Source organism: Chiloscyllium punctatum, chromosome 1, assembly GCF_047496795.1.
Source record: "Chiloscyllium punctatum isolate Juve2018m chromosome 1, sChiPun1.3, whole genome shotgun sequence".
Lineage (NCBI taxonomy): Eukaryota > Metazoa > Chordata > Chondrichthyes > Orectolobiformes > Hemiscylliidae > Chiloscyllium > Chiloscyllium punctatum.
The window spans coordinates 89,308,950-89,430,845 of record NC_092739.1 but is presented as its reverse complement, the minus strand read 5'-3'; the positions used below and the strand labels follow the sequence as shown (position 1 = coordinate 89,430,845).

The 121,896-nt window shown below is 41.9% G+C and overlaps 1 protein-coding gene across 2 annotated transcripts; it reads left to right on the top strand.

The window, feature by feature from the left end:
• Positions 1 to 1,623: 1,623 nt before the first annotated feature.
• LOC140477133 (uncharacterized) lies at positions 1,624 to 81,929 on the top strand. Of its 2 annotated transcripts, XM_072570495.1 has the most exons (35): positions 1,624 to 1,738; positions 2,617 to 2,714; positions 14,323 to 14,482; positions 15,996 to 16,102; positions 20,039 to 20,198; positions 20,475 to 20,572; positions 21,112 to 21,271; positions 22,803 to 22,909; positions 25,488 to 25,647; positions 25,918 to 26,015; positions 26,555 to 26,714; positions 28,246 to 28,352; positions 30,931 to 31,090; positions 31,361 to 31,458; positions 32,176 to 32,335; positions 33,867 to 33,973; positions 37,521 to 37,680; positions 37,951 to 38,048; positions 38,597 to 38,756; positions 39,631 to 39,737; positions 42,223 to 42,382; positions 42,653 to 42,750; positions 43,290 to 43,449; positions 44,983 to 45,089; positions 50,275 to 50,434; positions 50,705 to 50,802; positions 51,359 to 51,518; positions 53,017 to 53,123; positions 67,389 to 67,548; positions 67,825 to 67,922; positions 74,611 to 74,770; positions 75,820 to 75,926; positions 77,818 to 77,977; positions 78,279 to 78,388; positions 81,663 to 81,929. In XM_072570495.1, the coding sequence occupies exons 2-35, from the start codon at positions 2,645 to 2,647 to the stop codon at positions 81,665 to 81,667; spliced, it is 4,287 nt and encodes a 1,428-aa protein (XP_072426596.1). In that variant the 5' UTR covers positions 1,624 to 1,738; positions 2,617 to 2,644; the 3' UTR covers positions 81,668 to 81,929. The 2 variants fall into 2 exon arrangements, with proteins under 2 accessions (XP_072426596.1, XP_072426603.1); XM_072570502.1 differs by lacking the exons at positions 50,275 to 50,434; positions 50,705 to 50,802; positions 51,359 to 51,518; positions 53,017 to 53,123.
• The last annotated feature ends 39,967 nt before the right edge of the window (positions 81,930 to 121,896 follow it).

The window sequence follows — 121,896 nt, the reverse complement described above, 5'->3', positions numbered from 1 at the left end:
AATAGTAACTTTAAATATTACATGAAAAGTTTTGACAGAATAAGAAGAAGCTGTCTCCTGTGACAGAAGGACTGCGTACCCACATGATATAGATTTAAGAAAATTGGCAAATAAACTACTGATGTGACAAGCAAATGTTTTTCACACAAAGTATTGTTGCCTGGAATTCATTGCCTGAAAAACAGTGATGAAACCATTTGTATACTAAACTACAGAGGTGAATTAAACATATACTTGGGAAGAGAAATAAAAATTACAGGACAATGGAAAAGACCGAGGAAAAAAACTAATTTGCAGATGCTAGAAGTCTGAAACAAGAAACTCAGCAGATTTGGCAGAACCTGAGAGAAACAGAGTTAATGTTTTTGAGTTATATATGACTCTTCTGTTCAGAACAGACTAATTTATAATACCTTACAGGCAGACACAGGCAGAATAAGTTGATTGGTCACATTTTGTGTTGTAAGATTCCATGCTGCCAGATTAATTAAAATCCCCTCACAATTTGTTTTGGTCCAGTCAGCTGAGGTTTCTGTTTTCAAAGAAGAATGGACAAATTAGTCAAATTTTAGATCATAGTCACCTTTTCTGTTACTTACAAAATCCTGAGCTCTTCTTTAGTGTCTGATTTGCACTGAAATTTGTTTTCTCTAATCTTATACCTTTGCCCTGAATGCTTCCCCCTCCTTCTGTGAAAGCCTAGGTTCAAATTGGGAAAGGATTTTGACAATTTGCCTTTCATCCACACATTTTTTCAAAATGGTTATTGATCATGTCAGAATGTAGATTATAAGTGGTATCAAGGTTCTTAATTGTAGAGAGCATCAAAGTTTATCTGTTCATGTTCTCACCTGATATCCACAAATACATTTCCAAGCAATGTTTCTGGATGTTGCAACCAGTTTGAATGTCCTGCCTGTTATGAAGCCGAAGGCTTGTACTGTACATTTAAGAGAGAGTAAATGTTGTTTTGCACTGAGAGCTTACAAGCACCTGTGATGACTAACTAGGTCTCAGAGTGTATTGGAAAATTGAAAATATGCAACATTTGGCTGTGAAACAGATTGCTGAGTTGGTTTTTCTTTTGACAACAATTTAAATTTAGCCAATCAGTTTAAATTACGCCCCAGGATATTAAAACCCAATTAATTTTAATATGGGTTTTTATTAGAGTAATCTATTGTTATAGAGTTGGAAGCAGATAACAATCAGTTAAGAGAAAGGAGGGCTTAGAGTTTTTAATAGTTGTTGTTTAATGTTCGCTTTTAGAGTTAAAGAGTAAAGTGATATAATTTTCTTTAAATAGTTGTATTTGAGAGTTCTCTATCACTCATACTTTAACAGATTAAGGAGTGGGGGGTGAGCTTTTCTGGGTGTTTGATTTAATTAACAGAAAGGTTCACCGCCGTTTCATAACACTGCCATCAACCAGTTATGAAATAATTCAGATTTAATCCACGTCCATCTAATTTTTTTACAGTTTTAGGTAACCGTATAGTGGAATTAATTTCAAGGATTCAGGACTTTTCGAAATCTAAATATTTCATAAGAAGTGCTGGTTAAAATTTAATACTGTTGCATGCATCTCACTGGCTGGGCATTTATTAACATTTTGCACAAAGATTCTGTTTGCTAAATTCCAAAGATTATCACTCTGTAAATGTGTTCTGAAAGTATTGCTGGAAGAAATAAGCTTTCCACTAACATCTGAAAAAGAACTGGCATGAGGCAAATTCAGGTAATTGCATTCTACATAATGACATTTAATATAGTTAGCATGCAACTCTTGATGCCTTATTTCCAGAAATGTCCTGAAAATTTTATTTGGGAACACTGTAAACTATTTTATCATACAGCCCTGACCAAAGCTCGGCTTGTGTTGAGTCCTGATTGCACTCTTAGCTACCTTCTCCCCAGCCCCACTCTCCTTCCATTTATCTCTCCACTCTGGAGGCTCCCAGCCTGATGTATCCTGATGAAGAGCTTTTGCCGGAAACATCAATTTTCCTGCTCCTCGGTTGCTGCCTGACCTGTTATGCTTTTCCAGCACCACTCTAATCTTGACTCTGATTTCCAGCATCTGCAGTCCTCACTTTCGCCTTGTGTTGAGTCCTGACTATATACAGCCCAGATATCTGTGCAGTAAGGACAGAATTGATTGTATTAACACAGAGGATTGCAGAATTAATTATGTAATTAAGTTAAACTGATAAATACTTGCATTCTCATTTCTATGATATTTTATGTTGGTTCAAAATCAATGCATTCAACTCCTTTTCCTGTAGAAGTTTATCTTTTACTGATTCTTGATTAAGAGTGTACGTTGCAAATAAACTTTTGCGCTTCTCTGTACTTTCCATATGTTCATCATTTGCCATGTGTTATATCATATAACTAAGGACTTCACTGGAACATTTCATTTAAAGGCTAATTTTCACATGTTGCTTAGCACAGACTGAATATCTAAGTGTGAATTTGTTGATGGTTTCTGAAGACAATGAAATTGTGATATGTTTAGATCATATTAAGTAATAAGTCAGAAAATATTGCAATATTATTCCTTATAAACCCTGTAATTAACAAAAAAATGTATTTATTTTCATTGTAATTGAACAGTGATTAAATAGCATCGAACAAGGACAGGATGAAGACAATTTTGTATCTTATTTACTTTATGGTCCACTTACCTAAATCTTTTTCACAAAGTTATGAAGGTAAGTCTTTTTGCTCTCTTTTGATCTTGTACTTGAAGATTGAATGTACGGAACAGATGAGTTGATTTAATTAAATATTGATCATAGAGTCATAGAGATGTACAGTTTGGAAACAGACTCTTCAATGCCAACCAGATATCCCAACCCAATCTAATCCCACCTGCCAGCAACCGGACCATATCCCTCCAAACCTTTCCTCTTCATATACCCATCCAGATGCCTTTTAAATGTTGCAATCGTACTAGTCTCCACCACTTCCTCTGGCAGCTCATTCCATACACACACAATCCTCGGCATGAAAAGGTTGCCCGTTAAGTCTCTTTTATATCTTTCCTCTCTCATCCTAAACCTATGCCCTATAGTTCTAGACTCCCCAAACCCAGGGAAGAGACTTTCTCCATTTATCCTATCCATGACTCTCATGATTTTATAAACATCTATGAGGTCACCCCTCAGCCTCCGACGGTCCAGGGAAAACAGCCCTAGCTTATTCAACCTCTCCCTATAGCTCAAATCCTCCAACCCTGACAACATCCTTGTAAATCTTTTCTGAACCCTTTCAAGTTTCACAATATCCTTCTGATGGGAAGAAGACCAGAATTACACACAACATTCTAAAAGTGGCCTAGCCAATGTACTGTACAGCCGCAACATGACCTCCCAACTCCTGTACTCAATACTCTGACCAATAAAGGGAAGCATACCAAATGCCTTCTTCACTATCCTATTGACTTATTTGGGTTATTTGGTTATTTGCTGGAACTGAGAAATAAGAAAGGGATGATTACCTTTTTTTGGGATTGTGTTATAGACCCCCTATTAGTCAGAGGGAAATTAAGAAACAAAATTGTTAGAAGATCTCAGCTCTCTGTAAGAATAATAGGGTGGTTATGGTAGGGGATTTTAACTTTCCAAACATAGACTGGGACTGCCATAGTGTTAAGGGTTTAGATGGAGAGGAATTTGTTAAGTGTGTACAAGAAAGTTTTCTGATTCAGTACGTGGATGTACCTACTAGAGAAGGTGCAAAACTTGACCTACTCTTGGAAAATAAGGCAGGGCAGGTGACTGATGTGGCAGTGGGAAGCACTTTGGGACCAGCGACCATAATTCCATTAGATTTAAAATAGTGATGGAAAAGGATAGACCAGATCTAAAAGTTGAAGTTCTAAATTGGAGAAAGGCTAATTTTGATGATATTAGGCAAGAGCATTCAAAAGGTGATTGGGGCAGATATTCGCAGGTAAAGGGATGGCTGGAAAATGGGAAGCCTTCAGAAATTAGATAATGAGAGTCCAGAGAAAGTATATTCCTGTTAGGGTGAAAGGAAAGGCTGGTAGGTATAGAGAATGCTGGATGACTAAAGAAATTGAGAGTTTGGTTGAGAAAAAGAAGGAAGCACATGTAAGGTATAGATAGGATAGATTGAGTGAATCCTTAGAAGAGTATAAAGGCAGTAGAAGTATACTTAAAAGGTAAATCAGGACGGCAAAAAGGGGACATGAGATAGCTTTGGCAAATAGAATTAAGGAGAATCCAAAGGGTTTTTACAAATACATTAAGGGCAAATGGGTAACTTGGGAGAGAACAGGACCCCTCAAAGATCAGCAAGGTGGTCTTTGTGTGGAACCACAGAGACCTTGGAGTGCAGGTTCATAGCTCCTTGAAAGTGGATTCGCAGATAGATAGGATAGTGAAGAAGGCATTTGGTATGCTTTCCTTTATTGGTCAGAATATTGAATACAGGAGTTGGGAGGTCAAGTTGCAGCTGTACAGGACATTGGTTAGGCCACTGTTGGAATATTGTGTGCAATTCTGGTCTCCTTCGTATCAGAAAGATGTTGTGAAACTTGAAAGGGTTCAGAAAAGATTTACAAGGATGTTGCCAGGGTTGGAGGATCTGAGCTACAGGGAGAGGCTGAACAGGCTGGGGCTGTTTTCCCTGGAGCTTCGGAGGCTGAGGGGTGACATTATAGAGTCATGGATAGGATAAATAGACAAAGTCTTTTCACTGGGATGGGGGAGTCCAGAACTAGAGGGCATAGTTTTAGGGTGAGAGGGGAAAGATATAAAAGACACCTAAGGGGCAACTTTTTCACACAGAGGGTGGTACGTGTATGGAATGAGCTGCCAGAAGACGTGGTGGAGGCTTGCACAATAGCAACATTTAAAAGGCATTTGGATGGGTATATGAATAGGAAGGGTTTAGAGGGATATGGGCTGAGTGTTGGCAGTTGGGATTAGATTGGGTTGGGATATTTGGTTAGATGGGCGGGTTGGACTGAAGGGTCTGTTTCCATGCTGTACATCTCTATGACTCTATGACTGTACTTGCGCCTCCACTCTCAAGGAACTATGAACCTGCACTTCAAGATCTCTTTATTCAGCAACATTCCCTAGGACCTTACCATTAAGTGTATAAGTTCTGCTAAGATTTACTTTCCCAAAATGCAGCACCTCGCATTTATCTAAATTAAGCTCCATTTGCCACTTCTCAGCCCACTGGTCCATTTGATCAAGATCCCATTGTAATCTGAGGGAACCTTCTTTGCTGTCCACTACACCTCCAATTTTGGTGGTCATCTGCAAACTTACTAACTATGCCTCTTATGCTCACATCCAAATCATTTATATAAATGATGAAAAATAGTGGACCCAGCACCAATCCTTGTGACACTCCACTGGTCACAGGCCTCCAGTCTGAAAAACAACCCTCCACCACCACCAAAGGTCTTCTACCTTTGAGCCAGTTCTGTATCCAGGTGTCTAGTTCTCCCTGTGTTCCATGAGCTCTAACCTTGCTAACCATTCTCCCACAGGGAACCTTGTCAAACGCCTTACTGAAGTCCAGATAGATCATGTGCACCAAAGAGTCTGTTTTCGTCCTATGCATCTCTATGACTCTATATATGACTCATTGATACCATAAGGCTCTTTATTTTTGCCCTATGGTGGAATGGTATATATGGGGGACGAGTGGTGGTAACAATTGACAGGAAGTTTATAAGGAGTATCTGGAAATGTAGGAAATATGGTCTGATGTGGGGGGTATGTAGAAAAATATGTGAGGGAGTTGCAAGTGTTGGCATAGAGGGTATAATGAGCATGGAAGCAGGTTGAGAGCATGAATTGAAATGAGGGTACGAAGGACCATGCAAGTTTGATCTGTTTGTGATACAATATATTTATGGACTATAAAAAAATGGAGTTTGATACTGTTTGGGCATTCCTGGTTTGAAGAGGCATGATTTCACGATTTCTTAGAAATAAAAAAAGCCAAAAACTTAAAGCAAACTGTGGATTATTTACTTCTTACTGGAAAAGCAAGCACGCTTGGGAAAAAAAAGTCCAATAAAAGCCTTTAAGAGAGACAATATGTTGATGTTATAGCCCTTAATTGCTGTACAAATAGATTTTGAAAAATTGTGAAGCTGTCATTACCTAACAACAGCCTCTGGACCAAAACTGCTGTGTGTTTTAGTAGATGTGATGTGAACAGTAATTGAAGAATCTTGTAGGCAAAAGCAGAGCTTTCTCTCAGTTAGTAAGAGTCAAAATAAAACCAGCTAAAAGATCTCTTACTGAAGTTTTTATGAAGATTAATGAAGTCTGAAATACCTGTGTTCCCAACTGTTTCTGTCTGGAAGCCGAAATTTAATCTGAAAAATCTTCCATCGTTCTGTGCCTGCAAGCAATTTGATCTTGTCACCAGATTGAGGAAGCTATAAGACGTAAGCTGATTTTATCTGCTAAATTCCTACCCTTTACCTACAATTGTTCTTTCAATTGCCTATTTTTTTTCAAACCCATAACATTTTTTGCTGAGCTATGTTATCTTATCTTGCTGATATATGAATTGTGTGTTTGAGATTAAGGGGATATAGATTAAATCTGGATAATAATTGCGAATTGTTAATCATTCTGTCACTTGTTTAAAGATTAAGCCTCACTTGTATTAAATGAATTATTTTGAGTCAATTCAGCAGCTTGGTGGATATTTCTTTTTCTTTTTCTAGAACAGCTTCTTCCCCACTGTTATCAGACTTTTGAATGAACCTCTTTAATGTAAATGTTGATCTCTCACTGCACCTTTGTGGCAGCTGTAACACTGTATCTGAACTTTATCCTGCTACCCTGATGTACAGTACGATCTGCCTGTAAAGCATGTAAGGCAGCACTTTTTACTGTACCTTGGTACAAGTGGCAGGAATAAATCAAATCAAAACTTCAAATCTTTGTAGTAGTATAAAAGAGAGATAAATTGACCATTTTTGGCATTCAATAAAGCATTAAACTTTTGATATAGGTTGTGGAGCAGTAGTACTTGATTATTCAAACACTCCTCCTCCCATCATGATTTTATACTCCACAACTACCTGATGAAGGAACAGCGGTCCGGAAGCTAGTGTTTTAAAGTAAGCCTGTTGGACTATAACCTGGTGTTGTGTGCTTTTTATCTTTGTGTTCCTCCCATCAGCATCACACATTGGTGTGGAGGGAGCATTGGTAAGACCTTTGCACCTTATCTAGCGAAAGGTTCTTGAATGCAAACTGTTTTCCAACCCCTATGTGGTTCTATGTATCATGATTCAGGAAGAAACTGGCCTGGCTCCATATACGTTGGGGTATGGCTGGGTGATGCTGATCTCCACACTGGAGTTGGTCAGATTGGGAGTGTAGGATAGCAGTTCACAAGCCACATCGTTATCCTGTGCCAGTGAATATCAAGCATGGAGATATAAATTTTGGCACAAACACTAACTATTCCAGTCCCACTTTCCAGCACTTGGCCCAAAGCCTTGTCATCACAACTGTACATCTAAATGCTTTTTAAATCATATGAGGATTGCTGCCTCCACTACCTTTAAAGTCCCAGATTCCCACTACACTCTGGGTGGAAAAAAAGTCAAATTTCCTCTAAACCTCTGACCCCTTCCCCTTAGTCTATGCACTCAGTCATTGATCCCTCCACCAAGAGGACAAGATCCTTCCTGTCTACTCTGTCTATGCTCCCCATAATTTTAAACGTCTTAATCGTGCCTGTCCTCTGTTCTAACAAAAACAAATAGTCTATCCAATCTCTGTTCATAACTAAAACTCGCCTACTTGCGGAATATTTCAGAGAACACCTCTGGGACACCCGGACCAACCAACCCAGCCACCCCGTGGCTCAAAACTTCAACTCCCCCTCCCACTCCACCAAGGACATGCAGGTCCCTGGACTCCTCCATCGCCAGACCATAGCAACACAATGGCTGGAGGAAGAGCGCCTCATCTTCCGCATAGGAACCCTCCAACCACAAGGGATGAACTCAGATTTCTCCAGTTTCCTCATTTCCCCTCCCCCCACCTTGTCTCAGTCCTAACCCTCGAACTCAGCACCACCTTCCTAACCTGCAATCTTCTTCCTGACCTCTCCGCCCCCACCCCCACTCCGGCCTATCACCCTCACCTTGACCTCCTTCCACCTATCACATTTCCAACACCCCTCTCCGAAGTCCCTCCTCCCTACCCTTTATCTTAGCCTGCTGGACACACTTTCCTCATTCCTGAAGAAGGGCTCATGCCCGAAACATCGATTCTCCTGCTCCTTGGATGCTGCCTGACCTGCTGCGCTTTTTCAGCAACACATTTTCAGCTCATAACTAAAACTCTCCAGCCCAGGCAACATCCTGGTAAATCTCCTCTGCACTGTCTCCAGTACAAACATATTCCTCCTATAATGTGAATTCCAGAACTGTACACAATATTCTAGTTGTAGACTAACCAGCACTGGATATGTGTTGTCTCTTTTGTAACCTCCCTGCTCTTAACATCTATGCCTTGGCTAATAAATGCAAGTATCCCACATCCCCTCTTAACCACTTCATCTCCCTGTCCTGCTATCTTAAGGGACTGGTGTATGCGCACACCAATGTTATTCTGATCCTCAGTGCTTCCCAGGATCTTACTTCATCATGTATTCCCTTGTTGTGTTTGTCCTGCCCAAGTGCCTTACCTCATACTTCTCTGGACTGAATTCTTGCCACTGACCAGCCCATCTGACTAGCCTGTCTATATCCTCACTAATCTAAGGCTATCCTCCTGGTTACTTATTATCCCAATATTTTTCAAATCATCCACAAATTTATTGATCAACCTTCTTGCATTCAAGTCTAAATCATTCATGCGTACCAAACAGCAAAGACTCCAACACTGATCCACTGGACACAGGCTTCCAGACATAAAAACACCACAACCATTACTCTCTGCTTCCTGCCACTCTATAAATGCTGAAGCCAGTTTGCTAAATAACTCTGGATCCCCTGGACTCTTATCTTGTCTATCAGTTTCCATATGGGACCTTATCAAAAGTCTTGCTGAAGTCCAAGGAGACTACAAGAGTGTGGTGCTGGAAAAGCACAGCAGGTCAGGTATCATCCGAGGAGCAGGAGAATCGGTGTTTTGGGCTGGAGCTCTTCATTAGAAATTTTTCAGATTAAATTTCAGCTTCCAAACAGCAACAGCTCCAGCCCAAAATGTCGATTCTCCTGCTCCTTGGATAGAGAACATAGAACATAGAGCAATACAGCACAGAACAGGATGCTGCCTGATCTGCTGTGCTTTTCCAGCAACACACTCTTGACTTTGATCTCTAGCATATCCAGGGAGACTAAATATATTGCCCTGGTCATCTCCTCATAAACTCAATCAAATTGGACCTCTCCTTAACAAAACTATGCTGACTGTTCTTGATTAATCTCTGACTTTTTAAGTGCAGATTAATTCTGTCTTTCAGAATATAAAGTCAAGAGATTATCCACTAGTTAGAATGACTGGCCTGTAATTTCCTGGTTTATCTTACATTTCCATCTTGAATAACAGGACCATATTGGCTACCCTCCAGTTCTCTGGTACCTCTCCTGTGGCAAAAGAAGAATTGAAAATTATTGCCGGCACTCCTGCTATTTCCTTTCTTGACTCAACATCCTAGGGTGCATTTGATCCAGCCCTGGAGATTTATCTACTTTTAAGCCTGACAGACCACTCAGAACCACCCCTCTTTCCAAGCTGTTTTATTTAATTGCATCACAGTCCTTCCATTTGATTTCTACACTCACGTCATCCCTCTCACTAATGAACACCAATCCAAACTTTCAAACCTTACCTACATTGTTTGGATCCATACTCATTTACCATTGTGGTCCTTACTGGGCTCTACTCTTTCCCTAGTTATCCTTTTACCCTTAATAAAAACTAAAAGAACTCTGGATGAGGTAAATCAGATCAAAAACAGTAGTTGCTGGAACAACTCAGCAGGACTGGCAGCATTTTTTTATTCATTCACGAGATGTGGGCATTGCTGGCCAGGCCAGCATTTATTGCCCATTCTTAATTATCTAGAGGGCAGTTAAGAATCAATCACATTGCTGTGGGTCTGGAGTCACATGTAGGCCAGACCAGGTAAGGATGGCAGTTTCCTTCCCTAAAGGATATTAGTGAACCAGATGGGTTTTTCTAATAATTGACAATGGATTCATGGTCATCGTTAGACTCTTAATTCCAGATTTTACTGAGTTAAAATTACATCATCTGCCATGGTGAGATTCAAACCCAGGTCCCCAGAACATTACTTGGGAATTAATAGTCCAGCGATAATACCACTCGGCCATTGCCTTCTGTGAAGCAAAATCCCAGTTCACATATTGGGTCAGTTCTGAGGAAGGGTGACCAGACCCAAAATGTTTACTCTGATTTCTCTTCACAGATGCTGCTGAGCTTTACCAGCAAGTTCTGATTTTGGTCCTTTTATCCTTGGTGTACTTGTAATATGACTCAGGATTTCCTTTTATTTTACCTCTCATTATTTTTCATGCCCCCATTTTATTCTCCTGATTTCCTTTTTCCCTTTGCACATTCTGTACTCTTGTATGGTTTCTGCTATTTTGAGTCCTCACTAATTACCATAAGCTTCCCTTTTTCTCCTTATCCAATCCTGTACATCCATGGTATCCAGGGTTGGTCAGTTTTGTTGGTGTTATTTTTTAATCTTTATTGGTACATGTTGGCGCAGTACTCTCCATATTTCCTACCTGAGTGCATCTGACGCATCTTATACAGATGAGATAATAAGCAGGATAGATTAAGGGAATGCAGTGGAGGTAATATAACCGGATTTTCAGTAAGTATTTGGTAAGGTAACACACATTAGGCTACTTAGTAGGATACGAGTTCATTGTGTTAGTACAAGTATATTAGCATGGATAGAAGATTGGCTAATTAACAGAAGTTAGGGAGTTGGGATAGGGGGAATATTTCCTGGGTGTAACTAGTTGAGTATAACGGTGGTCAATGCTAGGTCCACAATTATATACAATATATCTTAATTACTTGAATGAGGAGAGTGAATATCCTGTAGCCAAATTTGCAGGTGTTACAAAAGTAAATGGGAAGTCAAATGATGACAATGATGCAAGGAGTCTGCAGCAGTGTAGAATCATTGAATCCCTACAGTGTGGAAATAGGCCGGTTGGCCCAACAAGTCCACACTGACCGTCCGAAGAATATCCAACCCTGACCTATTCCCCTATCCTATTACTCTACATTTGCCCCTGACTAATGCACCTAACTTACATATCCCTGAATACTATGGACAATTTAGCACAGCCAGTTAACCTCATTGGACTGTGGGAGGAAACCAGAGCACCAGGAGGAAACCAACGCGGACACGGGGAGAATGTGCAAACTCCACACAGACAGTCGCCTGAGACTAGAATCAAACTTGCGTCCCTGGCGCTGTGAGGCAGCAGTGCTAACCACTGAGTCACTGTGCTGCAATAAGTTTAATTTCACGCTCTACCATGGTGAGAATCGAACCTATAATCCCAGATTATTATAATCTTGTACACTGGATTACTAGTCAGGTGACATTATCATTTTGCCACAGCCTCTCCTTAAGAGTCAGGCTAACCAAATGGTGAAAAACTGGGCAGATGGAAATAATGTGGAAGATATGAGGTTATGTATTTTTGCAGGGTAAAGGAGTGGAATATTATTTAAATGGAGAAAGACTGCAGAAAATGATGTAACAGAGGGACTTGAGAGTCCTCATCAATGAATCATAGAAATCTAGCATCTAAGTTCAGTGCGCAATGACGAAGGCAAATGGCATGTTGGGCATTATTTCAAGCGAATGGAGTAGGGAGGTTTTACTAAAAATATGGAAGACACTAGTAAGACAGTGCTGAAATGCTGCAAACAGTTTTGAGCCCCTTATATGTGGAAGGATATACTGACATTGGAGACAATCCAGAGAAAGTTCACTCGATTGATTCTGCATATGAATGGATTTTAATATGAGGAGAGGGTGAGCCTATTGGGCTGGTACTTATTGGAGCTTAGATGAGTAAGAAGCAAACTTATAAGATTCTTAGGGGACTTGATACATTAGATGTGGAAACGTTGTTTACCATCTAGTACCAGGGGGTATAATCTCAGAATAGGAGGTTGTCCTTTTAAGACAGAGATGACAAGGAATTTCTTCTCTCAGAAGATTGTGAATCTCTAGACAGACAGATTTGTAATCATTAAGGGTATCAAGGGTTATATATGTTAGGAAGAGACAAGGAGTTGAGGATTATCACATGCCCCATGATATAATTGAATGCAGAGCAGATTCGATGAGTTGGATAGCTTACCTGTGCTTCTGTATCTTATGGTCTTATGATTTTTTTTGGCATAAATAGAAGATTGGTGAGCTTAAAGGGACCAGTGTATAAGCACAATTGCATCATTTTCCAGTTGGAAAGATATAATGCTACAATGTGACCACAAATATTTCACAATTTGCATGAATGAATTGATTATGGTAACTAAAGTTGCTGAATACAGAAAGATAGGTAGATTAAGTTGTGAAGGGAATGTAAGGATCGTACAAAAGGAGAAAGGACAGGTTCAGTGAGTGGTTGAGATTTGGCAAATGGAGTTCCATATCAGAAAGTGTGCAAATGTCAATTTTGGGCAGGGATAATAGTAAAGAAACATGGTACATAAATTATGAGAGAATGTTAAGCACGAAAATAAGGAGAGACATGGTTGTCTTAGACGATTGAATGCATTATCTGAGATGACATAGCACCTATTGTTGAAGTTCACTTGAAAATGTAACTTTAAAACAGCGTTCTGGGATTTACATATGAAAGAACTGAAACCAACATGGTCATTCTAAAAGATGAGAGACTTAACAAACAATCCAGGTCTTTTTCAATATATAATTTCAGTTGCATCACAATGTAAACTTTTGCGATAAATTCTGTGTATTAAGATCTTATACTCCACACCTACCTGATGAAGGAGCAGTGCTCTGAAAACTAGTGCTTCCAAATACTGTTGGACTATAACCTGGTGTGTGATTTTTAATTTTGTACACGCCAGTCCAACACCAGCACCTCCAAATTAGGAAAACAATGGTGTCATCTATTGCAAGGTACATTGAATACAAAGGTAGGAAGGTTGTTCAATTACGATCAACTTCAGTTACGCAGGGATTGGCAAGACACCATCTGCAATACAGTGCTTTTGTGTGTAGGGTATTGATTTCCCGATTTATGGAAGGATATAAATGCGTTGGAAACAGTTCAAAGATTAACTCAGCTAAAACTCGGAATGTGTGGGCTTTCTTAGTGTGAAGATTGGTCAGGCTAGGCTTGTATGCAGTGGAATTTGGAAGAGTAAGAGGTCATTTGTTTAAAAACCTAAGTGGTCTTGACAGGGTGCACGTGAAAAGGATGTTATCTCTTATGAGCTAAACTGGAACTAGGACATACTGATTATAAGTAGGGGTCACCATTAAAGATAGAGTTGAGAAAATACTTCTTATAGAAGTTTGGGAGTTTTTGAAACTCAATTCCTGAAAAGGGGATAGGAAGGGAGTCATAGAGTCATAGAGACGTACAGCACGGAAACAGACCCTTCGGTCCAACTCATCCAGCATTTTGGGAGTCCTTTAACAATTTAAAGACAATGGTAGATAAATTCTTGATCAGAAACAGACTGAATGGTTATTGGGCCAAGATAGGTGTGTGGATTAATTAGATCAACCATGATTTTATTGAATGGTGAGGAGGCTTGAAGAACCAAAGACCCTAATCCTGCTCCCATTCATAATTTCGATGTTTGTTTGTTCATAATTTGCAAAGGGAAAAGAGGAGAGCCAATTGAATCCACCCCACCTGTTTGCAGCAGTGTATGCATTGGTCATTCCTAATTTCATCTATGGTTTATTCCCTGCAAGCATGTGGGGAGGGAGTTGATGCTGATATTTCCAGAGTCAGAATGGTCAGTAACCAGAGGAATCAGATTTGAGGTACTTGACAAAAGAAGCAAAGGAGACATGAGGTAAAGAAAACACAAAGTGAGCTGTTGTGACCTGGACTCTACTGCCTGGGACAGTGATGGAAACAGATCAAAGAATAACCTGCATAAAAGGAACTGGGTCAATACACAAAAAGGAATGAAATTGCTGTGCACTAGAGGATGAAAATAGATTTGGATCTTTTTGAAAACTTTCCAAATTTAATGCACATTTATGATGAGCACATTGCTAACACTAAACAATTTTTTTTTGCAGGATGTGCACGTGATCTGCTTAACAATGTGGATTTTCCTGGAAATGACATTGAATCAGTCCTTGCACCAGACGTCAACTACTGTCAGAAAGTGTGCACTGAGGACAGCAGTTGTCAGTTTTTCACTTTTTTAACAAGAGATTGGAACACAGGTAGCCGAAGGTAAATCTGTCAACATTTCATTGAGATGTTTATGCGGAATATGGAAGAGTTGTGACAAGGTTAGATCAGAGCCAAGCTTACCCACACAGGGTAATACTGACTGGGATTGGAGCAGCTCCTTATAGTCTTCTAGTAACCTAGAACTCTCACATTTCCTCAGTAGTGTTTGTCATTGCGCACTTAAAAACTAAACACATTGATTTAGGTCATTAAAGCACATTTATTTGGAATTAGGTTTTTAGAAGAAGAATATTAGGAACAAAGAAATAAAAACAGAAATAAGCCATTTGGCCCTTCGAAACGGCTACACCATTCAGTAAGATCATAATTGCGTTTCTGCCTTTATTATTTTGCTGTAATATTCTCATACATTTAATATCTAAAAGCTTTCATATTCTAACTTACCTAATGACTGAGCCTCCACATCCTCTGTGCTGGATCATTCTGAAGATGTGTCATCGTCTGAGTGAAGAAGTTCCACTCATCTCAATCTAAATGGTCCATCCCTGATCCTGAAACTATCTTCCCTGTATCTACAACCCTGAGCCAATTGAAAGATTCTTTCTACAATATTTGAGATCTCCTAAGTTAACTTAAGTGCCCAGATAACAGGTCAATGAGAACCATGGTAAAAATTTGTGTTTGAATTCAGTTTCTTCAACATTTTAAAGTCTGCCATTATTAACTTTGGATAATCATAATAAAGCAGGTGAATACAGCATCACTTTTCTTATATGACATATACTTGATTGAAAATTAATAAATGATGCTTAGTCATTAATGAATGAATCAATGGCTTTGAAGTCATTATGCTGACCAGCAGGAATATATTCTGTCAGGGCATCAACGATCTCCAGAGAATTAGTGATCAAATCCCATCCTTTAACTGAAAGATTCCTGACTGTATGAAAAAAAATCATCAAGCCCATCAATCTATACCAACTCTCCAAAACCCAGAACTCCCTCCCCCCATCCCACATTTAACATGACTAATCCACCTAGCCTGTACATCTTTTGACAGTAGGGAGCAATTTGGCACAGCCAATCCACCTAACCTGCATATCGTTGGACTCTGGGAAGGAACCAGAGCACCTAGAGGAAACGCATGCAACCACAGAGGAGAATATGCATGAGGGTTGGAATCAAACCCGGGTCTCTCGGGTGATGTGAGGCAGCAGTGCTAACCACTGAGCTACCGTACAATTTGACTGCATGAATCAAAAACACATGGATTCAATTAAGTGGACTTAGAAGAGGGATAGAATTAGTGATTCTTCGGGTGGTGTCTCTACCTTAGAACCAGGAGGTCTAGGTTCAAGCCCCACTTGCTCCAGAGGTGTGTATTGACATTCTCTGATGAGGGGGAAAAAGATGAAGAAGAATCTCCTGATCTTATCCTCCCACCAAACCCACCTTACTGTATTCCCAAAGCAGCAGCATAGATTTACCTGTACATCATGAAAAATGCATTTCAGAACTTCAACACCCACCTTCTATTCTCATTATCTTTCAGGTTTTATTGTTATTTGAAGAGGACGACAACAGGACAACCAACTGTGAAATCTAACTTACAAAACGTTGTCTCAGGATATTCTCTGAAACACTGTGGGACACAATCTTGTAAGTAACAAAGATGACATGTTGATGCAGAGAGCTTTTAAGCAGAATTTTCTCCTCCCTTGAAGTGACATGGAATTGGCAGAACAGTAAATATTGAGGCAGGTTGGCTGTGGAGAGATGCCCACTCCCTTAACTCAGCAATTACATTCTGGGCAGGAAGGTCAATGAGTGACCTTCCTAATCTGACATCAATTAAGGCCATTATCTGTTTATTACCAACTACTTAAGGGCCTCAGCCCTCAGTGCCTCAATAACCTGCCTTTTCTGCTGGTGACGAAAAATGACTGCCATCACTATTGGGAAAACAGGATGGCCTGTCTGCCATTTTGGAGATTCCTCCATTTCGCCCTAACCTGATGGCAGTAGAATGCATGGATAGCTGTTGGTAGTTATCCCTGGCCTCCCCTCCCACCCTCTGAGACCCTTCAAGACATGATTCCAACTTTTGGATCATGCTCAAAATGCCACTGACCATACTGTCGTGCCAGTCTTTATGGCTTCTTTTTAGGCAGCAGCCTGGGGTCTTGAATGTGTCACTGCTGACAGCTTCAGGTGGGACTGGACCTCTTAACTGTGAGATCTGATTAGTTGGGAACCTGGCTGGCATTTTTGCACCTGATTTGGGCTTGTTCGGGCAGCTTCCTCATTGGTGGGCACAGACGGATAGGGGCCCTTGTCCTTCAAAAAGGCCACACCCATACTTTGTGTAAAAAGGGAAAATTCTGGCCTTGATACTAATTTGATTTATCATGCCATTGGCTGATTAATATTGCATTTAATTTGTATGCAAACTTAAATCTCTACAGTGAGCTGAATACTAAATGGTCCAGAATATTTAGCAAGGATGGAAAGTGAAGAAGAGGTAGAAGTGTGGCTCTATTAGTTAATGACAAGAGGAAAACAGTTAAGGATCATGCTAAGTTCATAAAACCAAGATGTGCAAATGATTTGGATAGAGATGGGAAATGAAAAAGGCAAAGAGTCACTTGTGTGTATGATGTAGAAATTCCGTAATGGTTACCACATAGTAGAATGGTGCATTAAGAAAGAAATAATTGGTATTTGTCAGAAATGTGTGGTGAGAATCCTGGAAGATTTTAATCTATTTATAGACTGGAAAAGTCAGATGAACAAATGACATGTTAGAGCAGAATGGAATCAACTGAAGGTGAAGAAATAGTAGACCTGGAATTGTGCAATGAAATTGGATTAGTCAATGATCTTATAGAGGTATGCCCAGGCAGCCTCTTTAATTCTCTTCCTGATAGGATGGTTTGAGTGAAATCCTTGAAAAAATTTGAATCAAATTGATGACCACTCCAATAGCTACAGGGCTACCTTGTTGAGTCTAAAATCACTCAAGCCGTTTTTAAAAAATTCATTCACTGGCTAGACCAGTATTTATTGTTCATCCATAGCTGTCCTTGGGAGGATAGTGAGGAGCTGCCTTCTGAAAATATGGCACTTAATTTAGAGCGAGCACACCCATAATGCCATTAGGAAGGGAATTCCAGGATTTTGACCCCGTGACACTGAAGCAAAGACAATATATTTCTAAGTCAGGGTGGTAAGTGTCTTGAAGGGGAATTGCAAGTCGTGGTGTTCCCATGCATCTGCACCCTTGTCCTTCCAGATGCTAGTAGTTGAGGGTTTAGAATATGCTATTTTAGGAGACTTGGCAAATTTCTAGAGTGCATCTTGTAAATGGTAAACACTGCTGCTTTAACCATTGATGGTGGAGTTTATACACTTCGTGGTGAGGCCCGAGGGAGTGTTGCTGAACAAAGAGACCTAGGAGCGCAGGTTCACAGCTCCTTGAACGTGGAGTCGCAGGTAGACAGGATAGTGACGTAGGCATTTGGTATGCTTTCCTCTCTTGGTCAGAGTATTGAGTACAGGAGTTGGGAACTCATGTTCGGCTGTATAGGACATTGGTTAGGCCACTGTTGGAATATTGCATGCAATTCTGGTCTCCTTCCTATCGGAAAGATGTTGTGAAACGTGAAAGGGTTCAGAACAAATTTACAAGGATGTTGCCAGGGTTGGAGGATTTGAGCGACAGAGAGAGGTTGAATCAAGGCAAGTGGGGGGCATTCAATCACACTTATTCCTCCTCTGTAGATGGGGGACAGAATTTGGTGCGACAGGGAGTGAGTAACTCACGCCAAGATTTCTTGCCTCTGATTTGATCTTGTAGCCACAGTAAATATCTTCCAGTCTAGTTTTATTTCTGGTCAATATAACTCCTTGGATGTCCGTAGTTGGCTATTGTAGCAATGGTAATATGAGTGAATGTCAGAGGAGCTATGGGTAATTCTCTCTTGTTGGAAATGCCTTATTGCCTGGCATTTTTGTGGCACAAATGTTACTTAACATTAATCAGCTTAGCTGGGATATTGTCCAGGTCTTGTTGCATTTGTGCATGAACTGCTTTATCATCTGAGGAATCACTAATGGTGCTGGATATTGGACAATTACTGGTGAAAGTCTCCATTTCTGACCTTTCCAGGGAGGGAAAATAAAACTGAAAATGAAATGAAGTCATGTTCATGAATGAAGAAGATGAAACCTGTCAGACGCTGAAGGTATACAGCACTCTAAGATAGATTCATCTCATCCACCTCATTCAACTGTATAAAATAAACCACTCGGTTTAGAGAATGTGAGAACAAAGCTCACTGTTCAATAATTTCAGTCCGAGTCAAATTCTGAAGCAGTCTTTATTCATACGTTCTTGCAAGCCGGGTGATCATAAAGGCACATCGATCAGGAGGTTATATTACAATTTATACAGTTCAGTTGAATCTCTCGATACTCCCCCTTTACTTCATATCTGATAGTTGTATTGCTCTATGCAGCTGCTAATCTATAAGAAAGAGTTGCCTTTCAGCTCCTAATGAGCGTATGCTAAATCAAACACAATTTCCAGATTTGTTTTACTGGATTTGTAAATGCTTCAACCAAAAAGGCAGATTGAACATAAGGAAAAGTTAGAGCATGGAACATGGTTATTTAGCCTCTGGAACTGTGTCTGTTTGTTGTGTTACCTAAAACAAATTGCGAAGATGCAAACATGCTTATCTGTTCTTCTGCAACACTGGTATCCTAATGTTAGTTTCAATTTTTTTCTGACCTGTTGCCTCTCAACATTGGATCACATCTCACTTTTCTGCTTTGTACCTTGTTTACTATTTTGCATCATATTTGATGAATTCTTTAGACTCGTAAACCTTGGTGAAAGGGAAACTTTGTGAGCCTCGCAATCTCTGAGGATTCTGCTTTGCTGACCCCTCCCCTCCCAGTTCGACATGAGGTCAAGCCGTACAGACAGGGAGGGAGCACAGAATAATCAGCAAGTGCAGAGTCTCTATTTTAGTGCCACTTGAGAAAGCATCATCTCCTCTTTTAATGAGCACAATCAAAAATAGCTTGTTAACAGGAGGAATAAAGAAAGGATATATGAGTGTCAGGAATGGTTACATCATGATCAGTCATGTTTATGATTTTCCTTCATTGTTCCTTTTTACATTCCAGCATATATTGATGTTCTTGACACCATTTGTTTACTAAAATTGCCCCTTGGTACAACCCAGTAGTTGGAGCAAGGGGTCCAGCTTCTGATTTTTGATCCCTCATTCATGTCATTTATTTCCTTTCAAAACATGTTCGAACAAAAGCAGTGATTTTAGAATGTAAAATGTGTAACTCCTGCCTGTGATTCCAAGTATACACCTGGTGAAAAACTCAACATTTTGCCAAATGTGGTTCAGGCGCTTTTAAGATAATGATGTCGGTGGATCAAATTTTTGATTAGGAACAGTGAGGTGATATTAAGAGTACATGTCTCACTTTAAAATAAGATCCCAAATGTTCTCCTTGTTGATATTTGTTGCCGTTTTGCAGTAACTTATCAATTCCCTCTCCCATCTTTTGCAGCCTGTTTTGAAACTGTTTATGATGGTTTGGACTTTCCGGGAAATGACATTCGTCAGTCTGTCGTTGAGAATGAAGAGAGTTGTCAAAGAAAATGTACAGTGGAAGCTGATTGTCAGTTTTTCACCTTTGTAAAAGGAGAATTTCGCAATGAACGACAGCGGTTAGTCAGTTATTGAAATATATTTGTTTTTCTGAGGACATAGAAATCCTTGATTAGACGAGTGCAACTTTTCATCATTCATCGGAAATAATTTTCTTCCATTTTTATTCATCACTTTTAACTGAAGAAAAAATACCACCCCTTCACATCCACAACCTGCTGAGAGAATGTAATTTACACAATATCAGCAACAGAGACGCCAGACTAAATTAGAGAAGGATTAATGCTGGTTCCAACTTCAACATTTTAGTATAATGTTTCTGTGATTCTTTGTAGCTTTCTTTGCTACCGCAAGAAAAGTGAAAGAGGAACGCCACCAAAAATAACCATTCTTCAGAATGTCGTATCTGGATTTCCTTTAAGGGGATGTGAAGGTATGTCCCAAATGAGATTTTTGTTTTGACTGTCAAATAAATTCCTGCAGAAAGTAAACAAAGGGATCTTCAATTTCTGGATTTGTGGTGTTGCTGCATCCTGTTATGAATGCTGGTTGAAAATTAAACAACTCCATGGAGGACATTGCACCAATCGTCCCATCCACAAAGATGGAACAGCCCAGCACATGCCTGCAAAAGCTAAGGCTGTACCAGTTGTAACAATGTTCCACCAGATGTTGAGTGGATGATCAATGCTAGATGCACCAGAGGTCCCAGGCATCACAGATGCCAGTTTTGAGCCAATTTGAGTCACTGTATCTCTTATCAGGAAATGGTTGATACACTGGATATTTCAAAAGTCACAAATTCTGGTAATAGACCAAAAGGCTTGTGCTCCAGAACAAGTACACTTTTGAAAATGAATGAAATGTCGGGCACTGGGTTGTGAAAATGAAAATGGGCCTGATTGAAAACGGTCCTGCTGTAATAATTATTTCTGATAATCAGATTGCTAACACAGAACAATTTTTTTGCAGGATGTATACGTGATCTGCTTAACAATGTAGATTTTCCTGGAAATGACATTGAATCAGTCTATGCACCAGACGTCAACTACTGTCAGAAAGTGTGCACTGAGGACAGCAGGTGTCAGTTTTTCACCTTTTTAACAAGAGATTGGAACACAGACACCCGAAGGTAAATCAGTCAACATTTCATTGAGATGTTTGTGTGGAATATGGAATAGTTGTGACAAGGTTGGATGAAAGGAAAGCTTATCCACACAGGGTAACACTGCAGCTCCTTATAGTTGCGTAGTAACCTAGAACTCTCACATTTCCTCAGTGTTGCATGTTTGTGCTCCTTAAAACTAAACAGGGCACATTGATTTAAGTCTTAAAAGTACATTTACTTTAAATTAGCTTCTCACAGAAGACTATTAGTGACAAAGAAATAGAAGCACGAGTTGGCATTTTGCCCATTGAGACTGTTCCACCATTCAACGTGTTCACGATTACTCTTTGACTGAAACAGTACTCTTACTGCAATATTCTAATTTCCTCAGATCTTTAATGTTTCAAATTTTTCATTTTGAATATACTTACTTCATGAACCTCAAGAGTCATGTGGATTTAAAAATTCCCAAGAATGATCAGTCTGCCAATGAAGAACTTTCCTCCCATCCCATTGCTAAATGGACTATCCCATGTTTTGAAATGATGTCACCTTGATGTAGAATCCCGAGCCAGGCTAAAAATTCTTTCTACAATATTTGATGTCTCCATTTTACTTTAAGTAGCCAGATAGTGTACCCATGTGAGCAATTGTAGGAAATTGTGATTGGGATTCAGTTTCTTCAAATTCTTATTGTCCTCCACTAATAGTCTTGGGTGAATTGTTTTTACATAGGTCAGTACATCAATACAAATATCAACATATGTGCACTCAAATATTAAACTGAGAATGAATGAAAATGCACATTCACTTCATCACTGCAAAATGATCACATGATCCACAGAGTCACATTCAGTCAGGAATTCGACATTCTTCAGGGAAGAAATGATCAATTCCCACCCTTTAATTGTTATAATTAGCTGCGTGGGCATCCAAAGACGTGGATTGAATTAAGTGGGTTTGGATGAAGAAAGGGCAGAGGGCTCTTGTGTTACAATGGTAATGTCTCTACCACCATGCCACAAGAGTTAGATCCCACATTCTTCTGGGGTGATAATACTGTCTCTGAATAAGTTAACTAGAGACTATCTGAAGAGCTGCATGGTGACAGAGACACAGCCATGGGGACAGTGAGAAATGCTGGGTGTACAAGATGTGGATATGTTTTCTGGGGGCTGTAATGACATAGTGGTAATATCACTGGAGGAGTATTTCCAAAACCCAGGATAATGTTCTGAGGACATGAGTTTGAATCACACCGTGGCAGATGGTACAATTTAAGTTCAATAAACAATCTGAAAAAGAGCCTGGAAGGGCTCACGTAGCACAGTGACAGTGTCACTACTCCAGGTTCAAGTCCCTCCTGCTTCAGAGGAGTGTAATAACATTCTCTGAACAGATTGATCACAAAATATCTGAGGAAGAGGCTTTAGATTTTGTCCTTACACTAAACCAATTTCAGTTATCCTAAAGCAGCAGCTTCGACTTACCTGTGCATCACGAGCAACACATTTCAGAACTTCATTCCCCCCCTTGTATTCTCATTGTCTTCCAGGTTTTATTGTTATTTGAAGAGGACGACAACAGGACAGCCGACTGTGAAAGCTGATTTACAAAATGTTGTCTCAGGATATTCCCTGAAACAGTGTGGGACACAATTTTGTAAGTAGCAAAAATGACATATCAATGCAGAATTTTCTCCTCTTGAGAAGTGACATGAAATTGGCAGAACTGGGTATATTGCGGCAGCTTGTTCCCTTACAGCCACCTCAGCGATTATATTCTGGGCAGGAAGGTCAATGAGTGACCATCTTGACCTGTCACCAATGAAAGATTAGATTAGATTCCCTACAGTGTGGAAACAGGTACGTCTGCCCAACAAATCTTAGCCGACCCTCCGAAGAGCAACCCACCCGGACTCATTCCCTACATTCACCCCTGACTAATGCACCTAACAATGTGGGCAATTTAGCATGGCCAATTCACCTAACCTGCACATCTTTGGCCTGTGGGAGGAAACCAGAGTACCCGTTGGAAACCCACACAGAGACGGGGAGAATGTGCAAACTCCACACGGACAGTTGCCCGAGGCAGGAGTTGAACCCGGATCCCTGGCGCTGTTAGGCAGCAGAGCTAGCCGCCCCCATTATCTGTTCATTAATAACTAATTCAGGGCCTCAACTGACCTGACTTCTCTGCTGGCGTGAAAAATGGTACCTATCGCAAGTGGGAAAATGGAGCTGACTGCCTGCCATTTTATGGTTTCCTCCATTTCCCTCAATCTGTGGGAAATTAAGGGCACAGGTTTATGTTAGTGGGATGACTACATGAAGCCACGCCCTGCTCTTACCCTCAAACCATGACCCCGCTCAGATTGTGACACTAACTCCTAGATCATTGTCATAACCAAGACTGACCTTTGCGTTGGTGCCTGTCTTCATGGCTTCTGTTTAGGCAGCAGCCTGGGCCTTGAATGTTTCACTGCTGACAGCTTCAGGTGGGACTGGACTTCTCAGCACCTTGAGATGATTTGAATGTGCAAATACGGAGTTATTATGGTAAGTACGTTTGCAGATGACACTAAAATTGTAGGAGTGGTGGACAGCGAAGAAAGCTACCTCAGAGTACAACAGGATCTTGATCAAATGGGCGAATGGGCCAGAGTGTAGCAGATGGAGTTTAATTGCAAGAAATATGAGGTGCTGCATTTTGGAAAGGCAAGTCAGAGTAGGTATTGTACACTTAATGATAAATTCCTGGGGAGGTTGCTGAACAAAGAAACTCTGGGGTGCAGGTTCATAGCGCCTGGAAAGTGGAGTCGCAGGTAGATAAGATAGTGATGAAGGTGTTTGGTACACTTATATTTATTGGTCAGTGCATTGATTATTGGAGTTGTGAGGTCATGTTGCAGCTGTACAGGAAGTTGGTTAGGGCGCTTTTGTGAAGCTCAAAGAAAGAAATTATTGCCATTTGTTAGAAAGCAACAGAGAAGAAGACAATGAATTGTGTACATCAGAATTTTCTTTGGTGACAGTGATGTTATATTAAGAACACATGTCTGACATTAAAATACATTAACCATCAGGTGGAGGTGCCAGTGTTGGACTGGGGTGGGTAAGGTCAGAAGTCACATGACACCATGTTATAGTCCAAGAGGTCATCTAGAAATCACAGCCTTTTGGAGAGATGCTCCTTCATCTCTTCACCTGGCAAAGGAACAGCTCTCCAAAAACTTGTGATTTCGAATAGACCTGTTAGACTATAACCTGGTGTCATGTGACTTCTGCATCACATTAAAATAAACTTCCAAAATGATCATGTTGCCTGACAACATCCCCAAAAGTCACAGCTACCTGCCAGTGTGTCTTGGTCTGGAGGCCTTCCCAACATGACGCAGCTGCCTGCCAGCGTGTTGTGGACTGTTGGCCTTCCCAACATGGCACAGCTACCTGCCAGCGTGTTGTGGAGTGTTGGCCTACCAACATGGCACAGATGCTGCCCAGAGTATCGTGGTGTGACCTTCCCAACATGGCACAGATGCCGGCCACAGTATCGTGACATGGTGACCTTCCCAACATGGTGTAGCAGCCTGCCAGAGTATTGTGGCATGTTGACCATCCCAACATAGTGCAGCGGCCTGCCGGAGTATTGTGGCGTATTGACCTTCCCAACATGGTGCAGCGGCCTCCCAGAGTATAATGGCATGATGATCTCACAGACTGGTGGAGCTGTCTACTCCCTCACTTCTCCCCACCCCCACCCTCCTCTCATTTATCTCTCCACCCTGCACGCAATCTGCCTCTATTTTTGATGAAGGGCTTTTGCCTGAAACATCGATTTTCCTGCTCCTCAGAAGCTGCCCAAACGGCTGTGCTTTTCCAGCACACTCTGATCTAGAATCTGGTTTCCAGCATCTTCAGTCCTTGTTTTTACCTGTCTACTCCCTCAGCGTAGTCCCTGCACAGTCTGGGACAATGGCCCCGTGCGAATGGGAAACTGTGTGCCAGAGTGGTCTGATGTACTGAACCTTTAGTTCCGCAATCCTGGACATTTTATTTCTCTATTGTCTAAATTATTGTAACTAAAGAAGCTCTGCCTAAGTATGTTTGTAACCAAGTTGGTGCTGAAATTGGCGATGTATAAACATTCACCGTGCTCAATGAAGGCTGTTCTATTGTATTCGATTCGTTGTGTTGCCGTTTTGCAGTAACTTATCAATTCCCTCTCCCATCTTTTGCAGCCTGTTTTGAAACTGTTTATGATGGTTTGGACTTTCCGGGAAATGACATTCGTCAGTCTGTCGTTGAGAATGAAGAGAGTTGTCAAAGAAAATGTACAGCGGAAGCTGATTGTCAGTTTTTCACCTTTGTAAAAGGAGAATTTCACAATGATCGACAGCGGTTAGTCAGTTATTGAAATGTACTTGTTTCTCTGAGGAAATAGAAATCCTTAATAAGATGAGTGCATCTTTTCACCCTTTACCTGTAGTAATGTTCCTTCCATTTTTATTCATCACTGAGGAATAAATACCACCCCTTCACATCTCCAACCTGCTAAGAGATTGGAATTCACCCAATGTCAACAACAGAGAAGACAGACAGAAGTAGAGAAGGATTAATGCTGGTTCCAACTTCAACATTTTAGTATAATGTTTCTGTGATTCTTTGTAGCTTTCTTTGCTACCGCAAGAAAAGTGAAAGAGGAACTCCACCAAAAATAACCATTCTTCAGAATGTCGTATCTGGATTTCCTTTAAGGGGATGTGAAGGTATGTCCCAAATGAGATTTTTGTTTTGACTGTCAAATAAATTGCTGCAGAAAATAAACAAAGGGATCTTCAATTTCTGGATTTGTGGTGTTGCTGCATCCAGTTATGAATGCTGGTTGAAAATTAAACAACTCCATGGAGGACATTGCACCAATCTTCCCATCCACAAAGATGGAACAGCCCAGCACATGCCTGCAAAAGCTAAGGCTGTACCAGTTGTAACAATGTTCCACCAGATGTTGAGTGGATGATCAATGCTAGATGCACCAGAGGTCCCAGGCATCACAGATGCCAGTTTTGAGCCAATTTGAGTCACTGTATCTCTTATCAGGAAATGGTTGATACATTGGATATTTCAAAAGTCACAAATTCTGGTAATAGACCAAAAGGCTTGTGCTCCAGAACAAGTACACTTTTGAAAATGAATGAAATGTCGGGCACTGGGTTGTGAAAATGAAAATGGGCCTGATTGAAAACGGTCCTGCTGTAATAATTATTTCTGATAATCAGATTGCTAACACAGAACAATTTTTTTGCAGGATGTATACGTGATCTGCTTAACAATGTAGATTTTCCTGGAAATGACATTGAATCAGTCTATGCACCAGACGTCAACTACTGTCAGAAAGTGTGCACTGAGGACTGCAGGTGTCAGTTTTTCACCTTTTTAACAAGAGATTGGAACACAGACACCCGAAGGTAAATCAGTCAACATTTCATTGAGATGTTTGTGTGGAATATGGAATAGTTGTGACAAGGTTGGATGAAAGGAAAGCTTATCCACACAGGGTAACACTGCAGCTCCTTATAGTTGCGTAGTAACCTAGAACTCTCACATTTCCTCAGTGTTGCATGTTTGTGCTCCTTAAAACTAAACAGGGCACATTGATTTAAGTCTTAAAAGTACATTTACTTTAAATTAGCTTCTCACAGAAGACTATTAGTGACAAAGAAATAGAAGCACGAGTTGGCATTTTGCCCATTGAGACTGTTCCACCATTCAACGTGTTCACGATTACTCTTTGACTGAAACAGTACTCTTACTGCAATATTCTAATTTCCTCAGATCTTTAATGTTTCAAATTTTTCATTTTGAATATACTTACTTCATGAACCTCAAGAGTCATGTGGATTTAAAAATTCCCAAGAATGATCAGTCTGCCAATGAAGAACTTTCCTCCCATCCCATTGCTAAATGGACTATCCCATGTTTTGAAATGATGTCACCTTGATGTAGAATCCCGAGCCAGGCTAAAAATTCTTTCTACAATATTTGATGTCTCCATTTTACTTTAAGTAGCCAGATAGTGTACCCATGTGAGCAATTGTAGGAAATTGTGATTGGGATTCAGTTTCTTCAAATTCTTATTGTCCTCCACTAATAGTCTTGGGTGAATTGTTTTTACATAGGTCAGTACATCAATACAAATATCAACATATGTGCACTCAAATATTAAACTGAGAATGAATGAAAATGCACATTCACTTCATCACTGCAAAATGATCACATGATCCACAGAGTCACATTCAGTCAGGAATTCAACATTCTTCAGGGAAGAAATGATCAATTCCCACCCTTTAATTGTTATAATTAGCTGCGTGGGCATCCAAAGACGTGGATTGAATTAAGTGGGTTTGGATGAAGAAAGGGCAGAGGGCTCTTGTGTTACAATGGTAATGTCTCTACCACCATGCCACAAGAGTTAGATCCCACATTCTTCTGGGGTGATAATACTGTCTCTGAATAAGTTAACTAGAGACTATCTGAAGAGCTGCATGGTGACAGAGACACAGCCATGGGGACAGTGAGAAATGCTGGGTGTACAAGATGTGGATATGTTTTCTGGGGGCTGTAATGACATAGTGGTAATATCACTGGAGGAGTATTTCCAAAACCCAGGATAATGTTCTGAGGACATGAGTTTGAATCACACCGTGGCAGATGGTACAATTTAAGTTCAATAAACAATCTGAAAAAGAGCCTGGAAGGGCTCACGTAGCACAGTGACAGTGTCACTACTCCAGGTTCAAGTCCCTCCTGCTTCAGAGGAGTGTAATAACATTCTCTGAACAGATTGATCACAAAATATCTGAGGAAGAGGCTTTAGATTTTGTCCTTACACTAAACCAATTTCAGTTATCCTAAAGCAGCAGCTTCGACTTACCTGTGCATCACGAGCAACACATTTCAGAACTTCATTCCCCCCCTTGTATTCTCATTGTCTTCCAGGTTTTATTGTTATTTGAAGAGGACGACAACAGGACAGCCGACTGTGAAAGCTGATTTACAAAATGTTGTCTCAGGATATTCCCTGAAACAGTGTGGGACACAATTTTGTAAGTAGCAAAAATGACATATCAATGCAGAATTTTCTCCTCTTGAGAAGTGACATGAAATTGGCAGAAGCGGGTATATTGCGGCAGCTTGTTCCCATACAGCCACCTCAGCAATTACATTCTGGGCAGGAAGGTCAATGAGTGACCATCTTGACCTGTCACCAATGAAAGATTAGATTAGATTCCCTACAGTGTGGAAACAGGTACGTCTGCCCAACAAATCTTAGCCGACCCTCCGAAGAGCAACCCACCCGGACTCATTCCCTACATTCACCCCTGACTAATGCACCTAACAATGTGGGCAATTTAGCATGGCCAATTCACCTAACCTGCACATCTTTGGCCTGTGGGAGGAAACCAGAGTACCCGTTGGAAACCCACACAGAGACGGGGAGAATGTGCAAACTCCACACGGACAGTTGCCCGAGGCAGGAGTTGAACCCGGATCCCTGGCGCTGTTAGGCAGCAGAGCTAGCCGCCCCCATTATCTGTTCATTAATAACTAATTCAGGGCCTCAACTGACCTGACTTCTCTGCTGGCGTGAAAAATGGTACCTATCGCAAGTGGGAAAATGGAGCTGACTGCCTGCCATTTTATGGTTTCCTCCATTTCCCTCAATCTGTGGGAAATTAAGGGCACAGGTTTATGTTAGTGGGATGACTACATGAAGCCACGCCCTGCTCTTACCCTCAAACCATGACCCCGCTCAGATTGTGACACTAACTCCTAGATCATTGTCATAACCAAGACTGACCTTTGCGTTGGTGCCTGTCTTCATGGCTTCTGTTTAGGCAGCAGCCTGGGCCTTGAATGTTTCACTGCTGACAGCTTCAGGTGGGACTGGACTTCTCAGCACCTTGAGATGATTTGAATGTGCAATTACGGAGTTATTATGGTAAGTAAGTTTGCAGATGACACTAAAATTGTAGGAGTGGTGGACAGCGAAGAAAGCTACCTCAGAGTACAACAGGATCTTGATCAAATGGGCGAATGGGCCAGAGTGTAGCAGATGGAGTTTAATTGCAAGAAATATGAGGTGCTGCATTTTGGAAAGGCAAGTCAGAGTAGGTATTGTACACTTAATGATAAATTCCTGGGGAGGTTGCTGAACAAAGAAACTCTGGGGTGCAGGTTCATAGCGCCTGGAAAGTGGAGTCGCAGGTAGATAAGATAGTGATGAAGGTGTTTGGTACACTTATATTTATTGGTCAGTGCATTGATTATTGGAGTTGTGAGGTCATGTTGCAGCTGTACAGGAAGTTGGTTAGGGCGCTTTTGTGAAGCTCAAAGAAAGAAATTATTGCCATTTGTTAGAAAGCAACAGAGAAGAAGACAATGAATTGTGTACATCAGAATTTTCTTTGGTGACAGTGACGTTATATTAAGAACACATGTCTGACATTAAAATACATTAACCATCAGGTGGAGGTGCCAGTGTTGGACTGGGGTGGGTAAGGTCAGAAGTCACATGACACCATGTTATAGTCCAAGAGGTCATCTAGAAATCACAGCCTTTTGGAGAGATGCTCCTTCATCTCTTCACCTGGCAAAGGAACAGCTCTCCAAAAACTTGTGATTTCGAATAGACCTGTTAGACTATAACCTGGTGTCATGTGACTTCTGCATCACATTAAAATAAACTTCCAAAATGATCATGTTGCCTGACAACATCCCCAAAAGTCACAGCTACCTGCCAGTGTGTCTTGGTCTGGAGGCCTTCCCAACATGACGCAGCTGCCTGCCAGCGTGTTGTGGACTGTTGGCCTTCCCAACATGGCACAGCTACCTGCCAGCGTGTTGTGGAGTGTAGGCCTACCAACATGGCACAGATGCTGCCCAGAGTATCGTGGTGTGACCTTCCCAACATGGCACAGATGCCGGCCACAGTATCGTGACATGGTGACCTTCCCAACATGGTGTAGCAGCCTGCCAGAGTATTGTGGCATGTTGACCATCCCAACATAGTGCAGCGGCCTGCCGGAGTATTGTGGCGTATTGACCTTCCCAACATGGTGCAGCGGCCTCCCAGAGTATAATGGCATGATGATCTCACAGACTGGTGGAGCTGTCTACTCCCTCACTTCTCCCCACCCCCACCCTCCTCTCATTTATCTCTCCACCCTGCACGCAATCTGCCTCTATTTTTGATGAAGGGCTTTTGCCTGAAACATCGATTTTCCTGCTCCTCAGAAGCTGCCCAAACGGCTGTGCTTTTCCAGCACACTCTGATCTAGAATCTGGTTTCCAGCATCTTCAGTCCTTGTTTTTACCTGTCTACTCCCTCAGCGTAGTCCCTGCACAGTCTGGGACAATGGCCCCGTGCGAATGGGAAACTGTGTGCCAGAGTGGTCTGATGTACTGAACCTTTAGTTCCGCAATCCTGGACATTTTATTTCTCTATTGTCTAAATTATTGTAACTAAAGAAGCTCTGCCTAAGTATGTTTGTAACCAAGTTGGTGCTGAAATTGGCGATGTATAAACATTCACCGTGCTCAATGAAGGCTGTTCTATTGTATTCGATTCGTTGTGTTGCCGTTTTGCAGTAACTTATCAATTCCCTCTCCCATCTTTTGCAGCCTGTTTTGAAACTGTTTATGATGGTTTGGACTTTCCGGGAAATGACATTCGTCAGTCTGTCGTTGAGAATGAAGAGAGTTGTCAAAGAAAATGTACAGCGGAAGCTGATTGTCAGTTTTTCACCTTTGTAAAAGGAGAATTTCACAATGATCGACAGCGGTTAGTCAGTTATTGAAATGTACTTGTTTCTCTGAGGAAATAGAAATCCTTAATAAGATGAGTGCATCTTTTCACCCTTTACCTGTAGTAATGTTCCTTCCATTTTTATTCATCACTGAGGAATAAATACCACCCCTTCACATCTCCAACCTGCTAAGAGATTGGAATTCACCCAATGTCAACAACAGAGAAGACAGACAGAAGTAGAGAAGGATTAATGCTGGTTCCAACTTCAACATTTTAGTATAATGTTTCTGTGATTCTTTGTAGCTTTCTTTGCTACCGCAAGAAAAGTGAAAGAGGAACTCCACCAAAAATAACCATTCTTCAGAATGTCGTATCTGGATTTCCTTTAAGGGGATGTGAAGGTATGTCCCAAATGAGATTTTGTTTCTGATTCTCAAATGAAGTGCTGTAGAAAGTAAACAAAGGGATCCCACAATGAATGGATCTACAGTGTTGCTGCATCCAGTCATGAAGGCTGGTGGCAAATTAAACAACTCCGTGGAGGAGGACACTGCACAAATATTTCCATCCCCAAATTTGGAACAGCCCAGCACATCCCTGCAAAAGCTAAGGCAGCACCAGTCGTAACAATGTTCCACCAGATGCTGAGTGGATGATCAATGCTAGATGCGCCAGAGGTCCCCAGCATCACAGATGCCAGTTTTCAGCCAATTTGAGTCACTGCATCTCTTCTGAAAATGTGTTGCTGGAAAAGCACAGCAGGTAAGGTAGCATCCAAGGAGCGGGTGTATCGACGTTTCTCCTGCTCCTTGGATGCTGCCTGACCTGCTGCGTTTTTCAGCAACACATTTTCAGCTTTGATCTCCAGCATCTGCAGTCCTCACTTTCTCCTCACTGTATCTCTTATCAGGAAATGGTTGATACACTGGATATTTCAAAAGTCACAAATTCTGGTCATAGACCAAAAGACGTGTGTTCCAGAACAAGTACATTTTTGAAAATGAATGAAATGTAGGGCACTGGGTTGTGAAAATGAAAATGGGCCTGATTGAAAATGGTCCTGCTGTAATAATTATTTCTGATAATCAGATTGCTAACACAGAACAATTTTTTTGCAGGATGTGCACGTGATCTGCTTAACAATGTAGATTTTCCTGGAAATGACATTGAATCAGTCTATGCACCAGACGTCAACTACTGTCAGAAAGTGTGCACTGAGGACAGCAGGTGTCAGTTTTTCACCTTTTTAACAAAAGATTGGAACACAGACACCCGAAGGTAAATCAGTCAACATTTCATTGAGATGTTTGTGTGGAATATGGAATAGTTGTGACAAGGTCGGATGAAAGAAAAGCTTATCCACACAGGGTAACACCGCAGCTCCTTATAGTTGTGTAGTAACCTAGAACTCTCACATTTCCTCAGTGTTGCATGTTTGTGCTCCTTAAAACTAGACAGGGCAAATTGATTTGAGTCATAAAAGTACATTTACTTTAAATTAGCTTCTCACAGAAGACTATTAGTGACAAAGAAATAGAAGCACAAGTTGGCAATTTGCCCATTGAGACTGTTCCACCATTCAACGTGTTCACGATTACTCTTTGACTGAAACAGTACTCTTCCTGCAATATTCTAATTCCCTCAGATCTTTAATGTTTCAAATTTTTCATTTTGAATATACTTACTTCATGAACCTCAAGAGTCATGTGGATTTAAAAATTCCCAAGAATGATCAGTCTGCCAATGAAGAACTTTCCTCCCATCCCATTGCTAAATGGACTATCCCATGTTTTGAAATGATGTCACCTTGATGTAGAATCCCTAGCCAGGCTAAAAATTCTTTCTACAATATTTGATGTCTCCATTTTAATTTAAGTAACCAGATAGTGTACCCATGTGAGCAATTGTAGGAAATTGTGATTGGGATTCAGTTTCTTCAAATTCTTATTGTCCTCCACTAAAAGTCTTGGGTGAATTGTTTTTACATAGGTCAGTACATCAATACAAATATCAACATATGTGCACTCAAATATTAAACTGAGAATGAATGAAAATGCACATTCACTTCATCACTGCAAAATGATCACATGATCCACAGAGTCACATTCAGTCAGGAATTCGACATTCTTCAGGGAAGAAATGATCAATTCCCACCCTTTAAGTGTTATAATTAGCTGCGTGGGCATCCAAAGACGTGGATTGAATTAAGTGGGTTTGGATGAATAAAGGGCAGAGGGCTCTTGTGTTACAATGGTAATGTCTCTACCACCATGCCACAAGAGTTAGATCCCACATTCTTCTGGGGTGATAATACTGTCTCTGAATAAGTTAACTAGAGACTATCTGAAGAGCTGCATGGTGACAGAGATACAGCCATGGGGACAGTGAGAGATGCTGGGTGTACAAGATGTGGATATGTTTTCTGCCGTCTGTAATGACATAGTGGTAATATCACTGGAGGAGTATTTCCAAAACCCAGGATAATGTTCTGAGGACATGAGTTTGAATCACACCGTGGCAGATGGTACAATTTAAGTTCAATAAACAATCTGAAAAAGAGCCTGGAAGGGCTCACGTAGCACAGTGACAGTGTCACTACTCCAGGTTCAAGTCCCTCCTACTTCAGAGGAGTGTAATAACATTCTCTGAACAGATTGATCAGAAAATATCTGAGGAAGATGCTTTAGATTTTGTCCTTACACTAAGTCAATTTTAGTTATCCTAAAGCAGCAGCTTCGACTTACCTGTGCATCACGAGCAACACATTTCAGAACTTCATTCCCCCCCTTGTATTCTCATTGTCTTCCAGGTTTTATTGTTATTTGAAGAGGACGACAACAGGACAGCCAACTGTGAAAGCTGATTTACAAAATGTTGTCTCAGGATATTCCCTGAAACAGTGTGGGACACAATTTTGTAAGTAGCAAAAATGACATATCAATGCAGAATTTTCTCCTCTTGAGAAGTGACATGAAATTGGCAGAAGCGGGTATATTGCGGCAGCTTGTTCCCATACAGCCACCTCAGCAATTACATTCTGGGCAGGAAGGTCAATGAGTGACCATCTTGACCTGTCACCAATGAAAGATTAGATTAGATTCCCTACAGTGTGGAAACAGGTACGTCTGCCCAACAAATCTTAGCCGACCCTCCGAAGAGCAACCCACCCGGACTCATTCCCTACATTCACCCCTGACTAATGCACCTAACAATGTGGGCAATTTAGCATGGCCAAGTCACCTAACCTGCACATCTTTGGACTGTGGACAATAAGAATTTGAAGAAACTGAATTCCAATCACAATTTCCACCAGAGCTCCCGGTGGAAATCCACGCAGACACGGGGAGAATGTGCAAACTCCACACGGACATTTGCCCGAGGCGGGAATTGAACTGGATCCCTGGCACTGTGAAGCAGAGTGCTATCCACTGAGCCACTGGGCCGACCCTGTTATCTGTTCATCAATAACCAGTTAAGAGCCTCAGCCTTCACTGTGTCAATGACCTGCCTTCTCATATAGCGTGAAAATTGGTACCTATCGCAACTGGGATAATGGAGCTGACTGCCTGCTATTTTATGGTTTTCTCCATTTCCCTCAATCTGTGGGAAATTAAGGGCACAGATTTATGTTAGTGGGATGACTACATGAAGCCACGCCCTGCTCTTGCCCTCAAACCATGACCCCGCTCATGACACTAACTCCTGGATCATGGTCATAACCAAGACTGACCTTTGTGTTGGTGCCTGTCTTGGTGGCTTCTGTTTAGGCAGCAGCCTGGACTTTGAATGTTTCACTGCTGACAGCTTCAGGTGGGACTGGACTTCTCAGCAGCTCAAGATGATTTTAATATGCAAATAAGGAGTTATTATGGTTAGTAAATTTGCTGACGACATTAAAATTGGAGGTGTGGTAGACAGCGAAGAAAGTTACCTCAGAGTACAACAGGATCTTGATCAAATGGGCGAATGGGCCGGGGAGTAGCAGATGGAGTTTAATTGCAAGAAATATGAGGTGCTGCATTTTGGAAAGGCAAGTCAGAGTAGGACTTGTACACTTAATGGTAAATTCCTGGGGAGTGTTGCTGAACAAAGAAACTCTGGGGTGCAGGTTCATAGCGCCTGGAAAGTGGAGTCGCAGGTAGATAAGATAGTGATGAAGGTGTTTGGTACACTTATATTTATTGTTCAGTGCATTGACTATTGGAGTTGTGAGGTCATGTTGCAGCTGTACAGGACATTGGTTAGGGCACTTTTGGCGCATTGTGTGCAATTCTGGTCTCCCTCTTATTGGAAGGATGTTGTGAAACCTAAAAGGGTTCAGACATGATTGGAGGGTTTGAGCTATAGGGAGAGGCTAACTTGGTGGTTGAAGGCTGACCCTAAAGAGGTTTATAAAATCATGAGAGGCATGGGGTTAGGGTAAATGGGAAATGTCTTTTACCTGGGGTGGGGGAGTCTAGAACTAGAGGGCATACGTTTATGGTAAGAGAGGAAAGATATAAACGGACCTAAGGGGCAATTTTTACACGCAGAGGGTGGTACATGTATGGAAAGAACTGGCCGAGGAAGTGTTGGAGGCTGGTACAATTACAACATTTAAAAGGCATCTGGATGGGAATATGAATAGGAAGGTTTAGAAGGATATCGGCCAAATACTGGCAAATGGGACTAGATTTATATTGGATATCTTGTCAACCCGGATGATTTGAACTGAAGGATTTGTTTCTGTGCTGTATATCTCTATGACTCTATGACTCTAAGAACTGATTGGTTTAGAACTTGACAGACCAGCCACTTTGTACCCAATTTGCACTTGATGTGGCAGGTTTCTCATTGGTGGGCATAAGGGGAGGGGGCTTTTGGCCATATAGATGCCCGCGAAAACTTTACCCAATAACCGAGCAGTACTGAACTTGATACTAATTTGATGCCCACAGTATTTCCTTATGTATTAATTGTTATTTTGTAATACCATTTGCAAATTTCTTTTGGATTTGATTTTTATTTAAAAGCAATTCACAAAATATTGTTTCATTGGATCATGAATATTAAAGGGTGCAGTGCATTTAGCAGGGACAGAAAGCTCATTAAAGGTGAAAGGGATGTTTGTTTTAGTTAGGGATAATGCCAGCAAAACAGAAATGAATTACCCAAGTTCAGGAAACTAGATGTGTAAAAGATTTAGGAAGATGTTGGAAATGTGAGTTGTTACTTGTGTGAATGATGAAGATGCAACCTAATAGTAACCAGGTGATAGTGTGAAACACAAAGAAAGAAATTATTAGCATTTGTTAGAAAGGAATAGAGAAGAAGACAATGAATTGTGTACATCAGAATTTTCTTTGGTGACAGTGACGTTATATTACGAACACATGTCTCACATTAAAATACATAAACCATGAGGTGGAGGTGCCAGTGTTGGACTGGGGTGGGTAAGGTCAGAAGTCACATGACACCATGTTATAGTCCAAAAGGTCATCTAGATATCACAGCCTTTTGGAGAGATGCTCCTTCATCTCTTCACCTGGCAAAGGAACAGCTCTCCAAAAACTTGTGATTTTGAATAGACCTGTTAGACTATAACCTGGTGTCATGTGACTTCTGCATCACATTAAAATAAACTTCCAAAATTATCATGTTGCCTGATAACATCCCCAAAATGGCACAGCTACCTGCCAGTGTGTCTTGGTCTGGAGGCCTTCCCAACATGACGCAGCTACCTGCCAGCGTGTTGTGGACTGTTGGCCTTACCAACATGGCACAGATGTCGGCCAGAGTATCGTGGTATGACTTTTCCAACATTGTGCAGCCACCTGCCAGAGTATTGTGACATGGTGATCTTCCCAACATGGCGCAGCCGCCTGCCAGATTATTGCGGCATGTTGACCTTCCCAACATGCTGCAGCTGCCTGCCAGAGTATCATTGCGTGGTGATCTCTCAGACTGGTGGAGCTGTCTACTCCCTCACTTCTCCCCACCCCCACCCTCTTCTCATTTATCTCTCCACCCTGCAGGCACTCTGCCTCTATTCCTGATGAAGGGTTTTGCCCGAAACGTCGATTTCCCTGCTCCTCGGATGCTGCCCGAACAGCTGTGCTTTTCCAGCACACTCTGATCTAGAATCTGGTTTCCAGCATCTTCAGTCCTTGTTTTTACCTGTCTACTCCCTCAGCGTAGTCCCTGCACAGTCTGGGACAATGGCCCCGTGCGAATGGGAAACTGGGTGCCAGAGTGGTCTGATGTACTGAACCTTTAGTCCCGCAATCCTGGACATTTTATTTCTCTATTGTCTAAATTCTTGTAACTAAAGAAGCTCTGCCTAAGTATGTTTGTAACCAAGTTGGTGCTGAAATTGGCGATGCATAAACATTCACCGTGCTCAATGAAGGCTGTTCTATTGTATTCGATTCGTTGTGTTGCCGTTTTGCAGTAACTCATCAACTCCCTCTCCCATCTTTTGCAGCCTGTTTTGAAACTGTTTATGATGGTTTGGACTTTCCGGGAAATGACATTCGTCAGTCTGTCGTTGAGAATGAAGAGAGTTGTCAAAGAAAATGTACAGCGGAAGCTGATTGTCAGTTTTTCACCTTTGTGAAAGGAGAATTTCACAGTGATCGACAGCGGTTAGTCAGTTATTGAAATGTACTTGTTTCTCTGAGGAAATAGAAATCCTTAATAAGATGAGTGCATCTTTTCACCCTTTACCTGTAGTAATGTTCCTTCCATTCGTATTCATCACTGAGGAATAAATACCACCCCTTCACATCTCCAACCTGCTGAAAGAATGTAATTCACCCAATGTCAACAACAGAAAAGACAGACTGAATTAGAGAAGGATTAATGCTGGTTCCAACTTCAACATTTTAGTATAATGTTTCTGTGATTCTTTGTAGCTTTCTTTGCTACCGCAAGAAAAGTGAAAGAGGAACTCCACCAAAAATAACCATTCTTCAGAATGTCGTATCTGGATTTCCTTTAAGGGGATGTGAAGGTATGTCCCAAATGAGAGTTTTGTTTTGACTTTGAAATAAATTGCTGCAGAAAATAAACAAAGGGATCTTCAATTTCTGGATTTGTGGTGTTGCTGCATTCAGTTATGAATGCTGGTTGAAAATTAAACAACTCCATGGAGGACATTGCACCAATTTTCCCATCCACAAAGATGGAACAGCCCAGCACATGCCTGCAAAAGCTAAGGCTGTACCAGTTGTAACAATGTTCCACCAGATGTTCCACCAATGTTCCACCAGATCAATGCTGGATGCACCAGAGGTCCCAGGCATCACAGATGCCAGTTTTTAGCCAATTTGAGTCACTGTATCTCTTATCAGGAAATGGTTGATACACTGGATATTTCAAAAGTCAGAAATTCTGGTAATAGACCAAAAGGCTTGTGTTGCAGAACAAGTACATTTTTGAAAATGAACGAAATGTCGGGCACTGGGTTGTGAAAATGAAAATGGGCCTGATTGAAAACGGTCCTGCTGTAATAATTATTTCTGATAATCAGATTGCTAACACAGAACAATTTTTTTGCAGGATGTATACGTGATCTGCTTAACAATGTAGATATTCCTGGAAATGACATTGAAACAGTCTATGCACCAGACGTCAACTACTGTCAGAAAGTGTGCACCGAGGACAGCAGGTGTCAGTTTTTCACCTTTTTAACAAAAGATTGGAACACAGACACCCGAAGGTAAATCAGTCAACATTTCATTGAGATGTTTGTGTGGAATATGGATTAGTTGTGACAAGGTTGGATGAAAGAAAAGCTTATCCACACAGGGTAACACTGCAGCTCCTTATAGTTGTGTAGTAACCTAGAACTCTCACATTTCCTCAGTGTTGCATGTTTGTGCTCCTTAAAACAGTCAGGAATTCGACATTCTTCAGGGAAGAAATGATCAATTCCCACCCTTTAAGTGTTATAATTAGCTGCGTGGGCATCCAAAGACGTGGATTGAATTAAGTGGGTTTGGATGAAGAAAGGGCAGAGGGCTCTTGTGTTACAATGGTAATGTCTCTACCACCATGCCACAAGAGTTAGATCCCACATTCTTCTGGGGTGATAATACTGTCTCTGAATAAGTTAACTCGAGACTATCTGAAGAGCTGCATGGTTACAGAGACACAGCCATGGAGACAGTGAGAGATGCTGGGTGTACAAGATGTGGATATGTTTTCTGGGGGCTGTAATGACATAGTGGTAATATCACTGGAGGAGTATTTCCAAAACCCAGGATAATGTTCTGAGGACATGAGTTTGAATCACACCGTGGCAGATGGTACAATTTAAGTTCAATACACAACCTGAAGAAGAGCCTGGAAGGGCTCACGTAGCACAGTGACAGTGTCACTACTCCAGGTTCAAGTGCCTCCTACTTCAGAGGAGTGTAATAACATTCCCTGAACAGATTGATCAGACAATATCTGAGGAAGAGGCTTTAGATTTTGTCCTTACACTAAACCAAATTCAGTTATCCTAAAGCAGCAGCTCCGACTTACCTGTGCATCACGAGCAACACATTTCAGAACTTCATTCCCCCCCTTGTATTCTCATTGTCTTACAGGTTTTATTGTTATTTGAAGAGGACGACAACAGGACAGCCGACTGTGAAGACTGATTTACAAAATGTTGTCTCAGGATATTCCCTGAAACAGTGTGGGACACAATTTTGTAAGTAGCAAAAATGACATATCAATGCAGAATTTTCTCCTCTTGAGAAGTGACATGAAATTGGCAGAACCAGGTATATTGCGGCAGCTTGTTCCCATACAGCCACCTCAGCGATTACATTCTGGGCAGGAAGGTCAATGAGTGACCATCTTGACCTGTCACCAATGAAAGATTAGATTAGATTCCCTACAGTGTGGAAACAGGTACGTCTGCCCAACAAATCTTAACCGACTCTCCAAAGTGCAACCCACCCGGACTCATTCCCTACATTCACCCCTGACGAATGCACCTAACACTGTGGGCAATTTAGCATGGCCAATTCACCTATCCTGCACATCTTTGGCCTGTGGGAGGAAACCAGAGTACCCGTTGGAAACCCACACAGAGACGGGGAGAATGTGCAAACTCCACACGGACAGTTGCCCGAGGCAAGAGTTCAACCCGGATCCCTGGCACTGTGAGGCAGCAGAGCTAGCCACCCCCATTATCTGTTCATTAATAACTAATTAAGGGTCTCAGCTGACCTGACTTCTCTGCTGGCGTGAAAAATGGTACCTATCGCAACTGGGAAAATGGAGCTGACTGCCTGCCATTTTATGGTTTCCTCCATTTCCCTCAATCTGTGGTAAATTAAGGGGACAGATTTATGTTAGTGGGATGACTACAAGAAGCCACGCCCTGCTCTTGCCCTCAAACCTGACCCCGCTCAGATTTGACACTAACTTCTAGATCATGGTCATAACCAAGACTGATGTTTGTGTTGGTGCCTGTCTTCATGGCTTCTGTTTTGGCAGCAGCCTGGGCCTTGAATGTTTCACTGCTGACAGCTTCAGGTGGGACTGGACTTCTCAGCATCTTGAGATGATTTGAATGTGCAAATACGGAGTTATTATGGTAAGTAAGTTTGCAGATGACACTAAAATTGTAGGAGTGGTGGACAGCGAAGAAAGCTACCTCAGAGTACAACAGGATCTTGATCAAATGGGCGAATGGGCCAGAGTGTAGCAGATGGAGTTTAATTGCAAGATATATGAGGTGCCGCATTTTGGAAAGGCAAGTCAGAGTAGGTCTTGTACACTTAATGATAAATTCCTGGGGAGGTTGCTGAACAAAGAAACTCTGGAGTGCAGGTTCATAGCGCCTGGAAAGTGGAGTCGCAGGTAGATAAGATAGTGATGAAGGTGTTTGGTACACTTATATTTATTGGTCAGTGCATTGATTATTGGAGTTGTGAGGTCATGTTGCAGCTGTACAGGACATTGGTTAGGGCGCTTTTGTGAAGCTCAAAGAAAGAAATGATTGACATTTGTTAGAAAGGAATAGAGAAGAAGACAATGAATTGTGTACATCAGAATTTTCTTTGGTGACAGTGACGTTATATTAAGAACACATGTCTCACATTAAAATACATTAACCATCAGGTGGAGGTGCCAGTGTTGGACTGGGGTGGGTAAGGTCAGAAGTCACATGACACCATGTTATAGTCCAAAAGGTCATCTAGAAATCACAGCCTTTTGGAGAGATGCTCCTTCATCTCTTCACCTGGCAAAGGAACAGCTCTCCAAAAACTTGTGATTTCAAATAGACCTGTTAGACTATAACCTGGTGTCATGTGACTTCTGCATCACATTAAAATAAACTTCCAAAGTGATCATGTTGCCTGACAACATCCCCAAAATGGCACAGCTACCTGCCAGTGTGTCTTGGTCTGGAGGCCTTCCCAACATGGCACAGCTACCTGCCAGCGTGTTGTGGACTGTTGGCCTTCCCAACATGGCACAGCTACCTGCCAGCGTGTTGTGGAGTGTTGGATTAACCAACATGGCACAGATGCCGGCCAGAGTATCGTGACATGGTGAACTTCCCAACATGGTGTATCAGCCTGCCAGGTTATTGTGGCATATTGACCTTCCCAACATGGTGCAGCGGCCTCCCAGAGTATAATGGCATGGTGATCTCTCAGACTGGTGGAGCTGTCTACTCCCTCACTTCTCCCCACCCCCACCCTCCTCTCATTTATCTCTCCACGCTGCACGTAATCTGCCTCTATTTCTGATGAAGGGCTTTTGCCTGAAACATTGATTTTCCTGCTCATCAGAAGCTGCCTGAACGGGTGTGCTTTTCCAGCACACTCTGATCTAGAATCTGGTTTCCAGCATCTTCAGTCCTTGTTTTTACCTGTCTACTCCCTCAGCGTAGTCCCTGCACAGTCTGGGACAATGGCCCCGTGCGAATGGGAAACTGTGTGCCAGAGTGGTCTGATGTACTGAACCTTTAGTTCCGCAATCCTGGTCATTTTAATTCTCTATTGTCTAAATTATTGTAACTAAAGAAGCTCTGCCTAAGTATGTTTGTAACCAAGTTGGTGCTGAAATTGGCGATGTATAAACATTCACCGTGCTCAATGAAGGCTGTTCTATTGTATTCGATTCGTTGTGTTGCCGTTTTGCAGTAACTTATCAACTCCCTCTCCCATCTTTTGCAGCCTGTTTTGAAACTGTTTATGATGGTTTGGACTTTCCGGGAAATGACATTCGTCAGTCTGTCGTTGAGAATGAAGAGAGTTGTCAAAGAAAATGTACAGCGGAAGCTGATTGTCAGTTTTTCACCTTTGTAAAAGGAGAATTTCACAATGATCGACAGCGGTTAGTCAGTTATTGAAATGTACTTGTTTCTCTGAGGAAATAGAAATCCTTAATAAGATGAGTGCATCTTTTCATCCTTTACCTGTAGTAATGTTCCTTCCATTCGTATTCATCACTGAGGAATAAATACCACCCCTTCACATCTCCAACCTGCTGAAAGAATGTAATTCACCCAATGTCAACAACAGAGACGCCAGACTGAATTAGAGAAGGATTAATGCTGGTTCCAACTTCATCATTTTAGTATAATGTTTCTGTGATTCTTTGTAGCTTTCTTTGCTACCGCAAGAAAAGTGAAAGAGGAACGCCACCAAAAATAACCATTCTTCAGAATGTCGTATCTGGATTTCCTTTAAGGGGATGTGAAGGTATGTCCCAAATGAGATTTTTGTTTTGACTGTCAAATAAATTCCTGCAGAAAGTAAACAAAGGGATCTTCAATTTCTGGATTTGTGGTGTTGCTGCATCCTGTTATGAATGCTGGTTGAAAATTAAACAACTCCATGGAGGACATTGCACCAATTTTCCCATCCACAAAGATGGAACAGCCCAGCACATGCCTGCAAAAGCTAAGGCTGTACCAGTTGTAACAATGTTCCACCAGATGTTGAGTGGATGATCAATGCTCGATGCACCAGAGGTCCCAGACATCACAGATGCCAGTTTTTAGCCAATTTGAGTCACTGTATCTCTTATCAGGAAATGGTTGATACACTGGATATTTCAAAAGTCAGAAATTCTGGTAATAGACCGAAAGGCATGTGTTCCAGAACAAATACATTTTTGAAAATGAACGAAATGTCGGGCACTGGGTTGTGAAAATGAAAATGGGCCTGATTGAAAACGGTCCTGCTGTAATAATTATTTCTGATAATCAGATTGCTAACACAGAACAATTTTTTTGCAGGATGTGTACGTGATCTGCTTAACAATGTAGATTTTCCTGGAAATGACATTGAATCAGTCTATGCACCAGACGTCAACTACTGTCAGAAAGTGTGCACTGAGGACAGCAGGTGTCAGTTTTTCACCTTTTTAACAAAAGATTGGAACACAGACACCCGAAGGTAAATCAGTCAACATTTCATTGAGATGTTTGTGTGGAATATGGATTAGTTGTGACAAGGTTGGATGAAAGAAAAGCTTATCCACACAGGGTAACACTGCAGCTCCGTATAGTTGTGTAGTAACCTAGAACTCTCACATTTCCTCAGTGTTGCATGTTTGTGCTCCTTAAAACTAAACAGGGCACATTGATTTAAGTCATAAAAGTACGTTTACTTTAAATTAGCTTCTGACAGAAGACTATTAGTGACAAAGAAATAGAAGCACGAGTTGGCATTTTGCCCATTGAGACTGTTCCACCATTCAACGTGTTCACGATTACTCTTTGACTGAAACAGTACTCTTACTGCAATATTCTAATTTCCTCAGATCTTTAATGTTTCAAATTTTTCATTTTGAATATACTTACTTCATGAACCTCAAGAGTCATGTGGATTTAAAAATTCCCAAGAATGATCAGTCTGCCAATGAAGAACTTTCCTCCCATCCCATTGCTAAATGGACTATCCCATGTTTTGAAATGATGTCACCTTGATGTAGAATCCCTAGCCAGGCTAAAAATTCTTTCTACAATATTTGATGTCTCCATTTTAATTTAAGTAGCCAGATAGTGTACCCATGTGAGCAATTGCAGAAAATTGTGATTGGGATTCAGTTTCTTCAAATTCTTATTGTCCTCCACTAAAAGTCTTGGGTGAATTATTTTTACATAGGTCAGTACATCAATACAAATATCAACATATGTGCACTCAAATACTTAACTGAGAATGAATGAAAATGCACATTCACTTCATCACTGCAAAATGATCACATGATCCACAGAGTCACATTCAGTCAGGAATTCGACATTCTTCAGGGAAGAAATGATCAATTCCCACCCTTTAAGTGTTATAATTAGCTGCGTGGGCATCCAAAGACGTGGATTGAAATAAGTGGGTTTGGATGAAGAAAGGGCTGAGGGCTCTTGTGTTACAATGGTAATGTCTCGACCACCATGCCACAAGAGTTAGACCCCACATTCTCCCTGAGGTGATAATACCGACTCTGAATAAGTTAACTAGAGACTATCTGAAGAGCTGCTTGTTGACAGAGACACAGCCATGGAGACAGTGAGAGATGCTGAGTGAACAAGATATGGATATGTTTTCTGCCGTCTTTAATGACATAGTTGTAATATCACTGGAGGAGTATTTCCAAAACACAGGATAAATGTTCTGAGGACATGAGTTTGAATCACACCGTGGCAGATGGTACAATTTAAGTTCAATAAACAATCTAAAGAAGAGCCCGGAAGGGCTCACGTAGCACAGTGACAGTGTCACTCCTCCAGGTTCAATTCCATCCTGCTTCAGAGGAGTGTAATAACATTCTCTGAACAGATTGATCAGAAAATATCTGAGGAAGAGGCTTTAGATTTTGTCCTTACACTAAACCAATTTCAGTTATCCTAAAGCAGCAGCTTCGACTTACCTGTGCATCACGAGCAACACATTTCAGAACTTCATTCCCCACCTTGTATTCTCATTGTCTTCCAGGTTTTATTGTTATTTGAAGAGGACGACAACAGGACAGCCAACTGTGAAGACTGATTTACAAAATGTTGTCTCAGGATATTCCCTGAAACAGTGTGGGACACAATTTTGTAAGTAGCAAAAATGACATATCAATGCAGAATTTTCTCCTCTTGAGAAGTGACATGAAATTGGCAGAACCGGGTATATTGCGGCAGCTTGTTCCCATACAGCCACCTCAGCAATTACATTCTGGGCAGGAAGGTCAATGAGTGACCATCTTGACCTGACACCGATGAAAGATTAGATTAGATTCCCTACAGTGTGGAAACAGGCACGTCAGCCCAACAAATCTTAACCGACTCTCCGAAGAGCAACCCACCCGGACTCATTCCCTACATTCACCCCTGACTAATGCACCTAACAATGTGGGCAATTTAACATGGCCAAGTCACCTAACCTGCACATCGTTGGACTGTGGACAATAAGAATTTGAAGAAACTGAATTCCAATCACAATTTCCACCAGAGCTCCCGGTGGAAATCCATGCAGACACGTGGAGAATGTGCAAACTCCACACGGACAGTTGCCCGAGGCGGGAATTGAACTGGATCCCTGGCACTGTGAGGCAGAGTGCTAGCCACTGAGCCACTGGGCCGACCCTGTTATCTGTTCATCAATAACCAGTTAAGAGCCTCAGCCTTCACTGTGTTAATGACCTGCCTTCTCAGCTAGCGTGAAAAATTGTACCTATCGCAACTGGGATAATGGAGCTGACTGCCTGCTATTTTATGGTTTTCTCCATTTCCCTCAATCTGTGGGAACTTAAGGGCACAGATTTATGTTAGTGAGATAATTACTTGAAGTCACGCCCTGCTCTTGCCCTCAAACCATGACCCCGCTCAGATTGTGACACTAACTCCTAGATCATGGTCATAACCAAGACTAACCTTTGTGTTGGTGCCTGTCTTGGTGGCTTCTGTTTAGGCAGCAGCCTGGGCCTTGAATGTTTCACTGCTGACAGCTTCAGGTGGGACTGGACTTCTCAGCACCTTGAGATGATTTGAATGTGCAAATAAGGAGTTATTATGGTAAGTAAGTTTGCAGATGACACTAGAATTGGAGGAGTGGTAGACAGCGAAGAAAGTTACCTCAGAGTACAACAGGATCTTGATCAAATGGGCGAATGGGCCAGAGTGTAGCAGATGGAGTTTAATTGCAAGAAATATGAGGTGCTGCATTTTGGAAAGGCAAGTCAGAGTAGGACTTGTACACTTAACGATAAATTCCTGGGGAGTGTTGCTGAACAAAGAAACTCTGGAGTGCAGGTTCATAGCGCCTGGAAAGTGGAGTCGCAGGTAGATAAGATAGTGATGAAGGTGTTTGGTACACTTATATTTATTGTTCAGTGCATTGACTATTGGAGTTGTGAGGTCATGTTGCAGCTGTACAGGATGTTGGTTAGGGCGCTTTTGGCGCATTGTGTGCAATTCTGGTCTCCCTCGTATTGGAAGGATGTTGTGAAACCTAAAAGGGTTCAGACATGATTGGAGGGTTTGAGCTATAGGGAGAGGCTAACTTGGTGGCTGAATGCTGACCCTAAAGAGGTTTATAAAATCACGAGAGGCATGGGGTTAGGGTAAATGGGAAATGTCTTTTACCTGGGGTGGGGGAGATTAGAACTAGAGGGCATAGGTTTATGGTAAGAGAGGAAAGATATAAACGGACCTAAGGGGCAATTTTTACATGCAGAGGGTAGTACATGTATGGAAAGAACTGGCCGAGGAAGTGTTGGAGGCTGGTACAATTACAACATTTAAAAGGCATCTGGATGGGAATATGAATAGGAAGGTTTAGAAGGATATAGGCCAAATACTGGCAAATGGGACTAGATTTATATTGGATATCTTGTCAACCCGGATGATTTGAACTGAAGGATTTGTTTCTGTGCTGTATATCTCTATGACTCTATGACTCTAAGAACTGATTGGTTTAGAACTTGACAGACCAGCCACTTTGTGCCCAATTTGCACTTGATGTGGCAGGTTTCTCATTGGTGGGCATAAGGGGAGGGGGCTTTTGGCCATATAGATGCCCGCGAAAACTTTACCCAATAACCGAGCAGTACTGAGCTTGATACTAATTTGATGCCCCCAGTATTTCCTTATGTATTAATTGTTATTTTGTAATACCATTTGCAAATTTCTTTTGGATTTGATTTTTATTTAAAAGCAATTCACAAAATATTGTTTCATTGGATCATGAATATTAAAGGGTGCAGTGCATTTAGCAGGGACAGAAAGCTCATTAATGGTGAAAGGGATGTTTGTTTTAGTTAGGGATAATGCCAGCAAAACAGAAATGAATTACCCAAGTTCAGGAAACTAGATGTGTAAAAGATTTAGGAAGATGTTGGAAATATGAGTTGTTACTCATACATAAACCATGAGGTGGAGGTGCCAGTGTTGGACTGGTGTGGGTAAGGTCAGAAGTCACCTGATGAAGGGCTTTTGCCAGAAACGTGGATTTCGCTGCTCGTTGGACGCTGCCTGAACTGCTGTGCTCTTCCAGCACCACTAATCCAGTACCATGTTATAGTCCAGCAGGTCTTCTAGAAATCACAGCCTTTTGGAGAGATGCTCCTTCATCTCTTCACCTGGCAAAGGAACAGCTCTCCAAAAACTTGTGATTTCGAATAGACCTGTTAGACTATAACCTGGTGTCATGTGACTTCTGCATCACATTAAAATAAACTTCCAAAATGATCATGTTGCCTGACAACATCCCCAAAAGTCACAGCTACCTGCCAGTGTGTCTTGGTCTGGAGGCCTTCCCAACATGACGCAGCTGCCTGCCAGCGTGTTGTGGACTGTTGGCCTTCCCAACATGGCACAGCTACCTGCCAGCGTGTTGTGGAGTGTTGGCCTACCAACATGGCACAGATGCTGCCCAGAGTATCGTGGTGTGACCTTCCCAACATGGCACAGATGCCGGCCACAGTATCGTGACATGGTGACCTTCCCAACATGGTGTAGCAGCCTGCCAGAGTATTGTGGCATGTTGACCATCCCAACATAGTGCAGCTGCCTGCCAGAGTATACATTCACCCCTGACTAATGCACCTAACACTGTGGGCAATTTAGCATGGCCAATTCACCTAACCTGCACATCTTTGGCCTGTGGGAGGAAACCAGAGTACCCGTTGGAAACCCACACAGAGACGGGGAGAATGTGCAAACTCCACACGGACAGTTTCCCTAGGCAGAAGTTGAACCCGGATCCCTGGCACTGTGAGGCAGCAGAGCTAGCCGCCCCCATTATCTGTTTATTAATAACTAATTAAGGGCCTCAGCTGACCTGACTTCTCTGCTGGCGTGAAAAATGGTACCTATCGCAAGTGGGAAAATGGAGCTGACTGCCTGCCATTTTATGGTTTCCTCCATTTCCCTCAATCTGTGGGAAATTAAGGGGACAGGTTTATGTTAGTGGGATGACTACATGAAGCCACGCCCTGCTCTTGCCCTCAAACCATGACCCCGCTCAGATTGTGACACTAACTCCTAGATCATGGTCATAACCAAGACTGACCTTTGTGTTGGTGCCTGTCTTGGTGGCTTCTGTTTAGGCAGCAGCCTGGGCCTTGAATGTTTCACTGCTGACAGCTTCAGGTGGGACTGGACTTCTCAGCACCTTGAAATGATTTGAATGTGCAAATAAGGAGTTATTATGGTAAGTAAGTTTGCAGATGACACCAGAATTGGAGGAGTGGTAGACAGCGAAGAAAGCTACCTCAGAGTACAACGGGATCTTGATCAAATGGGCGAATGGGCCAGAGTGTAGCAGATGGAGTTTAACTGCAAGAAATATGAGGTGCTGCATTTTGGAAAGGCAAGTCAGAGTAGGTCTTGTACACTTAATGATAAATTCCTGGGGAGGTTGCTGAACAAAGAAACTCTGGGGTGCAGGTTCATAGCGCCTGGAAAGTGGAGTCGCAGGTAGATAAGATAGTGATGAAGGTGTTTGGTACACTTATATTTATTGGTCAGTGCATTGATTATTGGAGTTGTGAGGTCATGTTGCAGCTGTACAGGACGTTGGTTAGGGCGCTTTTGTGAAGCACAAAGAAAGAAATGATTGCCATTTGTTAGAAAGGAATAGAGAGAAGATAATGAATTGTGTACATCAGAATTTTCTTTGGTGACAGTGACGTTATATTAAGAACACATGTCTCACATTAAAATACATTAACCAGGAGGTGGAGGTGCCAGTGTTGGACTGGGGTGGGTAAGGTCAGAAGTCACATGATACCATGTTATAGTCCAACAGGTTATCTAGAAATCACAGCCTTTTGGAGAGATGCTCCTTCATCCATTCACCTGGCAAAGGAACAGCTCTCCAAAAACTTGTGATTTCAAATAGACCTGTTAGACTATAACCTGGTGTCATGTGACTTCTGCATCACATTAAAATAAACTTCCAAAATGATCATGTTCCCTGACAACATCCCCAAAATGGCACAGCTACCTGCCAGTGTGTCTTGGTCTGGAGGCCTTCCCAACATGGCACAGCTACCTGCCAGCATGTTGTGGAGTGTTGGCCTTACCAACATGGCACAGATGCTGGCCAGAGTATCGTGGTGTGACCTTCCCAACATTGGACAGATGCCGGCTACAGTATCGTGACATGGTGACCTTCCCAACATGGTGTAGCAGCCTGCCAGATTATTGTGGCACGTTGACCATCCCAACATGGTGCAGCAGCCTCCCAGAGTATAATGGCATGATGATCTCTCAGACTGGTGGAGATGTCTACTCCCTCACTTCTCCCCACCCCCACCCTCCTCTCATTGATATCTCCACCCTGTACAAAATCTGCCTGTATTTTTGATGAAATGCTTTTGCCTGAAACATCGATTGTCCTGCTCCTCGGATGCTGCCCGAACAGCTGTGCTTTTCCAGCACACTCTGATCTAGAATCTGGTTTCCAGCATCTTCAATCCTTGTTTTTACCTGTCTACTCCCTCAGCGTAGTCCCTGCACAGTCTGGGACAATGGCCCCGTGCGAATGGGAAACTGGGTGCCAGAGTGGTCTGATGTACTGAACCTTTAGTTCCGCAATCCTGGACATTTTATTTCTCTATTGTCTAAATTATTGTAACTAAAGAAGCTCTGCCTAAGTATGTTTGTAACCAAGTTGGTGCTGAAATTGGCGATGTATAAACATTCACCGTGCTCAATGAAGGCTGTTCTGTTGTATTCGATTCGTTGTGTTGCCGTTTTGCAGTAACTCATCAACTCCCTCTCCCATCTTTTGCAGCGTGTTTTGAAACTGTTTATGATGGTTTGGACTTTCCGGGAAATGACATTCGTCAGTCTGTCGTTGAGAATGAAGAGAGTTGTCAAAGAAAATGTACAGCGGAAGCTGATTGTCAGTTTTTCACCTTTGTAAAAGGAGAATTTCACAATGATGGACAGCGGTTAGTCAGTTATTGAAATGTACTTGTTTCTCTGAGGAAATAGAAATCCTTAATAAGATGAGTGCATCTTTTCACCCTTTACCTGTAGTAATGTTCCTTCCATTTTTATTCATCACTGTGGAATAAATACCACCCCTTCACATCTCCAACCTGCTGAAAGAATGTAATTCACCCAATGTCAACAACAGAAAAGACAGACTGAATTAGAGAAGGATTAATGCTGGTTCCAACTTCAACATTTTAGTATAATGTTTCTGTGATTCTTTGTAGCTTTCTTTGCTACCGCAAGAAAAGTGAAAGAGGAACTCCACCAAAAATAACCATTCTTCAGAATGTCGTATCTGGATTTCCTTTAAGGGGATGTGAAGGTATGTCCCAAATGAGATTTTGTTTCTGATTCTCAAATGTAGTGCTGTAGAAAGTAAACAAAGGGATCCCACAATGAATGGATCTACAGTGTTGCTGCATCCAGTCATGAAGGCTGGTGGCAAATTAAAGAACTCTGTGGAGCAGGACACTGCACAAATATTTCCATCCCCAAAGGTGGAACAGCCCAGCACATCCCTGCAAAAGCTATGGCAGCACCAGTCGTAGCAATGTTCCACCAGATGCTGAGTGGATGATCAATGCTAGATGCGCCAGAGGTCTCCAGCATCACAGATGCCAGTTTTCAGACAATTTGAGTCACTGTATCTCTTACCAGGAAATGGTTGATACACTGGGTATTTCAAAAGTCTATAAGGTCTCAAAACATTCTGGTAATAGACCAAAAGGCATGCTCCCCAGAACAAGGAAATAACAGAAAATGAAGGAAGTTGCAGTGTGCGAGATTGTGAACATGAAAATAGGCCTGTATGAAAACTTCCCTGCTGTTATAAATATTTCTGATAAACAGACTGCTAACACAGAATAACTTTATTGCAGGGTGTGCACGTGGACTGCTTCTCGATGTAGATTTTCCTGGAAATGACATTGAATCAGTCTATGCACCAGATGTCAACTACTGTCAGAAAGTGTGCACCGAGGAAAGCAGCTGTCAGTTTTTCACGTTTTTAACAAGAGATTGGAACACAGATACCCGAAAGTAAATCTGTCAACATTTCATTGAGGTGTTTATGAGGAATATGGAATAGTTGTGACAAGGTTAGATCAGAGCCAAGCTTACCCACACAGGGTAATACTGACTGGGATTGGAGCAGCTCCTTATAGTCTTCTAGTAACTTAGAACTCTCACATTTCCTCAGTAGTGTTTGTCATTGCGCATTTAAAAACTAAACACATTGATTTAGATCATTAAAGCACATTTATTTGGAATTAGGTTTTTAGAACAACAATATTAGGAACAAAGATATAAAAACAGAAATAGGCTATTTGGCCCTTCGAAACAGCTACACCATTCAGTAAGATCATAATTGCTTTTCTGTCTTTATTATTTTCCTCTAATATTCTCATACATTTAATATCTAAAAGCTTTCATATTCTACTTACCTAATGACTGAGCCTCCACATCCTCTGTGCTGGATAATTCTGAAGATGTGTCATCGTCTGAGTGAAGAAGTTCCATTCATCTCAATCTACCTGTGATCCTGAAACTATCTTCCCTGTATCTACAACCCTGTGCCAATTGAAAGATTCTTCCTACAATATTTGAGATCTCCCAGATTAACTTAAGTGCCCAAATAACAGGTCCATGTGAACCATGGTAAAACTTTGTGTTTGAATTCAGTTTCTTCAACACTATCATCTGCCATTATTAACTTTGGATAATCATAATAAAGCAGGTGAATACAGCATCACTTTTCTTATGTGGCATATACATGATTGAACATTAATGAATGATTCTTATTCATAAATGAATGAATCAATGACTTTGAAGTCATTATGCTGACCAGCAGGAACATTTACTGTCAGGGCATCAACGATCTCCAGAGAAATACTGATCAAGTCCCATTCTTTAATTGAAAGAATCCTGACTGTAAGGAAAAAAATCATTCAGCCCATCAAATCTGTACCAACCCTCCAAAGACCTAGAATGCCCCACCTTATCCCACATTTAACATGGCTAATCCACCTAGCCTGTACCTCTCTTGACAGTAGGGAGCAATTTGGCACAGCCAATCCACCTAACCTGCATATCGTTGGACTCTGGGAAGAAACCAGAGCACCTAGAGGAAACTCATGCAACCACAGAGGAGAATATGCATGAGGGTGGAATCAAACCCGGGTCTCTGGGTGATGTGAGGCAGCAGTGCTAACCACTGAGCTACCGTTCAATTTGACTGCGTGAATCAAAACACATGGATTCAATTAAATGGACTTAGAAGAGGGATAGAATTAGTGACTCTTTGGGTCGTGTCCCTACCTTAGAACCAAGAGATCTAGGTTCAAGTCCCACTTGCTCCAGAGGTGTGTATTGACATTCTCTGATGAGGGGAAAATGGTGAAGAAGAATCTTCTGATCTCATCCTCCCACCAAACCCACCTTACTGTATTCCCAAAGCAGCAGCATAGATTTACCTGTACATCATGAAAAATGCATTTCAGAACTTCAACACCCACCTTCTATTCTCATTATCTTTCAGGTTTTATTGTTATTTGAAGAGGACGACAACAGGACAACCAACTGTGAAATCTAACTTACAAAACGTTGTCTCAGGATATTCTCTGAAACACTGTGGGACACAATCTTGTAAGTAACAAAGATGACATGTTGATGCAGAGAGCTTTTAAGCAGAATTTTCTCCTCCCTTGAAGTGACATGGAATTGGCAGAACAGTAAATATTGAGGCAGGTTGGCTGTGGAGAGATGCCCACTCCCTTAACTCAGCAATTACATTCTGGGCAGGAAGGTCAATGAGTGACCTTCCTAATCTGACATCAATTAAGGCCATTATCTGTTTATTACCAACTACTTAAGGGCCTCAGCCCTCAGTGCCTCAATAACCTGCCTTTTCTGCTGGTGACGAAAAATGACTGCCATCACTATTGGGAAAACAGGATGGCCTGTCTGCCACTTTGGAGATTCCTCCATTTGGGCCTAAACTGATGGCAGTAGAATGCATGGATATCTGCTGGAAGTTATCCCTGGCCTCCCCTCCCACCTCTTAGACCCTTCAGGCCATGATTCCAACTTTTGGATCATGCTCAAAGTGTTTAGGCAGCAGCCTGGGCCTTGAATAAGTCACTGCTGGCGGCTTCAGGTGAGGCTGGACCTCTCAACTGCTCGACGTGATTGTTTGGGAACCTGGCTGGCGTTTTTGCACCTGATTTGGGCTTGTTTGGGCAGCTTCCTCATTGGTGGGCACAGACGGATAGGGACCCTTGTCCTTAAAAAAGGCCGCACCCATACTTTGTGTAAAATGGGAAAATTCTGGCCTTGATACTAATTTGATTTATCATGCCATTGGCTGATTAATATTGCATTTAATTTGTATGCAAACTTAAATCTCTACAGTGAGCTGAATACTAAATGGTCCAGAATATTTAGCAAGGATGGAAAGTGAAGAAGAGGTAGAAGTGTGGCTCTCTTAGTTAATGACAAGAGGAAAACAGTTAAGGATCATGCTAAGTTCATAAAACCAAGATGTGCAAATGATTTGGATAGAGATGGGAAATGAAAAAGGCAAAGAGTCACTTGTGTGTATGATGTAGAAACTCTGTAATGGTTACCACATAGTAATATAGTGCATTAAGAAAGAAATAATTGGTATCTGTCAGAAATGCATGGTGAGAATCCAGGAAGATTTTAATCTACTTATAGACTGGAAAAATCAGATGAACAAATGACATGTTAGAGTAGAATGGAATCAACTGAAGGTGAAGAAACAGTAGACCTGGAATTGTGCCATGAAATTGGATTAATCAATGATCTTGTAGAGGTATGCCCAGGCAGCCTCTTTAATTCTCTTCCTGATAGGATGGTTTGAGTGAAATTCTTGAAAAAATTTGAATCAAATTGATGACCACTCCAATAGCTACAGGGCTACCTTGTTGAGTCTAAAATCACTCAAGCCATTTTTAAATTATCATTCACTGGCTAGACCAGTATTTATTGTTCATCCATAGCTGTCCTTGGGAGGATAGTGAGGAGCTGCCTTCTGAAGATATGGCACTTAATTTAGAGCGAGCACACCCATAATGCCATTAGGGAGGGAATTCCAGGATTTTGACCCCGTGACACTGAAGCAAAGACAATATATTTCTAAGTCAGGATGGTAAGTGTCCTGGAGGGGAACTTGCAGGTCGTGGTGTTCCCATGCATCTGCACCCTTGTCCTTCCAGATGCTAGTAGTTGAGGGTTTAGAATATGCTATTTTAGGAGACTTGGCAAATTTCTAGAGTGCATCTTGTAAATGCTACACACTGTGCTTTAACCATTGATGGTGGAGTTTATACACTTCGTGGTAAGGTCCGAGGGAATGTTGCTGAACAAAGAGACCTAGGAGTGCAGGTTCATAGCTCCTTGAAAGTGGAGTCGCAGGTAGACAGGATAGTGACGTAGGCATTTGTTATGTTTTCCTTTATTGGTCAGAGTATTGAGTACAGGAGTTGGGAGATCATGTTGCAGCTGCACAGGACATTGGTTAGGCCACTGTTGGAATATTGTGTACAATTCTGGTCTCCTTCCTATCAGAAAGTTAGCACTGCTGCCTCACAGTGCCTGAGACCTGGGTTCATTTCCCGCCTCAGGCGACTGACTGTGTGGAGTTTGCACTTTCTCCTCGTGTCTACGTGGGTTTCCTCTGGGTGCTCCGGTTTCCTCCCACAGTCCAAAGACGTGCAGGTCAGGTGAATTGGCCATGCTAAATTGCCCGTAGTGTTAGGTAAGGGGTAAATGTAGGGGCATGGGTGGGTTGCGCTTGGGCGGGTCGGTGTGGACTTGTTGGGCCGAAGGGCCTGTTTCCACGCTGTAATGTAATCTAATCTAAAAGAAGTTGTTTTTAGATTAGATTACTTACTTACAGTGTGGAAACAGGCCCTTCGGCCCAACAAGTCCACACCGCCCCGCCGAAGCGTAACCCACACATACCCCTACCCCTACCCCTACATCTACATCTACCCTTTACCTAACACTACGGGCAATTTAGCAATGGCCAATTCACCTGACCTGCACATCTTTTGGACTGTGGGAGGAAACCGGAGTACCCGGAGGAAACCCACGCAGACACGGGGAGAACGTGCAAACTCCACACAGTCAGTCGCCTGAGGCGGGAGTTGAACACGGGTCTCTGGCGCTGTGAGGCAGCAGTGAACAAGTCCACACCGCCCCGCCGAAGCGCAACCCACCCATACCCCTACATCTACCCCTTACCTAACACTACGGGCAATTTAGCATGGCCAATTCACCTGACCTGCACATCTTTGGACTGTGGGAGGAAACCCACGCAGACATGGGGAGAATATGCAAACTCCACACAGTCAGTTGCCTGAGGCGGGAATTGAACCCAGGTCTCTGGCGCTGTGAGGCAGCAGTGCTAACCACTGTGCCACCGTGCCGCCCTGAAGCTTGAAAGGATTCAGAAAAGATTTACAAGGGCGTTGCCAGGGTTGGAGGATTTGAGCTATAGAGAGAGGTTGAATAGGCTGGGGCTGTTTTCCCTGGAGCATCAGAGGCTGAGGGGTGACCTTACAGAGGTTTATAAAATCATGAGGGGCATGGATAGGATAAATAGACAAGGTCTTTTCCCTGGGGTGGTGGGGTCCAGAACTAGAGGGCATAGGCTTAGGGTGAGAGGGGAAAGATATAAAAGTGACCTAAGGGGCAACTTTTTCATGCAGCGGGTGGTACGTGTATGGAATGAGCTGCCAGAGGAAGTGGTGGAGGCTGGTACAATTGCAACATTTAAAAGGCATTTGGATGGGTATATGAATAGGAAGGGTTTGGAGGGATATGGGCCAGGTGCTGGAAGGTGGGACTAGATTGGGTTGGGATATCTGGTCGGCATGGACAGATTGGACTGAAGGGTCTGTTTCCGTGCTGTACCTCTCTGTGACTCTATGACTCTATTTATGGATATGGTGCTAATCAAGTCTACTGCTTTGTCCTGAATGATGTCAAGGTTCTTGTGTGGTGTTGGAGCAGAACTTATCAAGGCAAGTGGGGGGCATTCAATCACACCTATTCCCCCTCTGTAGATGGGGGACAGAGTTTGGTAAGATAGGGAGTGAGTAACTCACTCCAAGATTTCTTGCCTCTGATTTGATCTTGTAGCCACAGTAAATATCTTCAAGTCTAGTTTCATTTCTGGTCAATATAACTCCTTGGATGTCTGTAGTTGGCTATTGTAGCGATGGTAATATGAGTGAATATCAGAGGAGCGATGGGTAATTCTCTCTTGTTGGAAATGCCTTCTTGCCTGGCATTTGTGTGGCACAAATGTTACTTAACATTAATCAGCTTAGCTGGGATATTGTCCAGGTCTTGTTGCATTTGTGCATGAACTGCTTTATCATCTGAGGAATCACTAATGGTGCTGGATATTGGACAATTACTGGTGAAAGTCTCCATTTCTGACCTTCCCAGGGAGGGAAAATAAAACTGAAAATGAAATGAAGTCATGTTCATGAATGAAGAAGATGAGATCTGTCAGACGCTGAAGGTATACAGCACTCTAAGATAGATTCATCTCATCCACCTCATTCAACTGCATAAAATAATCCACATAGTTTAGAGAATGTTAGAACGAAGCTCACTGTTCAATAATTTCAGTCCGAGTCAAATTCTGAAGCAGTCTTTATTCATGCGTTCTTGCAAGCCGGGTGATCATAAAGAAGGCACATCGATCAGGAGGTTACATTACAATTTATACAGTTCAGTTGAATCTCTCGGTACTCCCCTTTTACTTCATATCTGATAGTTGTATTGCTCTGTGCAGCTGCTAATCTAAGCAGCTTACCACATCTGTCTGTGGCCTGTTGTTGGTGTGCAACCTCCTGCACCCCCCCCCACCCCCACCCCCTTGATAGCTGGGTCTTATTACTTTTGCTGACGAACACTGGGTCTTATTTGGTTATCTTGTTCATACTAACTCACTATGTGCGTGACAATTGAAACTGCCATGTCAATACATCTGTTTCTACCAGTTGACCCCCCCCCCCCACTTCGTTTAGTTATTTCTTGGAATATACATTCATGATACCGCCTTGCGATTTTTGCAGAAGCAAGATACAGCTACTTGTAACTGTTTGTGTGCATGCATATAAAGCTAAACATGCAACCCCCCCATGACTCAGCCTTATGATCTTTGCAGAAATAACAATCGTTGCAAGGACCTCTGACAGAGACGTAGTGACTTGCTGGATTGAAGGATTAGGATCAATGATTTTCTCAAAAAATGCATTAAAGAAATTATGAATTATAAGAAAGAGTTGCCTTTCAGCTCCTAATGAGCGTATGCTAAATCAAACACAATTTCCAGATTTGTTTTACTGGATTTGTAAATGCTTCAACCAAAAAGGCAGATTGAACATAAGGAAAAGTTAGAGCATGGAACATGGTTATTTAGCCTCTGGAACTGTGTCTGTTTGTTGTGTTACCTAAAACAAATTGCGAAGATGCAAACATGCTTATCTGTTCTTCTGCAACACTGGTATCCTAATGTTAGTTTCGATTTTTTTCTGACCTGTTGCCTCTCAACATTGGATCACATCTCACTTTTCTGCTTTGTACCTTGTTTACTATTTTGCATCATATTTGATGAATTCTTTAGTCTCGTAAACCTTGGTGAAAGGGAAACTTTGCGAGCCTCGCAATCTCTGAGGATTCTGCTTTGCTGACCCCTCCCCTCCCAGTTTGACATGAGGTCAAGCCGTACAGACAGGGAGGGAGCACAGAATAATCAGCAAGTGCAGAGTCTCTATTTTAGTGCCACTTGAGAAAGCATCATCTCCTCTTTTAATGAGCACAATCAAAAATAGCTTGTTAACAGGAGGAATAAAGAAAGGATATATGAGTGTCAGGAATGGTTACATCATGATCAGTCATGTTTATGATTTTCCTTTATTGTTCCTTTTTACATTCCAGCATATATTGATGTTCTTGACACCATTTGTTTACTAAAATTGCCCCTTGATACAACCCAGTAGTTGGAGCAAGGGGTCCAGCTTCTGATTTTTGATCCCTCATTCATGTCATTTATTTCCTTTCAAAACATGTTCGAACAAAAGCAGTGATTTTAGAATGTAAAATGTGTAACTCCTGCCTGTGATTCCAAGTATACACCTGGTGAAAAACTCAACATTTTGCCAAATGTGGCTCAGGCGCTTTTAAGATAATGATGTCGGTGGATCAGAATTTTGACTAGGAACTTTGAGGTTATATTAACCTCTGCTTAACAGATTGACAGGAGGCTTTGTGGTCAGGAATGGGACTCTCAGAAGGTATGTTGTCTCCCCGATGCCAAGGTCTGGGATGTTGCCGATCGGGCTTACAAGTTTCTGAAGGGGGAGAGTGAGCAGCCAGAAATCGTGGTACATATTGGCACCAATGATATAGCCAGGAAAGGAATTGAGGATCTGAAAAGTGACGACAGAGGGTTTAGTTGGAAGGTGAAGAGCAGGATGAGTAGAGTAGTGATCTCAGGTTTGCTACTGGTGCCACGAGATAGTAAGATGAGAAACAGCGAATGCAGCTTAACATGTGGCTGCAAGGCTGGTGCAGGAGGGAGGGCTTCAGATACCTAGACCATTGGGATACCTTCTGGGGAAGATGGGACTTGTACATGAAGGACAGGTTGCACCTGAACTGGAGGGGCACAAATGTCCTGGTTGGGAGATTTGCTCTTGTGATTTGGGATAGTTTAAACTAGGTTGGCAAGGGGGTGGGAATCAGAACCACATGTCTGAGAGGGGGTCAGTTGCAGATGGGGCAGTGACAGGATGTTGTGAATCTATTGGGAAGGTTTCTCATGAGATAAAACAAAGGGATCGGTTGAAGAGTGTCTGCTTTAATGCAAGGAGTGTCCGAAATAAAAGTGACGAACTTAGAGCATGGATCAGTACTTGGAGCTACGATGTTGTAGCCATAACGGAGACGTGGGTTTCACAGGGGCAGGAATGGTTGCTTGATGTTCCAGTGTTTAGAACGTTTAAAAAGAACAGGGAGGGTGGAAAAAGCGGAGGGGGTGTAGCATTGCTAATCAGGGAGTGCATCACAGCTACAGAAACAAAGGTTGTTGAGGAAGGTTTGTCTACTGAGTCAGTATGGGTGGAAGTTTGGAACAGCAAGGGAACAGCCACGCTTTGGGGGTTTTCTACAGACCACCTAATAGCAGTAGAGAGATTGAAGAACTCAGAGGCGAGCAGATTCTGGAAAAATGCAGAAGTAGCACGGTTGCTGTTATGGGTGACTTCAACTTTCCCAACATTGACGGAACCTCCTTAGTGCAGATGGTTTGGATGGAGCTGTTTGTGTCAGGTGTGTTCAGGAGGGTTTCCTTACTCAGTATGTAGACAGACCGACGAGGGGAGTGGCCATTTTGGATTTGGTGTTTGGCAACAAGCCAGGACAGGTGTCAGATCTCGCGATGGGAGAACACTTTGGTAACAATGACCACAACTACCTCACATTTACCATAGCCTTGGAGAGTGAAAGGAGCAGTTACCAAGTGAAGAAATTTACTTGGCGAAAAGGAAATTATGACACTATCAGACAGGATATTGGAAGTACAGACTGGGAGCAATTGTTCCACAGAAAGGGCACAGCAGACATGTGGAGACAATTTAAGGAGCAGTTGTTGCAAGTGATGCACAAATTTGTTCCTCTGAGACAGGTAAGAAGAGGTAAGATTAAGGAGCCTTGGATGACGAGAACAGAGGAACTTCTTGTCAAAAGGAAGAAGGCAGCTTATGTAAGGTGGAGGAAGCAAGGATCTAGCACAGCTTTAGAAGATTACAGGCCTGCTAGAAAGGAGCTAAGAAATGGACTGAGGAGAGCCAGGAGGGGGCACGAAAAAGGCTTGGCAGGAAGGATTAGGGAGAACCCAAAGGCATTTTACTCATTAGGTGAGGAATAAGAGAATGATCAGGGAGAAGGTAGGGCCAATCAGGGATAGCGGAAGGAACTTATGAATGGAGTCTGAGCAGATAGAGTAAGCCCTAAATGAGTTTTTTTGCTTGGGTTTCCACCAAGGAAAGGGACCTTGTTGTAAATTAAAACTTTTAGGAGCTGGGATATAGTCCTGACTAGATCAAGATTGATGAAGTTAATGTGCTGGACATTTTGGAAAATATTAAGATTGATAAGTTCCCAGGACCAGACAGATTTATCCTCGGCTGCTCTGGGAAGCGAGAAAGAAGGCTGCTAAGCTACTGGCGAGGATATTTGCCTCCTCACTCTCCATGGGAGTCATACCGGAGGATTGGAAGGAGGCAAATGTTGTTCCTCTTTTCAAGAAGGGTAAAAGGGAAATCCCTGGCAATTACAGCACAGTCAGTCTTACGTCTATGGTCAGCAAAGTTGTGGAAGGAGTTCTGAAGGATAAGACTATGGTAATGCATAGTGTGATTAAAGGCAGTCAGCATGGCTTTGTGAGGGGCAGGTCATGCCTCACAAATCTAATTGAGTTCTTTGAGGAGGTGTCAAGACAGGCCGATGAAGGACGAGCAGTGGATGTAGTGTATCTGGATTTCAGCAAGGCATTTGATAAGGTCCTTCATGTTAGGCTCATTCATAAAGTCAGGAAGTATGGTACACGGGGAGGTTTGGCTATCTGGATTCAGAATTGGCTGGCTGAGAAAAGGCAGAGGGTGGTTGTAGATGGAAAGTATTCTGTCTGGAGGACAGTGTTGAGTGGGGTCCCGCAGGGCTCTGTTCTTGGGCCTCTGCTCTTTGTAGTTTTTATAAATGACTTGGATGAGAAGGTTGAGGGGTGGGTTAGTAAATTTGCAGATGACACTTAGGTTGGAGGTGTCGTTGATAGTATCGAGGGCTACTGCAGGCTGCAGCGCAACATAGACAGGATGCAGAGCTGGGCTGAGAAATGGCAGGTGGATTTCAACCTGGATAAATGTGAAGTGATGCATGTTGGAAAGTCAAACTCGAATGCTGAATATAGGATTAAAGACGGGATTCTTGGCAGTGTGGAGGAACAGAGGGATCTCGGTGTACAAGTATATAGATCCCTCAAAGTTGCCAGTCAAGTGGATCGGGTTGTTAAGAAAGCATATGGTGTTTTGGCTTTCATTAACAGGGGAATCGAGTTTAAGAGCCACGACGTTTTGCTGCAGCTCTACAAGTCCCTGGTGAGACCACTTTTGGAATATTGTGTCCGCTTCCAGTCGCCCTACTGTAGGAAAGATACAGAGGCTTTGGAGTGGGTGCAAAGAAGGTTTACCAGGATGCTGCCTGGACTGGAGGGCTTGCATTATGAAGAGAGGTTGAATAAGTTCAGACTTTTCTCTCTGGAGAGAAGGAGAAAGAGAGGAGACCTGATCGAGGTGTACAAGATAATGAGTGGAATAGATAGAGTCAATAGCCAGAGACTTTTCCCCAGGGCAGGATTGACTGGTACAAGGAGTCATAGTTTGAAGATATTAGGAGGAAGGTAGGAGACGTCAGAGGTAGGTTCTTTACGCAGAGAGTTGTGGAATGCGTTGCCAGCTGTGGTGGTGGAAGCAGAGTCATTGGGGACATTTAAACGACTGCTGGACATGCGCATGGATAGCAGTGAGTTGAGGGGTGTGTAGGTTAAGTTACTATACATTACATTCGGATTAAACGTCGGCACAACATTGTGGGCCAAAGGGCCTGTTCTGTGCTGTACTTTTCTATGTTCTATGTTCTATTAAGAACACATACCTCACGTTTAAATAAGATCCCAAATGATCACCTTGTTGATGTTTGTTGCCATTCTGCATTAACTCATCAACTCCCTCTCCCATCATTTGCAGCTTGTTTTGAAACTGTTTATGATGATTTGGACTTCCCGGGAAATGACATTCATCAGTCTTTCATCGGGAATGAAGAGAGTTGCCAAAGAAAATGTACAGAGGAATCTGTTTGTCAGTTTTTCACCTTTGTAAAAGGAGAATTTCACAATGATCGACAGCGGTTAGTCAGTTATTGAAATATACTTGTTTCTCTGAGGAACAAAAATCCTTGATTTGATGAGTGCACCTTTTCATCATTCATCAGAAATAATGTTCCTTCAATTTTTACTCATCACTTTTAACTGAGGAATAAATACCACTCCTTCACATCTACAATCGGCTGAGCAAATGTAATTCACCCAATGTCAGCAACAGAGAAGCCAGACTGAATTAGAGAAGGATTAATGCTGGTTCCAACTTCATCATTTTAGTACAATGTTTCCTTGCAAATTATTAGTTATTTTACAGTGTCATTCAATGATCCATATATGCTTTGATTTGTATTTATAAATAAATCACAAGCTTTCTCTTTATTTAATCCCGAACACTGAAGTGTTCAGTGCATTTTGGGAGGACAGAAAGCTGGTAAAAGGTGCAGGAGGGGTACTGCTTTTAGTTAAGGACAATGCCAGTACATAATAAATGAATCACCTCAGTCCAGGAAACCAGGCTGTGCAAAAGGTGTGGGGAGAAGTGGAAAATGTAAGAGAAAAGTTACTTGTGTGAGTGATGGAGAAGCCCCATAATATTAAATACATGCTGGTGTGGGGCACAAAGAAGGAAATGATTGCAGTTTGTTAGAAAGAGATGGAGGTGATCACAAAGGATTTTTACCTACATGTAAACTGGTAAAGTGAGATGGATAAAGGACAGCTTATAGGATGGTCCAGAGTCAGGGGATACTAGACCTGTTATTGTGCAATGAGATAGGATTAATTAGTCATCTCATAGTGAAAGCGCCCATAGGTAGCCCCCAATGAGTAAAGTTTTATTAAATATTACAATCAGTTTCAGGTAGTGAGAAACAAAAACAGAATTTGATGTAAAATCAAATCTGGAAGCATCTGTGGAGAGAAATTAACGTTAACATTTTGGGTCCAGTGACCATTATTCAGTTTTTCCCACAACTTCTGTTTTTGTTTCTGATTTCCAGTGTTTGCAGTTTGATCACTGTTTTGTTGAGGGAGAGAGAGGTGGGTTTGAGAAGAATTGAGTACTGTGGTGCACGAATCACCGAAGGTGAATATCCATGTCCCACAAGTAACAAATGAGGCTAAATGAAACCTGGCATTTATCATGAGAGGAATTGAATACAAACATTGGCAAGTTATGCCTGAGTTACAAAGGCAGTGGTGAGGTGACATCTGTAGGACAGTGTAACATGTAATGATAGGAAGGATGTAAATGCATTGGAAGTAGTTCAGAGAAGGTTTTCTAAACGAATACCTGGAATGGATGGGTTGGAATGGCTAGGCTTGTATCAACTAGAGTTGTGAAGAATAAAAGGTGACTTGATTGAAACACAACAGATCATCAGGTGTCTTGACGAGTTGGACATGGAGTCGATGTTAACTCCTGTGACCAACTGAAAACACACTTGAAACCAAGATTAGGAACTTTTTTTCTCACCGAGGCTGGGCATCCTTGGAGCTAGTTTCATGGATGGGGCAAGCCGAATCCTCGTATAAATTTCAATGATTGATGACCAATTCCAGCAACTCCTGGCTCATCTTGTCTAGTCCAAAATAACTGAAACATGTTATTGCATGTGAGACTGAAATGCCATGAGTTTCTGTCCATGAATGAGGAAGAGAAGATCTATGAGACCCTGAAGCAAACAGCATTCAGAGATAGTGTCATCTCATCCATATCGTTTTACTGTACAACTGACCCATTGTCTTTTACAGATATTCTGATTTGCTTGAATACAGTATTCAGATTTCATTAAACATGTTATTAAAGAGAGGGTGAATTAAAAGACAAAATTCTCTTTCAGCTTCCACTAATCAAATGCTCAGGAGAACTCAATTTCCAGACCTGATTTATTTGTTTTATAAGTGTTTTAGCTAACATGGAGTGCTAAATGTATGGAAAGGTTAGAATTGAATTGAATTGAATTTATTGTCAAGTGTACCGAGTCACAAAAGCTTTGTCTTGTGAGCAATACAGGCAGATCACAGAGTTAAGCAGCATAGATAAGTAAATAATAGGTAAACAGTGGCAAAAACAAAAACACAGGTACAGGCGAATGTTAAGAGTTTGTGAGTCCATTCATTATTCTAACAACAGTAGGGTAGAAACTGTTATGAAACCGGCTGGTGCATGTGTTCAGGCTTCTGTACCTTTTCCACGATGGTTGAGGTTGTAGAAAAACATTGCCAGGGTGAGATGGATCTTTGAGAATGCTGGTGACCTTTCCTTGACAGTGGGCCTGGTAGATGGATTCTATAGATAGGAGGTTGGCCTTTGTGATTGTCCAGGCCAAGTTCACCACTCTCTGTAACCATCTCCGGTCTTAAATGGTTCAGTTGCCATACCAGGTAGTGATACATCCAGATAGAGTGCTCTCGATGGCACACCTATAAAAGTTGGCAAGGGTATTTGCCATCATGCCAAATTTCCTCAGCTGCCTGAGGAAGAAGAGACATTGTTGGGCCTTTATAACCAGTGCATCCACATGAAGAGTCCAAGAAAACTTGTTGTAGATGACCACTCCCAGGAGTTTGATACTCTCCACTCGTTCTACCTCTGTGCTGTTAATGTGTAGGGTGGCATGAGTACCATCCTGCTGAAAGTCAATAATGAGTTATTTGGTTTAGCTGGCATTGAGAGCTAGGTTGTTCTCAGTGCACCATTTTTCCAGGTCTTCCACCTCCCGTCTGTAGTCTATGTCATTGCCAACTGAGATTTGACCGACTATGGTGGTGTCATCAGTGAAGTTGCAAATGGCATTAGTCTGGTATTTGGTGATGCAGTCATGGGTATACAGTGAATACAGTAGGGTGCTTGTATGCATCCCTGGGGGGCTCCAGTGCTGAGTGTCCATGAGGATCAAATATTGTCCCTAATCTTCATGGCCCTAATCTTCACTGACTGTGGCCTGTGGGTCAGGAAATGGAGGATCCAGTTGCAGAGAGTGGGGCTTAGTTTGAGATCACTAAGTTTACTAATCAGTCTTGAGGGGATAATAGTGTTGAAGGCTGAACTGTAGTCAATGAGTAGGATTCTTACGTAGCTGTTCTTGGTGTCAAGATGTTCCAGGGAGGAGTGAAGGGCAAGTAGTATGGCATCTGATATGGATCTGTTGGTCTGATAGGCAAATTGGCTTCACTTGCTGTGCTTTTCGAGCACCACTCTAATCTCCAGCATCTGCAGTACCCACTTTTGGCCAAATTGGAATGGGTCAAGAGTAATGGGGAGGCCGGAGTTGATTAATGCCTTGAGCAGTCTTTCAAAGCACTCATGACCACCGAAGTTAGGGCCACTGGGCAGTAGTCATTGAGACATGCTGTAGGCACAGGGATGATGTTGGCCCTCTTGAAACAGGCAGTGGCCTGCTGCAGGGAGAGGGTGAAGATGTCTGAGAAGACCTCTGCCAGATGATCTGTGCATGCTCTGAGTGCATAGCCTGGTACTCCGTCTGGTCCCATTGCTTTCCTTGGGTTCACACAAAGGAAAATTTGACGTCTGATGCAATGACTGTTGGGAGAGGTTCGTTAGGACTTGTCAGGAAAGGTGATGAAGGGCTTTTGCCCGAAACGTCGATTTCCCTGCTCCTCGGATGCTACCTGACCTGCTGTGCTTTTCTAGCACCACTCTAATCTAAACTCTGGTTTCCAGTATCTGCAGTCCTCACTTTTGCCTTGTCAGGAAAGGTGTTATCTATGTGCCGAGATTCTGCTCAAAGCAAGTGTAGAAGGCGTTGAGACAATCTGGAGGGATATGTCATCATCTGCTATCTTGCACTGTCTCTTCATAGAACCTGTGATGTCATTCAGTCCTTCATAGTTGCCGGCTGTTTGTCTGGGTCTCTAGTTTGGATCAGTATTGGTCCTTGGGTGTCTTAATAGCTCTGCGAAGGTCATACTTGGATTCCTTATATTTGAGTGGGTCTCGTGATCTGAAGGCCACATGCCTGGTTTTTAGCAGGTTCTGTATATCCTGATGCATCCAGGCAGAGAGGTTATTCAGCCTCTGTCTGTTTATTGCATTTCATTGGGCAAATGGTGAACATGGAACAATGTCCACCTATTCTGCTACCCTTGTATCCTGCCATTAATTTTGATGTTTTTGAACCTGTTTGCTCTCCACTCGCTACCTCTTAATCCTAAGTTGTTTTTCACTTTTCTTCTCCTTTGACTAATACATTGATAACTTGAAAGCTTTGATAAAAGGGACCTTTTGTGAGCCTCATGGTCTCTGAGGATTCTGCTTTGCCGACTCCTCCCCTCCCAGTCCAGACATGAGGTCAAGCCGTACAGACAGGGAGGGAGCACAGAATAATCAGCAAGTGCAGAGTCTATTCAGAGAAAGTGTCATCTCATCATTTAAGAAACACAATCAAAAATAGCTTGCTAACAGGAGGAATATAGAAAGGATTCATGAGTGTAAGGAATGATTACATCAGAACCAGTAATATTTATGATTTTCCTTTATTGTTCCTTTTTTCATTCTAACCTACATTGATCTCCTTCACACAATTTGTTCACTAAAATGAGAAAAATGCCCTTTGATACAACCCAGTAATTGGAGCAAAGATTCCAGCTTCTGATAAGTTGAGCCATGGTTCATGTTGTTTGTTTACTTACAAAAAATGTGCAAAACTCAGCAATCATTTTAGATTGTAACATGTGTGGCCTCTGCCACTAAATCCAAGTTTATATCGCGAAAAATGTGACATTTTATTAAATGTGGCTTAGGTGCTTTTAGGATAATGAAGCCTAAATATTAGAAATTTCTTGTGGGACAGTGAAGTAAGATGAAGAGCATGTGTCTCACATTAAACTCAGCTTCCAAAATGATCACCTTGTTGATATTTGTTGCCGTTTTGCAGTAACTTATCAACTCCCTCTCCCATCTTTTGCAGCCTGTTTTGAAACTGTTTATGATGGTTTGGACTTTCCGGGAAATGACATTCGTCAGTCTGTCGTTGAGAATGAAGAGAGTTGTCAAAGAAAATGTACAGCGGAAGCTGATTGTCAGTTTTTCACCTTTGTAAAAGGAGAATTTCACAATGATCGACAGCGGTTAGTCAGTTATTGAAATATACTTGTTTCTCTGAGGAAATAGAAATCCTTGATTAGGCGAGTGCACCTTTTCATCATTCATCGGAAATAATTTTCTTCCATTTTTATTCATCACTTTTAACTGAGGAAGAAATACCACCCCTTCGCATCTGCAATCGGCTGAGACAATGTAATTCACTTAATATGAGCAACAGAGAAGACAGACTGAATTAGAGAAGGATTAATGCTGGTTCCAACTTCATCACTTTTGTATAATATTTCTGTGATTCTTTGTAGTTTCCTTTGCTACCGCAAGAAAAGTGAAAGAGGAACTCCACCAAAAATAACCATTCTTCAGAATGTCGTATCTGGATTTCCTTTAAGGGGATGTGAAGGTATGTCCTAAATGAGATTTTGTTTCTGATTCTCAACTCAAGTGTTGTAGAACATAAATATTAGTTCCATTTTTTGTTACAATGCTGAATTTCAGATGATTCTTTGGCAATATAAGATATGAGTATTGTTGATAAAGGATATATTTATTAGAGCTTTTCATTTTTCCTTCATCATTTGCAACAATTCTCCATGTCAAGGAAAACAACATTTATCCTGTTCTGATTGGTTGGTAGAGCATCAATGGTCATGTTTTGCTCATAACACAGATATTTAATGTATGATGTGAATAATAATGCCCCTGTGATGCTCAAGTGTATGTCTGTATGTCCCAAATTTTGGTGGATTGATTCAAGGAGCATGTCCTTTCAGCTGTTTGCAACTGACAAGATACTGATCGTAACCAACAAGAACATTCATGCAAAACTCAAATGTCATTGTCTAACATTAGATGAGGTTCCATAATAGGACTGTATTTGCTAAATAATCCAGAGAATGTGCAGAACTACACTGACAAAAAATATAATATTGTCATAAATACAATATTGTCACAACCCACCCTCCCATTCTGGTACTTTCCCCTGCCACTGCAGAAATTGCAAAACCTGCACCCACACCTCCTCCCTCACCTCCATGCAAGGCCCTAAAGGAGCCTTCCACATCCATCAAAGTTTTACCTGCACATCCACCAATATCATTTATTGTATCTGTTGCTCCCGATGCGGTCTCCTCTACATTGGGGAGACTGGGCGCCTCCTAGCAGAGCGCTTTAGGGAACATCTCTGGGACACCCGCACCAATCAACCACACCGCCCTTTGGCCTAACATTTCAACTCCCCCTCCCACTCTGCCGAGGACATGGAGGTCCTCCACCGCCGCTCCCTCACCACCAGACGCCTGGAGGAAGAACGCCTCATCTTCCACCTTGGAAAACTTCAACCCCAGGGCATCAATGTGGACTTCACCAGTTTCCTCATTTCCCCTTCCCCCACCTTACCCCAGTTCCAAACTTCCAGTTCAGCACTGTCTCCATGACTTGTCCTACCTGCCTATCTTCTTTTCCACCTATCCACTCCACCCTCCTCCCTGACCTATCACCTTCATCCCCTCTCCCACTCACCTATTGTACTCTATGCTACTTTCTCCCCACCCCCACCCTCCTCTCATTTATCTCTCCACCCTTCAGGCTGTCTGCCTGTATTCCTGATGAAGGGCTTTGCCCGAAACGTCGATTTTACTGTTCCTCGGATGCTTCCAGCACCGCTAATCCAGAATCTGGTTTCCAGCATCTGCAGTCATTGTTTTACTCCCTTTTACATAACTGATAATCTGTCATATTTCCATCATGCACAATTGTGTGTGTTGTAGTCTAAACTCATGTACAAATATACACAGGGTTGTGTTCTTTGTAAATGGAAAGAACATATACACTCATCACAAATTAACCAAACAGCTGGCAGCATTTCTTTGGTTCATTTCTCACCAGAGAAATGCTTTGACCAATCAGAGTCACCGTTTCTGGTTAAAAAAACTAAACAAGATTTTGCACTTAACTGTCAGTCATTAACTAACTGGTGCCTACTCCATGGCCCTGCCTCTACCAATTAAATCTCTTTCCAATCAATCAGCACTCTTTTGCCAAAAACGTATGTAAGGTTGTTTTCCCTTTACTTTGGTATTGAGAATAGTTCTGACAAATGCAGGACAAAATGATTGAACATGATGCCACTTTCAGAAAAACTCAGTTCCCTCATATTATTGCTGGTAACAAAGTCTACCTTATCCAAGAAAGGAAAATAATGTGTGATCTGATAGTGCAGCTAACTGACAAAGTCTTGCATTTTGATGTCCTTAATTCTTAACAAGAAAATTACATTTCCTCTGTACATGAGGGGAACATCTTTTTTTTTCTAAACTGCTATACAGGTCTGTTACATAAAACCACAATGAAGAACCTACCCTGGACAATAGTGCCTGGATTCTTAATTAGTCATTGGAAGTTTTAATGGTTACTAATGATAAGTATTCAAGTAGTTTGTGAAGGGACCCGACAGAGGATGTTTCTCCTGGCTCAGAAACTCAAACAGAAGAACCCAACCTCAGCATAAGGTATTAAACATTTAGGACTGACATGTGACAATATCTCTTCATCCCGCTGGTTGTGAATCTTTGAAGTGCATTTCCTCACTTGATTGTAGTAAATTCACATCATTGAGTAAGTTCAAGGCTGAGATTGATCGAGTTTTGATCTCTCATGGAATCAAGAATATGATGTGCCACTAGAGAAATGGAATTGTGTTATCAGATTGAAAACAACACATGCTGAAGATCACAATGAGTCAGACAGCATCAATGGAGAGGGAGCAAGCTTCGAGTCTAGATGACTCTTCATCAGACTCTTCTTTGCAGATTCTAGCATCTGCAGTAACTTGCTCCTGCGTTACAAGATTGACCATTTATCAACTGAACAAAATCATTTTCGCTCCTTTTCTTTGCTGTGCTAAGGAGACCTGCGAATGGTGTTTGTTTACTTTTCATTAATCAGCTGGATATAGGAATTAACTTTCTTCAACAGACATTTTTTTTATTTGAAAGAAGACCTCTAACTCAATGGATGATGTTGTACAGAGTAATGGGTCTGTAGATGTTAATGGTGATATTGCATTAAGCTGCAACCAATTGAATGATGACACAGTTATGTGAGTGGACAATCATTTGTATTTAGATAACTTCCTAAGGGAGGCAGTTACATTTCACATAGCTTTGACTAACCTTCGGCAACTGTATCTACTGATTTAATTTAAACTTTACTTATTGCCATCATGCAATAAACTACCTCATAAGTGGTATAATCTTGATAATTGATAATTAGACAAAGCATTCGACTTAGTATTGGATGGTGGATTGCTGGCTGTGAATTGCTCAGAGCAGTGAACGCCATATGTCATTAGCAGTGATACTCTGCAAATTTCCCGAGTTATAATGCCCCATGGTGATAAGCAGTGAGCATTGTTGTTAAAATTCAAACAAGCACCAATAATTTAATCTAGTGGGCTCTGAAGAAAATGTTTGAAGATATGTGAATTGAGCACTTTCACTGCATTAGCGCTTTAGGAATTTGCAAAATTCTGACAGTCAGCAGCATTCAGGTGAGAAGCAGCAGAGCAAGATCAGCATTTCAAAAGAAAACCTTCACATCAATTTTGAATGCATGCATGATTTATACAGTGATTGTAATTAGGTCAGCTCAGTTGGGCCCGATAGAATATGAGTTTCCTGACTGGGGCTGTTAACCTGGACTAATCAGGGCATCCTGACTGATGGACATAAACAGGAGTATCAGAGGTTCTGTTCACTCTGAGACCTGGCTCTGAGGAAGATGAACCAGTGTCAAGTGGCTTTTGTGGGGATTTTAAACAAATGATCAACTGCTTCTCACAGTTAGATAAATGCCCAATCCCTCACATACAGGATGTATACACAAAGCCGGCAGGGGACTGTCCTTCACGAAGCTGGACATCAGCCATCTGTGCTTGTGATTATAGTTAGATGAGGATTCCCAGATGTCTGCTACAATTAATACCCGTAAGAATTTGTACCAGTATATGAGACTGCCATTCGGGATATTGTCAGCCTGTGCCATTTTTCAGTGGATGATGGAAAACATTTTACAAGGTCTATCTCAGGTCACCAATTATCTAGATGACGTGCGAATAATGGGGAAGACCAACAAGAAGCACTTAGATAACTTAAATATTGTCCTTCAGATGTTTCTCCAAGGTGGCGTATGCCTTAAAAGAGAAAAATGTATTTTCCAGGCACACCACATGACTTACTTTGGTTACAGTCTTAACAAAACCAGTTTACACCAACTGGAAGATAAAGTGAGGGCGATCAATGGTGTCCTAGCTCCCACATCTATACAGCAGATGAGATCTTTCCTTGGGCTGGTGAATTCTTCTAGAAAGTTCATACATAATCTGGCCTCCATCCTGGCACCCTTACACCTGCTATTGAAAAAGGTTCAAGCTTGGTCTCATAGCCACGAGGTAGCCTTCAGGGAAGTGAAGAAGCAGCTATCATTGTTTAAGATGTTGGCTCACTATGATCCCAAGTGAGTACTGATGCTGACATGCCATGTCTCCCCATATGGCACAGATATAAATTTGTAATAGTAATGGACCACAAGCCTCTGCTAAGGCTACTTAAAGAGGACAAGGCCCTGCTGCCCACAGCTTCAGGTCAAATTCAATGTCATTCTATGACCATATAATTTACAAGTTGGAACAAATCCAGGAAGCCAAGTAACAAATGCGGATGCCTTGAGCTGCCTCCCGGTGATGCTGCCATTGGAAGACTCTGTTCTGGTGTTGATCATTTTCGACAATTTTCTGGCCATCACTGACAATATCAGACTGTAGAAGCAAAAAAATCCAGTTCTGGCAAAACTAACACAGTTGCTGGTGATGGGGGAAACAAATGAACTAAAATGAAAACCTTTCTGGACTTGGTGAGGCCAGATTACTGCAGAGGATGGCATTGTATTATGGAGAACAAGAGTGATTGTCCTGAGCAAAGGTCGCCATTAGATACTGACTGACCTCCACGAGGGTCATTCAGGAGTTTCCAAAATGAGAATGTTGGCAAGAAGTTATGTCTGGTGTCCAGGATTGGATACAGACATAGCCATGTTGATGGGGCACTGCCCAGAATGCCAACAAGGACAAAAATACTTCCAGCAGATCCTCCACATTTGTGGGAATGGCTGGGTAATTCCTAGACTCTACACATTGACTATGCTGGTCCTTTCATGGGCTCAATGTCCTTAGTCATTGTGGATGCCCATTCAAAGTGGTTGGATGTACATTGAGTTAATTCGTCAAACATGGGGACGATGATTGAAAAACCACGCGCATCTTTTGCAGTACAGGAGGTTCTGGAAGTGTTGGTCACAGACAATGGGCCATCATTTATCAGCAGAGAATCTGAGTACTTCCGAAAGTCAAATGACATTCAGCATATAAGTTCAGCACTATATCATCTATTATCCAATGGTCTGGTGATAGAGCAGTTCAAACTTTGAAAGCCGGCTTAATGAAGCAGCCCACAGCTTCATTAGATACCAACCTGTCCTGGTTCCTATTTGATTATAAGACCATCCCACATGCAACTACAGGGATAGCTCCAGGAGAGTAGCTCATGGGGAGAGACTCCACAACAGGTTGAAATTGACCTTCCTGGACTTGGGAAGATTTTCCAATGTAGATTTTCCTGGAAATGACATTGAATCAGTCTATGCACCAGACGTCAACTACTGTCAGAAAGTGTGCACCGAGAGCAGCCAATGCCAGTTTTTCACCTTTTTAACAAGAGATTGGAACACTAATGTCCGAAGGTAAATCTGTAAGCACTTTATTGAGATGTTTGCATAGAATATGGAATAGCTATATCAATATTAGGTTGTAATAAAGCTTATCCACACAGGGTAATATTGAGTAGAATTTGAGCAGTACCTCACTATGATCTCACAATCTCATTATTTTCTCTCAATAACCAACTGTTGTAGTATTTGTGCTGTTAAAACCAACCCCTACTCATTCCATGCTGTCCACAAGGCTCCTTAAAGCAAAGAGGCAGTTTACATCAGGGGATGAAGTCTGGTGCCAAAACCACAGAAATGAGCCAGAATGGGTAAGAGGCACTTTTGATGTGAGGTCAGATCTCGTGACATACACATTTCGGGGGTTGGGATCCTGAACAAGCATGTGGACCACATGAAAGTTACAAACTCCCAAATGGGGCAGGAGCAAAAAATACCTGGCTCCTCAGAACAGCCAGAAAGGCTGTCAGAACCCAAGGGTTCTGCCTCTCCATCTAGTGTTGAAGAATGCTCGGAGTCTGAGATGGACACGACAAATGTCACAGCCTTGACATCTTTACCACATGGAGATGGAGATGAAGGTCTTCTGAGATGCTCCAGGAGCAAGAGGCGAACTGTGGTCCAGTACAAGCCGCCTGTATCTGAGGCTGAGTCAGAGAAACCCCCCAGGAGAGGTTACAAGATAAAGAATGTGCCTCCATTCCCAGACTTAGAGGGAGAGCGATGTGGTGATTGTAACAAGGTCAGCCAGGTCGACCTCGTAAGATATGAGTTCCCTGTCTGGAGGCAGTAGTTGGGTCTGATCAAGGGACCCTTGTGGATATATAAGAATGGGAATGTCAGACATCCTGTCCACTCAGAACTGGCTCTGAAGGAGCTGGACCAGTGACAAGTGCTTTGCACGTGTATATAAAGGGATATCAGGCTCTGTGGAGTTATTTCAGTTTATTTCATGCTGGCATGTGAGGAAGGGTGTGAGCAGCCATGGAGCTGATACTGATATATCCAGGGTTAAGAATGGTCAGTAACCAGAGGAATCAGATTTGAGCTAATTGACAAAAGAAGCAGAGGAGACATGAGGTAAAGAAAGCATGAAGTGAGTTGTTGTGACCTGGACTGCACCATCTGAAATGGAAGTGGAAAAAGATTCAAGAATAAACTGCAAAAGGGAACTGGATGAATTCTTGCAAAGGCAGGGAATTGCAGAGCTCTGGATTATTGAATGTGAATGTGGATCTCATTGAAACCTTTCTCAATTTAATTAACATTTCTGACAAAGAGATTGCTAACACAAGATAACTTTATTGCAGGATCTGTACGCGATCTGCTTTCCAATGTAGATTTTCCTGGAAATGACATTGAATCAGTCTATGCACCAGACGTCAACTACTGTCAGAAAGTGTGCACCGAGAGCAGCCAATGCCAGTTTTTCACCTTTTTAACAAGAGATTGGAACACTAATGACCGAAGGTAAATCTGTAAGCACTTTATTGAGATTGATAGAATATGGAATAGCTATATCAATATTAGGTTGTAATAAAGCTTATCCACACAGGGTAATATTGAGTAGAATTTGAGTAGTACCTCACTATGATCTCACAATCTCATTATTTTCTCTCAATAACCAACTGTTGTAGTATTTGTGCTGTTAAAACCAACCCCTACTCATTCCATTTTAGTTAATAGCTTTATGCAATGTGAATGTGGTTTATAGAGACATCAGAAATTGGAACAAATATATGTCACTTTAAGCCATATAGCCTTTAAACCCAAACAAAGAAGGATTGGTCGAATGCAACATTGAGCCTACTTTTAGGTCAATCAAGTACCTTACATTTTTTGTTAATGAGCCACATTTATTTTGAATTAGGATATCACCAGAAGGCTATTAGGAACTTCAGAAATAAGAACACAGTAGGCCACACTGCTATTCAACCAAATCTTGACTTATCATCTATCGCAGCATTAGTTCAGATACTATTCCCTTAACTATTGATAATTTACTGTCTAGAAATGTACGTGTTGAATATATTCAAACACTGTGACTCTACAGCCCCAAAGGGTCAATTACTCCAAAGATTCAACACACACTGGGTGAGGAAATTCCTCCTCATCCAAATTCTAAATGGCTCGCCTTTGGATAATGAAGAGTTTTATTGGGGGCCCTTCCTACACAATGGTAATGTCCCCTACCTGTTTTTCAAAAAATCCCTGGTTCTAGTCCCAGAGATGTGGCATAAAACACCTGAACAAGTTGTTTAAAAACATTGAAAAGGACTATTGCAGCGTGGTGGTAATATCCTGATTTCTGAGCCAGAAGTCCTGCGTTCAGGTCCCACCTTTTCCAGAGACATGTTGTAACGTTCTCTGAACAGGTTGATCAGAAAATATCTGAAGAACAGGCTTTAGATCCAAACCAATCTGAGTTTTCCCAAAGCAGCAGCATAGATTTACCTGGGCATCATGAGCAACACATTTCAGAACTTCATCCCCTTCCTTCTATTCTCATTGTATTCCAGGTTTTATTGTTATTTGAAGAGGACGACAACAGGACAGCCGACTGTGAAATCTGATTTAGAAAACGTTGTCTCAGGATATTCTCTGGAACACTGCGGGCCACAATCTTGTAAGTAGCAAAGATGATATCGATCCAGTTTTGATATTAGCTTGCAGCTAGAAAACTGGGAAGAGGACTATAATAGACTTGAACAAATTGCAATTGAGAGGGAGGAGGTATTGGTGCTTTTAATGGGTTAAAACTTCCTACGTTGCCAGCATCAGTTGAAGTTATCCCAGACCGTTTGCCTCCTGCAAGCAGAGAGATTGCAGGGGGCCTGATATTAATTTTCAACTTCTTTCTCAAGACAGGAGAGCTGCTAGAGGATGGAGGACAGCTAATGTGGTATCATTATTCAAGAAAGCTGGTAGGAATAATCGAGCAATATTGGCCTATGGGCCGAGTAACAGTAATAGGGAAACTATTGGAAAAAAAACTGAGGGACTGAATTCATCTCTGCTTGGAGGGACAAGGATTAATCTGGGAGAGTCAGCATGGCTTTGTCAGAAGAAGATTATGTCTGGCAGATTTAATTGAGTTTGTTAAGGTGATGACTAGTTGTGTGGGTAAGGGCTAGTGCAGTTTACATGGATTGTCCAATCTGCTAGCCCCCTAAATTCTTATTGTAGTTTGTGTTTCCTAATTGTCTTCTACTATTGTTCTTCCTTTCTGTCTGCTCCCTCCTTGTGTAGCTGAGCTCTGACTATATTTAACAGAGAAACTACCACTCTTATCATTTTCTGACATGGAAAATCTGGTCTTGAGTGATGTCCACTCTGAGGCTTTCCTGCCTGCCTTCCTACTCCTGACTGATGGTCATGTATTCCTTCTCCAACTGCAGTTCCTTAAACTGTGTGGTGTAAAAGTGCTAATCCTGCAACTCCTAGACTGGTGATGGAGTATTTTGCCTCCAGTGATGCTCAGTGTCCAAGGCGAGCTCTCCAGCCTAACAAACTGATGGTGCTTCCTGCAGCTGTGCTCATCCAGACTGCCAGAAGCATTTTAAATTGCCCCACACACTACAGGCTGGCTAACACATGGGACTGAGCTCCCTAGCCAGGCATTTAATTAATTAAAAACTTAAGCTGTGTACAAAGTTGAATTTTCTATTAAAAAGAAGAAACTAGAATGCTTGCCTTTCTTTATTACAGTTCAACTTGGATAAAAACAACTTACCCACTACCTACCAAGCAGCTCACACTGTGTGGATGCACTTACAAATTCTGGTTTTTTTTAGGGGTTAGTAGCTGCTTTAACTGAGCTCGATCTGGGCCTTACCCCTCAACCTTTTATCAGGAACCTTTACTGCTGCCGTTCATTCCCGGACTTCCAGTACTGCACTGCATTTTCAACTGGCTGTGCTAGTCAGTGTGGATTATAGAGTAGAAAAAATCTCATGCTCATTCAGGTCTGTTCTCCCAGAATGCTTCATGGTGACACTGATTTGGGGCTCGCTCATCAATTTTCTGAAATCATATTTTGCCAACTTATCGTCATTTCTCATGAGGAATGACAGGCTTGAAAAGCCAAATGGCCTACTGATGCTCCTAATTGGTATGAATATATATATTAGCATGCTGGGTTGGTAATAGTTTTCTACCCAGAATTGCTGGTCTCTATCTTGTTGTCATGTTCTTATGTTCAGACTTGAATTATCTTCGTTCCTCAATTACCACACGATTTGGACCAATTGTCTTTTGTTCCAAGATAATGATATTTAAACTCTCAGTTGACTCATGTTTTCCTGATCTTTCTCTGTCCATGCGCTGTTCCTCATTTTTCAAGAGTGTAAAACTGATCACAATTCTTCTCTCTTCAGTTCTGGAGGAGAGTCGTGTTGGATTCGAAACGTTGTCTTTGTTTCTCTCCTGCAGATGCTGCTGAGTACTTCCAGAGCTTTTGGTTGATTTTTGTGGGCGTGTTGCAGAAATTAAACAATTCTCAATCCCATCTTTTGCAGCTTGTTTTGAAACTGTTTATGATGGTTTGGACTTCCCAGGAAATGACATTCATCAGTCTGTTGTTGAGGATGAAGAGAGCTGCCAGAGAAAATGTACAGAGGAATCTGATTGCCAATTTTTCACCTTTGTAAAAGGAGAATTTCACAATGATCGACAGCGGTTAGTCACTTATTCAAGTAACCTTGTTTCTACCAGAAGGAAAATAAAACCTATCTTCAAATTCTTGATTGCAACCTCACATTCATTATTGGAATGATTTTTCTGCCAATTTAATTTCAAATTTTTCAACATGAAGGGATATTTGTTGAGAAGAAATGGACTCCTTAGTTACATGGCGGACTGAGAGAATTAAATTCAATGACTATTAGAAACAAAGGAAATTGGCATAATCAGAATATGGTTAATGATTTTGTTTTTCAAATCAAATAATTTATCTGTAATGTTTCTGTGATTTTTGTAGTTATCTTTGCTACCGCAAGAAGAGTGAAAGGGGAACTCCACCAAGAATAACTATTCTTCAGAATGTCGTCTCTGGATTTTCTTTAAGGAAATGTGGAGTCAATAATTCAGGTGATCCCAAAATACATTTTGCAGTTTGATTCTGAAGGTAGTGATGTACAACGTAATTTTTGTCACCATACTAACTCCATATTTATACTTCTGGTAACAAATCCTAGTTATTCCAAGAATTGAGTGACTTGACAATAGGACTTAATTAGTGTGGGGATTCAACTTGCAAAGTCAGCGTCATTCTATCACGGCCTCACCACTCAGCAACCAAGCTAACCAATCCCATTTGCAACTCATTGTTGAACTTGTGCATTGATTGATGACCATAACATTCAACAATGGAAGGAACTTTCTGTTTCCAGTTGTGAAAGGCTGTACCCTTAAAGATGCCCTCACAAGTCCAATGTACTGGTTATGTGGTAACTATCCTTGAAACTGTCTTTCACTCTAATCTATTTGGGACTTTGTGTGTTCAATAGTTAGCTCAACAGTTTGCTTAAAAAAAAGACTTAAAAGCTGCTCTAACTCCTGGCAAATTATAAAACTGAGTCCCCACCCTCTAATCAGTCAAAGTGACTCCTCCTTGGATATCTCCATTAGACATCTGATCACCTCCTGGGCACCCAAAGCTACTGTCCATTACCTGGTCAACCAATCACTCTGCTGTGTCTCCTGACCCCCACATTGTCATTCAAAATTTGCTGGGACAAATGATCACCTGACAACCCCATAAATGCCTGACCTAAACCCAACAGCCATGTTCATTCCAATCTCAACCCCTCAAATGCATCAGCTTACAATCCCAACACCTGACCCACCCATTCCCCTTCACCCTGTCACTAGAGCCACTGACCCATATGCCATTCTACTTCCTCACACACTTGCCAGCAGACCAACCTGGGAATCTATGTCTTTAGGTAAAAATGAGGACTGTAAATGCTGGAAACCCGAGTTTGGATTAGAGTGGTGCTGAAAAAGCACAGCAGGTCAGGCAGCATCCTAGGAGCAGGAAAATCGACATTTCAGGCAAAAGCCCTTCATTAGGAATAGAGGCAGGAAGCCTGCAGAGTGGAGAGATAAATGAGAGAGGGGTGGGGGTGGGCAGAAAGTAGCATAGAGTACAATAGGTGAATGGGGTGGGAATGGAGGTGATAGGTCAGAGAGGGGGGTGGGGGAAGGTAGCAAAGAGTACAATGGGTGAATGGGGGTGGGGATGGAGGTGATAGGGAGGGTGGAGTGGATAGGTGGAAAGGAAGAGAGGCAGGCAGGACAGGTCATGGGGACGGTGATGAACTGGAAGATTGGAACTGGGGTAAGGTGGGGGGAGGGGAAATGAGCAAACTGGTGAAGTATCCATGTGCCACCTCACACAATGGTCATCCAACCCCCACCTCACACTTAACTGGCACCTTTCCACCCCTTATACTTGCCTTGCATCCTAATCTCTCACCTACTCACCCACTGCTCTATTCCTTCATCCATTCACTTGGCACAGTATCTCCTCAGCTGCCTGGTACTATTCCTGTTTATCCACTTGCCACCATACCCCAATATTTACCAGTTTCTTTGCCCACTTACCCACCCACCCACAACCCTACTCTTACTTCCACTTGACTTCTTACCAATTGCTTTCTCTCAGGAGCTGGCAAAGTGGCTTTGGGATCTTTAACTTTTTTTGTTTAATGGAATACAGCAGCTAATGCCTTAAAAACAAAACAGGGTGGGGGAGTGGTGTCATGGCCTCCAAAGCTGATCCTGTGCCGAGTGGATTCTTAACTAATTTGCTATGTTGGAAACATCCAGAACAGACCAAACATGGATGCCTGGCCATAGGAACCACTGACAGATGAACTGGCGATCTTAGTAGGATTAGGTTTGTTCTATTCCATTTGTAATTTGGAAGAATTACTGCAATTTATCATATGAATATCTTAAGGAAGAATCTATTTCATCTGATAAGTCCTCACCTTATATAGGTTAGCTAGTGGTAGGATTGGAAGTTGTTTAATTATAAATATTAGAGAAGATTCTGATGGGATTTCACAAGTTTGACACTTAGGCAATGTTTTAGCTGCCTGTAAAAGGAGAACATGAGATCACAGTTTCAGTTTAATGAGACAATCATTTTGTGCTGACAAGAAATGAAACTTCTTCACTCAGACAATCATGATTCTTCAGAACATTTGTCAAAGTTGTTGGTGCTTCAGTATTGAGTACATTTCAGGCTGAGAGTGATACATTTTGCCTCCAAGAGACAACATGAGACTAAAAGAAGTCATACCAAACTCAACCTTAACTCTGTTTCTCTATCCATTGATACTGCCAGACTTGCTGAGTTTTTCCAATTGCCTCTGTGTTTGTTTCAGGTTTCCAGCATCCACAGTATTACCTTTATTCGAGTGTACTAGTATAATGTAGTTTTGATCTGGTTGGATCTGAATTTGTATTGGAGGTGAGCACAATATTGTTATAGACTAATAGAGGTTTCATAGCATAGAGATAGAGGCTCTTTGGCCCATTGCATGTGTGCTGGTTATTAAAAATCCATCTAATTCAATTTTTCAGCACTAGCCCCATATTTTAGTACACTGTGGTGTTTCAAGTGCTCATTGAAATAGCTCTTTAGAGTCTTGAGGTTCCTTGCCTCTACCACCCTTTTAGACAGTGAGTTCCAGATATCTAAATCTGTCTAGGTGAAAATAAATGCTTCTTCAAATCCCTTCTAAAACTGCTTCTCTTTACCATGGTCATTCTGTTGGTCTGAAATCTGGCACCAATAGTTTTCATGAAGATTCTGTGCAGACTCAGGTTACTCTGCACCAAACCCCATACGTTCTCTTTGCATCACTACCTGTGTTCATCTATAAAATCCATCTGAGCATTTATATTGTCTCCTTTGTTGTATCTTTTGTTTTTAGACAGTTCCTACACTCCACCCAACACCTCACCCTCATGGACCCTGTTCCTCAACAACTCCACACCCAGACAACACCTTTCCCCACCATTCCCTACACTCACAATCCCTGCCCCCTGCCTCAGCACCCACCTGCACTACATGATCCTCCCGCACTGTGTACCCATGCTCATTACCCCTGCCTCCCCATCAAACTCCAGATTCCCACCCTCCCTGCATCTCCACACCCTCAACGCCTGCTCTTCCAATTTCCCACCCTGACTTACCAAACTCAGAGATCCTGCCATTCACTCACTGCCTTCTTCACAGCTCCTGCTGTATCCCAACCTTTATTTTCTGCTCCTTTGTAATTGCCATATTAAACTAAAACTAAGTTATCTCAGCCACTTATTCATTGTTGTGTTTTTCATTTGATTCCAGACTGAAATTCGAGGAATTATGAGCATCACATGCTTCCGTGCATGTTAATGACCATTCATGTCGTGCCATATTTGTATCTGCTTAGATATCACCATGAAGCTTAAACTCACCAACAGTTGTCTTTCCCTAACGAGACAGCAGAGCTATGGTCTTCTAGGACGATAACAATTTTATCTTAACTTTTGTTACAATTGGTTCTGACATGCAATGGAAGATGCTTTCTTTGCCATGTCCAATTATAAAACAATAAAGGCACTATGTTAAGAACAGTGGGTGCAATGTTTCTATTCTATCAAGACGATACTCAATGAATTATGCCTCCTTTTAAGGTAATTGCGAATGTCAAAAAATCACAAAATTTCATATTTTGCCTGATTTAAATATTTTAACAACATTTTCTTTTTGTGTGCTGCCTGAAAAGATACTCTGAGAAATTCATTATCTCAGGTCAATTTACCTGCTGATCCATTAGCCTAGCGGTCATACGCAGTAAACATGACAAAGGAAATCAGATTGTAATGTGGTAAGATCACCCTGGGTTAGTGTACTGGGAAACAAACTCCACTACTGCTGGAGATGTCACAAAACATTCATTTTTTTAATGAAAGTACACAACATTTTCCAGAAGGCACAGCCCCCTTATCTGTATTTAAGAAATATTAGAAATAAGTAGATTCTAGTTAAAGTTATGAACTGTCACCATATAATCCTACCAGTTAAAACCCTAACCACCTTATAAACTTCCCTTGTACACACATGTAGATAGACACAACTAGACATATGAATGTTGGTGTTATGAGTGGAGAGTAGTTCAATGGTCTCCATTTTCATGGTTTACTAAAATAATTCATTTGTCTTGCTAGAACTTGCTGTTTATCAATCTCTTTCCCTCCTCAAGTATTTCACACCTCCTTGCAGGAGGCACAGAACAACTGATTCACAAATTATAAAGTCTCAGTTTATTGGTTAAAAGTAACAGCTTACAGCAATCGATGAAGGGAATATGCTGACATTTTTGAAGCTACAGGGTTTTTACTAAAGGGAAGAGGACAGAATTTTCCTTTTAGGAGGCCAAATGGCTTCCAAATAATTATTCACACTGACAAGCTGTTCAGCTGAATGGGAGCCAATCTCAAAGAAGGTCTTTGTCATCAACAACTGATCATCGCTCTGCTGACTGAGCAGTTACTTAATCTTGATTGAATCTCCTTTTGCATACTCTCCATGCTCCTAATTTGTCTGCGTCTAGACTTCCCCAATGGTTGAATAAGCAATAATATAAATAGCAGCTATAATCACTGCTGGTGGCTTGCTTATGTGAAAAGGTACCACAATTTTGCCGCATTTTTAGTCACTGTTGAAGTTCCAGCAGACTGGTGGGTGGCTAATGTTGTTCCATTGTTTAACAAAGAGAAGCCAGGCAAGTACAGCCAGTGTGCCTGACATCAGTGGTAGCAAGTTGTTGGAGAAGATACTGAGGGACAGGATCAACCAAGATTTGGATAGTCAAGGTCTGATTAAGAATAGTCAGCATGGATTTGTGCATAGGAATTCATGTCTGACAAAGTTTTTTGAAGAGGTAACCAAGAGGATAGATGAGGGTAGGGCAGTGGATGTTGTCTATACAAACTGTAGTAAGGCCTTTGACAAAGTCCTGCACGGCAGGCAAGTCACGAAGGTTAGGTTGTATGGGATCCGGGAAGTCCTAGCTAATTGGATTCAAAATTGATGGTAGGAAGCAGATGGTGATGGTTGAAGGTTGTTTCTTGGACTAGGACCCTGTGACTAGTGGTGTGCCACAGGGGTCTGTGCTGGGACCTTTGTTATTTATTATTTGCATAAATGATCTGGATGTGAATGTACAAGGCATGATTAGTAAGTTTGCAGATGATACAAAATTAGGAGTATTGTTAATGGCAAGGAAGGTTATCAAAAATTACAGAGGGATCTTGATCAGATGGGGAAGTGGGCTGAGGATGGACAAGTGCAATTCAATACAGATTTGAAAGTCAAACCAAGGTATGACTTATACAGTAAATGGTAAAGTCCTGAGGAATATTGTGGAACAGAGAGCCCAAACACTTTAAATACATAGTTCTTTGAAAGCAGCATCATAAGTAGGTGGTGAAGAAAACATTTAGCATGCTGGCCTTCAATGGTCAAAGCACTGAGTATTGGCGTTGGGACATTATATTACAGTTGTATATGTCATTGGTGAGGCCGCACTTGGAGTATTGTGTACAGTTTTGGCCACCCTGTTATAGGAAAGATATAGTTAAGAAGATTAGGGAAAGAAGGATATTAGGCCTGAGTTATAGGGAGAGGTTGGCCAGAACAGGACTTTATTCCTTGGAACAGAGGACAATGAGGGGTAACCTCATTGAGGTGTAAAAAATCATGAAGGAAAAGATAGGATGAATTTATAGAGACGATTTCACAGAGATGGGGAGTTGAAAACTACAAGGCATAGGTTTAAGTTGAGAGGGGAAAGATTTAAGAAGGACCTGAGGGATAACTTCTTCACACAGACAGTGGTGTGTGTATATGGAATGGGCTGCCAGAGAAAGTGGTCGAGGCAAGTACAATAGCAACATTTAAAAAAACATTTGGAAAGGCACATGGATGGGAAAGGTTTAAGAGGGATATGGCCAAAATGCGGGCAATTGGAACTAGCTGCGTGGGCATCATAGTCAGCATGGACCAGTTTGGGCAGAAGATCTTGTTTTCATGCTATATTACTCTATGATTTTAATACACTAATCCCTTTTACAATTCTTGATTTTTAAAACAGCCCTTTCCCATTTTCATCCTGTTTTTATTTCTGCTTGGGCTGTGAGCATCATTGAATTTTAAGTGGCCATGATTAGTTTGACTGTTATTGGAAATGGTTATTATCTGTATTTGTGTGGCATGAATATTATTTGCCAGTTATCAGTCCAGGCAGAGATACTTTCCAGATCTTGTTGCATTTGAACATGAACTGCTTTAGTAGGTGAGGAGTCATGAATGCTAAACATTGTGAACTCATGGGGGAACGTGCCCACTTCTGGGTAATGATGGAAGGAAGGTGATTGATGGAGCAGCTGAAGATGGTTGGGCCTAGGATCCGATCCTGAGGAACTCTTGGAAAGATGTCCTGGAGCTGAGATGGCTGACCTCCAACAACGACAAACATCTTCCTCTGTGTCAGGAATGAATCTAGCCAGTGAAAAGTTTGTCCCTGAAACCCAATGATTTTAGTTTTGCTAGAGCCTTTCCTTGATGCCATGCTCAATCAAATGTGGCTTTGATGTTAAGGGCTGTCACTCTCATCCCCCTCTGGAATTCAGCTCTTTTGTCCATGTTCGAACCAAGGCTGTCATGAGGTCAGGAGCTGAGTGGCCCTGGCGGAACCCAAACTGATCATCACTGAGCAGGTTATTGCTGAGTAGATGCTGTTTGTTAGCACTGTTAATGACACCTTCCAGCACCTTACTGATGATCAAGAGCAGACTGATAATTGGCTGGGTTGGATTTGTCCTGCTTTTTACGTACAGGACGTACCTGGGCAATTTTCCACATTCTCAGGTAGATGCCAGTGTTGTAACTGTATTGAAAGAGCTTGGCTAGGAGAGCAGCAAATTCTGGAGAGCAAGTCTTCATTACTATTGCTGGAATCTTGTCAGGGCCCATAGCCTTTGTAGTTTCCAGTCTCTCCAACCATTTCTTGATATCATGTGGGTGAATTGGATTGTCTGAAGACTGGCATGTGTGATGCAGGGGACCACTGGAGGAGGCTGAGAAGGATCATCCACTCCCAATTCTGGCTGAAGATTGTTGCAAATGTTTCAGCCTTATATTTTGCACTGGTGTGCTGGTCTCTTCCATCATTGAGGATGGAGATACTTGTGGAACCTCCTCTTCTAGTGAATTGTTTAATTGTTCACCACCATCCATGACTGGATGTGGCAGGACCGCAGAGTTCAGATCTAATCTGTTGGTTGTGGGATTGCTTAGCTCTGTCTGTCACTTATGCTTCCAGAAAAATACAGACAAATAAAAAGGTATGGTCTTTACACTGCCGAAGACTGAGCTTAATTTCCCCATATATAAAAACTAGAGTTTCTGTGAACGCTTGTACCTCTCTGAGTGCAGATTTTTTTTTATTCATGTAACTGCTCCTTGAGCCTCTGCAGCTTAGTCCTCTGAACGTTTACTCATACAATTTAAAAACAGTCAAATTAAATCTGAGCTGTAGCCTTTTAAGAGTTAGTAATGTGCTGCATAATTAACCCATTCACTGAGGCAAACTCAACTGTATGAGTTGTGTTTTTACCCTCATTGTAACCCTCAAGGTGAAGAAGGCTTTTGGTACACTTCCCTTCATTAGTCAGAATTGAGTATAGGAGTTGGGATGTCATGTTGCAGCTGTACATCACATTGGTGAAGCCACATTCAATTCTCATGGCCCTTCTACAGGAAGGATGTTGTTAAACTTCAGATGGTGCAGAAAAGATGTACAAGGATGTTGCTGAGACAGGAGGGCATAAGTTGTACGGAGAGGCTGAATAGGCTGGGACATTTTCCCTGGAGCATTGGAGGCTAAGGAGAGACCTCATAGAGATTTATAAAATCTTGAGGGACATGGATATAGTAAATAGCCAAAGTCTTTTTCCTGGGGTGGGGGATTTCAAAACTAGTTCTAAGTGAGAGGGGTAACTTCTTTCACAGAGAGGGTCATGAGTGTATGGAACAAGCTATCAGAAGAAGTTGTGGAGGCTGGTACGATTACAACATTTAAAAAATAGCTGGGTGGATATATGAATAGTAAGAGTTTAGAGAGATATTGGCCAAATGTCTGGCAAATGGGACTAGGTCAGATCGGGATACAAACCAAAATAACTGCAGTTGCTGTAAGTCAGAATGAAAAATAGCAATTGCTGGAAAAGCTCAGCAAGTCTGGCAGCACCTATAGAGAGAAAACTGGTTCTGAGGAAGGGTCACTCAACCCAAAACGTTAACTCTGATTTCTTCCTCAAAACCCTTCCTCAGAACCAGTTTTCTCTCCACGGATGTTGCTAGACTTGCTGAACTTTTCCAGCAATTTGTGTTTTTATTTCAGATTGGGATGTCTGGCTGGTATGGATGAACTGACCTGAAGGGTCTGTTTTTACACTATATGTCTCTATGACCTCATTGGTGTAATTTTACTTTTCTTCAGTTGGAAACTTAAAATGACATTTGATTACATTACTGATCTCTGCAGTTCTGAACTCATATTTTATCGCAGTTTAAATGATTTCTACTCACCCTGTTCAGAGATGCTATGACAGACCTCTGGAGCAGTGTTGAACTTGAACTCACTGCCACTGTCCCACAAAAGCTCTATTAATTTCACTTTAATATTCAAATTGTTACTCTGATCCCTTAATGTGCGGTTAATACATTGATCAACACTGGGGAAGTAGACAGCTGGAAATATAATCCTCACACAAAATCACAGAGGCAAGAGAAAACCTCACATCCCAGAGCTGTTCTCAACTGGATAATGAATGCACTCTCTGACCACTAATTTCCTAGCTCATTAATAAATCCTTTTTGTGTGATCTGATCCCGACATAGTCCAAGGTTTGGATCTTATTTGACCCTAATGTTGAGGTTGTTACTCCAAATGGATAATCCAATTGGAATAGTAGGATTTATATTGAAATCCACATAGATTTTTAAAAATATGTCCATCACTGACTGCCCCAGCCAAATGCCCTTGAATGGAGTGGCTTCCTAAATGATTGCGGAGGGCAGCTAAGAGTGAACCATATTGCCATGGTTTTGTGTCACATGTAGACTAACTAATGTAAGGATGGCAGTTTTCCTATCCTAAATCACATGATAGATATTTATGATGGTTAACTGGTCACCATTAAACTAGATTCTAGTTTCTGATTTTTATTGAGTTCAAGTTTCAGCATCTGCCACAGTGGGGTTCAAATCCACATCCCCAGAACTTACTGGTCCAGTGACATTACCACTCCATCATGATATACCTCAACAGAGGAGAAGATTGTTGCTTCGGCAAAAGACATTGTTGTGAAAGCAATCTTTTGGTAGATTTGTGAGGAAATACAAAAGAAAGCAATGAATGTGAACAGGATAAAGGAGACAGACAGAAGAATTCTGGATTTTTTGGAGACTGTGCTCCTCAGCTGGTGGGGAGTTTATAAAAACCTGGTGGCCTTCCTTTCAGCCACCCACCCATGTCCAATATGTCTGAAATGTTGCTGCAGTGGTGAATGCTTTAGGCAGCCCATCATTGAGCTTATTGAGACCTTTAAGTGGCTCATTAATGGCTGCGTCCCAGGCGACTCTTCTGTCACATCATGAAGATCTGCGATAGGAAATATTAGGTTTTGGATCTAATTGCTAGATTCACCTTCTAAATTTTGTCAAACAGGAAATTTCAGCTGAGGAATGGCATTACATTGAAAAAAGGGAGATTGATTCACATTCAAATAGCATCCAATTTGCATTACTTTGTAAACCAAATTCCATTACTGGGTTTACTGGGCTAATGGTAGACTACTTGGTAGTGTGGATGAGCAGAAGGATCTTGGTGTCCATGTACACAGATCTTTGAAAGTTGCCACCCAGGTAAATAGTGCTGTGAAGAATGCATATGGTGTACTGGGCTTTATTGGTAGAGGAATTGAGTTCCGGAGTCCTGAGGTCATGTTACAGTTGTATAAGACTCTGGTGCGGCCTCATCTGGAGTATTGTGTGCAGTTTTGGTCGCCATACTATAGGAAGGATGTGGAGGCATTGGAACGAGTGCAGAGGAGGTTTACCAGGATGTTGCCTGGCATGGTAGGAAGATCGTATGAAGAAAGGCTGAGGCACTTGGGACTTTTCTCATTGGAGAAAAGAAGGTTTAGGGGAGATTTGATAGAGGTGTACAAAATGATTAGGGGTTTAGATAGGGTTGACAGTGAGAACCTTTTTCCGCGTATGGAGTCAGCTGTTACTAGGGGACACAGCTTTAAGTTAAGGGATGGTAGGTATAGGACAGATGTTAGGGGTAGATTTTTTACTCAGTGGGTTGTGAGTTCATGGAATGCCCTGCCAGTAGCAGTGGTGGACTCTCCCTCTTTATGGTCATTTAAGCGGGCATTGGACAAACATATGGAGGTTATTGGGCTAGTGTAGGTTACGTAGGCTTCGGTCGGCACAACATCGAGGGCCGAAGGGCCTGTACTGCGCTGTATTTTTCTATGTTTCTATGTTTCTATGTTTCATTCCCGTTCTCAAAAATGGACCATTCCCAGCAGAGTTCCCGAACAATGGAACAGACAGTGAGAGAAGTATCTCACACAGTAATCTCAGGGGAGTCCAGCAGGAACTGAAGAATTACCTAGGTGGTGCCTTTGTTCAGGAGGGCATGGGAAAGGCTGAAAGATGTGGGAAAAGGGAAGGTAACATTCTCCAAAACAAACACCACTAGTGGATACCACAAGGGGTATACTTGTGAAACTGAAGTGGAGTTATTCACTGGTAAACCAAACGAACTGGCTCATATCTTCACTTAAAACACTTCCAGCAGTGTAATAGTTGCATTGCTCCAAGGTGGGAACAGGACGCAGGCCCAGGTTGTGCTGGGTTAAAAGTTGAGTCACAATCCACTATTTCAGAGAAAACACATTTAGAACAATGCCAACTCTTAAACTATTCCATTCATGGATTATAGAGGCAGAGAGTGAAGTGTTAAAACTAAATAAAAGTAGCTCAGTTTGGCAGTCAGAAAAATGTAGATAATTAGAGCTGTTCTACCGAGCCGCCAGGAGATGGAGCCAACAGGAGCTGAAGAATCTTCCTTACCCTATGGCTGACAAACTGGTTACTAGTCGCAGGTAAAAACGGAAACAGCTGCAGATGCTTTAAATCAGAAACAAAAACAGAGGTTGCTGGTAAAGCTCAGCAGATCTGGCAGCATCTGTGGAGAGAAATCAGAGTTAACGTTTCAGGTCGAGTGACCCTTCCTCAGAGCTGCCTCAAGAAAGCCACAGCATATAAATACAGTCCAAGTATGAATATTTGAGTGTGTGGATTTTGTTTTCATTTCTATCACCTTCTAATAAAATGTTCGAAAAGTCCTTTTGCTGAGGAAGGGTTATGAAAATGTGCTGTGGTAAATGTAAAGTTTTGAACTTTATCAGCTAGACTCACATCTCACACTTTTAAAAAAAATGGCTGTTTCACATAAAAAGTCATGGAAATGGTACTATGCTCATTTCGTCCATCAAATTTGTTCTACCATTCAATGATCTAGGCTGATCTGAAAATCCACAACCTCACTACCTGCCTATTCCCCAAAATGTTTGATTCCCCTACTAATTACACATCTGTCTACCTCAGCCTTCAATAATGGTCCAACCTCAACAGCAGTGAAAAAAATCCATAGATTCCCTGCCCCTTGAGAGAAGAAATTTCTCCTCATCTGTGTCTTAAGTGTGCCACCCTCTTACTCTGAGATTATTTCCTCTGATCCCCTTCAAGGGGAAACAACAATTCAACATGTACCCCATCAAGCCCCTTAGGAATCTTATATGTTTCAATAAGATTGCCTCTCATAATTCTAAACAGAAATGAATCATGAAATCATTCACTGATGCCAGTGAATTATACTGCTGAGATAAAATAGCTAACGAAACTGAGGTACTCAAGCAGTGGGACAGATTTGCCGTCATTTGAGCAGAGGCAACAAGTAGCTAAAGAGCAACAGCAAGGTCACTTGTGTGTACTGTTGAGGCTGCTGGCCCTCTGAGGTCCTGTCTACTCCAATCTTCAGATTTTCAATCCTGCTTTGAAAACCAGGCTGTGACATTTGCCTGCATTATGGTAATACATACACTACATGTGGAGGGACCACAGTGCAACTTTATGATTTTGGGTATGCATTTCCCACCATGCATGCTTTGCCTGTGAATCAGTTGTAATTATACTGTTCTGGAACACATCTCCAGTTTTTTTTTGTTGTTTCAATGGCTTCTTTTAAAGGGAAAAGACGAATATTAGTTGCATTTAATGTACCTTAGCCTGTATAAGTGTGGACATCCTAGTTTGTGAGATTTATTATAGCCCTTTCCTTGAAAATAGGTATCAGTGATTAGAGTTGTGATGTACAAATACGCACTGGCTTGCAAAATGAGTGCTGTGCCCTTTTTTAGGTTGGCTTTTAAAGCACATTGAATGAAATCTGATTGAATATTTAATGGGCACAGTGATACTTCTGTACTCCAGAATGCTGCATTTGAAGATATTATTCAGGACTATCACAGATGTAGATGAAAATTGGCTGGAATTTGCAAATTAAGTCCTTTGCGTTATAGATAATTACTGAATATTATATTAAATTGTTTAAACCTAATTTTCAACTTCTATATTTGAAATGCATTTGATTGTGTGGCAGTCCAACATTAGCATCATGCTCCATATTCCAGATGTTGTTTATTTAATGAGACAATTTAGCTGAAAAGGGAATTTTGTTTTCGAACGGTTTTGTATTTGAATTCTATGTCAGTCTCTACGTGTCATTGGAAATGTCAAAAGTTACAATTGCTCAGATTTGACTGTGTTGGGGAAAATTAAGTTTTCAGTCTTAAATCAGAGGAGAAAAATCAGTAAAAATAAACCAGAGACATATTGATTCAATCAGAGGGACCATGGTGTGCATGTGCACTGGTTCCTTAAGGTATTGGGACAGTTTGATAAAATGGGATACTTGCCTTTATTAATCTTGATTTGGAGATGCCGGTGTTGGACTGGGGTGTACAGAGTTAAAAATCACACAACACCAGGTTATAGTCCAACAGGTTTAATTGGACGACTCTGGTCAGTCTCCATCAATGCTCAGAGTCTACTGAAAGATTGTGTATTTGAGTCATCAGCCATGGTTGCAGAGGTTAGCCCTAATCTCCCAGTAACCATCCTTTAAAGGCATCTGCCCCTTAGGTTTTGGCATGTTCCTCGTTATAGTGGGACATGGAGGACTCTGATAAGGAGGGCCATGGAATGCCTCTATATAGACCTTTGATATAGGGACCTTATTCCGATGAATACATCACATGCGATGTTGTACAAATAATGTACTTAATTATGAGTGCCGTATGATTACTTGTTCCCCAACAGCACCGCCTCCTCTCCCAACACCCATACCACCTAAAAAAGAAGCATTGCATAGAAGAGCAGGTTAGCAAATATGTATGGTTCAAGGAGAGGAAGTCAGTTCCATGCCTCAGTGCAGCCTGTGGTCACAGGCGCTTTCTGACATGAGAATGGGAGGCAGCACAGGCCATATTTAGCATAGTGTGTTGCAGGCTCAACCTGTTAAACACTTCAAGTATCCATATTGCTTTCTTCCTGCCACTCCCTGTCCAGTGTATTAGTACTGAGCTTGCAAAGGTTCCACTTTGAATTAAGACTTAATATCTCAATTTTGTCCCTGAACTCCAGATCTACATGTTGGTCATGTTAATCATCACACTGCAGTGTCCCCCTTTGAGGCCAAATATTGACCGGATGAACCCTGCTGTCATGGATTTCCATGTCCTCCCACACACCTTTGTTTCCCCTTTATATGTGGAGATTTCCCTCTTCACAATCATTGTCCCTAAGCATCCCAGTATTCTGCCACCAATCTCCAGAACTGAACTGCCCAGAATCCTGATACTGTGCCACTTCACTTTTAGTGGACAGTCCGTTGGGCCTGACTATGGCTCACTGCCTTGATCCTTTAGAATGGCAACTCCAACTAATGTGACCGGACCCCGACTGACCTGTGTGCAACTCCATATTTGATTTATGATGATTCCCCAGACTGATTGCTCTGGACCCGTGGGGTTGATTGTCACCCAGAGCAGGACTGCAGAGATATAGACCTTCCGTTCCTGACTGCCCCAGCTGGCAAACTGACTGTGCCCAAGACCCGTGACTGATATCATTACTGCCCTTAACTCACTGTGCCAGGGCTTCTTGACTTGAGGGGTAACTCCATTGATTAGACTGAAGTCTACTCCCATCAACTACTGAAGTGTGGCCAAATGGCTGAAGTGCATGCCATGTGTTTGCTGTATTTGCTGCTGGAGCATGGCATAGGTGTGAGATGAAGCAAGGAGCCATCCAGAAACATGTCCACCCCCTTGACAAGTTGCAAGATCGAGAGAGTGGTGCTGGAAAAGCACAGCAGGTCAGGCAGCATCTGAGGAGCAGGAGGATTGATGTTTTGGGCAAGAGCCCTTCATCGGGATTTCCTGAAACTTGCCTGAAACTCTCACCTCTGATCTCCAGCATCTGCAGTCCTCTCTTTCTCCCAGCCATTGCATGTTGACTGACATTATGCCTGCACTGAAAGGCAAGACTACATTCTCTGAGAAGAAGGACACACACTGATAGCTCCCTTTTGTTTGGGCAGGTGTCCCACACAATTCCCACATATTCTGGGTGGTTCCCCAAAAGGTGTCACAGGAATCATGGATAAAGATCGTCTTGCAAGTGAGCATTTTTCCACCAGCTAGTGAATATGGCAGATTCTGCAGCACCTTCGTATATCCTGTTAAGTTGTGATCAGAGAAAATGCTGGCTTATGCAGGCTTGGATTTTGCATATGCTGACATGACAAGCCATCAGAATTTCTTCAGCTAGCTACAATATTTCGCTGTGATATTGCAATGGCACTATTCCCTGTGGGATCGCTTTCCCTCCTGGCTTCCAGTTCTTTGATGAGGGCAATTGCCATGGGAGGAGTGACAGTGAGGACAGTGAGGACCGGAGGCCGAATGGGAAGGTAGGAGTAAAATTTAAAAACTTACCTCGTGTACAGGCACAGTGCACTCTGAGCAGGAAAGGACATGGGTCTGCTGGGTAAGGGCAGCTTGATATTTGGGTAGTTGCTTTACCCAAAACACTACTCGGGGAGTGTCTCCCACCCATCCTCCTCCTCTAACCAAAAATAAGTTCTGTGTACCAGATTGATAAGGTGACTAGTCTTATTTTTATCTCTCTTTTAGCTTTCAGTCGACACATTGGGAATTTAGAATAGTGGGAATGGGAGTTAGGGCGGTTGCATGTTCCTCCTGCAGAATGTGGAAGGTAAGTGTCACCACCAGTGTCCCTCCTGAATGCATCTGCAAGAAGTGAACCCAACTCCAGCTCCTCAAAAACTGCATTAAGGAGCTGAATCTGGAGCTGGATAAACTTCAGATCATTCGGGTGGTGGAGAGGGTTATTGAGAGTAGTTACAGAGAGGTAATCATATCTCAGGTACAAGAAGGTACAAGAAGAAGGTAGATGGGTTACCATCAGGGGATGGAAAGGGAACCAGCAGGCTTTGCACAGATCCCCTGTGGCTGTTCCCCTCAACAACAAGTATACAATTTTCGATACTGTTAGGGGGGATGACTTATCAGGGGTAAGCAAAGGGGCACAGGTCTCTGGCACAGAGTCTGTCCTTTTGCTCAGAAGGGAAGGGGGAAGAGGAGCAGAGCAATAGTCATTTAGGACTCCATAGTTAGGGCGACAGACAAGAGATTCTATGGGAACGAGAGAGACTCATGGTTGGTGTGTTGCCTCACAGGTGCCAAGGTTCATGCTGTCTCTGATCATGTTTTCGGGATCCTTGCCGGGGAGAGGGAGCAGCCCCAAGTCGTGGTCCACATTGGCACCAACGACACAGGTAGGAAGAGAGATGGGGAATTAAGACAGAAATTCAAGGAGCTGGGGTGGAGACTTAGAGCTAGAACAAACAGAGTTGTTATCTCTGGTTTGTTGCCTGTGCCATATGCTAGCAAGTCGAGGAATTGGAAGAGAGAGGAGTTGAACACATGGCTATAGGGATGGTGCAGGAGGGAGGGTTTTAGATTCCTGGATAATTGGGACTCTTTCTGGGGTAGGTGGGACCTCTACAAACAGGATGGTCTTCACCTAAAACAGAGGGGTACCAATATTCTGCGAGGATGGGGAGGGGGCGTGATTTGCTAATGTTCTCTGGGTGAATTTAAACTAATTCTGCAGGGGATGGGAACCTTAACTGTTCGAATATAGAGGAGGTTGAGAGTAGGGAGGTCCGAAATAAGGTTTCAGGGTTTCAAGAGGGCACCATCAGGCAGGAAGGTGATCTGAAGTATGTCTACTTCAATGCCATCCAAAATAAGTTGGATGAACTTGCAGCATGGGTTGGTACCTGGGATTTCGATGTTGTGGCCATTTCAGAAACATGGCTAGAGCAAGGTTGCTGCAGATTTCATGGTTTAGATATTTCAATAAGAACAGAGAAGGTGGTAAAAGAGATGGGGGGTGTGACATTGCTAGTCAAGGACAGTTTTCTGGCTGCAGAAAGGATGTTTGAGGACTCGTCAACTGAGATAGTATAGGCTGAGATTAGAAACAGGAAAGGAGAGGTTACCCTGTTGGAAGTTTTCTATAGGCCTCCAAATAGTTCCAGAGATGTAGAGGAAAGGATAGCAAAGATGATTCTCGACAGGAGCGAGAGTGACAGGGTAGTTGTTACGGGAGACTTCAACTTCCCAAATATTGACTGGGAATACTATAGTTCAAGTACATTAGATGGGCCAGTTTTTTTTCAATGTGTGCAAGAGGGTTTTCTGACAGTATGTAGACAGGCCAACAAGGCGTGAAGCCACATTAGATTTGGTACTGGGTAATGAATCTGGCCAGGCGTTAGATTTAGAAGTAGGTGAGCACTTTAGTGATAGTGACCACAATTCAGTTATGTTTACTTTAGCAATGGAAAAGGATAGGTATACACTGAAGGGCAAGAGCCACAGCTGGAGGAAAGGCAATTACAATGCGATTAGACAAGATTTAGGATGCAGAGGATGGGGAAGAAAACAGCAGGGGATGGGCACAATAGAAATATCGAGCTTACTCAAGGAACAGCTACTGTGGGCCCTTGATAAATATATACCTGTCAGATGGGGAGAATGTTGTCAAGTGCAGGAGCCATGGTTTACTAAGGAAGTTGAATCTCTTGTCAAGAGGAGGAAGCAGGCTAATGTTAGGGTGAGATGTTAAGGCTCAGTTAGTGCACTTGAGAGTTATAAGGTAGCCAGGAAAGAGAACTATGATGAGCAAGGGAGAGCATGAAATGTTGTTGGCAGATAGCATCAGGGAAAACCCTAAAGTATTCTATAGTTATGTAAGGGATAAAAGAATGATGGCAATAAGATTAGGGCCAATCAAGGACAGTAGTGGGAGGTCGTGCATGGAGTCAGAGGAGATAGGGGAAGCGCTAAATGAGTATTTTTCGTCAGTATTCACACTGGAAAAAGACAATGTTATCGATGAGATTATTGAGAAACAGGCTATTAGACTAGATGGGACTGAGGTTCACAAGGAGGAGGTGTTAGCAATTCTGTAAAGTGTAAAAACAGATAAATCCCCTGGACTGGATTGGATTTATCCCAGGAATCTCTGGGAAGCCAGGGAGGAGATTGCAGAGCCTTTGGCTTTGATCTTTATGTTGTCATTGTCTACAGGAATAGTACCAGAATGCTGGAGAATAGCAAATGTTGTCCCCTTGTTCAAGAAGGGGTGTAGAGACAACCCTGTCAATTATAGACCAGTGAGCCTTACTTTGGTTGTGGGTAAAGTGTTGGAAAAGGTTATAAGAGATAGAATTTATAATCATTCCAATAGGGATAAGTTGATTAGGGATAGTCAGCATGATTTTGTGAAGAGTAGGTCGTGCCTCAAAAAACTTATTGAGTTCTTTGAGAAGGTGACCAAACAGGTGGATGAGGGTACAGTGGTCGATGTGGTGTATATGGATTACACTAAGACATTTGATAAGGTTCCTATGGTAGGCTAATGCACAAATTAAAGAGGCATGGGATTGAGGGTGATTTAGCAGTTTGGATCAGAAATTGCCTAGCTGAAAGAAAACAAAGGATGGTGGTTGATGGGAAATGTTCATCCTGGAGTTCAGTAACTAGTGGTGTCCCGCAAAGATCTGTTTAGGGTCCACTGCTGTTTATCATTTTTATAATTGCCCTGGATGAGGGCGTAGAAGGATGGGTTAGTAAATTTGTGGACGACACTAAGGTCAGTACATTTGTGGATAGTGTCAAAGGATGTTGTAGGTTATAGAGGGACATAGATAAGCTGCAGAGCTGGACTAAGAGGTGGCAAGTGGAGTTTAATTCAGAAAAGTGTGAGGTGATTCACTTTGGAAGGAGTAACAGGAATGCAGAGTACTTGGCGAATGGTAAAATTCTTGGTGGTGTGGATAAGCAGAGAGATCTTGATGTCCATGTACATTGATCCCTCAAAGCTGCCACCCAGGCTGATAGGGCTGTTAAGAAGGCATATGGTGTGTTAGCTTTTGTTAGTAGAGGGATTAAGTTTCAGAACCATGAGGTTATGCTACAGCTCTACAAAACTCTGGTTGGCCGCGCTTGGAGTCTTGCGTGCAGTTCTGGCCACTGCATTATAGGAAGGATGTGGAAGCTTTAGAAAGGGTTCGGAGGAGATTTACTAGGACTTTGTCCAGTATGGAGGGAAGGTCTTACGAGGAAAGGTTGAGGGACTTGAGGCTGTTTTCATTCGAGAGAAGAAGTTTGAGAGATGACGTAATTGAGACATAGAAGATAATTAGAGGGTTAGATAGGTGGTCAGGGAGAGCCTTTTTTCTCGGATGGTGATGGCTAGCATGAGGGGACATAGCTTCAAATTGAGGGGTGATAGATATGGGACAGATGTCGGGGTAATTTCTTTACTCAGAGAGTAGTCGGATATGGAAGGCACTGCCTGCAACAGTTGTGGAGTCGTCAACTTTACGGGCATTTAAATGGTCATTGGACATGCATATGAATGAGAATGGAATAGTGTAGATTAGATGGGTTTCAGGTTGTTTTCACAGGCCAGCGCAGAACCGAAGGGCCTGTACTGCACTGTAATGTTTTATGTTCTATGTTCTCTGGTCTTCATTTCCTCATCAGCACCTCATTTTTAATAGAACTGCATTCAGGAACTGTTTCTGCCTCAGCTTCAATGTGAGTAGTTCAAATTGAGTGTTTGTAAAAAGGGAGTCAACTTGTTGAACTGCTACCAAGGAGTTTTACAGATTACATCCTCAAGGCCTTGTATATCCCTGAACAAGATTTCAGCTAACCAGACCAGAGGGGCTTCTGTTTATGTTGCCACCTGAGCTGCTGTTTTCGACTCTGAATAACCATGAAGTCAGAGAAAATGTCAGGCACTTACTCCTGCAGCTGTTTGATCTCTGTGAACTCATCAAGACTTGTCAGACATCACGGGGTTGTTATTATCTTTGATCCTGCCAGATCATTGCAGAGGAGCATGTCAATCCTATCCACAGACAGAGTAGGGATGACTCACATGGTAACTGGTCCAAAACATTCCACACAAAGAGCATGTCACTACCTGCAATCCCTTTTACTGGATACTATCTGCACTGTGTGGGTGGAAGGCCATGCCTTTTCCCAGCAGTAGAATTTGGATGACCCCATTTTCCCTCAGTATCACTGTAGGCTTGCTCACCTCACTCCGGGAAAACGAGATCACCCTTCCTTTAGATACGAAACCCTAGTAACTCCTAGGGATCTGTTTAACCTCATCCATACTCTTGGGAGTGCCTTTACAAGAATTTGGAACCATAGCCTGGTTTGCTATGCTCACTGATTGATTCCCATTCTCTTCAAAAGAATGGCTATGTGCCCTGATAAATCCCAATGTGCTTTGTTTCCAAAGCAGTTTGCCTGTTTGTGCCTTACATATCAGCAATTAAAGCACACAGGTTTCTTATCCTCATCTTTCATCTCTATGCCACCCATTTCATCATGAGAAATGGTCCAGGATTTATTTCTGTCTTTTTGAATTAAATGAACAAACCGAGTTATTTCCAGCACTAAACCTGAGCTAGGGTTGTCTTCATGCAACACAGCCAAGTACTTGAGGCGGCACGGTGGCACAGTGGCACAGTGGTTAGCACTGCTGCCTCACAGCGCCAGGGACCTGGGTTCAATTCCCGCCTCAGGCGACTGACTGTGTGGAGTTTGCACATTCTCCCCATGTCTGCTTGGGTTTCCTCCGGGTGCTCCGGTTTCCTCCCACAGTCCAAAGATGTGCAGGTTAGGTGAATTGGCCATGCTAAATTGCCCATAGTGTTAGGTAAGGGGTAGATGTAGATGTAGGGGTATGGGTGGGTTACGCTTCGGCGGGGTGGTGTGGACTTGTTGGGCCAAAGGGCCTGTTTCCACACTGTAAGTAATCTAATCTCAAGCTGTCTGATTTCAAGATCTCTTTCTTGCCATCTCCATGAAAATCTCTCTCTTCTATTCTTACTCTTCCTGTCTTTCCCATTTCTCTCTCTCTCTGTTTCTCTTTCCTTTATCCAACTTTTTCTTTGTCTTTTCTTTCTTCCTTGAAATTCTAATCTCCGCTGCTTTAATTTTTCCGCCACTTTATCCAAATTCTTTTCTTCAATTTTCACTTTTAAATCACGGACCAAACTTTTTAAGAGCTTAAATCTCGAGTGCCTTGTTAAATCTGTTCATTGTTAAATGCTCCAAAGCAATTTCACCTGATTCTGTTAGGAATGTACTGTCATCTTTATTCTGTAGCATTGCAGACTCAAGAAGATCATTTGCAGGTGTCACTTTTAAAAATGTATTTCAAAATAATTTCACAAACTTTAATTTTTTTTATATTTGCAGGTTTAAATTGTGGCTTGATCCCACCACCCACCACCCCCCATTGCTTTTGATTAATTCATGGGTTTTTTGCTTTTATTTATTCATTTGTGGGATGTGGTTGTTGCTGGCTGGGCCAACGGTTATTGACTGTCGGTAGCTGCCCTTGACAAGGTGATGGCGAGCTGCCTTTTTGGAACTGCTGAAGCCCCGTGTGCTGTAGCTTAACCCACAATGTCTCCATTGGCAGTGCAACAGACTATTAAAGAGGACAATAATGTGTTTGCAAGTTTAGGATGTTTTCCTGGAGAATACCATCTTGATGTTGCTGAAAGTGCAAGAAAAAGTCAGCACTTAGTGAGGAGAATTCCTGTTGCTCTTATGGCTGGCCTGAAAGAGAAGATGGAAGCACTTAGAAAGGAAGCAAATAATCAAGAAAGTGACAACAAGCAGCATGGCATCAGGGAAACGTTGAGTGTTTACACTGCACCAAGGGAATTAGTTTCCCTACAGTGTGGAAACAGGCCCTTCGGCCCAACAAGTCCACACCAACCCCTCAAAGAGTAACCCACCCAGACCTTTTCCCCTCTGACTAATGCACCTAACCTATGGGCAATTTAGAATGGCCAGTTCACCTGACCTGCATATCTTTGGACCGTAGGAGGAAACCGGAACACCTGAAGGAAGCCCACGCAGACATGGGGAGAATGTGCAAACTCCAGACAGACAGTCTCCCGAGGCTGGAATTGAACCTGGGACCCTGGTGCTGTGAGGTAGCAGTGCTAACCACTGAGCCACCGTGCCGCCCCATTGTGCTCTGAAGACATCTCACTACCTCACGCTAACCCCAGTTAATAAATCCTTTTGTCTTTTGCACTGGGCCACTTGTTCACCTTGCTCCCAATCTGTCTCTGTCAAATAAACTCCAACCCCTTTCATATCTGAAGAAGGCTCATTTTTGGACTTGAAACGTTAACCCTATTTCTGTCTTCACAGATGTTGGCAGACTTGTTGAGGTTTCATAGCATTTTCTATGTTTGAAACGGTTGTGTATTGCTGACATCAATACTTCCTTTGAAGAAAGCTGAAGATGTGATAAGAGCAGATTCATTATGAAGCAATGGCTCAACATGCTCTGGAAGTCATCACAGAACATCTAATATGCTCTTGCAATCAGACGGCACCCTATTTTCATTGAAGCATATTGGGCAAACAGAGATGAATTTACAGTGCAAGCTGGCATGTTGGACAAAAGAAACACTGTAATTCTCTCAAAGGAGTTGAGAGGAGTGATATTAAATGGATCGATTGTGCCGAGTCTGAGGAAGACAAGAGATGTACTGTACTGACTAAACATGAGCAATGAAATCAAGGACCACACTAGCCAGTGCAGGATTTCTATTGAGCCCCAAGCTAAGGAAGCTAGAGAGTCACTGGTGACGCTTACCATCCCAAGGCAAACCTTGGATGTCCATTCTGACCTTTGTGACCAGCTGATACCAACTACTATGAATGAGATTTGAGAATAGCTGAAAATGCACTTTGAATATTTCAATATTCATGCCATTGGGATGAGAGGCAATGGCCTCAATTTAAGTATGAAAAATTCAGCTGATTCATAAAATATTGGGAATTTAAATCCCATAAATCACATCTGCCTACTGCCCATTGTTATGGAAAAGACCAGCCCCTCCCCCCCAAGCATTTTAAGAAGGTAGTCGAGACCTCAACTTTTGCTTATTTGAAAATTTGATGTGAAGTGGGTGTTCCAGATGTGATGGAATTGGTCAACCCTCTCGATGTTAAACAAAACACGATTTATTTAAACACTATATTTAAAATACAAACAAGTGAAAGAGGAATTTAGAATAACTTAACTATTGGAAAACTTAACCAAATAATAGATACAGTCACCATTTCTAATTGACTGTTCCAGTGTAGTAACATTCCATAACCTCTTGGCAAAAAGATAAATTCTGACACAAATTCTTACACACAATTCTCCAAACCAGGAGGAAACAGCATCAAGAGAGATTTCAGAGGAAGTCACAGTTAGGAATCATTTATTGAAGCCCTAATTCTTCTGGGACCCAAACAGGTTCTGACCGCTCCAACTAAAAAAAACTAGAAAGCCATTTCTGGGAGAACTAGCTACTCCCCTTCTATTGTTACCTTTTTTTTTAGAAACCTAAAGACCTCCTAACTATTGAATTAGGCCATCTCCAGTAACCCCTTCTGTATCTCTGCCTTTACAACCTCTCTTCAAAGAGAACTGAGGACAAAATAACCTTTTAAAGTGACAGCATCATCATACCATCAAATGAAAAGGCTGAGGCAGCAGTTCAAATTGCCAAAGAAGTCATAAAGAAATCAATAAATCATTGAATGGAGAAACACAACTGGTGCACAGTGATCAAAAACATGTCATGTAGTCCAAGACAAAGAGATTACTGTCATCCTGCACCCAAACAACTCTTCAAAAGCCAAAATGAAACTCTAAAATCTGGGGTGTGTCAGGCATGACTGACAAACTCAAGGTGAAATTAGATTCCCTACAGTTTGGAAACAGGGCCTTTAGTCCTGCAAGTCCACACTGACCCTCCAAAGAGTAACCCATCCCCCTACCCTATATTTATCCATGACTAATTCACCTAACACTATGGACAATTTAACACGGCTAATTCACCTGACCTGCACAGCTTTGTCTTGTGGGAGGAAACCCACACTGACACAGGCAGAATGTGCAAACTCCACACAGACTGTCCCCTGAGGTAGAAATTGAACCCAGGTCCCTGGCACTGTGAGGCAGCAGTGCTAACCACTGAGTCACCATGCTGCCCAAATGGTAGGAAGCCAAAGTTCATTCAGACAAATCTTCCAAACAATTGCTAGAATTAGAGAGTCAGTGAGGGTATCAGCTGACTGCTGTCAATGTGAACCTGCCCGAGTAGCATGCTGGAACCCGATATAGAGCAGTCATCACCTACATCATCAGCTGTGGAAGTAAAAGGCTAGATATACCATTACATGAAAAGTAAATTTGCATAAAGTACCTTCACAGCAGGCTGTTGATCAAGAAGATGCAAACTCACGATCTGTACAGGGCACAGATCATTTATTACACCTTGAGTTCTATAGAACCTCACAATGAAAATAGAACAATAATAATTACTATAAAAATAAGTCATCTCATCATTGGCAGTTCCTCATAGACAAGGATGACTCTCTTCCAGTCTCAGGGTGGGTCTGTATGGCTGTAAAGGTTGATGCAGCTGTTGCAGACTCTGTTATACTTGGGGAAAAAGGTGCATTGTGTGAAAAGGCGGGTGAGGCATTGATGTGGCATTGGGCTCCTTACACTGTTTTCGCCTGACTTCTGTTTTTTCCTGGCAGCAGATCTCGAGATATTTGACACCTTCCTAGATGCTCCTCCTCCACTTTGCATGATCTTGGGCCAGTGATTCCCATGGGTCTATAGGAATGCTGCACATTCCTTGTATGCTCACATACAAGTCAATCAGCTAGGAAGGATTTAAAGAGACAGTTAAGAAGAGCAAAGAGAGGACATGAGCAGTCTTTAGTAAATAGAATAAAGGAGAACCCTAAAGCTTTCTATAGGGATGTGAGGAATAAAAGGATGACTCGGGTCGGAATAGGGCCAATCAAAGACAGAAGTGGAAAGTTGAGTGTGGACCCTGTGGAGATCGGAGAGGGGCTACACGAACATTTCTCCTCGGTTTTTACTCAGGAAAAGGAGAATATTGTAGAGGAGAAGAATGAGGTACGAGATATTAGACTAGAAAGGATTGAGATTAGTTATGAAGAGGTGTTATTAATTCTAGAAGGAGTGAAAGTAGGCAAGTCCCCTGAGCTGGATGGGATTTATCTGAGGATCGTCTGGGATGCTAGGGAGGAGATACCAGAGCCTTTGGCTTTGATATTTGAGTCGTCATGGTCTACAGGTTTAGTACCAGAGGACTGGAGGATTGCAAATGTTGTGCCCTTGTTCAATAAGGGCAGTAGCGATGACCCAGGTAATTATAGACCAGTGAGCCTTACTTCTGTTGTAGGAAAAGTTCTGGAAAGGATTATAAGAGATAAGATTTATAATAATCTAGCAAGCAACAATTTGATTTCAGATAGTCAGCATGGTTTTGTCAAGGGTAGGTTGTGTCTCACAAACCTCATTAAGTTTTTTGAGAAGGTGACCAAGCATGTAGATGAGGGTAGGGCAGTTAGCGTGGTATACATGGACTTCAGTAAAGCCTTTGATAAGGTTTCACATGGTAGGCTGTTGGAGAAAATGCAGAGGCCTGGAATTGAGGGTGATTTAGCTGTTTGGATTAGAAACTGGCTTTCTGAAAGAAGGCAGCGAGTGGTGGTTGATGGAAAATATTCAGCCTGGAGTCCAGTTACTAGTAGTGTGCCACTGGGATCTGTTTTGGGACCACTGCTGTTTGTCATTTTTATAAATGACTTAGATGCAGGCATAGGTGGATGGATTAGTAAATTTGTAGATGACACTAAAGTTGGTGGAGTAGTGGACAGTTTGGAAGAATGTTACAGATTGCAGGGGGACTTGGATAAACTGCAGAATTGGGCTGACAGGTGGCAAATGGAGTTCAATGCAGCTAAATGCGAGGTGATGCACTTTGGGAATAATAACAGGAAGGCAGAGTACTGGGTCAATGGAAAGATTCTTGATAGTGTGGATGTGCAGAGGGATCCATGTACATAGATCCCTGAAAGTTGGCACCTAGGTGGATAGTGCTATTAAGAGGGCATATGGTGTGTTAGGTGTCATTGGTAGAGGGATTGAGTTCTGGAGCTGCAATATCATGCTGCAACTATACAAAATGCTAGTGTGGCCACACTTGGAATATTGTGTACAGTTCTGGTTGCCACATTTCGGCAACGATGTGGAAGCATTGGAAAAGGTGCAGAGGAGATTTACCTGGATGTTGCCTGGTCTGGAGGGAAGGTCTTATGAGGAAAGGCTGAGAGACTTGGTATGTTCTCATTGGAAAGGAGAAGGCTAAGAGTGGATTTGATAGAGACATACAAGATGATCAGAGGATTAGATAGGGTAGACAGTGAAAGTCTTTTTCCTAGGATGATGACATCAGCTTGTGCGAGGGGGCATAACTACAAATTGAGGGGTGATAGATTTAAGACAGATGTCAGAGGCAGGTTCTTTATGCAGAGAATGCCCTACCTGCTAATGTAGTTAACTCAGCCACATTAGGGAGATTTAAACAATCCTTGGATAAGCACATGGATGATGATGAGATAGTGTAGGGGGACGAGGTGAGAATAGTTCACAGGTTGGCGCAACATCAAGGGCAGAAGGACCTGTTCTGCACTGTTCTATGTTCTATTGCTGAATCAATTAATACTTTAATGACCTTGATTTCATTAGGTTATATTTTCTGGGACATAAATCAAAGGCATAAACTGATTTGAAGGGCTTCAGTCTCTCTGTTCAGTGTTACCCTTCCATGTCAGTTCCAAGTGGAATAATGTACAATAAATAGAGCAATTTTGTATTGTTATGAGACAGTGCTAAAATGATATTCAACTGAGCTGAGATGAAAACAACAGGCACAGGTCCCAGTAATTTCATAAACACCAAACCAAAGACATGGAGTATAGTGGATCATGAATATGATATGTTCACTGTTAATTTGATATACAGAGTTTGTGATGAGATGGGCAACGTTAATATTACTCTCTGTGATTTAGCTTTACCATACTTTGACTCACAATACTATTTTGGAACATCAGTTCAAGCCTGGCTGATGTAGAACAGTGATGGGGAGGTGCCAGTGTTGGACTGGGTTGGACAAAGTTGAAAATCACGCAATCCCAGGTTTATCACTTGATGAAGTAGCAGTGTTCTGAAAGCTTGTATTTTCAAATAAACCTGTTGGACTATAACCTAGTGTCTGGTGATTTTCAACAATGTAGAGTAGGTCTACATTTTCACCATTTCTACATGCAAAGTGACTTTGAATATTTTCAATCTAATTCCTGTAGGGTGTCAAATCACTGAACAAATTGAATCTTATATTAGTTGACGCTCATTTTAAAAGTCACTTTCACTGGAAAGATCACAGGGTGACTTCTAACCATTCAATGTAGATTTTGGTACCAGCTCAAACTTTGGCGAAAGTTATTTTAGGTAGTTTTTCATGTATCTGGATGACTGCTGAGTCTTTGGCATGGATCACAGATCTAACACTCATAGCGTCATAGAGATGCCTTTGATTTATATCCCAGCATGGAAACAGACCCTTTGGTCCACCTTGTCCATGCCGACCAGATATCCTAACCTAATCTAGTCCCACCTGCCAGCACCCGGCCCATATCCCCCCAAACCCTTCCTATTCATATACCCATCCAGATGCCTTTTAAATGTTGGCATTTTACTAGCCTCCACCACTTCATCTGGTAGCTCATTCCATACACGTACCACCCTCTGTGTGAAAAAGTTGCCCCTTAGGTCTCTTTTATATCTTTCCCCTCTCACCCTAAACCTATACCCTCTAATTCTGGACTCCCCAACCCCAGGAAAAAGACCTTGTCTATTTATTGGATCCATGCCCCTCATGATTTTATAAACCTCTATAAGGTCACCCCTCAGCCTCCGACGCTCCAGGGAAAACAGCCTCAGCCTATTCAACATCTCCCTATAGCTCAAATCCTCCAACCCTGGCAACATCCTTGTAAATCTTTTCTGAACCCTTTCAAGTTTCACAACATCTTTCCAATAGGAAGGAGAGCAGAACTGCATGCAATATTCTGAAAATTGGCGTACCAATGTCCTGTACAGCTGCAATATGACCTCCCAACTCCTGTACTCAATGCTCTGACTAATAAAGGAAAGCATACCAAATGCCTTCTTCACTATCCTATCTACCTGCGACTCCACTTTCAAGGAGCTATGAACCTGCACTCCAAGGTCTCTTTGTTCAGCAACACTCCCCAGGACCTTACCATTAAATGTATTAGTCCTGCTAAGATTAACTTTCCCAAAATACAGCACCTCGTATTTATCTAAGTTAAACTCCATCTGCCATTCCTCAGCCCGTTGGCCCATCTCCTGTTGTAATCTGAGGTAACCTTCTTCGCTGTCCACTACCCCTCCAATTTTGGTGGTCATCTGCAAATTTGCTAACTATACCTCTTATGCTCACATACAAGTCAATTATATAAATGACGAAAAGTAGTGGACCCAGCACTGATCCTTGTGGCACTCCACTGGTCATAGGCCTCCAGTCTGAAAAAGAACCCTCCACCACCACCCTCTGTCTTCAACCTTTGAGCCAGTTCTGTATCCAAATGGCTAGTTCTCCCTGTATTCCATGAGATATAACCTCTAACTCAAAATGCAAATATGCAAAAGACCGGAATATCATTAGCAGAAGAAGTTAGACATTCCTAAGCCTTTTTATTACATTTTCAAATACAACTTTGTTTGGAGACATTAGTGACCTGCAAATTAATCAAAGAACATAGCCTGTCATTTATATAAATAACTGCATCCTCAACACAGCCTAGAAGAGTGGTATGCTTTCCCAAATTAATTGCAATAAAGAATTTGCTCACCTTCTGAAGAAAATTTCCATAGTATATTTCATTACTTTCAGCTTTCACGCTAAATATTTAGCATTGCACATTCAAACTAATTTATCACATATAGTAGAAGTAACATTTTCTCCAGACCATTGAATGTTCAACCTTAGCATCATCACAATGCTTTAGTCTGTATTTTCCAATTGTATATCACAATTGGAAAGTAATATCCATCAATAGACATTCTTAAAGTTCTTTCTCTCAATGATTGACAGCCTTTTTCTCATAACTGTTAACCTTCAAATATTTGCCATGCCCTTGGTTTCAAGATACCCAATTGACTCAGTCTTGGAAACTTTTCCAAGAAACAATTCTCTTGACTTCTAAGGGCTCTCTGCTTTAAACCAGTGGGTGCAAGTTGTAACCTTGTTACAATTAGCCATGAATGGTGGTGGACAATTTCGCAACTAACAGGACCTAACAAATGCCACCATATTTAATGATGAGGGAGCCGAGCAAATCAGTGTAAAACACATGGCTGACACATTTGCATCAACCTTCATCCAGAAGTGCCAAGTGGATGACTCATTTCAGTCTCCTTTTGAGGTACCCACTGTGGAAAAAGTCAGTTTGTCACTAATTAAACTAACTCAACATGACATCAAAAAATAGCCTTGAAAGGTTGTGGGCCTATAAAAAAATAATTTGTGGGATGTGGGGTGTCATCAACTGGCCAGCATTCATTGCCCATCCCTAATTGCCCTTGAGTAGGAACTGCTGTAGTCCATATGCTGTGGGTTGACTCACAATGCCATTAGGGAGAGAATTCCAGGATTTTGATCCAGTGACATGGTGATATATTTCCATATCAGGGTAGTGAATGGTTTGGATGGGATGGTGGTGTCCCCATGTATCAGTTACCATTGTACTTCTCTAGAAGGAAGTGGTCATGGGTTTGGAAGATGCTGTGTAAGGATCTTTGTTCAATTTCTGCAGTGCCACTTGTAGATAGTACACACTGCTGCTACTGAGTGTCAGTAGTGGAGGAAGTGAATGCCAATGGATGTTGTTGTTGTTGTCACCATAGTGTTACCAGACCTTAGAGGCTGCTCTCTCATTAGAGAGAGAAGTGACTGGTGGTGATTTGACCTAAGGGCCACCGGACCTCAGGCGAGGGAAGACATTGAGGAGAGTCCTTCATGGTAACCTCAAACCAGTGATGGGAATTGAACTGACGCTGTTCACATAACAATCCAACCAACTGAGCTAAACCAATTCCTTCTATGGATGCACTGCAAATCAAGCAAGCTGCTTTGCCCTGGATGGTGTCAAGCTTCTTGAGTATTGTTGGAGCTGAACTCATCCAGGAAAACAGGGTGCATTCCATCACACTCCTGACTTGTGCCTTGTAGATGGTGGACAGGCTTTGGAGAGGCAGGTGGTGAGTAACTTGCCACAGTATGCCTAGCCTCTGACCTGCTCTTGTACCCAATGTATTTATCTGACATGTCCAATTGAGTATCTGGTCAATGATAAACTCCAGGATGTTGTTAGTGGGGCATTCAATGATTCCAACATCATTGAATGCCATGGGGCAGTGGTTAGATTGTCTCTTATTGGTGATGGTCATGCTTGGCATTTATGTGGCCTGAATGTTATTTGTCATTTGTCAGCCCAAGCCTTGATCAGCGAATATCCCCACTTCTGACCTTATGAAAGTCATTGATGAAACAGTTGAAGATGGTTGGGTGAGGAACTCCTGCAGAGATGTCCTGCAGCTGAGATGACTGGCCTCCAACAACCATGACTATCTTCCTATTGTCAGATATGAGTCCAAATAGCAAAGACTTTGCCCCCTGATACTCACTGATTCCACTTTTGCTAAAGCTCCTTGATGCCATACTTGGTCAAATGCAGCCTTGATGTCATGGGCTGTCACTCTCACCTCCCCTCTAGAATTCAGCTCTTTTGTCCATGTTTGAACCAAGGCTGTCATAAGGTCAGGAGCTGAGTGACCCTGGCACAAGCCAAACTGTGTATCACTGAGCAAGATATTGCTGAGCAGGTGCTGCTTGATAACACTGTTGATGACACTTTCCATCACTTTACTAATGATCAAGAGTAGGCTGATGAGGCGGTAATTGCCTGGTTTGGATTTGTCCTGCTCTTCATGTACAGGTCATATTTGGGCAATAATCCACATTGTCGGGTAGATGCCAGTGTTGTAACTACTGGAACAGCTTGGCTAGTGGACCGCAATTTCTGAAGCACAAGTCTTCAGTGCTATTGCTGGAAATTTTGTCAGGACCTATAGAGTTTGCAGTATTCAGAGGCTTCAACCGTTTCTTGATACCATGGGGTGAATCTAATTGGCTGAAGAGTAGTATCTGAAACACTAGGGACCACTGAAGGAGGCTGTGATAGATCATTCATTCTGCACTTATGGCTGAAGATAGCCATGCATGCTTCCGCCTTACCTTTTGGACTGATATCCATCATTGAGGATAGGGATTTTTGTGGATCCTTCTCCTCCAATGAGTTGTTTAATTACCCACCACAATTCATGACTGGATTTGGCAGGAATGCAGAGTCTGATCTGTTTGTTGTGGGATCCATTAGCTTTGTCTATCACTTGCTGGTTCTGCTGTTTTGGCTTGCAAGTTGTCTTATTTTAGTAGCACACCAGGTTGACACCTCATTTGCAGGTATGCCTGGTGCTGCTCCTGGCATAGCCTCCTGCACTCTCCATTAAAGCAGGATTGATCCCCTGGCTTGATGGTAATGGTTGAGTGGGGGATATGCCTGGCCATAGGTTGTGCTGGAGAACAATTCTGCTGCTATTGATGGTGCACAGCACCTCATGGATGCCCAGTACAGAGTTGCTGGATCCTTTACACCATTTCAGAAATACTGCTGAAGATTTGTACACCAGAACTAACTGTACCCCATCTAACTGTTTCAATGCAGCTACGACATAGTCATTCACCAGACAATGTGGCAAATTGACAGGAATGCCCTGTCCAGGAAAAGCAGGTCAAATCTAATTGGCTTACTTCCCACCCTATTAGTGCAGCGTTGATAATCAGCAAAATAACAGAGGGTTGATGACAACTTTACCAAATGGCATATGATGCCACTTGCTTACTGATGTTCAGTTTGGATTCCACAAAGACTACTCAGCTCCTGACCTCACCACAGCCTTGGACCATACATGGATAAATGCTTTGAACTCCACAGGTGAGATGAGAATGACTGTCCTGATATCAAGGAAGCACGAGTCTCAGTATGCCTTCAAGAAACCCTTGCAAAAGCAGTAGTCAATGGAAATTCAGAGGAAACTCTCTGCTGAATGGAATTCTACCCTCTACCAACATCAGGGTCGCCAATTAGCTCGAAACTGAGCTGTCAAATAAACATGGTAATATTTCAGAGATTAAGATTTATGCCACAAATAACATACCTCCTGTCTCTCCCATGTCTATCCACCATCTACAAGGCCCAAACAATGTGGTGGAATGTTCTCCACCATATCTTTAAATCATTCATGTGATGTGGGCATCACTGGCTGGACCAGTATAATTGTCCATCCCTATTTGGCTTTGAGAAAGTGGGAGTGAGCTGCCTTTTTGTTGCGCTGCAGTCCATTTGCCTTCAGTAGCATTCAAAAAGCTCAACACCATTCAAGAAATGCTAATCTACCTGATTGACACCCCATTCAATGTTCACTCCCTTCACCACAGATGCAAAGTGGCAGCAGTGTGTACCATCTACATAATGCACTGAAGTAATTCTCTTGACTATACTCTCTGACTGCACCTTTCAAATGCCTGAACTCTACCATCTAGAAGGAAAAGGGCAGCAAGTGCATTGCAACTCAACTACCTCAAGTTCAACTTCAAGCCATACATTAGCCTGACTTGGAACTATATCACTGCTTCTTCAGTCTCATCAGCTCAATACTTGGAACCACCTTCCTATCACTAGCATGTACCTACATACTACAATCCAGTAGATTAGATTAGATTCCCTACAGTGTGGAGACAGGTCCTTCGGCCCAACCAGTCCACACTGACCTTCTGAAGAGAAACCCACCCAGACCCATTTCTCTCTGAGTAATGCACCTAGCACTATGGGCAATTTAGCATGGCCAATTCACCTGACCTGCACATCTTTGGACTGTGGGAGGAAACCAGAGCACCTGGAGGAAACCCACACAGACATGGGGAGAATGTGCAAACTCCACACAGACAGTTGCCCAAGGCTGGAATCAAACTCAGGACCCTGCTGCTGTGAGGTATCAGTGCTAACCATTGAGCCACCGTGCTTCCCTAGGCTGGGGAGGCAATGCATCGCCACCTGTTCAAGGACAATTAGGAATGGACAATAAATGCTGTCCGAGTCAGTGACATCCACACTTCATGAATGAATTTAAAAAAAAATGACTGACCATGAATTGAAGGTTTCTCTTACGAAACGTAGAATGCAGAAACTGGCCAATCAGCCTCTACGCACTGGTATTTTATCCCAAGAGTGGTCTGGACTAATCCAATTCCCCTGTTTGTTTGTCTTGCCCTTTAATAGTCCTACTTTCTGAACAATTTCGTAATAGTTTTCTGAAACTCTCTCTTAAACACAGTTTGTGATAATAAATTCTACATTCCAACTATCTTCTGCATAACTTTTCCCATTTTGTTAAGCAGGCAGTTTGGAAACTTGTTTTTTTCCTTTCTCCTTAATTCTCTGAATTACACAAATGTCACGAAAACCTATCGCTGCATTGTGCTGCCACTAATCTGGTACTGCTCCACCTTACCATGAAATGCTAAACTATCTGCTAGTTCATCCGTCTCCCTGCACATGACAGTGAAGCTATAAACCTGGAAAAATAACCAAATCGAATTACTTCAAATACTCTAACAAAGAAATGAATTAAATCCACCTGTAAGAACCATCTATAGTATTGTGTCTTGTAAATACTCTTGGACCCTTTTTCTATTTTGAATGTGTTATTTCAAATGGTCTGTTGTCAATACAAAAGTAACAGATTCAAGTTAGTCCTCAACCTCACCTTCACCTCACCGTTGCAGAATTTTTCATTTTTCAGTTTGTTATTCTGTGTTAAATAAAATAAATAAAATGTTTATGTAGCACTTTGCAAATGCAGAACTTACTTCTGAAACATTTCTGTTGTCAGACATTTATTTCACAAATGTAATCCTGTATTACATAGCAAGAAATATCACTCTGTGAATGCACATTGAAAATGTCCTGATTTAAACCGATCATTCATGTCAGTAAATCAGTTGCCATGTGCATCTGACCTCTAAACAATATTGTGTTGGATGAAAACTCTTAGCAGCAGCTTGTTCCTTCAAGTCATTCCTGTACTTCCATGGATTCTGGCCAGATCTTCAATTTGGTGTTGGTGCAATGCTGTTCTCTGTTAGATTTCTGCACCAATTATAAAGCATTATTTCAATTGGCATATTCAATCCCAACTCCAGCACTGATTCGTCAGTGTAACCATCCTTACAGAAGAATGATGAGTACAAAAGACCATAAGACAAGGAGCAGAAGCAGCCCATCAAGTCTGCTCCACCATCCAATAAGATCATGGCTGATTTGCTAATCCTCAACTCCACTTTCCTGCCTTTTGTCCATAACCCTTGATTCCCTTATTGATTTTTTAAAAAATGACTACCACAGCCTTGAATATGCTGAATGATCCAACTTCAACAATCCTCTGTGGTAAAGAATTCCACTGATACGCTACCGTCTTAGATGTCAAATTCCTCCTCATCTCTGTTTTAACTGTCTGGCCCTTTTGAATCTAAGGTTATGCCCTCTGGCCCTACACTTTCCACAAGGGCACATCCTCCAAATATCTTATGTGTTTAATAAGGTCACCTCTCATTCTTCTAAATTCCAATGAGTACAGGCCCAACCTACTCAACCTCTCCACACAAAACATTCCCTCTATAGTTTGTATCAATCTATTGAACCTTCTCTGAGCTGATTCCAATACCATTAAGACAAGGGAGCTAAAAATGTCCCCAGTACTCCAGCTGTGGTCTGACTTGTGCCTTTGCAAAATCTCTTGAGTTTTATACAACATTCCTTTCGAAAAAAAGGCCAACATTTCAATTGTCTTCTGAACTTGGAGACTGGCTTTCTGTGATTTATCCACAATAACCCAAATCCCTTTGTTTTGCAGCTTTTTTCAATGTTTCTCCATTTCAATCATATTCAGCTCCTTCATTCTTCCTGCCAAAGTACATGACCTCACATTTTCCCACATTGCATTCCATCTGCCAATTTTTTGCCCACTAGCTTAACCTGTCTATATCCCTCTGCAGATCATTCTGTCACCCTCATCATTTGCCTTCCACCTATCTTTGTGTCCTCCTTAAATGTGACCATGATGCATTCACTTTCCTCATCTAAGTCATTAACACGTATAATAAATAATTGTGGCCCCAGCACTGATTCCTGTGGCATTCCACTAATTAAAAACTGGCAAAGAGAAGACTCAGCCCCTTTTAGGCCATTAGCCACCATACTTAGGTACCTTTCTAATGGTCTCAAAGCTTTGAGAAAATGTGGAGATAGGATGGGTGGATGGATGCAGGAGTGTATAACTGAGTGTGTGGGTTAGTTTAGTTTATGGGTCAGAGGGTGGATGGGGACGTGTGTGGTGTGTGAGTGGGCTTGTAGGTAGTTGGGTGGGTGGGAGCACGTGTGAGTGAGTAAGTAGGGAGTGAGGTTGAACCAGTGACTGAGTGAGTGAGAGACTGAATTTAGTGAAAGGGGAAGCGGCTGACTGCATGGGCGATTGGGTGAGGAGTTGGATCAGGTTTAGAGAAGGCAGTGGGTGAGAAGGTCAGATGAGTTTGGGTCTAAGTGCATAACGGTGGAACTTAGAGGCAAATTGGGTCTAGGACATGAGTTGGTTTGATAGAGTATGAGGTTGAGACCTACTGGAAAGGTAATTGAGTTGGGTAAGGAGAGATGATTAGGGATTCATGTGGTGTTCAGTTCGGTTACATTGGCTAATGGCTAAGCTGGATGAAATATTATACCAGTGTAAAAAATCCTAAAGGAACATTGCAAAATAACCTGACTTTGTGTAGTGTGTCACTATCCAATTTTAAACCAGTGCTGCGATATAATATGAAAACAGTATTTTCTTTCATCTATGAATAATCCCAAAGAGAAATGTATGTGGATATAGCATCTGTATAGAATTAATTTAAAGACAGATTAATGAAAGCTGCATTCTAATATGCATTTGTATTAAATTGCATGTCAAAATTATATTTCGCAGAATTAATATGAATTAGCAGAGAACTGTGAGAATAACACACTGAAAATGAAGTGGTTGTGGCCATCTCTCTTCAACTACCTGCAATTTAATAACTATAACTTGGTTTACCTTTCATCTTTTTTTTCCTCTTGAACATTAGCAAAGCCCCTGATTTTTACTCAAAGTAAATCATTTTCCAGTATAATTCATTTCAGATGGATTTGATTGTTTTCTTGTAGATAAGTGACCTTCTTTAAGGAAGGATATAAATGCATTGGATACAGTTCAGAGAAGGTTTAGTGGACTAATATCTAGAATGAAAGGGGTGTCTGATGAACAAACTCTGGACAGTCTAATCTTATATCAGTTGGACTTTAGAAGTGTAAGAGGTAGAATCATAGAATTATAGAATTTTACAGTACAGAAGTATTTGGCCCATTGTGCCTGTCTTGACTCTAGAAAGAGCTACCCAGATAATTCTCCAACCCTATCTCTGTAGCCCTCTAAATTCATCTCTTTCAAATGTATCCATCTCCCTTTTGAAATCTGCTATGGATTCTTCCTCAACAATTGTCCCAGGTTGTGCTTTCCAAATTCTAATGATTCTCTGAGTAAAGAGGTTTCTGCTCATCTCACTCCTAGCTCTCTTGCTGACAAACTCGAAACTGTGACCTCTAGTTACTAACATACCAACTGATGGAAACAGAATATCCTTCTTTATCCTGTAAAAATTGTTCATAATTTCGAACACCTCAGTAAGGTCACTTCTTAATCTTCTCTGCTCCAAGGATATGAAGCCCGATCTCTCCAATTTTTCTTTCTATCTAAGATCTCTCATACTGGTCACATTCTAGCAAATCTCCTTTGCATTCTCTCCAGGGGTTTAATGTTCTTCCTTAAATAAGGTGTCCTGAACTGAACAAAATTTTCCAAATATGGTCTGACCAATGATTTGTAGCTATGTCATTACTTCCTTTCTTTTATATTCTATGCCTCAAGTTACAAACCCAAGGATCCAATAAGCCTTCTTAATAATTGTTTCAACTTGCCTGACCGCTTTCAGAGAATCATGCCAGTGTACCCCGAAGTCTCTGTGCTCCAGTGCTCTCCTCAAAGTTGTACCATTGAACCTGCATTGTCTGTCTGTTTTTCTTCTGCCAAACTGCATTATCTCACATTTCTCTGCAGTAAAATTCATCTGCCATGTGTCTGCCCCTTTGGGCAACTTGTTAACACCTCTTTGAAGTCGCTCAGCGTCATCCTCACAATTCACTGCTCTCCCTAGCTTAGTATCATCTGCAATTATAGAGATTTTGTCCTCAACAATCATCTCTAAATCATTTATCTAAATCAGAACAAGCAAGGGTCACTGAACCGATCCCTTGGGGGACACCATTTTCAACTCATCTCCAATGTGACAAATGAACACCTATACCTACCTTTTGTTTCCCATCTTTTAGCCAACTTTTAATCAATTTGCCAAGGGGCCATCAATTCCAAACATTTCTAATTTGCTAACCAACCTGCGATGTGGCACCTTATCAAATCTTTTCTGAAAGTCCAGCACTACCCTCATCCACTGCCCTGCTAGAAGCAAGCCCCTGAACACAGGTTTAAAGTAGCCTGGCTTCATATTGACTGCTGGCCTTGCCTGCTACTTGTTAAATTGGAGAGGTGGCAGGCAAGGCCTTCATTGGACATTAATTGCCCACTTAAGGGCCTCAAATATATCAGGGTTGGCAAACCAGCCAATGCCTTCCCTACTGCTTATACAATCTTGGTGGTGCTGGAAGTGGGAGATGGGTTGATGTCATGTCACCCTGGATTACTAGTCCACCAGCTTTATTTTCTGACCATGAATGACCTGTAAAATTCTACCCTGTGGATCTAGATTAAGAGCTGAGTCAGGGATTTGATGGCATGAAGCTAGCAGATTTGGGAGGGCAGAGGGAGAGGTTTAGCATATCTGGAGGGGATGGCTTAGGGTGCCCTAATGCTGAGCCCTTGTGTCCAGAACAATACTCCAGGCCATGCAACCTTGGCGTCTTCCCAGCAGGACGCTTTTCAGTGACTAGTAATGGTCTACTTAAGGTCTCAATGGTCAAAGGCTGGGCATTATGCCCATCAGCTCCATTCTTCTGGAAATTTATTTGTGGTGGCTGGTAGGACAAAGGCACTTTTGACAATATGGGAACCAATTTCACACACCCCTCATTTACCATTTTGCTTTAGAGGTGATGTACGAAGAGAAGGTAATGGCATTATTTTCATCTAGTGAATTAAGGAGGCTATTGAAGAAAATAATCCTTGTTTTATAAATCTATTTGCACCTATTTTGTCATTTTGAACCTGATAATCCAACTAATAAGATTGTACATTTAATCTATCTTTCTGATGAAAATAGTTATTTAACAACGAGTGATGCATTTCTGTGGGTTCCCTGTTATCATGTCTATGATGCTAACCCTGAGAAAATATTTTGCATAAAGGTCCAATATTGTGAGTTGGATTTGTTTGAACTATTTTAAGAAATGATACTGTTTCATGATACACTAACCCTCTAGCTCCCTAATTAAATGATTTTGTTGCAAAAATCCTTTTTCATTTGTTTCCACAACAGTCAACTTTGATGAAGGTCTGCTTACAATTGCTGAGTATATGTGCTCATGATTGCAGACCATCAAAACTTTGGATTCATTTCTCAAAGTGGATTATTCACTTGGTCAGATTAATGGTTGAACTCTTTGATGTGAAATGTAACTTGTTGGAGTGCTTCCCAAACATGGAAAATTCACAAAATAATGTTCCTTTCTCTTTCCTTGAGTTTAATACTTCAGTTATTAATATGAACGGCAATATCATGCTTAATTTCATAACTATCATTGTTCATGTACATAGGAAGTAATCTCCCAAACCAATCAGATCGTAAGGATATCTGAAATGTAAAGATAAAGAATTTAAAGTTTTGTGTCATATCTCACCTTGTCAGTATGCCTTTATTAGATGTATTCATGATATCATCACCGCATCATCATGTGTGACCTGAGGGTATAAAGATCATATAGTCCATCTTACTCTGGGGATCACTGGAAGAAAGGCACTCCACTGAAAGCATGCTGCTCTATTGTAACTTATTACCTTGACATTAGCCAAGAAACTTAAGTGGTTGATGAATGTCATGTTTGCACATGGTAGTTTGTTCAAATCATGGCTTGTTGGATTCTTCAGTGCAATGATATCTACACCTAATTTCTTATGTCAAACGAGGTAACGTAAGCATTGTCACATCAGAAAAAAACACCCCATTGGAGGTATACTTGTACTATAAAGTTTAAAGGATTCTCAATCCAGCAATTTATTCTAATTTCAATAAATTAGTCAAATGATGAATTTCATACATGAAAAATAATATTTACATCAATTTAAAATCCAAGCAATGTCAATCAATTTAGTTCAAGAGTTTAACTTCACCTTGCCATACTTCACCATGGCATTTTATGTAAAACAAGACTTTCTTGAAATGAAGAATAACCAATGGAATCATTATAGACCTTCTGCTACTTTGTGCCAACGCAGGATCTCTAAATGATTAATGCACTCAATACCATTTCCTGGTCTTCCCTCACGTCCTTCCAAAACTTTGCTTTTCTCATTTAGATTTCAGTCAGTTTACACACAAAGCCACATTGAAGCACATTTTCTATCTAAAGGATGCAAAGTATCATGTCTCTAATGTTCCTTGTGCAAAAACTTTCACGTCTGTAGCTTCTACCATCTGAGAGTCAAGATTTCAGTTATTTTGGAACAACAACATTTTCACATTCCTTTCCAAATACAAGGCATTGTGACTTGAGTGCCTTTACCTTCCACCATTATAGCTAGGCAGAATCCTGGAACTTCCCTTTTAGCAGTAGAAAATTGATTTGCGCAATGTTTGATTGTGTGTATACCTATTAATTGCTCTCTGTTTTATGTTCTGTTAGTCAGGGTGCAGGTACACCTTGGAAGCAAGAAGATGCAAGCATGGAAGCAGCACTGCTAAGTAGAGTTTCTGCTTAAACATAGAAACAGATGTCATCTGGCGGCACGGTGGCACAGTGGTTAGCACTGTTGCCTCACAGTACCAGAGACCTGGGTTCAATTCCCGCCTCAGGCGACTGACTGTGTGGAGTTTGCACATTCTCCCCGTGTCTGCGTGGGTTTCCTCCCACAGTCCAACGATGTGCAGGTCAGGTGAATTGGCCATGCTAAATTGCCTGTAGTGTTAGGTTAGGGGTATGGGTGGGTTGAGCTTCGGCGGGTCAGTGTGGACTTGTTGGGCCGAAGGGCCTGTCTCTACACTTTAATGTAATCTAATCTAATCTCTGCATATCTCAAAGCATGAACACACAAAGCAGCATTGTGAATAGGCCGTCATCCAACAGACTTTGGTGGTATAAGATGAAGGCCCAACACCTTCTCATGGACAACAACGAATGAGTAATATATGTTGTGAATGTCTAAATGCTGAGAATGCAGCATGACCTTTCGTGGTATAACATATTGAGTACCACAACTTTTCTGATTTAAACGCATTTATCGTAATGAAAATGTGAAATATTTCTCTTGGCTGCATTCCCAGGAAATTCCAAGAAATTCTGAAGTTCAACATTTAATATTACAGGGAGCTGCTGAGATAATATGAACTACTTTCACCATATTATGTACATTTATTCCTTAAAGAAAGGCCCCTCACCAGGAACAGCAACGGACCAGCTATGTCTAGGTGGTCAGTTATCTCAGCTCCAGGCATTTCTGTAGGAATTCCTCAGAGTAGTGTCCTATGCCCAACATCATGAGCCACTGCATCAAAACTATGCATGGCTCCTTAGATACTGAACCAATCGGTGCACAACTGAAACAAGACTTGAACAATATCCAAGTTTGGGCTGACAAGTTGTCAGCAACATTTGAACTGTAAAAGTGGCAGACATGAATCATCTCCAATCAGAGGGAATTTAACATTCAATGGCATTATCTTTGCTGAATAACCAAAAACCTGGGCATGATCTTTCACCAGAAACTGAACTGGACCATGTAAATACTTTGACTATAAGAACAAGTCAGAGGTTAGAATCTTGCAGCACCAATTCATCCCCCGACTCCCCTATACCCTTTCCACCATCTATGATGTACAAGGTGATGGCAGATGATGGAATTGGAATTCAATAAAAATCTAGAATTAAGACTCTAATGATGACCATGAATATATTGTTGATTTTCAGGAAAATCCCATCTGGTTCACCAATGTTTTAATGGAAAGAAACTGCCATCCTTATGTGGCCTGGCCTACATGGGACCCCAGACCCACAGCAATGTGGTTAACTCGTAACTGTCCTCTCGGCAACTAGAAATGAGCAGTAAAGACTGACCTAGACAGTGATGCCCTCATCCCGTGAATGTATTAAGAAAATAATTCCTTTCCATTTCATTTTATTATTTTATCTTACTTTGACATGATTGAATAATACCTCCCTTTTGATAGTGCCCTTTTCTGAAATTAAATTTGCTACCTTTCTTGATAAATCATATTTTTGTTAGTTTTAAGCTATTTAGACTCAATCCCTCACAGCAACTTTTCACCAACAAACAAACTTGCAGACATCCTGTAAGACACTACTCTTGGATTTATTTTTCAGCTTCTTTTGGTGCTCTGTTCAAAACACGTCCATACCCTGCTCTCCATACTCTTTTTAAATTTGCTGCCTCCTCTCTCAGTGCTGTGTTCAGAATGGAGCCCACTCCCACTCTCCAAATCCTTCCTATACTACTTAAGAATATAGGAGAAAAATTAAACACCATTGACATCACTGAAAAGGTAGAATTAGACAAACACATAGGGCTAATAATGGATAAGTCCCAAGGCCCTGATGTCTTGCAACTTTGGATCCTATAAAAGGTTGCTACAGAGACAATGAATGCATTGGTTGTAATTTTCCAAAAATGATCGGATTCTGGAGAGGTACCAGAGGGTTGGAAAACTGTGAATGTGATTCCACTATTCAGGAAGGGAGGGAGGCCAAAGCAGATAACTATAGGCTGCAAAAACAGAAGTTGTTGGAAAAGCTCAGCAGGTCTGGCAGCATCTGTGAAGAGAAATCAGAGTTAACCTTGGTGAGGAGCTTATCCACATGTAAGACAGTAACTGTTTTGAAATGAATTATCCAGATGATGGTGCCAGAGGGGCAGTATTACAGCAATGCTTGAACAAAGATAAGATAACATGACAGAAGAATCTTTCAGCTTGCATGCATGATTAGACACATTATTTCTGCTCTGTGTGAGGGTGAAAAAGTGAAGTGAATGCGATTGGTTAATATTGTAAAACAAATCTTCTCAACTGCTTTTTTTCTATAGTGCCCTCCCATATTATAAAACAAATCAATTTTTCTCTGGGTAAAAATTAGTTACCCAACTAAACATTCATATTTATGATAGTTGCTGAATGTGGAACTTTGATGGTCAAACGAGAGTATGTCAATTTGTCAATCTCATCTGTAATTGCCATCAACTTAAAGAAAGAACCAGGGTCCATACTTAGTTAAGAATAAATCAGGTTAGTCACCTTGTAGTACTGAGTCCAGAATATTGAATGGCAGGACTGCAGAGCAATGCTGATACATGATGAGCAGGACATTTTTGAACCTGTGCTGGGGGGAGCAATCTGTTTAGAAGAACGTGCCCCAGATTTCATCAGAAAATTATAAATAATGTATCACAATAAGAGCAATATAATTCTAAATTTATTCAGAGTTTGATATAATGGAGTATTGATGTTTACTATCAATTTCTCTAAGTTAGGAAAGTGTATCAAAACTTTCAAAGGGGTTTGCTAACTTTTAATATCTGGGCACCAACGGTTAGATATACCATGCAGGAGGTTCAGGTGAGGTATTAAAAAAATTTCAAGATGGCACTGAAGAGTGGTGACATCTTGTAAGCTCTCTACAGCAGATCTTATTCTTACATATCTTATAATCGTATTGCTGTTCTAAGTGTCAATTCTAATTCTACCAGAATTACCGAACAATGTTCCGTTAAATTAGCTTTCAGATTGTAAGATTTTTCAACTGATGAGGTCTGACAACCTACGATGGAACAGCAAGTCCAGGAGAACTAAGGGTCTACCGGCTTCCCACAAGCCAGACTCCCTTGTGGAAAGCTGAATCCGAGCCTGACCAGAGCAGGAACAAAACCTGACCCCACAGTGACCCAATATCGAGGAGGCCTGACCGAACCAGCCGCTAGAACCCGCCCAGAACACTCAGGGCCGTGACTGGTGCCCAGGACCCCATGAAGAGCACACACTTACCTCTCGGAGCAGCAGACTTTCCTCACCACTGCCCCGAATTGACTAGGAATGGCCACCTACCCAGGAAACATGGGAGATGTGCTGGACTTCAGGTGAGACTGAAACACCAGGCTTTCAAGCTGCCTCCTCCCCAGAATACACCTGGTAAATGCCCATACCACTGAGAACAAAATGGAGGAACTTAAAACAAGCCTTGTCTTCAAAAGTGAATTGAGATACTGCTGCGCTCTGTTTTACAGAGATTCACTCCTGCTACATCTGACTGTACTTTACAACCTGAGGGTTTCTCAGTTCACCAAAAGGACCACC

Excerpts from the sequence above, each read along its gene's own strand:
- LOC140477133 (XM_072570495.1), top strand. The coding sequence starts at position 2,645 with ATGAAGACAATTTTGTATCTTATTTACTTTATGGTCCACTTACCTAAA. Across the intron at positions 2,715-14,322 it reads TTTTTCACAAAGTTATGAAG|GATGTGCACGTGATCTGCTT; the intron begins GTAAGTCTTTTT and ends TTTTTTTTGCAG. Across the intron at positions 50,435-50,704 it reads TTTCACAATGATGGACAGCG|CTTTCTTTGCTACCGCAAGA; the intron begins GTTAGTCAGTTA and ends GATTCTTTGTAG.